This window comes from Lathamus discolor, chromosome 4 (assembly GCF_037157495.1).
Source record: "Lathamus discolor isolate bLatDis1 chromosome 4, bLatDis1.hap1, whole genome shotgun sequence".
Lineage (NCBI taxonomy): Eukaryota > Metazoa > Chordata > Aves > Psittaciformes > Psittacidae > Lathamus > Lathamus discolor.
This window is the reverse complement of record NC_088887.1, coordinates 81630924-81775102: the sequence shown is the minus strand read 5'-3', so window position 1 is coordinate 81775102 and position 144179 is coordinate 81630924.

Here is a 144179-nt window from a genome sequence, read left to right as displayed (position 1 = left end):
AAGGGAAGGAAAGGAAAGGAAAGGAAAGGAAAGGAAAGGAAAGGAAAGGAAAGGAAAGGAAAGGAAAGGAAAGGAAAGGAAAGGAAAGGAAAGGAAAGGAAAGGAAAGGAAAAAGAAAAGGAAAGAAAAAAGAAAAGAAAAGAGAAAAAGAAAACAAAGGAAAGGAAAAGAAAAAGAAAAGGAAAGAAAAAAGAAAGAAAAGAAAAGGAAAAAAAGAAAAGAAAAGAAAAGAAAAGAAAAAAGAAAAGAAAAGAAAAGAAAAGAAAAGAAAAGAAAAGAAAAGAAAAGAAAAGAAAAGAAAAGAAAAGAAAAGAAAAGAAAAGAAAAGAAAAGAAAAGAAAAGAAAAGAAAGAAAAGAAAAGGAAGAAAAGAAAAGAAAAAAAGAAAAGAAAAGAAAAGAAGAAAAGAAAAGAAAAGAAAAGAAAAGAAAAGAAAAGAAAAGAAAAGAAAAGAAAAGAAAAGAAAAGAAAAGAAAAGAAAAGAAAAGAAAAAGAAAAGGAAGAAAAGAAAAGAAAAAAGAAAAGAAAAGAAAAGAAAAGAAAAGAAAAGAAAAGAAAAGAAAAGAAAAGAAAAGAAAAGAAAAGAAAAGAAAAGAAAAGAAAAGAAAAGAAAAGAAAAGAAAAGAGAAAAGAAAAAGGAAAACAAAGAAAAAAGAGTACCAATTTAAGTGGCAGTTGAGCCAAGAGTCACTGTTCCTGCTTCTCTGTTCTTGAGTTTCTGTTAGTTTATTCCCCCTTTTACTAGGTGACAGAAGAATTGGATGGCACCTGCCTTAGGTACTTTCACTGTTGTTATCTCTGTAGGCAGAGACTCTTGTATTTACATATGCTTAAGGGCGCACCCTTCAAAGCTGTCTAATCTGCTTTTACAGAGCATGGCTGAATTTCTTCCTGAGCGTATCTGCAGAGTTTAAAATTACAGGATGGCTTTAGAATAGGTGTAACTACTTATACATTATTTTAGGCACCTCTTATCTTTTAAATGACTATTGATAAATCCCAAACTAATTAAGTGCCATGTCAGCTTTTCCTAGCTCTGCACAGGATGAGTGGAGAGGAACCAGTTATACTTTCTAGCTCTTGGCAGAGAAATACCCAGAGATTCAGTATACTGCTGCCAGGATAACTGCCCAACTATCACTTTTTGCTGAAGTCTGCTATATATCAGATAAATATTAACATTTTGCTATAAGCCAACTGGCAAAAATTTATCATGGCACTTCTTCGTGCAGCAGGTGGAGGGACAATATGCCAGGCATTGCCTTGTAGTATCTGCTTCTACTCTTTACTCCTGAAGATACAATAATTTTCTGTTTAGAAGATCAGACTCCCTGCAACACAAATCCTGCAGGAGTGGCTAGAGAACTAGTTTCCTGGTATGTGTTGTGGCTCTGAAGACCAACGAGAATCCTTGAAGAATTACTTCTTCAACCTTTCGGAGCATGTAGCTGACTTTCACATGGGGAATACTTAGAGAGAGGGAAAGTTTATAGCCATTTCTCCACTAGCTTTTACATTTGGTGGCAATCATTTAGCTTTGAGGCAACACAGTAGACAACAATGGAATATGCTAGGGCTGGGATTCAGCTGCAGGTGGTAGTCAGCTAATGATGACTAAAATGTTGGTGAATGAGATATCCAAATGCATCTACAGTTAGTGGAGGTCCAGAAAATTTATCAGTGGAGTCTCAATTTCTATACAGGTTATCAGTATATGTGTTTATTTACACTTGAACTGAATTCTTGGCAGACTTCTTTGCAGGTGTCAACTGAGGACATAAGTTGGTTGTCTAACACAGACAAAGTGATGTTTCAGATGTCATGAATATCAGAGATATCCTTGCGAGTTTAATAGATGAAAGACCTCATGCATGAGCATTTCTGAGCAGCAGCACACTTGATGTTTGACATGGAAAGTCAATGCCATGGTTAGCATTACAGACTGACATTTCTGTTGAAACAAAGGAATACAAAATTAAGTATAAAAATACAAAATTAAGTATAATCTTTTGTAGATAAATAAAATCAGTTCTGCTTTGTGGTTAAGTAATGTTGAGCTTGGTAGCTCTGCAAGAATAGCAATAGGCAAGAGCTTTGTGGTAGATGACAGTGAAGAAGAATCTTAGGTAAATGTTTTACAATAGCCAGCTAGAACCGAACTAGTGTTTGCTGGCATGACAATGGGACTTTCCAAACCTAAAGTTCAGCCAAAAGATGAAGTGAGGAAGAAGATGTGGAAGAAACAACCACCAGGGGTCCCAAAGACAAGTACCACATTATTGTGCACATGCAGGAGGAATTTTCTAGAAGAATGATGTCATGTATAAGTAGCTTTATGAGTATACATGTAGTGTAATGAATATGTATGTTTGATGACTATATAATCACGGCTTGTTTGGTGCTCAACTGAGACATGCTCGGAGGAGCTATCTCCCGCGTGTCTCCCAGCACTGCAATAAAGAATACCTGTTTATCAACTTAAACTTTGTTAGCGAGTTCTTAGAGTTTTTCTGCGAATCACTATTAATACATCTTTTCAATGTAGCAGGCTAAGGGAAAATACTGTCTGAGAAGTGGGCAGCAGAGACAGCAGAAAGGGCAAGGATGATGGCTGCAGACAGCTCTGCATTCCACAACCTGCTGCAGAACCACACCTGTGGACACTCGGTGAAGTTCCTTCAGGCAAGGGCATGTTATCATGAGACCTCCTTATTCACTACAAGTACATAATAATAATAATTAGTTATTTAATTGTAAAATCCTGGTAGCTGGAAAGGACCATTCTGTCTCTAAACAGACAAGGCGTATGTAGTATCTGCAGTACCTGTATGCCTGTACTATGTATAGTGTGTGGTTGTAGTTCTAATGATGTAAGGATATTGCAGAGTTTAGAGGTAATGACAATGTCTTTTATTAGACTAGCCACCCTGCTTAAGTAGGTAAATAACCTTTCCAAGGTTATAGAAACATAAGAATTTCCATTTATATTTTTTAGGATCATGAGAAAAACAAGGATTCAGAAATTAGCTGCTCACCTGAGGTCTTCTGTTCTAAACAATATCCAGAGCCATTCCTGTTATTTACAAGTCAACTGAAAACAATTTGGATCTCGGCCTTTTCTCCTTTTAATAAATCAGATTCAGAAGGCTGGTTGGCTGAAATCAAAGTGCTCAGTGTAATTTGTACTGCAGTACACATGGGAAGTTGTCTTTTTTTTTTTTTCTTCTGTTAGTGCTTTTACTGAATGACTGCAAGGATTGTCTCTTGTTCTTTCAAAAGCAAGTCATTCACTAGGATGCTTTACCTTTACTAAAAGACATGTTTTCAACTTTGGCATGGACACTGGCCAGAAAAGCAATTTCCTTTTTTTTTTTTTCCCTTTCAAAAAAAGAGGTTGGAAACCATCAGCCTATATCAGGAAGAAGGATTTCAGTTTTAAAGGTGAAATAACATTCGTTCCTTTTACATGATAAATGGAAGAAATAGGATACACTAATGAAAGAGAGGGGACATAGCAATTAAAAATACCAGGAGAGGGTGGTACACAAGTCTATCCTCATGTTATCTTAAAATAAATTAGCATGAGAGGTTAAAGAAGCCAGACTTCTTTTACTTCATAAATTACTCAGCTTTCAGTACATGTTTTACAAGAACACATATTACTTACCTGAACAACTGATAGTGTGGTATTTATCACATGCTGCCTCCATTTGTAAGGTCATAAATTCCCTTGCTGTGGTTGCCTGTAACTTGTTTTAGTGCTAAGTGTAGCAGTAAAATGCTGGAAGAAAATCTATAGGTTCAACTTATAATACCTGTCTCTGTATTTTATCCTATCTTGAAGGAAGTAAGAGATAAGCCTGAGGTTGCCTAAAATGAGCAGATATAGGAATAACTGCTACTTAGCGTCTTAACTGTCATTTATAGATTGATTCTTGGCATTTTAATGGATGAGGAAAGAAAGCTTTCACTTCCTACATTAAATCAAGGTGCTTCAGGTTCGTATCTCCCCTGAAACTGCTGTCCCTTGAAACTTAAACACATAAATCAATACAAATACATAATTTTAAATTATACAATGTGCATATATTAAGATAAATTGTACTTATAGTGTCTATTTTATATCCACATGTTATAAAAATTAAATTATCATACTGTTTCAGCATATGTCCTATTGAAAGCAAAATGCTGTTTTGACATTGTTTTAACTCCCAACAAGAATCAGGCTTTTAAATTTCAAGTCTTTTAGGGTGGAATATTAGCTTTGCTTTCGTATATATGAAACTGACCACAATGTCATGGTCACTGATTATTCCCTAACATATGCCCCTTCAAAACCAACATGGTACACTTCTACGTGTACTGTTGAAAGACATGCCTATGTAAGAAAATCTTTACTTTTGTGCAATCAAGATCCATCTTACCCAAATGCATAATAATGCAGGAAAAGAGTTTCTTGCCACAGCTCATAGGGCAAATAGCTGCCTTTCAGTGTTTGTTAGGCTTCTCACTGTTACCCTGAGCAGATGAGACCTCTGCATGTGACCTTCTGTGTGCCCTTTTTACATTCACTCAACAGAAGTCGAAGGGTGGGATAAATAAATTTTAAAAAGACAGCCAAAAAAAAAAAAAGAAAATCAATTTGAGATGAAACAAGTCAAATACATCCCAGTGATTAAACAACTTTCTCAGAAAGCAGTGATGGTCTAATTGTATTAAGCCATGACTACATTAAAAAATACTCTTAACTTGAAAATCCGTGGTAGAGAAATCCAGAATTGCTGTCATCTTGTTCACAAGTAGTCTAGGTGAAAAGGATGATTTTGTCATACTTCCCAGTTTTGAATGAACAGCCTGCTAATTTCACTCTTTCTGATGAGAGCAGACTAATTCATCATGCATGCACATTGTAATGCTGCTTGCTTTAGGCTAATACTTAGAATTTTTTTCCTTCTGGGACTTAATTGCTTCAGTGTTCTTGAACTGAGATGAGGACATCCAGAAAACTCATCTGAAGTATGGTTAAAGGATGAATTCCTCAGTAGATGTATATGTGACAGAACAAGTAATTTTCAGAGTTTAGCTTAAAGTGAAATACCAGGTGGCAATGGAGGATGTAGCAGTTATCATATGACTTTTTTTTTCCTGCTCCTTGATGCAGGTTCACTTCACCTCATCTGTCTCACAAGTTATTTGCATATATTTGGAAATAAGATGCCGTAACAGATCTGTTCATCTACAGGCCTCTGATATTGGTTTGCCACTGTCATATGGTGTGACTTGGTTGGAAGTTGTGGGGAGACCTGCTCCAGTCATGTGCATCAAAACTGCTGGCGTTCAATTTACTTCAAGAAGAAATTGTTTTATAAAGAAATATTATAAACCAGAGCTATTTATGTTGAATACAGCAAATTAAATATTCTGCTAAGAGATATCTAGGCAATTTTTTTTTTTTTAGGAAGTGAGAGATAATTATCTGACAGCAGAAGATTATAAAGATCATGAAATTTGGGAAAACTATTATTTGCTTTAGCTATCCAGCTTCAATTATAGTTTTGTAGTATTAATAGATTTACGGAAATGTTATATTTTCCGGCACTTGACAATGAGAAGTTTTCTTAAGAGCTACTGTTCAGACTGCTTACGAAAAGTAGGATTGATTGATTGATGGCTTGGCTTAGCGAGAGGAGGTTAGTACAAGCACTATGACCAAGGGCATGTGGGATAGGCAAATCTGGTTGGAAAAAAGGGTGGTTAGGCAATCAGGAAGTGTTCGACCAGGACTGTCAACTCCTCGCAATCTTGAACGACCCATGTCCTGATCCGCCTGCGTGCTTAGGAAAAGTATTCTTCTTCTAAAACACATGAATAGAAACTTGCTTTACCTGAAGTATCTTAAACAGCTTAATTTCCTCATGAAAAACAAACAAAAAAATTGTTTCAATTTTCACAAAAACTCAGAAAATTTTGCCTGACTTTGCGATACTGCCGCTACTAAATATCTTCAGGCTATTTAACTCCCATTAAAAAAAATCTGGCCTAGATGTTTCTTGTTTAAAATCTGTTCACTGCAAGTGTCTAAAAGGAACCATTGCCTACCTTTTGTGTCCTACAGTTCAGAAGATCATGCCAAGGTTCGGCATGATTGTATCCAGTAGAACTTAGTCTGATTTTTCTTTGTTTTCTGTTTGCTTGTTTCACAAGTTATAGAATGTGAGTTCCTACTGCTTTTTTATACTGTTTTCATTTGCAGGATAATTGTGTTGTCTTAAAAATAGTCAGGAGCATGCTGTTTACTCCAGATCTAGTGTGTACTTTACATTGTGAGGACTTCATGTTCAACACAGATGTCTGTAAAAGTTGTTCTTCTGAGGCATCATGAGATATCTGGAAACAGTCTTGCTATTGATACCTTAATAATTTTCTCAGATGCAGAATAAGACTGAATCATTATTGGAAATCAAGCTGCAGTGTTTTCCCTAATAGTTATGACATCTGTTCGAAGACTCCTGGAGCATGGTTAATAACGCTGCTGGCAGGTTTTGCTCTTTTCTGCATTTTGCAGATGTTACATCGAAAGGTGCTCAGTTTTACATCTCTCCTGAGGCTCTCACAAAAAATCTGTGGTGTTGTGTTCATGTTGTATATTATGTGCTACACGACTGAGATGAAGAAGACTTTTGCAGGTCTTTCTCAGGGCTACAACATATGTCCTTTGAGACAACAGGCATATCACTTAGAAGGGTTTCAATTCTACATATTCTCTGTTATATGGAGAAACAGAATATTCCTCTGATAGCCATGTACAGTTGCTAAACTTTATTCAAATTTAATAAAAGGATTTTGTGCATTATGACACCTACTTACCAAACAAACAAACCACAAATTCTAATCAAAATCGAGAAGTTCACATGTTAGTAGGCTGTTGCCATAATCATCCTGCTTTACTCTCATGAGTATAGAGCAGAACCAATTCTGTACCTCAGAAAGTGAAGGTAAAGCAGGAAAATTAACTTATTTCTTCAGGGTTACAAAGAGGTATGTCAAAATCACAATTCAAAAGCAGTTCTTTTGAATAAGATTAATGAAACTTTAGTCTTCTTCATAACTTACATCTTATCCATTTATGACTCAGAGACCTGAACTCAGGCATCTAGTGACATTTGAGATGAATTACTCAGGGTATCTAGGGCATGCTGACATACCCCGGAGATATGACACAGGACCTGGGGAATACCCAAGCCCTTCTGATGCAGCACCTGAAAGGCAACATGATATTCCAAGGTATCTCAAAAGATATTTTATACCTATGCTTAGGCAGCTGAATCAAGTGAATCAACTTCCTTCCTGTTCTGCGCTTTTAACAACATAGCAGATTACTCAGTTTATTTGCTGACAGAAGGCAGAGGTATATCTTGAAATAATTCCAGTGACATGAGCAATTGACAAGGTCATGGTAGTCCTGCAATTTTGAATTTATTTGGAGTTGTGAGAAGAAAAGCTAAAGACCTGTTATGAGGGCTTCAAAACCTGCATCAGTGCACATCTGCATGGGCACAGATGAGCCCTGGTCCACTGACTTTGTGTATACTGCACTTCTCCATGAAATGCATGTTTCTCTTTCTTTTCATGGTCATGCAGGGACAAGGAAAAGAAGAGTTGATGTGTACCAGTATGAGGCTAGCATTTAGCTTCCATAAACATCTCAGGCTAGCATCAGAAAATCTTGCCTTGATGTTGTGATACAGATACAGCTATAATTAGTTGATGAAATCAACTTTTACATCACCTGTTTTAATCTTTGAACTAACCCGACACAATTTACACTTACTGCATTTTCTGCAGTGTCTTCAAAACCAGAAGGCAGCACAAGGGACTTACTTTAAAGGAGAGGTAAAAGAAATAAACGGTAAAAATGTTGACAGTGGTAGAAATGTTGACAAATGTTGCCAGTAAATAGAAATTATAGCTTAGTAAGCCCCACAGTTTGACTCTCCTGTGAAGAAGGCATCTGTTTTCAGCTTAACAACATAAGGAAAAAACTTAATAACACAAGACTATCCACACTGGGTCAAACTAAGGATTCCTCCTGCTGTTAGTTGTGAGGCATGTCAGACACCTCGGCAAGAACATGGCAAGAAATCAAGTAAATGTATCCTGCAGTATATTCCCTGTCTAAAGCAATCTAGGATTTTGCAGATAGATGTTTTTTATAATATGAAACAAATACTTCAAAAGGAAAACCACACAGAAGCGGACAGTGGTGCTGTCTTTGTTTTCAACAGCTCTTGATGGGTCCCCCCAAGTTGCTTTTTGATTCATATGGCTAGAAGATCAACAAAAATACACTTTATTTGAAAACTTGCTTCCCTTTTTGTTTGTTCTGAACCTGAGCTCTGTGGTCTCTGTGTCACTGGGAAGTGCTCTTCAGGGTACTTATAGCACTATTAATGAAAGACATTTCAGGGTAATCATTAACAAATGGTTAGCCTAATCTCATTTTACATAGGGAACTAAAAAGTCTCTGTATAGAAATAGCAGTTGGTATCTACTGAGCCTGAGCTTTTACTAGGAACAGAGAGGTGAAAGGCTTTTTATTCTGTTTTCACTACCAGTCTGCTTCGCCAGACAGTCCTTCAGGATGAAGGATTTAAATGTTCAGCAAAATGATTTCCACTAATACGACAAAACTTTTCATGGTGAAAGCCCAGCTGGGGAGTTGCACCTTTTATAGGAGTCTAATACTGCGTTATTACTAGCATTCTGAAAGTAATTTGTGATGATAAGGAAAGAAATAGGGGCTATCAATCAGACTGTCAGTTCCTGTTTCAACCAGAACACATTCAAACAACATATTGTAAACCCAAATCTTTCACTGTGCCAGTTTAAGAAACCGTTTCTTGCTGATTTGCAGCTCAGGAGGAAGAGCACTTGTTAGATGCTGGTAGTGCTCCTTATTAAATTCATTGTAAATTCATAAAATAAATTACCCAACTAATTGGCTGTGTCCTCAGTTCATGTGCACCCCGACTGTATTTTTTTCCATAGATGCAAAACAGATTTACAGCTTAAAAGTAAGCGCAGCAATAAAGGAATATTACCAGTAATAGGCTTGTGTCAAGTTTTATGGCCAGCTACAATAAAAAAAGAGGTTCAGCCACTTTGAATAATGGATCTGTCAGATCCTACTCACTGTTTTGTAGATCCTGCTGGAAAACTCAAGACTTAAGTAGACAGAATGAATTTGATTCTTTCATTTTGTCCCTGCTTGTGGCAGGAGGGTTGGAACTAGATGATCTTTAAGACCCCTTCTGACTCAAACCGTTCTGTGATTTTGTGATTCAAAATAGAATACTTGTAGTATTGTTAACAGTTTCAAAAGAATAATGCTAAAAACCCCCTAATGCTGAGCTAAAACCCAGATTAAATGTTTCTCAAATTTTATTTTGCATCCTCTGAGTTAGCCTTCTCAGCTGCAACTTGGATCTTCTTGCTGTGGAATTTCAACCTATTCAGTATGAAATTGCAAGCTGTAAGCTATGTTGTCAATGTAGCTCAGCCTTTTACAATGCAGCACGTAGTGCTTTAGAGGCGTGGCTATAATAACAATATTCTTGTATTATTAAAGTATTAAAAATGGCCTTAAAACATTAAAAAAAAAAAAAAAGAATCTGGGATAAACGTTAAAGTAGCAGAGAGACAACTATGAAAAAGATGTAATTAGCATAAATGACTGTGTTGGCCTAAGCACAGCAGGGGAGAAGACCTTTATTTGCAAGATTTTTTTTAGTAAAAATATGATAGATAGATAGATAGATGGATAGATAGATAGATAGATAGATAGATAGATAGATAGATGATAGATAGATAGCTGTAACAAACAAGCAACTTTTTAAGTATGTTTTGCCAATGATGGAAATTGGACCCGAGAGTAGAAAATAAGGCAGTTGTGGTGTCTTATGAAGCATGCTCTCCTTTGTACGAATGAAGCAAGGCCAAATACCTTTAATTAGACTAACAGATCCAGCTGATACCTTGTCTCTTTCTCATAGTATATCCATTGACACAGTAAAAAATTTGCTTTTTTATCAAAATGCATTATATATTTTTTCAGTTTATTACTATTTAAGAAAAAATAAATATTTTGTTAAAACTTGTGAAGTAACATGGGGTTTTTTGTTCATTTGGTTTTTTGTTTTGTTTTAAATCATTTTATCATACCTATAAAATGCAGTGAGTGCATCCAGCCAAACAAAACTATTGCTAGGCAGTGATGGCTTGGTAGCCCTTGAGGGGTACCTGTGCTTTGGGGGACTGAATTCCTCCCAGTGTCATCCCCCGCAGCACATCAGTGCCCTGCCACAGGGAGACCCGCAGGGCAGAAGAAAGCAATGGATTTTCTGGTCCTTGTTCACAGGCCCTATAGGACCTCCAGCATTTTCCACCCTGTGAATCTTTCTAATCTCAAAGGCCAATTTAAACAGTCCTCCAGTTTTTCAGAGCTTTGCCCCAGGGAAGATGCATTTCCAAGAGGGTGATTTTGTGCCACTAGTGGGCAGACTTTCATAGGAGTGCAGTACCTGGCATTTTGCACTCCGAATAATCTGCTTTGCTACTCTAAATGCCAAATAGGTTAGGTATCTAAAAACTCAAAATCTAAACCAGGCAATGATTTCTTCAGAAAATTTGGACTGAAGCATCAAAAAAAAAAAAAAAAAAAAAAACCACAAAAACCAACCAACCAAACAAACAAAAAAAAAAAAACAAAAAAAAGGCAAAAAAAAAAAAAAAAAACAAACCCTCGCCCTTACTTTGAATTCTATGAAGAGCATCAGAAATGTATGAGATTTTTCAAAGCTCTTTGTAAGGCATGTCGGGGAAAGAAGTCTTCAGTATTTCCATCTTTAACCTTCAGTGTATCACAAGCATTTTTTACCTTGCCGTACTGAGAACCTTCTTTTCTGCTGTATTGTGTCTCAGGATTAGTCACATCACATTACGTTCCTGTTTTCTACATTTATTTAACCAATTTGGCTGGAGTATGACAGATCTTATCGTATTTGGCAGGATTTGTTTTGATGATGAATGGTTCCGCAAGTCTTTGCTTGCAAAGTATGACAGTCCACATGCATATTCTTAGCTCTCACTCCATTTATTAGTTTAGTTGTACATGTTTTTATATAATTCTGATGATTTTTTGTGTATTTTAACTGAGGTGCAGAAATCTAAAAGCATATTTTGGGGTTGTGTCTGAAAAATAATGATCTAAAACTTCATTGAATTCCAAAGAGATAGCACATACAAACCTTTAAAAAAACATTATTTTCTAAGCAAGATTTTATTTGTGAAAATTGAAAATGTGCTGTTGTAGATATAAGCTTTAAATTATGGTAATATGAAAATTTTGCAGTTGTTTTCATTTGGCCATTTTCATTATCTTCTATTAGTAATTTATGAATAGTCATGTGAAAAAATGTGAAAGAATACCTGAGAAATGCTTATCGTTTTATATGTATAACTACGCAATGTAAATATTTTATTTGAAAAAAAATATTCACAATTTGTTGATTTTATATCATCTTCTCAGGGAACAGACCCCATATTACATGCTATAAGCAGCTTAAAGGAACAAAGCAAATACTTTGTGAATGCATAATCTAAAGTATAGAAATTAATTATATATAAAACCTGATTTGTCGTATCCTTGCTCATATGCTGGTGACTGTACTGCTGTCGTTTAATAGAATTTCTTACAGATCTAAGCATTTGCCAGCATGAACCCTCAATTCCAAGCAGTCCTTGATATAGGGAAGAGTAGGTAAAAAGCACAGGGTCTTTTTATTCATTGCAAATTGAACTAGAACTGTTGCATAGACAACAAAACCCCTAAACGAACAGAAAAAAAAAATTACAAAAAAAGCCAACCACCCTCCATTTGTATAAGAAACTGAGAAGAATTTTTTTTAAATTATCAGAAATAACCCTAGCTATGATATAACTCCTATCTGAGACAAAAATTACCTTAACCATTCAGAAAAGGGAAGGAAATTTAACAAATAGCTGTTCTCAGATGCGTAAAAAAGCCAAGTGCATTCAGTAAAAATTTCTGCTCTGCTTTCGAAGTAGAATTTGTTCATATCTTGCAGTGCTAATGAAGTATATACTATTTCATCAGTAGCTGAAGCAGACATTAAACGACAAAACTAAGAGTGAAACATTTTTAATTCCAGTAGATTGTATAACTTGTAGCTAAGAGTATTAAAGGAATTGCAGATGAGGTCTTTGAGACATTCATGTTGATTTTAAGCAAGGCTTACAAAATGGTGGACTTTCCAGGATGCTGAAAAAGCTAATGTAGTTCTAATATTTTAAAAGAGAAAATTTATGACTCACATAGGAATATCTTGATGCTGATTCTGAGCAAGAGGCTCACGGGTGAAGCACATAAGAATTAAAAGATATTTGCATAATTAGTTCCAGTCAACACACTTGAGGAACATAGATCATTTTTCAATGTGCATGTAGGCCTGCTTTATCAGGCTGACTATCTTGACAGAAATTTATGTTTCTACTGTATTTGACTTTGTTTCATATGACATCTGAAAAAAAGCAGTATAGGAAAATCAGGAGAGGCAATATTAACCACACTGAAATCTGGTGAACAGATTACAAAATGTATCTGCAAATAGGAATGTAAATATTCCTAAAACAATGTCACAGAGATATGAGTTCATTATCACTTGATGCTGGCAAGTTATCATTAAGATTAAAGACAAACTCCTAAACAAAATACAGAGTCATTTTAAATAATGATGTAGATGGTAAAAAAGCTGTTAGAAAGGCAAATAACCTCAGTGACAGATTGCTAATAAAGAGCAACCTGGGATGCTTGGTAACAAAAGATCTCTTAAACAATGTAGTTTAAACTGCCTGAGAAAGCATATGCTTATGAAAGAAGAATGCATGTGTGGAAAAAGCGGTTAAAGTCACGTGGAAAATGAATTTCAGTGCAGTGTTAGCTTTTTAGTTCATAGGGATCTCAGCAGAAAATCTGTGGTACGTGTGCGCACATGCGCATATAACACAGTAGGAGCTTAAGAACATTATATTATACAAAGAAGAACAATGTAAGTTAAGTACTATTAAGAAGATATTAACAAGATTAGAGTTTTAATGTTATCTATCAGAAAAGGGAAAAATGCTCATTGCCTTGTAGAGAACCCTTTAACATCTCCCTTTGCATCCTTCTTTGTATCTGTCCATCTCAAATTGCCACATACTTGTCTTAGTGAACTTAAGGAGAGCTGGCGAGATGCCCACTGAAAGCCATTCTGTGAATACAAATGAACTCCATAACATATTAACTAAACTTGTTTTATAACAGCAGGATCCTACCTTTTTCAGCTTTGTTAAGAAAAGGAGAGAAGAAGCAAATTTAATGAATTAAACGTAACCACTCTGCTAGAAATTAAATCAAAGGATAGGCAGTGTGTTGGGAGCTTCTATGCATTGCTTCTGTGCTTAGAACACATTCCCACAAATCACCTGGGACAGCCAGGGGAATCCTCTCTGCAAGCTACCACAGACGTGAAGTGCATGTTGTATGTTTGTGTTCTGATTTGTTATGGTGCTGTGTTTGGTGTCAGCATTTGTGCCAAATGAGCTTGGTGCAAGGAGGAAAAGAAAAAACCCACCACTACCCACCCACCCAAAACCAAAAACTCCAAAAGATCTTTATTAAAGATCGTACAGTTCTGGAGGGGATGGACCCCAGGGTCCTCAGGATAAGAGCTGTCCTTTCCTTGCTGTCATATGACAGATATCAGCCGAACATCATTTCTCCATGTTCTGTTATAGCTAACAAGGCAAATGCACAGATCATTCTGCAGAACATGTTTTGGTGTTTCTTCTGTGTAGCAAAGGACTTCAGCAGAAGAAACCACTGTCTCTCTTGTACCCTTACTTCAAATAGATGTTGAAAAAAAAAAATGGAAGAAATTTGAGACAAGCTCAATTCCAAGGTTGCACAATGGACCTACAAACCTCCTTTCACAGACGTCATGCAAATATAATGTCTGTTTTCACAAAATCCAACGGTTTTCTTCTAAAAAATTCAGAAACATTTCTTACACATGCTCTGTGCCATGCAGTCTCACTGTAGCTGAGTCACACATGGAGGCAAGCATCTAATGTAACTTTTCTTTCATGCAAGCAGACTTAGCCAAACCTGTGAGGGAAGGTGATTCTTAAAAATTGCTTGGCAGGTGCGTGCTAGGATTCACAGATGAAGAGGATGGCCTTCAGCTTAGCTTGTGAAGAGGACCACTGAAAGAAACAAAAATTTATAAATTCATTCATTTCCATGTGCCAGGGTGGACAGCGAGAAGTGGGCATGTCTATAGCATCTTGGAAGTCTGGGGATGAAGCCTGGTTTTGGACTGCAGCTTCCCTATCATCTATCCTACTCACACACCAGCCTCACTTAAACTCTAGCTTGCGGAAAGTCAGCTGGCTCTCCAGTCAGTGAATTTCAGGCTTTGTGAGATGGGAGACAGAAAAGGGGGAGCAAGGTTCACCCTTGGCGTTTGCCCCAAGGAAGCAGAATGGCTGACCCAAGCCACATAGGTCTGCAAACATGACCTTGAACTTCAGTACAACTGTCAAACTGCTTCTTTTTCCTAACTAGAAATGAGTAAATATTAAATATTTCATATTTTTTCTTAACTATACCACATCCCATATTATTCTTGTCCTCTGACTGAATTGAGAAGTTGAAATTCCTCCGAAGTAGCAGCTGCTCTCTATAGCCCAGCTGGCACTCTTATTATAAGGATGTTTGGAGAAAACTGGTAGGTCTATGGGGCTGACAGCCTTGAACTGATTTGTAGTGGATTTATAAAGATGAAATCCAGTTTCTGTGCTGAGCTGAGGGGTTTTCTTAACCCATGTCTTTCTCTCTCAGGAGTAAATCCATTGCTTTGGAAAAGAGTAAGTGTAGGAAACTCCATGAAGTAAAGCAGGTGGGACTCCAGCAAACTTTATCTCATCCCTGGGATTCTCATTGGGAGAGACAACTGAAATGATAATAGGAAAGCAAAAGACACTTTTTCAAATATGTCAAGAAATGACGATTATTACACAATAGAGAAGCCTATGGGAGCCCAAGGGAAGAGCTGCATTTAGTCATGTCAACAGAAAGGCTGAATGGTCGCACAACATATATTCCAAAATTTGGCTGGCCTTTCTCTGCACCTTCAGTCTCAGACTCCCATCCAATCTCCCTCTCAATCTTCTGTTATCCAGGAGAATGTGGAAAGAAATCATTAAACTGCATAGCTGTTCCAATAGCAGCTGCTTGCAAGGCAGGCTTGGGAGTTAATGTCAATTCCTGTGCTGTGTAGGGCTGCTCAGTGCTCTCATGAGCGTCCCTGGCAGCTCCCAGCTCTGACGGCGCCAGCAGTTGTGCGCAGTCTCTGCAAAAAGTGGAAAGAAGTGAGAGTGGAAAGAAGAGGACAGCATGGCTTGTTGTATGAATTACCTGAGTGCAGAAGAGCTACTGCCCTTGATATGAGTGTGTTTCTCCCTTGTTTTCCCTTTTTTGTCTTTCTTATTTAACATTTTGCTGTTGCTTTTCTTTTTCTTATCTCTTTCCATCTCCTTTCCCCACTTTTCCACTGTGCTTGTATGTGTTCTCCTTCTCATTCTTTTCCCCTTCTCTTCTTACCTTCGATAAATCATTTAAGTTCCTCTTGCTTTTTAGAATATTTCTTCTGTTTCCATTTCCTTACCTATTTCCTTAATCTTTTTTCTTTCTGCTGTTCTACCTAAACTGCTTCTCTTCCTTCTTTCTCTGCCTGATTCTCTCTTCTCTGCTCACTTCTGCACTGCTCCCTTCCCCCTCTCTCCCAAATTCCCTTTCCATTATTTGCTATCTCTGGCTGCAGGTGCTGCAGCTGCAGGAATCTGAGACACTCCCAGGGTTGGGGGTGGGAGGGAAGCACCACATGCAAGCTCCCACCCTGCAAGTGAGGGGAGGAGGGTGCTGTGTGTGCAGGTCTTGGGACAATGGTTCCTGTCAACAGGATGTGGGAGTTTTATTTAAATGTGGGAATGTCCCATGAAAATCGGGACATCTGGCAACCTTACATTCCACGTCTGACTTCGGCTTCATCTGCTGCTGTTATGAGTGTCATAAACATGGGTAATTTCACAAGCCATTGGAGTCAGAGTACACAATAGATTGCATTGCAGATGGTATGCCTGCCCTTAAAAGGACTGGGTCTTGTAGAGTTACAGAAATTGCAGCTTGGCATATGCTGGAAAAAGAAACGCAGACTCGGGAATGCAGATTCCACCAGAGCCATCATATACAAGCAGGGAAAGTTAAAAGTATTGCAATCATGTTTTACATCCCAATGTAAAATAAGAAAGGAAAGAGATGAAACTGCAAATCAAAAGGAAAATAAAGAGCATTAGTATAGGACCTACCATCCAGTACTGGACTTCAGAGCATTTAGGTGCTGAATTAGCAATTTCGCAATATTTCTTCTAGAATCAAAGACAACTCGAGGAGACCATTCAGAGAACCTAGGCTGGTATTCTGCTACTTCCAGGACCCTCAAGGGATCTGTACCTCTCTTCTAGTCTGGGGTGGCTTTGCTTTTCCCCACCCCACTGTTCAAGTTAGTCTTCCTCTTTCTTACCATTGCAATTCCTGTAATTTTGTATAGTTTCCTGGACACTTTTCCACAAAAATAGGCAAATAGATATTTTGCTGTACATATTTCCATTTCTGGTCCTGTTCTTTGCAAGTTGTGTGGCAGTTCCCTTTGTGTGAACATGATGTGAATTGTAGCAGTGGATTGACTTACAGGTAATTGTCAGAATTTTGACTGCAGTTACTTCTTGGTTTGTAGCCACACTGCCAATCAGATAGCCAGCAGAGGGAGTGCAAGTTAGCTGTCTTGGTGCCCATGGCTGTTGGTGATCATGCAAGGAAATGGTTTGGATGTAAATAGCAGAACATGTCCATTTAAACAGGACTGATAGCATGATAGAGATGAATTGCCAGATGGATGGACTAGCTGATGAGAGGAATGTTTTCTCTAAGCATTAAGAGGATCATGTGCCCAATGTCAGATGAAAAATAAACTGGCAAAAACTGGCAAAAATTTAATTAATGTCATCTGCTTAATCCAGAAATCCTTTTTTGGTTGTTGATTTAAATCAGATTCTTTCACAGAAGTTCTTGGAAAGAAGGCTTTGTTTCTTTCAAGAATCTGTACCTCACAATCTGCTTCCTTAGTTATGGGTTAGGGGTGAGGGTGGAGAGGGGACAGAGGCTGCAAAGGAAAATTATTTTATTTGGGAACTGCATTCCTTTCCACAGTTAATCCTCCATCTTCTTTATGGGATAGAGTTAGCTGGTTCCCAGGAAGCCCTCTCCTTTTGTTTAGGCACAGGGAAGACGTGCCAAAGATAAAATGATTTAAAAAAATGTGGATATCTCATATGACTTCTAATTGTATAGATTTTGGTAAACATACACATCTTTAAATACATTCAGATAGATTTAACAGCCACAGCAACACTTCTGTGAGATGAGAGCTGGGTCCCTGTCAAATGGCTGGAGTCATGGCAAGAATGCACTACATTAGGTACTAGGTGTTAAGCTTTGTATTAGGGTTGATAATACCTGATTCTTCAGCCAGTTTACTGGACTTTACTATAACCCAGAGGTGTCCCATTTGATCAGTATATCTAACATCTCCTTCAGAAGAATGCTGTGGGTCCAGTAATGGGCATGAACACACTAGGGGACATAAAGGTTAAAATCAGGAGGAAATACAGCTCTAGTAAATCTGAAATTGTATTTGAAGGTAAAAGCGTGTCTTTTGGATACCACAGATAGGGAAAGTCAGTCACCAGGACCGTATGACGGTTAGCCAAAACCCTGGTAGCACAAGTCTATTTGAAATACTTTTGCCATGGGTCAGAGAGATGTTCATCTCTCTTTAGGAGTATGGCAATCTTCTGCAGACATAGGACCACATTTCTTATCAGATTCCTATGGAACTCACATTGACCATATGTGCAGACAAAATCTTGGTTTTATTCCGAATGAAGGAAACTGTAATAAATGCTTCATTTGGCTTACCTTGCTCTTGTTAGACTTTGATGCCTTTCTACAAAATGCCCTGAGATGAAATCTTTTTTTTTTTTTTTTTACATCATTGCTATGCAGTGTTCTTCTGTCCTGACAAATTCAGTGGTACTATAGTTTCCCTTGTTTCAATTAGATTTATGCAATGAAATAAGACAGCGAAGGAGCTAATCAAAGTGCTCGCCCACATAGAACCAGTACAAACATATAACTCATACTGAGAAATATTATTCTAAGTTAGTGCTTTTCCAGCTGTAGTATGTGGAGACCTGGCTGGTTACACTGTCCTAGCTCTTCTAGCTTTCAGCTGCTAAATTGCATTAGTGATACTTTCTTAATACTTATTTTCCACATAAGCAATTACTCTAGTGGCTGCAGGGGCTTCTGTGGGTTATGCATGGGATGGTAAATGTCTATGTGAGTCTGTGATCCTCACTATGTTCTTCCTCCTTACCCTAAAGATTTTGAAAAAGTATGTTGTATAGCACAAATAAATTATATTGTTCTTCCAATTTACCTTTCAATAATATGTTAATTTTAAAGGCAATGGCATATAGTGCTCTCTCCACCTTTCTCTGATGTCTCCATGAAAACTAAGACTTTTGTAGAAGGGAAGTATTATAAAACCAGAGACCTTCTCTTACTAATGTCATAAATACACAAGGAAACTGAGATAAGTGACAGCATTTTAGAGAATTCTAATCTGAATTTATACCCTTGAAAAATGAATCACTATTTGGAACAGAAATAGAGACCAAATGTTCACTCCCCTGTTCTAGATGTCATAAATGAATTCTGTAGCAAGGGCTCCAGCACACACTTGTGTGTACTGTAATACATATCATCTGGGTTTCATACGCTTTAAAACTGTTCTTTTCCCCAATATTTAATAAATTTAAATTTTTTATTCTGATTATGCAACACTTCCACTGAAAAAGGAAAAGAAGAAAGTAACTCTTTTTTTGCATGTGCTGTGCTATAATCAAAACCCACTGTGGACATGTGGACATGTAGACAAAATTGCTAAACACTCATTTTTGCCAATAAAGTAAACATGCTCATTAATTTTCATCCTGAATACACTAAAATTGAAACAACTTCTGAGAATGTATGATCACATATTTCAACCATATAATTTATATTTTTTCCCCAGCATATATTAGAAATATTCTATGGTGTTAGTATCATTTTGTGAATTCCTATTTCCTTGTTTAGTTGAAGCCCTTCTTAAAAAAATCAGCTGCTTGTATATGATGAGTAGGATGTAAAGATTGAAGTCGACAATCCTAAATTAACAAAGCAAGTAAAAATTTTGCATGCCTTACTGAAAGACAGTACAATTGCTATTTTCATTACCCATATTCTGTCCTTTAAAAAGTCTGAGAGTAACAGTTACTCTCTATGAATGTAAAACTAACAGTTTTATGTTGACAAGATTTATTCTTTGACAAGGAAAGGTCCATAGTTTTGGGGTTTTTATTTTTTTGAGAATTGAATTGAGTGGAGGGAAATGCCAAAGAAAGGGGAAAGAAAGATTAACATGAATATAATAGCCAGAGGATCTGTCCTGTCTTGCTGAGGCTTAAGAGCCCAAATTTTTCTTGCCAGCCCTGAAATATATTAGTCAAACTCCACTGAAACTTTTGCAAACATATTTTTCAAACTATACTGAGCAAAAGCCCCAAACCAGATCATCTTTGTTATTGCAGATACTTATTTTTTTTAATCAAATATTAAAATGAGCTCACTGAAAGAGTTGTGAACGTGATGTTATTAAGACTGCCATGAAAATTCCAGTCAAAATTTAAAAAGATTAAAAGCAAATCCCTTTCATCTGAGGTAGGCTTTTGATCTGCTGACTTCTGATGTACTGGACTGACGCTGAAAGCTTTTGTTACTTATTACTTTAAAAATACTTAGTTACCTCACTGCATGTTTAAAATTCATATTGAAGTATATAGCATAATATTAACTCTTCATGCATATACTTTTACCAAGCAGGAGAAATGTGTAAGCTTGGTTTGTTTTTTTTTTTTTAATCTATTTTTTTGAAAAACAGATTTATGATCACAGAAGCACTAGGATATTCATATTAGATGTATCAGTTGAATAATGCCTATTTCCTGTACGCAGTCTCTGCTGATACAATAATTTCCACAAGACATGTCTCTTAATTTCCGCCAGGAAGGCAACTGTAAACCAGTAGAATTATTTCTCTTGAATGAATGATATAACTAAAAGCATGTAGAATTTTAGCTTAATGCAACTGAAGAAATAGGATGCTTTTGTCTCCCTGCTTCTCTTACAGATAAGAAAATACAAATTTGGCTGTTGAGTGATGCAACAGGTGTCTAATGCAAAGTTCAACAGAGTTTTCTGTATTTTGCTTTGCTTTCAGGAATCAGTTGCAGGAGAGTGATCTAATCCATAGTCTACAGTCAGACTGCTCTTGCCTAGTACCCCTCTTACTCAGTGATTTTGTCATTGCTGTCTGTGGAGATATGCAGCTTCAGCTGAACAGGTAGATCACATCTCTGCTCCTGACTACTGCATGGTTTTGTGGGTAGGGTGCCTACAGCATCAAGTCCATGCAGGCTGAGGATAGTTTTGAATCCAGACTTTCTGCTTCCTGGGCAACTGCTTTCATCATAAAGTTGTTATAAAACCGGTAGGAACCACATCCTTTCCTGGCTGTATTTTGAAATCAGTACAATTCTTTGAGTAAGTTTTGGCTATGGACTTAGCACAGAGAGGGAACTGTCCTTTTAGTGGTAAAGACCTGCCTAGTTTGTAAATTTGAAGAATTGAGTAGGCACTCAACTGTTTGGATCAGCAAAGAATGTATCCTCTTTAGGTATGTGCAATAACAGGATACTTAGGTTTTGGGATAAGTGCTTCTTGGGCACTTGGCCAAGGATTTTTCGAGAGCACTCTGGGACTTAGATGCCTGAATCCCATTGAAGTACTGTATGGGCTACTGTGAAGGACTTGATTGTACCTTTAACCACTTCTGTTGTGGAAAACTTTATATGTTTGAAAAGACAAAGATTACATCTTTACTTCATGAGTAACTAAAAGCCTAGAAAGCTCCACAAATTTGTCAGTGGATTTTCATTGTTGTTGCAATGAAAAGCTTGAACTCAGACCAGCTGCGTACCCTCTGTGCCCCTAAGGGAAGTGAGGGACATTCAGAGAAGGCAGTTTTCAGTCACATTCATAGTGTTGTATGAGTGACATCATCACTAAAGTACATAAAATAATTGGACAGAATTGTACTAGGAACCACTCTAACATATTTAAAGTTTGATTTTTGGTTTTGATTTTTTTTTTTATGAACTGTGAAGTTCTAATTGTACTCCAGGTTTTTTCCACATTGAGCAGGTAATTCATGTGGAAAAGTGACTGATACTTCACTACAATGTAAACACAACATTGAGACTATCTGTAGTCATTATTTGCCAGGACATGTTCTCGGGCCTGATCTTCTCCAACTAAAGTGGGAGTGAGGCGGAATTTTAATACCTAAGCCCAAATTTATGAGCCTAAGGATCATTAGCTTTCCTCTTACAACTTCAGTACTGCTGATTTTAGGACTTCTTTCTGTTGAATTTTTCTTTTTGAAACATTCCAGAATCATGATTCCCTCCTCCCCCCACATCTGTATAAAATATACTGAGAGAAATCTGGAGCAGATAATAAATTCTGTGAAAGTTTGTTGGGATGGGTTTTTTTTTCTGATAAAAAACAGAAAAGTTTTTGTTTTCTGCATAGGATCTATATGGGATTTTACTATGCCTACTGTAAAACCACAGTGATTTATGAGAAGAAGCATTTTAGCTCCACAACAACAAACTAAATGTTTCCTTGTGTGGGACAGCACAACACTTTCTTAGCTGGCTGAGTTTGCGGGGCCATCTACATTTATCACTCTCATAAAGTCCCCTGAATAAGTAAAAGCTCCCCTCACCCTCTCTCGCCTGTGGCTTTTAAACAGGAAGGAAGTATCATTTTCTTCTCCCCTAGCACAAAGAGAGCTCTGAGCATCTAATTACAGTTTCTGTGAGCAAATGGAACCAGAAAAGCACTTCCCTGTAGCTAAAATGCCCAAGCAGAGCTCGCACTCTCTCAGTTTTCCCAGACTAAGGTTGAAAATCTGCGTCTAAATTATTCCATTGCTTTACAGAGGAAGTATTAATTACACGGCTGCAAATGTAGATCAGGGTGGGATGTAATTACAGGGTCGGCTTTGTGTCTGTTGTCCAACAGAATTAGTCAGGAAGTGTTTGCGATGCCAGCAGTTTCAGGTGTTGTGCACCCTATTATATTTGCCAGTTCTCACCAGGTCTTGCGGATGGATCAGGTGACTTTTTGCTGCCCGATTGTCTGGAAAATCCACAAAGCTGCTATTACTGCAGGTTCATGGCTTGTACAAGGCTGACGGTTTTAGATTTTTAGAGGAGGAAAAGAAATAAATAAAAATTCATTATGGGTTTTCAACCCCTGCCAAATTTTGCTTTCTTCCTTCAAAGACTTTTGTTTTGTTTTCAGCTTTCCTAAATTTAATTCTGTTATTTGCTGTGCAGCTTCCCTGATCCTCCGGCAACATCTTTATTCCTAGAGGGTAAAATGCCTGTGCATGCTCAGGAAAGAGTATCAGACACTCTAGCAGGGACAGAGTCCTCACTGGCTTGCCATAACTGGGGAGCATGCTGGGACATGCACTTGACTTCCAGCTTAGGTGTGGTACAGACTTCTTTTCTGGTTCTTGTGCCTTTCAGGAAAGCACCTCCATTCTAACTGTATTCTGCAGATGGTGGGAAGGAAATAAAATCTCTGTACTTTTTAATTGCTAGTACTGTCACCAGGTGCAATTTTGGCCTGAGCTGAATGAAGATGTCCTGATCATGGCTCAGGAGTTAGCATAGACAGAGGCCATTCCCTGTAGCCATTTTTCATGCAGATTCCCTGTGTGATAAGGTGAGAGATGAGCTGTATGGGTACAGGTTTTTCTCTCCCCATTGAGCTGGGTGCAAACAGATGGTCCCGGGCACAGATAACTTTTTTGCAAAGACAGGATCAATGAGTTTGAATATATAAGTTGAGCTCTGCAGAGTGGTGAACGTAAGCACAGAGAATAGTAGCAACTTTTATTTTAGTAAGCAAATGACTGTGTTTAAACATGTTTTCATCAAGTCTTTGGGATGATGGTTCATCAAAGAAATACATTTTTAAGAAGCAGTTCTGTCCTATTTGTACAATATTTGCTACTTAATAAAACCTATTTTTACTGACTGCTATGCATGAACACTATGCTCTTTTCTATAGAAGTCTGAATGGAAACAACCTTATCCACTGAAAGCAGACAGCGAAGTGAAGACAGTAAGATCTCTCCGCATGCCTTCTTTTGGATCAGACTGTATAGCTGAAGATACTGTCATTGTCCTCATTCCTGTGCTTCTGCTATTTCACTCTCTTCAATGAGCCATTTCATCTGAATGTGTAATTCCATCTGATCATGAACAGCCAAGCTGAATTTGCCTTCCTTCCTTTTGGTGAAGGGCAGGAGAGAGGGGAAATGGTAAGAAGCACCAGCATGGACTGAGACTTGCAATAAGGCCAACCAACACAGTTATAAAATGGTAGTAACCATAAAGACACTGCAGCTGTGTGCCTTTCTGGCACTATCACTAGTTCTTTTATTTAGAGGAACAAATCCTAAAGAAAAAAAAAAGTCTGGTATTGTGATTTTGTCCAGTTCTATAAGACCCTCAGGTCAAGATCAAGCCTCATAAAACATTTATTAGCTTGACTCTTAATGCAAACATAAGATCGCTGAGGAATGCTCCAGGCCCATATATTTTGTTATGGCATTTATCTTTAATAATATAAACATTCAGATTATACCGACATTGGTTTGTCGTGGCAGTTACCAAAGTTTCTGCATACAGTTTTCAGTTTGGATACTGGGCTAGCAAACATGGAAGACATATACTAAGTTTCTTTTAGTCCTTATACTTACATAAATATGAAAGGTAATTAGATGTCAAAGCAACATGTGCCTTCAAAATTCCTAAAATAGATAGGATAGCTATTACGTATGCACAGACCCCATGAATGCCAGCATTTAAGATGTATATTCGTGCATATACTGTAGCTGGTGTAGTGAAATGTGGAAAATATTTATATTAATTCTTGAAGAAATGAGTTTAATAATTCATTTTGGACTCCACCTCTCCTGAATTACAGTTGCCTCACTTGTGGAATATTTTCCATATCTTGAAAAGACCCTAATAAATTCTAATATTTTCCTAAATGTGGAAATAATTAGTAGTTTATGATGTCACAGATTTGCAAACTTTTTTCATAGTTGTGGTTGCAAGACATACATATTTCCTCTCCGTTCCCCGATGCTTAAATGTGCTTTAAATTTATTTCAGTAGTAATTAGAGCTTTTTTAAAGAGATGCAACATTTACTTCAGGTGTTCTTGTAATTAATTGAAAAACTGATATGAAAAAGGAATATATCAATGAAAGATCAGTGACTAAAGGAAGAAATACTTTGATTGTAAGGACTGTTATATTGTATTTTAAGATATTATTCTGAAGACTTTTCTAATTCATCTTGTAAGGTTCGTGTTTGATTGGAATGAGTAGTGCCAATTGCTGAACTGAATGTTATGGTTTTACAGACTTAATGAAAATATGTTTTCATTCCTAAACAGCTTTGCATATTATTGGAACTAGCGAAAAATCTAAAAATTATGAAAATGTGACATTTCTTTCTAGAGTGAGGCTTGCACCTGAATTTAAGACTGAACATTGCTGACCTTCACATCAAATTACATTTAGTAGAAAGAAGAAGTTCTGGGTGCTCTGGGCTCAAGTATGGGTAAGATCTTGACAAGCATGCCTCTCTCCTGCAATGATTCCAGCATGAGTACACGTGAGTGCAAGTGAAGACTTATTGAGAAAGCTTAGGATAGAGTGGTAGAAAGATTAAGAAAAAAAATAAATGGGTTTGCCAGAAGGCTGTATTCTGACTTGGTCTATATATATGGTGTTAACTAAAAAAAACCCAGAGAGCTCTGTGTTCATATCCAGTCAGATTTTCATCTTATTCATATCTGGAACTTACTGAAAGACAACTGCAGATGGGAGGGCTTCAGTGCACAGTGGGCCACCTTTTTAGCATGGTAAGATGTGGTTATTTAGCAAAAGAATTTGTTGAGCAATTTGCACACTCTTTTTGCACACAAATTAGTTTTCCAAATGCTTAAACATTTGTTGAAATTTAAACAGAAGTAGGCTTATGAAACAGTTTCAGGAATGTCAGCCATCATATATACAGCTGTATTTTCAGTCTTCTATATATTTATATCTTTTTTTTGATACAGTCTTCTATTCCATGGATTTGTAGATTTGCATTTTTTTTGCTTTCTCTTTCTTGCATTCAATCTTTCCCCTCCCTATTATCTCCCTATTTGTCTCTTTCTCTCTTTCCTTGTATTTCTTTCTTTCTTTCTTCTTTTATTTACTCGCTTCTTCCCCCCACCTCAAGAAGCTGAAATACCAACGTTTTAGATGGGGGCCAGCAACAGAAAGACCTAGCAGCCATTCTAAAAATGTCCACATGGCCCAATAATGGAATAACATTGCATTAAAAATTAAAATAAATAAATAAATAAATAAATAAATAGTAACATTAGGAAAATGTGAAAGGATACATGTAACATGCAGGCTACTAAACAAAGACCATCTTGTGCAGAGTGTAAGGGAAACATAATGACTACAACCTGCCCTAGGGTTTGAAAACAATTTACTGAAAAGTCTTTTAGAGTGGCCAGCTTTGGTGCCATTTCTAATTAGCCAGCAGGTAATTCAAAGTCTGTTTAAGTATGTTCGATAAATTTTCTTTGGAGTTTCTGTGCTATAAATCTGTCATGATGATTTTTTGGATCTTCAGGAATTAACAGATCCTAATCTCAGAACTAAAACTCAGTTATATTTCATGCCAACATGTTTTAAAGACTAATATATTTCCATAAGAAAACTCCTCAACTAAACTATACCTGAGAGATATGCACATAGCAACATATTTTGAGAGTGATTCACTGCTTGCAATTAGAATACTGACTTTGTGTCTTGATAGGAAAATATGAAAATTGCCAGAAAACTTTTATTTCAAATATGCTTTTCTATTTTTCACAAGGAAAATGTAAATTCTCTCGAAGTATCTAATTTTCTAACTCTCCCCCCTACACACACCCCTTAGCCTTTTAATTTATAAACTTCAGTCTGCTGCAATGGAAAATACCTACAAGATTATTTGGTCTGTTTCCATCTCAATGCAAATTTAGGAAAACATGCAACACATATATTATGCATTCCTTTCTTTGTAGATAAGATATGGGTAGATATGGGTAGAAGATCAAAACACCATGCTGCCATACTTATTACCCAGGGTACTAGGGTGGGGGGATGAGAGACCTTGGATGACATAGATGGTGCAGTGTGTGTTTGAGAGTGTCCTACAGACCAGTGAGAATGACTCTGTGGGGAGCCAGCTCAAGTCTGGCAGTGCTTTTTAGCTCAGTGCCCAAACCCAGGCAAACATGTACTGAGCTAACCTTGGAAGCAATGCATACTTGTTCTTGTACTGTTCTGCATGGAGCCAGCCTAGGACACTGCCACCATTGCATGTTTTTGCAGCAAAATAGATGTGCTGCTCATGGGAAATGGACGGTCAGTTGTACCTGGGGGTCTATTGCTGTGGAAATATTTTTGAGTACTGAATGTATGTATCATGGAGGAAGTTCAGTGTGGAAGCTGTTTGATATACAAAAACATGGAAAACTTATAAGTACTGCAGGAAGACTGAAAGTAAGCTTATGCAAAGATAAAAGGAGAAATGCCATACACCACAAGTTGGTCACAAAATCATCCTGAGAATAACTACAAGTATTATGAGATTAAGAAGAGAATAAAAAAGAACAAGTGACTGAACAGGTGGCAGTCGTTCCATTGGTACCTTCCAGTGCCATGTTGTCAGATGCATGTAAGCAGGAGCAGCTGTGCTGCAGTTATCAATGTCAGATCTGTTGCTGTGTGTCCTTAACAATTTATGTGGTGATTTTGGCCTCCCTCAAGAAAAAAAAATTTCTCTTCACATGTTTTGTCACTCTGAGTAGTAATGAAGTCTGCTTCCTTCTTTCAATTTTCCTCTCTCTCTGTAAGCTCTCCAAGGCCACAACATTGTCTCAATTACCACTCTCTCAATTTATTTTTGTCCCTAGTCTCTTCGTCACCTGTTTCAAAGGAAGAGATGGTGGATGAGTTGATGGAAGAGATGATCGTATCAGATTTCCCATCTCAAGGCTGGGAGCAGCCAACAGTGTGCCCGTAATTTTCTTGCATTGCATCCTGTTCAAGGCAAAGAAATTTCTCCAAATTAGAGACTCAGGACTTGATTCAGATGTATTCACATGCACTTTGGGTGTATGTGACTAATCCTGTGATATTCTGCCTGGTCTCCAGCTACTCTGCAGAGGGCCTGCGTCTTCCATCTTTACCATGTCTACCAACTCCATTTTAAAGTCTAGGATATGTGAAAATGAAGCAAATGGTATTAAGAACCAAAGTGTGCTGAACTGAATCATGTTCTTGGGATAACGCCTGGTGTATGATGAAGACATACATGTACCATGCTGTTTATTTTTTTTAAATTTGGCCTAATGAATAGTGTAGGGTAGAAGAAACTTACGATTAGTTCACTCATCTTGTAAAGGATAGGCTAGTGCCTGCTCCATAACCTTTTTAATAAATTTTCTGTTAAGTAAAAAAATAAGTTTTAGGATCAGACACTGGAAATCTAGGGTTCCTGACATGTTTCAGATCTCTAGGTACTACACTGCAGAACCATAGTCGTGTTTCTTCCTGTCTGATCCTTTTATGACCTCATGAATACTGCTGCCTTTTTTGCATATTGGCTGACACCAGCAAGGTGAGTAGATTGCTCCTTCTCACATCCATAGAGTCTTATGCTCTTCCCCTTTTTTTTTCTGTTGTATAAACATCTCCAGTGAGTTTTCCTGGTTTGCTCAGTCACCCGGAAAGGAGGAATCATTGGCTGACATTCTTCAACCAGAGAAAAAAATAAAAGCTGAATCAGTTTTTGAGCAAAAGGCTTCATTGCTTCAGCTTTATAATGATCATTATCTCCCTTAGTATCTTTTATCTAAAGAATGAGGCCCTACTAGTAATTTCAAGGAATCCTTTCAGATGGTTGCATTCAGGAATGAATTTGGGGCATTGTACTCTCCAGAGTACAACTTGAAACTGTGATTTGTCTAGGTTTTGGAGAGTGGATCTGATTTAGAATAACTTTCTGGGGTTTACATTCCTTATTGGCTGATTTCATACAGCTCGTTGTTTGAAACAGTTTTTCAGTTTACCTTTCCTAATGCTTGAATCTCTCAAAGTAAAATTTAATGGGCTTTAATATTATGTTTCAGTTCTGAATTCTATTCTGAAATTGTGCACCAGAATGGTAAATGCAGAGCCTAACCTGAAAAATACACTTAGAGGATATATTTGCCTATGAAGCCTTCAAAAGTATCCTTGTAATGCATCATAATCAGACTCCCAGGCACTGAAACTGAATGAAAATGGAAAAAAAAAATACTGTCAGAAAAGAAAAAAAATCTACTGGAACTTATTCATTAAGATAATTGTTTTTAAGCATTTGGGGAGGGTCGTATCTATAAGAAATTGAAAGTTAAAAATGCAATTATAGATGAACTGTCTTTGGAAGCCCATTAAAATATAATTGAAGATAGGAATATTAAACCATGCAAGTTGAAACATTTTATTGATGGTAGTGGTTCAATTAACTTTTACCACAGATTGCATTATAAGGTTGAATCCGTATCTCCTTATCACTGTTTGAATGAACATAATTGTCATTTGTCAAAGCATGGTTATAATAACATGGTAGTGAATGACATCACTTCATAGAATAGGGCCTGTTTGCAAAACTAAGTGCTCTCAGGGTAATTTTTCGATCCTGTGCAAACCTTTGATTTTGAAGAGGCATTCTAGCTCCTGTTCTTGGAAATATTTTATTTATTTTATGCTGATCAGCTACAGTAGGTTTAAATAGTTCCTGGGTCATGACCAAAATGTTAAGGAATGCTCCGATAGGTCCTTCACTGCAGATAATTAGGAGACAAACTTCATAGACACAACACAGCATGCTTTCTGTCGTGTCGTTGCTTGATGGTAAGTGAATATGGAGATGATAGCAAGGTAGTTAGGCATTCATCTAAAATGTACCAAATAACAAAACAGCAGTTTTACTCAGAATTTTTGCAAATGTTAAGAAAATATTCTGAAGGTCTTCTCCCTTTGGTTATTGTCAGCTCCATTTGGAGCCGCAAAGCCTGTCCCACTGAAAATTAAGTGGAAATCAAGTGGAAATTGGTATGTTTTCATTGTCAGGAAGGAACGTTCTTGATCATGGAGGCTGATCTCAGTAGGTACCATCCTAAACAAAAAGCTAAAATAATTTATGCTAGAAGGAACCTTTGGACATCATAAATTTCAAGGTCTAACAGCAATAAATACATTTAAAAACTGATTTTGATTACATTTAATCAAGCTCGTTCTTATAATTGCTCCAGGACAAAATTGAGCCAAAGCGTATAATGAACCTCGCTTCTGATTGAAATTCAGAGGTTCTTCTACTTTGAAATGATTAGAGATCAATTCTAATTCCAAAATAATTTTATCTATGACCATATTTACTTCTTCATTGTGCCAGAGTTCTCTTTCGTTTCTTCTCCATCTCTGTTTTACCCTTTACTTATATATAGAAAACAATCATACACCCTCTCAGTTTTTGTTTCACTAGGTTAAACAAACCTTACTCATTTTATTCTCCTTTTGCATGATAAACATTACTTTCCCTGATCATTCGTTCCTGCATGCCCACTCTTCTTTACATCTGTTCTAGTTTAAATGCCTCTTTATTGTACAGGTTTTTAGAATTGCTTTTACTGGGTTCTCTAAAAGTAGCTTGTATATCTTACTGCACAAAGTGAAAAATCAGTCATGAACTCCTAAGAATATATATATTTTTTTTGCTGTTGTTTGGGAAAGTCAACATTTTAATCTCAAATTTCCAGCCAGCTATAAACTCTTGGCCTTTCTGTATTAATTGAACAAAACTTTGTTGGACTGCCACCTCCCCCCCAAAAAAAACAACCAACCAACAAAACCAAACAACAAAAATCCCTCTACATATTTTATATTATAATTCATTGAGGACTATAAGTGTTAGTGTTGAGAGGAAAATTAAGCACTCATTTTACTTATGACATGAAAAAAATGTTTTTCTAAAAATGCTATGAAAATTAAAGTAGATGGGGGAATAAGGGTGTTATGCCTCTACTGAAGCAGTGGCAAACCTGTAAAACACAGGGAGAGAATCAACCTTAGTCATTCTTAGTTAAATTATAAACTCTCTGTGATGAAAATTACCTAATCTAGGTCTGATCATCTCTTTGTGTAATAGAGGATTTCAATGATGTTCCCTATTAGGGCCTGTCTAGAATTTAAGGACCAAGCAAGTAGATATAATTATGAAATGGATTATAATAATTAAGGGCTATGGAGTCATAGATAGGAATAAAGGTTGACCAATACACTTTTGAAAATGTTAATACTTCCCTTTTAAAATACGGGTAAAGAAGTATTAATTCTAAAGGCATTATTCATATCTTTGTCACATTATCTTATTTACATGTTGTAATGCCTCCCATGTTTAAATATTGTTGGGTTCCCTCTCATATGCTACGTTCCCATGAACAGCAGTTTATAGATCAAAGGTTCTATAATTTCAAGGTCAACACTTCTGCACATTCGCATGCTGGAGAGGTGTTGATAAATACATATGAGTGATCATATGACACTACTGTCTGTGATACTGTGTGACTGAAGTAGACGAGCCAGGATTCTTCCTTCAGTTCAGTGTTGAAGGGTAAGATAAAATGGCAGCATAAATTAATGCAATTTTACTTGGTTGTGCCCTCTTAAGCTATTTGTTAGTTTTGCTCTATGTATTTATTGGCCAGCGTGATTCTCTACCTCCCTTACTGCAAACTCTCATGTTCTCTTCTTTATGCTCCCAACCACTTTTAAAGGCCAAAACCTTACAAATCCTTCATTCATAGCACAGCAGGACTCTTGATTTATGATAGAATAAATCAATGTGCTCTCATCAGGAGGGTAGAAGCTTATGATAAAATGATTCTTCCGGCCTCAGTGATGCAGAGCCAAATACTGTATTTTTAAAATTTTAAATTGCATGTAGTACTTGTTAAAATTGACCCTCTCATTTTTCACATTACCTAACTGTTTTTTCAGTTGTCTGGTAATCATGACCCACCAAGACTATTTAATAATCCCAGCTTTATAACAATTTCTTTACCAGAATTATTGCATTCTTTAATGCTATACAATCGACTTTTTAGTAAAAAATGCATAGAAATTCAATTTCCTTACTACTGGAAAAATGAAAATGCACAGATATGAGTTGCAATAAAAGGAAAAGTTTAAACATTGCAGGTTAACGTTCAGTTAGGTTAACACAGAAAAATCAACATGTAGAAGCCAACATGAATCTTCTCCTTGCTCCAGAAAAGAGACTGAACACATTCACCCTCTGCTTCAAGCCCAGTGAAAGTCAGAGTTTGTGCTGGTGTAAAGATCAGAGGCTAGGGGAGCCATCTGAATGTGCAGTTTACTACTGAAGTTCTTAGTTTAGACTATGACAAAATATTACAGATGTCACAAAGTCTTACATTCTCAGGACACAGAGGAAGCTGTGAGCTTGTAATGCAGTGGTTTCCTGTTATTCAGGGCTGTCCATAATTGACCTCCAAGTATACTGCAATTGCTTTACTGAACTTGTGGGTGGTGAGAGTACAATACTCTAGGGGAGTTATCTAATTATTGCTGAAAATGCCACGTTTTGTAGTTGGAATTTTAAATTCTTTTCCCGTCCTGTTTGTGGGTGTGTATGTGAATGATGGAGGATGAGAAACATTATTAGATCTCTGGAACATGTGGGCTTGAACTGCTGGAGAAATTGGATTTATGTGCCTATAGCAGGCTGTGAGTGTGTGTGTACAGGAAGATATGCCAAAGAGGTCAACTGCCAGTGTTGCAGTATGTTCTCAGAAAAAAATTAAAATGTCTTGGCTCAGCATGGTGGAACTCAAACACATTGGCTTGGTGAATGTCCAGATGGAGAAAGTCTACCAGGACTGTGGAGCAGAGAACAAGCCTAGAAGCAGACAAATTCGCTTCTTTTCTACACAGTTTATTTTCTTTTTTCTTCTGGACTTTTTTTTTTTTTTTTCCCCCCTCATTAGTCACCATAAGAGCATCTTTTTACCAGTTGTTTTGACAATATCTTTTAAGCTACACTAAAGTATTTGGTGTTTATATCTCCTTGGGTCAGTCTATCTCCTTAAAACCTTTCATAAGATCTACATAAATTTAGCTGTCTGAAAATTTGATATAGAATCATAGAATGATAGAATAGTTAGGCTTGGAAAGGACCTTAAGATCATCAAGTTCCAACCCCCCTGCCATGGGCAGGAACACCTCACACTAAAGCATTTCAGCCAAGGTTCTGTCCAACCTGGCCTTGAGCACCACCAGGGATGGAGCATTCACAACTTCCTTAGGCAACCTATTCCAGTGTCTCACCACCCTTACAGTAAAGAACTTCCTCATTATATCCAATATATATATCCCTGCTTAAGTTTTAACCCGTTACCTGTTGTCCTATCACTACAGTCTCTAATGAAGAATCCTTCTCCAGCAACCCTATAGGCCCCCTTCAGATACTGGAAGGCTGCTATTAGGTCTCCACGCAGCCTTCTCTTCTCCAGGCTGAACAGCCCCAACTTTCTCAGCCTGTCTTCATACGGGAGGTGCTCCAGTCCCCTGATCATCCTCGTGGCCCTCCTCTGGACTTGTTCCAACAGTTCCATGTCCTTTTTATGTTGAGGACACCAGAACTGCACGCAACACTCTAAGTGAGGTCTCACGAGAGCAGAGTAGAGGGACAGGATCACTTCCTTCGACCTGCCGGTCATGCTCCTTTTGATGCAGCCCAGGATATAGTCGGCTTTCTGGGCTGCGAGCTCACGCTGCCTGCTCATGTTCATTTTTTTATTGACCAACACCCCCAAGTCCTTCTCTGCAGGGCCGCTCTGAATCTCTTCTTTGCCCAGTCTGTACCTGTGCCTGGGATTGCTCCAACCCAGGTGTAGGGTCTTGCACTTGTCATGGTTAAACTTCATAAGATTGGCATCAGGCCACCTCACAAGCTTGTCAAGATCCCTCTGGAAGGCAAATATCTTATTCAAATCTAAATTGTCTTTGCAGTTAATAAGGAGAGACTGGCCCTTTCAGACAGTTTTTGATCCTAACCAGTATAGGTGCCTATCTCAGGGTGGTAAGAGCCTCTCTCCTGGGAGACTCCTCTCTTGGCAGTACCTGTTCCTCAGCAGCGATTAGACCCTAGATGACTACCTTCAACCAGAAGCTAATCTCTTACGATCAAAGCTGAGGAGAGTGACACTTTCCCTACAGTCCCTTAGATGTAAACAGAGACCAGTCCTTTTGATGAAGCCCAAACATCATGGTTTGGTCTGTATCCATACTGTTGAGCATTGGAAAGCTCTTTTACAGCGCTTGGAGATTGCTATTTGGAATGATCCCAAAACCAAAGAAAAATAATAAGCTAACTAAAAGCACTGTGTCTGGTGCTCAAATTTGTTTCTTGGTTGTTTTTTTTTCAGCAACCTGGAGAGGCCCAGTCAGCAATGTGTGACTAAGCGGCACTAATATGTTAAAGAAGAGGAAGACATAGTAGGGTTCTGACAGCACTCACTTCAGCCTCTTTACATATCAGAAGCATGAGATGAAAAAAGTCTAGGTGTGAAGGAGGGAATGCAACAGGGAATGACTTATACCACTGTACCAGCCTCTTGTCTTTTGTCTTGTTGTGTGACCTGCCTTGAAGATAAAGATTAGCCATGGACTAGACTAACTAGTTAGCATTTGTTTTAAGAAAGTTATCTTCTTTGGAAAGACACCAGCTACAGCATTCATGTGTCAAGGACATAAATGATGGTTCCATCTGGAAAATCAAAGCTTTAGTCAAAGTTTTAGTTAGAGATCATAGAATGAAACGTAAGTAAATCCCAATTTTTAACCCCTTTCCCTGTAGTGCTAAGGATTGAATTTAATGATCCATATCTGAAGGACATGCTTGAGGCTGACAAGGTCAGAACTAATTTTACATGTGCTACACAGATTTGAAATGACTCTCCTGAACCATGGAATGAATGATCTATTCAACTTCCCTCAATAACAAGGTTCAATGAGTAGCAGCAGATTTTCCTGCTGTTTCAGGTATAATTACAAAATCACACAGGTGGTATTCAGTCTTTCTCTAATTTAATAAAACAAAAATTCTCCACATTGCCCCAAAGTTGAATGTTTTCTTTCTTTATAAATCTCATTGGAAATAAAACAAACCAAAACCAAAACAAAACATTTTCCAGTTTTGTGAGAAAGCATTATATTTTGTGCTGTTTTGCCCAAGGTAAAATCTTTCTGCAGGCAAAAAAATTTAATACTTTACTAAGACAAACTTATTGTGTTTGTGGTGAGCTATGAACATGCATATGAACATATAGTTTTTTTTTCAGGATTTGTGCATGTACCACTTTAAAGGGGCTCTAAATTCCTCTATTTTATTCATGAATGCGTGTTCAAAATGGTAAGAGCATCACATGCTAGTCTTTGAGGCACCAGAGCCACACCAGGGATGTGAAGATTTTTCGGAAACAAATTCCTAAACATTCCTTTTCCTTATTTCTTCTTGTAACACAGAAATTATTTTCTAAAGTTTAGCCTTTCCCAGTACGTTTGCAAATAGTATACTTGGTCACAAAACTGCACATCAACCATGCACATTTTCTGCTATCAAAATGTGGGTAAGAAGTATATATACCAAAAATTTGAGAGCTTTTATTTTATTGGACAAAAAGTTTAATTGTTCTAGGTAGATTCAGTTCTTAAGGTAAGTTTAAGAAGACTAACTTATTTTTTCTAAATCATTTGTTGTGAAATAGATAAAGATAACTTCTCATTTCAGCTGGAAATACATTGGTCTTTTTCCCTGATGTAAGAATGGTTTAGTACAGTCAGGAATTTTTCACAATTAAAGCATTTTAGAAATATATACAGTTTGATATTTATATGTTGTTCCCCTAATTCTTTTCAATTTCTTAGTGTAACTGCTGTATAAATTCTGTTTGCATAATCTGCATATAAGCACTCAGAGGTCTTTTTATGTTTGAATTTATTCTGTCCTAAGTTTTAGTTGCATTTATGCTTTATATTCAACTTTTTGAGTAGCTTTTCAGAAGTATTAAGTCACAGGTTGTCTCTGACATTTACTCTAGTCAGGTCTGCAGGACACAGTGAAGTTTCTAGGCAATTGATGATGAACTGGCATACATCTTCAGTTTTGCACAATGTCATGTGGAGACGTAAGCTCAGATTCTGAAAGGTATATATCAGTGTTAATGCAATTTTGTAGTTGAACTAATAAGCAGATCTCTCAACATCACTAATAAATGTAGGCTTAATATCCTGCTGATGCAGCTATATTGTCTTCTGGTACTCAGATGAATGGGTACTAATTTGTAGATTTTTCAAACCGCATTCTATTGGTCTTAGTCAAATTCTACTAAAATGCAATATATTATTATCTGACAAGAGAAAAAGAAAGAAAGAAAGAAAAAAAAAAGAAATACTGGAATAAAACCTGAGATCGTGTGGTTTGGTTTTTTTTTTTTTCCCAAACTGATCTGAAGAGCAAATGTAGGGAGGTGCAGCCAATAAATCTTTTTAAAACAGTTTGTAAAGCACAAATGAGGAAAAGAAGCAACCAAATTAATTTCAAGCTGATTTCTGCTGCCTCATTTATAGACATAATTAAGGAATCCTCTATAATTCAGAGCAGATTGAAGGCTGTTCAAACTTACACTGGCTGCTTAGATTTCCTCAGAGGCTATTTTGCCACTAACAACTTCCTAAGCGTGTGGTGGTCAACTCTTTGATGCTTCTAGTGACCAGGGGTGCATATAGCAACAGAGTGTGTTACTACCGATTAATAACACACTGGCGTCCTGTACCAGCTGCTAGAAAAAAAATTAATTCTATCTCAATGTAAACCAGGACAATCTGTTAAGTTCTTTATAAAGAAAGAAGAAGTTTTTGCAAAATAATAGTGCTTTTATTCAAAACACTTAAGCTGGCCTGTGAAGATCTTCCCTTTCATAAGGATCACTTAGCTGCCTATTTAAGGCAATTTTGATAAATACTGTGTTGCTGGAACAGTGCAAACAGGGTCTTAGCCTAGGGTATATAAATGTAGTAACTGCACATAACTGAAAAAGATAGCTCTTCCTTCCTCTGTGTTATGAAAAGTTGAAGGTCTGCCAAAAAGAGTTGAATTGCCAGAAATTCTGTCAATGTGAAGGCATCTTTCCGCCTGTAAATCAACTACACATTTAAATTACTTCCTTTCATAATCTATTAAAAACATTTTGGCACAGTTGTTCTCTGTGCAATGTTTATTGCATCATTTCATTTCATTTCATTTCTGGTCAGCAGTTATTAAATCTTAAATGCTATTGAAGGAGAATATGCATCTTATTCTGTGAATGACAAAAGTGAACTAAAGTAAATATAAATATGTTTTAAAGTTAAATCGAGAGGATCATCCTGGTTATTTAATTCACTTGATTTGCCAGCTGTTCAGATATAGCTGGAACAAGATGCTTTTAATGTAAAATTAACTATTTTCTTAATGAACTGTTGATAGTAAGGGTGTGCATAAATTTACTCATCTTTATTTCAAACTATATGGGCCCATTTTTCACCAGGAAATGCTGGGTTTTAGTCCAAAACCACTGAAACATCACTTCTGAATTCATAGAAGATGTTAGAAGCAATCAAAATCAGTGAGACTTCTGTTTCTAGGCTAAAGACAAGCCATATGAATAGAGTGGAAGTTATAAAATATAGTAATACTGTTAAATTCGGCATTTGGAAGGCAAAAAACTGTTTGTCAAACCCATAAAATGTTTTTGCCAAAATGTCTGTTGCACATTACATGAAGCTAATGAGCCAGCCAAAAAAACACTAAACCACTACAAGTCCAGTTTATTTTTCTGTAAAGGGCATTGTAAACGAGAAGTACCCCTTCCTCCACACCTTCACCATTGCAGACATTAAGGAAAAAATGTTATTTAGAAAAAAAATGGTTTGATATATTTTCAGTAATGTTTAAAGTATACTACGCAAAATGATTCCTGAAAAAAGGGTATTCGTAAAATGCAAGCAAATGAAGGTTGTTGTGTGGTGTCTCAGGCCTTGCACAGTTGTTGAGTCCAGCTATATTCAAACTTAAACAGATGAAGAAATTAAAAGTTGAACTTATCGTTCTGAAAATGAAGACACCAACTTACTGGGTACCACTGCAATTCAGTATTTGCCCTGTTTCAGGGAGTTATGAATGGTCACTGTGCGTGGTTCAGGAAATAAATGACACAATTGCAAAGTTATGAGAATTATGAGGTTGGAAGAGACCTCTGGAGAACATATAGTTCACTAGCCCTGCTTATAGTAGGGTCAGCTACAGCAGGTTGCTCAGTGCCGTATCCAGTTGGGTTTTAAATATCTCCAAGGATGGTGACTCCACAGCCTCGTCGGGCAACCTGTGCCAGGATTCAACCCCATCAAAGCAAAAATGTTTATGTTATTTTTACATAGAATTTCCTGTATTTCAGGTTGTGCCCACTGCCTTTTCAGCTCAATGGATATCACTGAGATGAGTGTGCATTTGTCTTTACTCATCCCTACCAGGTGTTTCTACACAATGATGAAATTTCCTCTCTGAACCTTCTCTTTTTCAGGCTGAACAGTCCCACCTCTCCCAGCCTCTTTCCTATGACAGATGCTCCAGGCCCTTCATCACCTTTGTGGTCCTTTTTTTGGACTCTCTCCAGTATGCCCATGTCTCCCATAATGAGGAACCCAGAACTGTACACAGCACTTCAGGTGTGTCCTTACCAGTGCTGAGTAGAGGGGGAGGATCACCTCCCTCAGCCTGCTGGCAATACTTCTGCTCAGGAGGCTTTTGACACCACAGACCACAGGCACCCACATCTCCAGTCCGACTCTAGGAGCTGGCACCTGGTCCACCTGCACCTGTTCCACAGTAGCTGGCAGTGAGTTCCGACAGCACAGAAAGACACATGGGATAGAGAGTGAGATGACGCTGAAATAGTTAAGAAAATATTTAATTATGAGACAGGACAGACTGCAGTGACTGGGCACAGCACTCGGTCAAAGGAGTGTACTTACCAACACATTTTACACAATTAACCCCTTTTCTGTCTGTTCCTCCCTTGTTCCTCCCTGCTCCTTCTTAAACTAAACATCCCTCTATAAACTTTATATCATACCACAAACCCCATCCTTAAATATTCTAAACCCTCACATTACTGATGTTTCCCCTTCTAACCAATCACAAAGTCCAGATGGTCGTTCTCCAAAGCTGTGCCTGCAGTGTCCTAAGGGCTCATCAGATACTATCTGAAGACTTTTGGTCTTTGCCATTGTTGCCAGATTTTTTTTTAAAATCTCTTTTACCAGACTATGTCTCTTGTTTATCATATACCCCCTTTACTTATTGCCCTGCTTGTACTGAAGAGGTCATTGGTTGAATAACCTTAATGAATCAGATGCTCTTATCTTCCAAGTCACTATAATGTTAGAAGTATGTATATCCTTCGAAAGTCCAAGTATGCCTTGCTAAGGTCTGAAGACACTGACGTGTACCAAAGGTAACACCGGTCCCATTCCCCCCTATTGCTGATGGTTATATGCTGATAAAAAGATAATAATCAAATGCCATGACTCATATCCCCTTACAGATTTGGAGTAGTTTGTAGGGAGCAAGCTACTGAGAGGAAGCTGCATCTGTTTAACTCCCCTTTGATGTCGGGCACATACTGAAGTTTTCTTTTAGCAAAGAGCAGGCGCTAAATTTGATTCATCCTAATGCATTGCTCTTGCATTCATTTCCCATAATGGTGAGTGCTAGCCCATGCTGGGTGACAAGTACCTTAAGCTTGTGTGTTATAGTTTACAGAGAAAAAAGTTTGTATTACTTTGTCACCGTGTAAACAAGATTCTTGGCTTTTAAATTTCTTGGGTTTGCATGCTGACTGCAGTATTGACCACCGAGTTCTCTGTTCCTCTTCCCCTTATTCTGTAGCTATTATTAAATCAACTGTAGTAAATGGACATAAATTCTACGACTGCTCCTGCACTGTCTCGCTAGTTCTTTTCTGTATGCCATGGTAATCAAATGCCTGGGAATTTTGCAAGCTTCATTACACTTCCTACTACAGGGCTATAGAAACATAGGAATTAGAGGAAGACAAAAACTCTTCTGAAGTGTAGTCAGACCTGTGCCTCTGCTCATCCTCACAGTTCATCTACACTGTTTCTAACTCAAGCTCCCACTTTACACTATTGCTTCCATGCTTTCTAAACCAAGCTATTTCCTTCTTTCTGAATATACAATCTTTAAATCTTGAGTTCCCATGTAAAAGAAGGGCACTATTGGAAGTGGGGATGGAAAAGGAACAGAGAGAAGAGATGCAAATTCCTCACTTCCAGATGTAGCTTAAAGTAAACGTGTGCAGGGAGAGAACACTAGCCAGCTTTCTGCAGCATAACATGTTCAGAAAGCTATGAAGCCGTCCATTTTCTCAGTCAGTATGTTCTCAACCATTAAAACATGGATATGTTTGACTTAAGAAACTTGTAGTTTTAAAGATATTTCACAGAAAAAAGTTAATTTTCAGAAGTTACAATGAACATTTATTAAGATTTCTTCAAAATCTTACTCAAAAGAAATCCCACTATATGTATAGAACATCATTACAGTAGAAAGGAGAAAACCAAACTTTTTTCCATGTGAAATTGGTGTAATATTTGGAAAATTAAATAAACCCATATTAGGGTGGGGGAAAAAAATTACTGCTGCTGAGAAGAACAGGGACAAATCATTTTGGAAAGCAGAAATTAATTTTTTCATGTTAGATGCCAATGGACTGGGATAGCCGAAGTGCTTAGGAAGACCTTGTACACAGGAAGCCAAATTCGTTATCACTCAGACTTGTACTGAATGTTTGAGCAAAACCTATGATTTTCTACAGAATGCTATGGCTTTGAAAAGTCTTCAGTTTCCTGGATGAAATATTTTATTGGGTTATTTCTATTCCAGTCTATGGAATCTGGAGGTTTTCTACCTTGCAAAGATATTCTAAACCACATTTATGACTAAGAGATTACAACATACCATCTTTTTTACAACCATTTATTTGGTTAAACACCAAATAAATAGTTAACATTAAAACAAAAAAATACAGCTCTTTCCATGTGCCACTTTATCAAAGAGCCTACAGTGTCTGTAATGCTCCATCTTAAAATCAGCTTTATATGAATTTTTCAAAGCAATGAAGCATACAGACAGAACATTGGCTCTGGCATTCAAGCTGTGCCAGTATTCCAGTGTCTCCTAGTACATACTATCTTATGGTGGGTTTTTTTTACGTAAGACCACGGCCTGATTTCCTTTCTATGTATATGGATACCAGGAGGGAGGAAAGAAATCACAATTTGCAAGACCACACAGCAGGAGACAAATATACAGTCTCCTCTACAGGGTCTCCACAACTGTGGACACACAGCAGCATAATAGGGCATGACTATGCAATCAAGGGGAAGAATGTTCCTGGTTATACAGGTACTTCCATCTGGTTGCCCTGATCAAGTCCACAGCAATGGCTTCTGCAGGTACCCCTCTGCTCAAGTCAGAGCTGAGCAGGGAAGAAACTGCTCAATAATAGTTTTAGCAGAACATGTAGAGAGAGAATAACAAACAGGCATTTTTGATATAGGGAAGACAATTCTTTTTAAGAACAATATTTTCTGTTTGAGGACAATACAGTAAAACTCCATACATGATCTTTTCTACATTTGGTTAAAGTAAATTTAAATCACTCTTAAGAGCTTGAAATCCCCAATGACAACAAACCCCACATTTTTATTTTGGTCAGTCCTGATCCACTGATGCCTAGGGACTAAGAGGATTTTAGCCAAAGAATACGTTGTAGTGCAACAAATGATGTTAATATACTTACAGTCAAACAGCAAATATACTTAAGGCTTATTATTCTTCAAATGCACAGTTTCCCTTGGCTGCAAGTTCAGTTTGTCCCTGCTGTGAGTGACTTCAAAAGCAAAAATATTGTGCCTGTGGCTAAACCTGCAACCCAAGTTGCCACTTTTGGCTCATACAGGGACATTTAGCATCCTTGGAGTCTCATTCTAAATTAACTAACATTAATAAAGGAATAAAAAGAGATTATAAAGGGAAATATTAATGACTGTTTCCTTTTGTAGCTGTGGCTAAGATTTCTCCCTGTGGTCTGATTTGACTAATGTGCTCACTGAACATGGGTCTGAGTTGTAACAATTTTACAAAGTAGTTTTCTAGTTCAACCTGCTTATTTCAGGAGTGATCAAATCCAGAGATTTGGTTTAGACCACTTGAGATAGATATACAAGTACTATAATTCTTTCCTACAAAATTGGTTTCCAGCCAGCTTCTTTGTTTGTTCTGGCCTATGGAACAGTGCCTTGTACCATATCATTGCACTGTGGGTGCCATCAGAAATTAGATGCTGAAAATTAGTAGAAGAGAAATTTTCCATACAGATGTGAGAATTCATATATGTTGTAAAGTGTGGTATGTGGAGGAATATTTGTTTATTTACTTACTTACTTACTTATATGTGAACAAATGGATCATATCAGAAACCCTACTGCAAGTATTAATTGTATGCAGGCACATAACAGAATTGAATAATGAAGAATCAATGACTAATCCAAGTTGTTTCAAAGCTTGTATGACCATTAGGAACTGCTCTTACAATTTATGGGCCCCAGATTTGTTTGTAGAAAGCACATGCTGAATCATTTTTAAACACCAAAGCTTTTGAAAAAAAATATGAAAACAAATTGTGAAAAGTCCAGGAAGTTCTTAACAATGATTGATTTGCTGAAATTCTGTTTTTCTAGATATGCCTGAATCAAATGTAAAAGGCACAGGTTACAATTTCTTTAATGATTTAACTAATGCATAGTGATGTTTTAAAACTCAATTTTTTTGAATGAAACACAAACCATCAATCTATTATAATGCTTATTAGTTTATTGAAAACCAATCTATTCTTCTGAGGCTTTTAAAATGTTTGCTCTTGAGGATATTTGATGCATTAATGATTTAAAAAAGGTGAGTCTTCTGCCCCACAAATTATCTCTAAGTGAAGGCTGAAACTCTTGGTGAATTCAGCAAGACATCAGTAATTTATGTAATGATTTAATGCACTTGCATCCTACCTTGATACAATTATGATAGAAAAAGCTTCCCTGCTGACATTAACAGATGTTACTGTAGATAGTGTTCCTGAAGGCAAACCGGAGGCAATCAGCGAGGAGTACAGTTCCATCTGCCACAGGCAAAGATTTACTTTGCCAATCAAAGTTGGAAAAAAGACATTGCTGCACACAAGTTTCATTTAAAAGCCTCCATTATTCTCAGTTTGCTGAAAATTTTCGTCATCCTGTTCATATCCCTGCCATGCCTTTAGCAAAAAAAAACCCAGTCCTTTTATATTACTTCTGTAGAACAGTGGCCCAGAAATTCAGTGATGTAGTCTCCTATATTTCTCTCTCTGTTCATATATGTATCATAATTTTCATCCTGAAGTCTCTCTAATGAGATAAATCAGGATATTTCCTGTAACCACCTTAGAAACTGCTGGTTAAGACATTTAAAATTTGAATTTATTTACACCATGCATTTTTATTTATCTCCAATGTTGCTTTCAGGAACAGAACAAACACACACTCCCTTCAACATGATCAAATAGAAAATCCCCACCAAAATAATCCATCAGTTTATTTAGCAGTAGCGGGGATGGGATGTACACAAAATTGAACACACTGGAAAATAAGAAATGAAGCTACAAGAACTCACTTGACAAGATTCTTTGACCAATGACTGGAACTAATGGGTTCCAGTGCTGGAGTTACTGAGCAAGGGTTCCTCCTATAAAGTTTCAAGGTATAGCAAAAAAGCATTGACCTTGACTTGAAAGTAATTGTAGACACTGGAGCAGAACTGTATAAGTAAACATATCTTTTACTCAGGGAACTGGAAAGACACTAGTGTGAGGTCTCAGGACTTTGCCAGTAGTTTGCAAATTAGGCCTCCAAAACTAATTTTGATTATAAAAGTGAATGTGGTACTTTCTGAAAGTGTCAAGCTGAAATTCTTGTTCTGCTATTCAGAAAGAGATTTAGAGTTGCACAAGAATGTGCTTGCTTCATCCTCATATCTAAAAGAGGTTGTCTGTTTACTGGCAAAATTAGATGTTTGGCAAAATGTTTTCTGTAAAGGTTTAAACCAAGATGCCATTTAGTCAGACAGTATGACCCAAACATGGCTTTCTTGTAGCAAGCATGATAATAAAAAAAAGGCCTGATTATTTTTTAACAAACTCATTTTCCCAGGAATGGGAAAAGTTTCTAGAGAATGAAGTCTGCATTCTTTCTTCAAATGGATACTGGACAAGGGCTGAATTTATATAAGCGGTTGACAAGGAGTAGGATTTTGTCAGCCATTGCTCTAGGGCATTCAGAAAGATTTATCAGAGGTTTGTTTCTTCTAGGGGTTGTTTGGATTTTTTTTTTTTTGTAGTGTGCTTGGGGAGTTGTGGTTTTTTTTCATTTATTTGTTTAAATTTATTTATATTATTTCTGTCAAATCAAAATTTCTTTCTGCTTATTCTTGAACACAGCTTAAAGACCTTTTCCCTCATCCTAGAGGCTGGATAGCTGCAGAAGTCAGTAGTAGCTTTTTAATGACTAGCAAGCCCAGGACAGATTGATGAAACCAAATATAAATATTGATATCTGATCTGTGGGAAGATATACAAGTCTTTAGTCAATGAAGAAAAATGTTTTAGGAAGTGATTGATCTCATCCATAAATACACAGCTATTGGCCAGATGAAGCATGCAATAAAGTATAGATTTTTCACCACTGTTTGTAAACTGAAGATAGAGTAAAGAGCTCATATATTTGTTTTTAGAGTTAAGAAATCTAAAGTAAGAGTTCCAGCCTGTATATCGCATACTTTAGTTTATAAACTTACATTACAAGTATGCTTAAATAAAATATAGAGGATAGATTATAACACACTTAAAGTACTTTGTTCTGGTATTGCTGTTTTTATATAAGCTATATTATAATTATTTAAAACATTAAAAATCAATTAACAAAGAATGAAGACATTTAAATTAACTAAGGACAGGATCCAGTTGCTAAACCTCAAATATCCACTGCCATTTAAGATATCTTGGGATAAAAATTAGCAATAAACTTTTATATTTCCTGACAACTAAATTCAGGCAAATGAATTTCACTCTGGATGCGTATGTTCAGACATGTGGATACTGCTGTATGATGGGATTCAGCTTGCAAATTGAGACATCTATATTTCATTATGCCTAAACTCTCATTATAGTTAATGGAGATCTAGACAACAGAGGACTAAATAAAATAGCTGATGGAGTCTAGACAACGGCACATCTTCATAAAATGGAAGCTTAAATTCAGTAAGCTAAATAGCTCTCTAGACTTCATCAAATTTGTTTACTAGGTCTACTGGATATGATTATCCTTACTGAGCAGTTTGACATTTCCTGTGTCATATCAGTCTGCCTCATTTGAATATCTTGGATAATGTGCATCATCTCAACTTTGATTAAACACACATATCATGATATCTGAATGAAGCTTTTAAATTTAGATTACTTAATCCGTGAGCTGAATCCCACCCTAAAGTGGTATTGATACACAAATGGTGAAAGATATTGGATTTTTTATTTCAACTAGACAAAGAAAAGAATAACCTGAAATTACTAAATCAACATGCTATGCCAAATTATATTTTTTTTATCTTGTCCATGAAAGAGTGATCCTTGAATTTAAAGATTTTACAGATTTTTTTGTTAAGAAGCTGTAGTGGAAAGTTCTTTTTCATATGCCATTAACATCTCATCCTGAGTGTATTTTGCTAATCAGTATAAATAATCTTTAAAATGTCCTTTTTATTGCATTCATTAAAAGAAGAAATCTTCCGGATTAGGTTTTTGTTGTTTTTTTTTTTTTTCTTGGTTGGTTTGTTGGGTTTTTTTCCCCTCTATTTTTTCATTTATTTCTAGTTAATATTAAAAAAATCCTAAATAAATCTAGTAATTTTTTTTTTCTCTTTAAATCCATCAAGAAAAAAAAAACCAAAACCAAACCCTAGTTACTGGTATCAGTGAAAGTTTGATTTTGTACTGAATATTAAGTGAAGGTCATAGAAGAACATTAATGACAGCAGAAAAAAAGAATAAAGATTGGCAGCTACAGTATCAGTATCTAAAATGATATGTTGAATTATAAAGGAACACATTAAGCATGTAAAATACAAATTAAGTAGAACTTGAGTTTTGCAGTGCAAACAGTACATGGCTATGCAGACAGTAACCAGTAACCTAAGTAAGTGGAAAGTAATTGAAGGTGTAGGAATAATCACTGAATTTAACTTTTTTTTTTTTTTTTTGCCATATTCTTTCCATATTCGTCCATGATTTTTTATATATATTGAAGGTATAAACCATATATTTGTTCATGTGCTTTAATGGCTACAGTAAAGCTGTAACTTCACACAAAATAAAAATAATGCCACTGCTCATATGACTTATTTTTTTGCTTAAATGTTAAGCATTTACTATTATAGATGTGCTGCATGTTTGAAAGAGGAAGATATTGTACAGAAGTAACAAAGCTGTTACATTTGAAGGAAAATGACTGTGTTTGTATATTACTCAGTCTTGGAAAATAGTCATGTCCCTTTGGGATAATGTCTATTAAAGATGGCCAAGTCTTTTATTCATGTTGTTACTTCTTTCTTTCTTTCTTTCTTTCCCTTTCTTTCTTTCTTTCTTTTTCTTTCTTTCTTTCTTTTTCTTTCTTTCTTTTCTTTCTCTTTCTTTCTTTCTTTCTTTCTTTCTTTCTTTCTTCCTTCCTTCCTTCCTTCCTTCCTTCCTTCCTTCCTTCCTTCCTTCCTTCCTTCCTTCCTTCCTTCCTTCCTTCCTTCCTTCCTTCCTTCCTTCCTTCCTTCCTTCCTTCCTTCCTTCCTTTCTTTCTTTCTTTAAATTTATTTTTGTCTTCCTCTCAAGATGCACAGAAATCGTCTTAATGACAAAAGCTAGCTCCAGAAGTGTTGGGCTCTCACGTAGTTTCCACTTTTCAATTGCTGAAGAAAAGCAACATGCTGCATAATGAAGACAATCCTTTTATTTTCTTCAGCTTGACTGCATTACCATTCATCCTGAACATCTCGATTTCAATATAAGGCATGGAAAAATTGTGCAGTACTGGCATGAGAGTCCACATTTGTAAGGAAGTAAAAGTTCAAAATGAAAATGTAGAATATGCAGCTTTATTTCAAACGGCTTTGAAAGAGCAGGGCTCCTGCACTGACTGAAAAGTAGACAGAGGTCTGTAGTAATTTAATATGTGGTTAGTTCAAAGTAGTAAAACACAATGCTTAGTGTTTGAAGAGTTACTTACAAAAGTCTTATAATACAGACAGTTATACTCTTTAAATCTTCAGGGACTTGAATCTGAAGGTTATTCATTTCTAGGTTTGTATTACTGTAATTGTGCTGCCTCCATTGAACTGGTCTTAAATGCATACTGATATAATTATTGTAGCTGTTTGGTTTATATTTTTCAGTATCTTTGTACTTCAGCTAATATTGCATCAAGCTTTTAAAGCATATAACCAAACCTCTATAATCTAAATATTCATTAAATGTATAAATATGGAAAGAATTTTCTTTACTAAGTGACATTTAATGACTAGCTTAATCACTGATGACCATTTATAAGGACTGAAGCACTACCAAAATTATTTTGTTTCTTAGCGTTTGCTACTCCACTTCCCCAATGTAATAGACTGCATCAGTTCTTCTCTAAGTCCTGCTTTTCATTCAGCTTATATTAGAAAAAATGAATAAATGATATGGGATGGGGAGGGCATAGCATGAAGAGATGTGAAACCTAAGAAGTAGAAACCTTTCCAAAAAGGGCCATAAAGTTGCTGACAAGCAGAATATGAAATGTGAACTAAAAGGGCCAACCTCCTTGGTCTCTAACGATCTGTGAGAGAAATAAACGTGCAAAAAAGTCAGGAATTATAAAGATCTTTGTTCTTGTCTGCTGTCCAAATGGACGCTCTTATTGATTCTGCTTAGATCTTTTTGTTTAATGCTCCTATTATCTCCCTTTGCAGCTGCATAAGGAAGACATAAGCTATTTCTACACTTCTAATTGTATCCACCCTAGGGAATATCCCTTGCTCCAAAGCGGAGCAGATTGCATATGCCTACTCTGTTCAAGGTTATATTTCTAAAGAGCAGATATGCCATGACCACACAATGCAGCACTTGGTGCAGCAGTCCCTTTGGTCTGCCCCAGGGCACTATAACATGATTTTTTTCAATTTTTTTTTTTTTTTTGGGTGAGGGAAGAAGTCTGAGAGTGAAACACGTGTGAGAGAGCCTTCCAGGACAGAGCAATGGGAATAAGTAAACCTGGTTTAAACTTGTTCATATTGCATTTTATATATAAACTCCTAAAGTGAGACATTAAATAGCATAAAGTTTCATTTTTCCAGTCAGACCTCTGGAATTTAATAGATATAGAAATCAATCAACTAACTGATTATTATGTATTATTTTAAGTAGCTCACACCCTCCCAGAACAGGGAGAAGGGGACTAGATGATTGCTTTATATAATTTCCATTGCTGTTTTCTTAAAAGCTTCTGACTTGCATTTGTTCCTTGTCATTAAACTGGTCTTTAGCTGCTTCTTCCATTTCTTTTAGTAGCGCATAAGAAATTTCTTCCTTTAACTCAGTGGTTTATTTTGTTGAGATAGATTTAATCTCTTCCAATTTTAGGCCACTAAAAGTTTGATGCATGTGTTTAAGCAAGTTAAACTAGGTTAACATTACAGAGAGAAGTTAATGTGTTCAAAGGGCAGATAACTTGACCTAGTTATTTACATGAAGAATTTCTACAGGTACATTATCTATAAAGGTACTTCTACAGGTACCTGTTGAAGTGATACCAGAGGAAGGCCTTGAAGATGATCAGAGGACTGGAGCAACTCTTCTATGAAGACAGGCTGAGAAAGCTGGGCCTGTTCAGCTTGCAGAAGAGAAGGCTCAGGGGAGACCATAGAACAGCCTTCCAGTGCCTAAATTTAGGGAGTGACTACAAGGGCAGGTAGTGACAGGACAAGGGAGAATGGTTTTAAGCCAAAAGAAAATAGATTTAGATTAGATATTAGAAAGAAATTCTTTACTGTGAGGGTAGTGAGACACCGGAATGGGTTGGCCAGAGAAGTTGTGGATGCCCCATGCCTGGAAGCGTTGAAAACCAGGCTGGATGGGCTTTGAGCACCTTCGTCTAGTGGAAGGTGTCCCTGCCTGTGTCAGGTGGGTTGCAAGTGCATGATCTTTAAGGTTCCTTCCAACCCGAACCATTCTGTGATTCTAAGATTCCATGATTTTTACTTAGATTGATTCTAAAAAAAAAAGTTTTTCTTGGGATTAAATATTTTAAATCCCTAAAGATGGCACTGCAATACCTGCCACTCTTTATCTATCTATCTATCTATCTATCTATCTATCTATCTATCTATCTATCTATCTATCTATCTAATCTTCTCTCTATATCTATCTTTGTATCTTAAAAATAATTTGTATATATTCTGCAGAACAGATACATGAAAAATATAATATTTCAGAAGAAAACATAAAAGCTTCTTATTGATATAAGGTTTGCATTATGTTTCTTTTTGGCTTTGCTCCTTTTGGATGTTTTCTGTGGTTACCTGGTCCTTAGAGATATTCTTTTTTCCTCTCTTATGCTTAAACTATTTTAGATAAGTTCAGATACAATCAAGTTGGTTTTCCCCATCTTAATGTTTTGGAGACAATTTAATTTTAAATTCATCACTGGGGAAACCTTTTTCTTCCTCTCAACCAAACAGATGTTTTTTATTTTTCATTTCTTATTTTTTCAGTGTTTTCACTGAAAAGGTCAAGATCGTCTTTAAAAAATTAAGTTCTGATTTGCTCCCAGCATCTTAAAAGCATACAAATTTTAAATGGAAACTCCTACAGGTTGTTTCAGTTGTTTGTTTCTCTTCTGAAGTATAATTACACATAGATGACTTTGGCCTTTGTCACTGTAATAACTACAATTCTTCAAGCCACTCATGAGATTGTCCTCTGAACTTGCATGTGAAACTTCTTGGACAGTCTTGAAAGAAAAGAGTGCATTTGGGGCTAAGTTTGAACTTCATTTTGCAATTCAGGAAAGAAAGATCAAGGTCGATTAAAAGACTTTGTCCAAATTTTACTGAAATTTTAGTTATATGAGCCAATAACAATAGTCTAACAATTTATAGCTGTGCATAGATATATATATATGCACAGTTGTCCCACTTCAGTTACAATGTAACTTGATTTACTGCTAAAGTTAAATACCTGCTGCTTATGCAAAATTGCATTATTTTTCATTTGAGATAAGTGTGCAGGAATATGCATGTGTATTGGTAGTTGCATCTCTGCAGGTATTCTCTAATTACCACAGTTCAACAGTGAATTTTAGTATCACCATCCACGTTCTCTGCCAACAAAAAAACAATAGTAGCATCAGAAAATTACTGTTAATCCATCTGATCTCTGCTGAACCATTACTATTCATCTGGTTCATCACACTGCACTTAATGAAGATGTATCTTCTCATCACACATAATCCAGTTCCAAGCATGACTAGAGTTTCATGGGAGTAATAGACTTTTCTTAGGAGCTTCAGACTTATGCTGACTGGACAACTCTAGGTCCTAAAGACTTTGCTGTGCATTCCATATCCTATCAAACCATCTCTAACTGACATAGAGTCTTCTTGCTGAGGGTTTCTGCATGAGTAGAGTTTGCTTGGTTTTTGATGGTTTCTCATAGTCTTTCTGGTCTGTGTTTTTTTTCAGTCCTTCAGGTAACATGCCATTTCATGTACTATCTCTGATTTCCACTGGTTTCCACTTTTCAGTATCTTGTGATGAATAGTTTTCAGTTTCTGAAATTCTTGAGCTCATATCTTTATACTTCAGGCACTGAAATATCTATCTTGAAAATCTGCTAAGTGTACTATTCCTCAGAATATAGGTCTGACTGGGTAAATGCATAAAAGAGCCTTGCTTCTGGATTTGTAGTTACATAAGACAGAATTTGGTGCGGGAGATTATTCACTCACTGAGCTCAGTACATTAAGCTCTTTCAATGTTGTTTCTTCCTTACTTAATGTCAATTTCCATTTTTATACTCTTATTCCCATTAGCCTTTGATTTTGCCTTCATGTACTACATCATTGTAGTTACTGAAATATGCGTCAAAGGGGTTTTTTGGTGTTATCTAAATTAACTTTAATCTTTGCCCCTATGCTTGCTGAATTGCAACACCACTTCCTCTTTCTTTGTTCTCATTTTATTTTTGTGGCTAAAAATGTTTTACTGTTTGTTTTAATTTCCTTTGCAAGTTCCAGCTCAGCTTGAGAGTTGGCAAGTCTTACTTTTCTCCTACATATTCTGACTTTCAAGACAGCCTTCTATTCAGTCATCCTGTTCTTGCTGCTCCTCATAGCCTCCCAGCTTATCATTGAAAATCATTTTCTGCACTGATGTGATCAACGCCAGAAATGGGTAAATGGATTTCTAATCCAAGCAAAATAGCATTCACCCACCTCTTAACAGCTTCAGTGAAACATCACACAGAAGAGTTTATTCACTCCTTGACTGACTACTACATGATTCTCAGTATGAGGTGATTCGTTATTTAGTTAGTTCTTGGGTCATTTCCTCTGACACATTCTTCTTTTACTTAAGGTACGCATATTGGTTTTGCATCTTTTATTTAAAGTAGTTCCAAGATTCTTGTTCAGACATGCTTTCAAACTCTACAAATCCACCCAACTTTCACTGATGCTCTTCATTATCAAGAATTTTGTTATTAAAGTAGAAATCCTTAATAACTTATTTTCCTTCCCTTCTCTTTACACCATAATTTTAACCTAGTCTCCTCATCATCACTTAATTCAGGATATTTTTTATTTTTTTCTGGTTGCACATCATTATGGGTCAATTGCTGAGGTGAGTAGCTTGAGAGAGGACGCCTTCAACACCAGAGCAGTGGGCAGACCAGCTTCCAGGAGCCTCAGCCCAGAGCGGTGAGAGCCACCGAGGGAGCCTCGAGTCCTCGACAGCACTTGCCCGGGAGCCGGCAGCTCAGTTGACGCGAGCAGGGACTCACAGGGGGGCAGAGCCAGGAGGAGCGGCACCAGCCCTGAGTGGCTAAAATCCTGCCCCGGGGAGCGCGAGCGACCAGGAGCGTGGCGAACAGAGCGGGATGAGGCAGTTTGTGCGGGATGGTGAGCACTCGCCGTATGACCGGGGCCCGGTCTGGGAGCTCTGCTCTGGCTGCCCCGGCGGTGGCCAGCGTAGGCACCCAGACAGAGCCAGAGAGGGGAGGCTGCAGTGCAGACTTCCGAGTGTAGAGGGTGCCTGCACTGGTCTTGTGAGGGAAAGGTGCACAGTAGGCAGGGCTGCACTCGGTGCTCCCTGGTGGAGGTCCTCCTGCAGCAGGTGGCTGAGCTGCGGGATGCTATTAATAGGCTGCAAGATGTGAGGGAAGCTGAGAGGAAGCCGGTCTGCTCGCTCCAGCCCCAAACTGTGCAGGGGCCTCAAGCATCCCCTCCATCTCATGAAGGAAAGAAGGAGGCCACCAGCCCGGGAAGCTGGGAATTGGTAACAAAACAAAGCAAAAACAAAAACAAAAAAACAAACAAACAACAAAACAACAAAAAAGGAGGAAGAGGACAATTAAAAGCAAGGGGCTTCCTCCTAAATCTGTTGCCCCTACCCAGAACCGCTTTGCTGTCCTGCAGGGGGCTAATGAGGAAACACTCGCACCAGAAACAGCCAGCTGATGCACAGGTAGAGATGATCTCTACTGGTGCTGCCAGGAAAAAGCAGTGGGTCGTAGTAGTAAGGGACTCTGAAAGGGACAGAAGGACTTATCTGTCAGCCTGGCCCAGTCTCGAGGGAGGTGTGTTGCCTACTAGGGGCACGGATCAGGAATGTTGCAGAGAGGCTGCCTGCTCTAGTAAGTCCCACAGACTATTACCCACTTCTAATGATCCATGTGGGTGATAGGGGTATAGATAATAGTAGCCTGGGGAGCATAAAGAAGGACTACAGAGCCCTGGGAGAGGTGGTTAGGGGCCCTGGAGCTCAGATAATCTTTTCGTCAATACTCCAGGATAAATGGGAGGGCCTTAAAAAAGCTAGGAGGATTGACCAGATTAATAAATGGTTAAAAGGGTGTCATAGTCAGGGGTTTGGGTGTCTAGAACACAAGACCCAAGTTTGTAGGCCAGGTCTACTGGGGGCTGGTGGAAGTGGTCTAAGGGGAAGAGTGGTTTTGGTAGGAGGCTTGTCAGACTTGTCAAAGATGCTTTAAACTAGATGAGTTGGGGGAGGGGGGCATCATTCCATCCCAACACACCCAGTCAGCTGCCAGCACCTATAATAAATGCTCAGAGCAATGTAGAGATACTCCAGCCACTCCAGCCAATGAGCTGGCTTCATTTGGAGCTCGTTTCAGATGCCTCTATACAAACACCCGTAGCATGGGGAACAAACAAGAGGAATTAGAGATGTGTGCACGTCTATTGGGATATGATATAATAGGCATCACAGAAACATGGCGGGATGGCTCCTATGACTGGAGTGTTGGAATGGAAGGTTACAGGCTCTTTAGAAAAGAGAGGCCCGGCAGGTGGGGAGGGGGAGTTGCCCTTTATGTTAGAGATAGGCTGGAGAGTATGGAGCTCCGTCTGGGGACAGGTGAGCAGTTTACAGAGAGTTTGTGGGTCAGGGCTAAAGGGAAAACAGCTGTGGGAGACATTACTGTGGGGATCTGTTACAGGCCGCCTGATCAAGGAGAACCTGTGGATGAAGCACTCTACAGACAGATAGGAAAAGCCTCACGCTCGCAGGCCCTTGTTCTCATGGGGGATTTCAACCACCCTGACATCTGTTGGAACGATGGCACTGCACGGCACAAGCAATCCAGGAGGTTCCTCGATTGTGTGGAAGACAACTTCCTTCTGCAAGTAATAGAGGAGCCGACAAGGAGAGGTGCCATGCTTGACCTTGTGCTCACCAACAGGGAAGGGCTCTTTGGAAATGTGATGCTCCAGGGCAGCCTTGGATGCAGCGATCACGAGATGGTCGAATTTGAGATCCTCAGGACAGTGAGAAAAGCGTGCAGCAAGCTCACTGCCCTGGACTTCAAAAGTGCAGACTTTGGCCTCTTCAGGAACCTGCTTAGTAAGGTTCCATGGGGTATAGCCCTAGAGGGCAGGGGAGCCCAAGACTCTTGGTTGATACGCAAGGGTCACCTGATACAAGCTCAGGAATGTTGCATCCCAACTAGAAGGAAGTGCAGCAGGAGGGCCAGGAGACCTCCTTGGATGGATAAGGAGCTGCTGAGGAAAAATCAAAGGAAAAAAGAGGCTTATAAAAGGTGGAAGCAAGGACAGGCAGCCTGGGAATAATACAAGGATGTTGTCTGGGAAGCTAGGGACCAGGTTAGGAAAGCTAAGGCCCAGTTATAATTAAATTTGGCTAGGCATGTTAAGGATAACAGGAAGGGATTCTACAGGTACGTAGCAAACAAAAGGAAGACTAAGGACAATGTAAGCCCCCTCTGGAATCTATTGGGAGAACTGGCTACACAGGATTTGGAGAAGGCTGAGGTTCTGAATGACTTCTTTGCCTCGGTCTTCACTGGCAAATGCTCCGACCACACCAACCAAGTCTTGGAAGGCAGACGCAGGGACTGTGAGAATGAAGACCTTGGGCCCACTGTAGGAGAGGATCTGGCTCGAGACCATCTTCAAAATCTGAACGCGCACAAGTCCGTGGGACCTGATGGAATCCATCCGTGGGTCCTGAAGGAGCTGGCGAATGAAGTTGCTAAGCCACTGGCCATCATATTTGTAAAATCGTGGCAGTCAGGTGAAGGTAAAGCAGTTGATGTCATCTACCCGGACTTGTGCAAAGCGTTCGACACTGTCCCACACAACATCCTTCTCTCTAAATTGGAGAGACATCAGTTTGATAGGTGGACCACTCGGTGGATAAAGAACTGGCTGGATGGTTGCATGCAAAGAGTTGTAGTCAATGGCTTGACGTCCAGCTGGAGACCAGTAAAAAGTGGTGTCCCTCAGGGATCGGTGTTGGGACCGGTCTTGTTCAACATCTTTGTCAGTGACACAGACAGTGGGATTGAGTGCACCCTCAGCAAGTTTGCCAATGACACCAAGCTGTGTGGTTCAGTTGATACACTGAAGTGAAGGAATGCCATCCAGAGGGACCTCGACACGCTTGTGAGGTGGGCTGATGACAATCTCATGAAGTTTAACCATGACAAGTGCAAGGTCCTACACTTGGGTGAGAGCAATCCCAGGCACAGCTACAGACTGGGCAAAGAAGAGATTCAGAGCGGCCCTGCAGAGAAGGACTTGGGTGTGCTGGTCGAGGAGAAAATGAACATGAGCTGGCAGTGTACGCTCGCAGCCCAGAAAGCCAACTATATCCTGGGCTGCATCAAAAGGAGTGTGACCAGCAGGTCGGAAGAGGTGATCCTGCCCCTCTACTCTGCTCTTGTGAGACTTCACCTGGAGTATTGTGTGCAGTTCTGGTGTCCTAAACATAAAAAGGACATGGTACTGTTGGAACAAGTCCAGAGGAGGGCCATGAGGATGATCAGGGGACTGGAGCACCTCCTTTATGAAGATAGGCTGAGGAAATTGGGGCTGTTCAGCCTGGAGAAGAGAAGGCTGCATGGAGACCTCATAGCAGCCTTCCAGTACCTGAAGGGGGCCTATAGGGATGCTGGGGAGGGACCCTTCGTCAGGGACTGTAGTGACAGGACAAGGGGTAACGGGTTAAAACTTCAACAGGGGAAGTTTAGATTGGATATAAGGAGGAAATTCTTTCCTGTTAGGGTGGTGAGGCACTGGAATGGGTTGCCCAGGGAGGTTGTGAGTGCTCCATCCCTGGCGGTGTTCAAGGCCAGGTTGGATGAAGCCTTGGGTGGGTTGGTTTAATGTGAGGTGTCCCTGCCCATGGCAGGGGGGTTGGAACGAGATGATCTTGAGGTCCTTTCCAACCCTAACTATTCTATGATTCTATGATTTTTCATGGTTCTGTTGTGTAAAAAATATTTGCATCACACCAGTTTTGTTGTAATAAGATCTTCAGTCAGTATATGAGATAGGAATAATATGGAGAACCTCCCTGAGATCCTCTTCACATATTTCTTTGCTTTGTCCCATCAGCATGATTTCATCCTCTCTACCTTTGAAAAAGCTACCTCTCAAGCCATTAAGACCAACAATACGTACACAAAATTCACTGGTCCTGCAGGTCCTACTGCCCTTCTTACGCACCCATTTCTAATTGTGAGGGGACCCTTGAATCTCTTGTTCTTCCAGTAATAGATATGTACTGGTTTCTTTGATTAGGTATAAAATATATAAACAGTTGAACTGGAATCTGGATCATATCTGATATGTGTTGTTAAACACCCACTTTCTAGCAATTTGCCTATGTAAGAATTGAAATATTTGTTTCATTTCCTTCCCACCCACCTCCAAAGTAGCATATTTTTGTTAGTTGCACACAGAAAATTAAAGATGTGTGAACTGAAAGCAAAGTTACTGAACAGGATGGCATAAAAGCAAAATAAAAAATTCATTGCAAACCCTAAACCAGCAGTATTTTCTATTCTTCACGTCTTCTGCCTTTTCCTTTCAAATTCAGAATTATCATAGAATCATAGAATTATAGAATGGTTAGGATTGGAGAGGACCTTAAGACCATCTAGTTCCAAATCTCCTGCCATGAGCAGGGACGCCTCACCCAAGGCTTTTACAGTCAAGTGGTGGTGCTGCAAAATTCTTAGTAAACTAAGAAGTTAAGCTCTGGAGCAGAACATAATCTTGCAGTAGCTTCTTAAAATCCTATTCTTATTCAGAGTGTTTATTTTGTCATAAAAAACAGTGAGAAAAAAAAAAGAGGAAATAAAAACTGAGACTCTATACCTAATTTAACAACAGTCTTCACTGAGCAGAAATGCTGTGAAGCAGACATCATTATGTGATCTATCTAATGGGTTGAAAACCCCACTGGAAGAGAGTTCATATAAAAGGTGATGAAAGAAAATGTTCAAAATGTCAGCTTTAAAGTGACCCCTCTTGTTTATGTCTTTTCAAATAATGGGATTAGAGATGTAAGTTATGATGCTGCAGATGGATAATTTTTTTCAGTGAATGAACAGTCTGCAAATTTACTTACTGAATCCTTTAGAAAATGTCAAAACATGTAACTTATATTTAAAGGGACATTATTTAAAACTTATTCTTTAATTTTTTTTATTGCTTTTCAGTTTGACAAATGACCCCTGAGATGGGTTTGTATATGCTCATTTTAAAGACAAAATTGAGTATTTTGAAGTGCTTCATATTTGCACTACTTCTCTCTGTGGAATTAAATAAGTTCAAGGTCTTGTGGACGCAGAACATGAGTACAGCATGTCCCTACTCAGCCTTGCTATAAGTAAGTAGTTAGTTGGTCATTAAGGATGAGTAGATCAAAACAGTTCAAGTGCACTATGAGCCACACTCTTAATATAGAAGCTGTGTATAGGAAACCTTACTTGCTTGATGTACTGTCAGGGCTTGGAAAGATTGCTGAGTTTTGGTCATGCTTTTTCCTACTAGCAGTATCACTGGACAACTTTGCCATGTCACATATGAACACAACAGTCTGGCCTTGTATGAGTCCTGGATTTATGCTTAAAAGGATTTTATATGTATGCTCTTACGCATCTGCATCTCTCACACATGCACATGTGAAGTCTTAAGGTGAAATTATTACTATGTTTAAACTTATGAGAAAACTACACCAATGCTAGGAATTGTTTTTTTTTTTAATGTCTCCTGTTAATGTGCATAGGATATCAACATAGAAATGAAGGAAGGAAATACACACACATATAAATAAGTATGTCTGGCCTTGTCAAAAAAAAAAAGGGAAATGGAATGATGAACTTTGGCATCAGAAAGCCTCAACTGTCTCCCTTATGGGCATACCAAAATCCATATCTCGAAATTGAAGAAATCAGAAACTATTTTGGAAATGCTTCAAAATTTAAATTGATGATATCTTCTTATCTTAGTTTTTACTTTGAATGGGCTACCTATAAGAGCAGTATGTAACATTAATAAACAAGCAAAACCAAAATAAATTTTAGTGCATTGACTGCATCCTTGCAAACAACTATGTAGTACTCCAGAATCTTTGAAATTTCCATATGTTCATAGAGCGAAAACACTTTATTAAAGCATAATTAAGCTTACGTTATTCAAATGTTAAAAAGTACTCTTCTCATGAAAACTGTTCAATGATCCTTTATGCTCATATTGCCAAGAACCACTCAAAATGGTCTTTTTACAAATAACTTACAGTTAACCACATCAGATTCAGCAGGATTAAGCTAAATCGTCTTTTGATATCTAACGTGTTATACTTCCAAAGCAATTCAATGTCAGAGACAAATAGTTAAAGTGCAGGAAATTCACATGCATCCCCAGTGGCAACAGATCTGCAGAGCAGTGAGCATGGGAAACAAAGAATTCTTATTTGTGTTTCTTCCAATTTCTTGCCATGTTTCCTCATCCCAGCCAGAATTGCATTGGTAAAGATTCCACAGTGGCTAGTGAAAGGATGAATGGAATTTAGTTCTCTTTTGTGAGCTGTGTGAGGAAAGAGAAAGGACACAGTAAAGCTTTTATTGACCCAACTCCAAATCCAGTGTGTCTAACTAGGAAATTGTTCATTCAGATGGAAGCCAAAAAAGTGTCTATGCCTCAATGTGGCTGAGACAGCAAAATCAATTCAGAAAACAACAGCTCTGTTTAGTAATGATTCAAAGGAAGAAAATGTACCTAAAGCAATAAATAATATACATAATAAGGCATTTATACTGCATAATATTTTATTAAAGTGTCAAGAAATACAAAATCCATCAACCCCTACAAATACTGGCTTTTCGTAGGCCAGAAGGCCTAAGTGATTTTTAAAATTTGAACGAAATACTCTTAAGGGACAGAAAGATTTATGCAATTTCTCACTGCTTTCCATGTAGGAATGATTTTGCCATGCTTTTCTCCTTGCTTGCATTGTAAGGAATACTTGTAAAAAATTCTTAAAATGTTAAGATCTTTCATATAATCTTTCTAATCATGCCCCTGAGATTTTTCCTGCCTACAGACTTACAGCTCAAGAGTGAAGTACGTCAGTGGTGATGATCATCTCTGTAATATGTGGCTGCATAACTGGCCTTTTAAAGTGAAGGCTGTACCTGAATATGTTTCCAGGCCAACCTTTTTTCATAAAACATCAGTATTCTCAAACATGGAGACTTAAATTCGTCCATACAGTTTTTATTTAATCAACAACTTCTACTAATGGAAATAAGCAAACTTATGTTTAGTTATATTTGTATATAAAGACGAATATGTAACATATGTTTATAAATCCTTATATTTCTCATAGGTGTTTTATGGAGACTAAAGTTTATTAATGTTTGTAAGGCTGGTCAGTTCTACACTGGTTTCTTAAGTCTTCACATGAATACAGGACACACAGTGACCTGCTTTCCTTTTAGGTTGGCTGAGTCACAAAGTGTCTATCTCTTTCTCAGAGTTAGGAAGAAAACTCAGGGTGAAGAGACACCTTTTCACCTTTTTTAAATATCTGAGTTAGGGGGTTGTGATCAAAGTACTACAGAGGTGTAAGATCTCCCATTCTTCATGATAGGTATTATCTGATTGTCAAAAACTGTAATGTAGCTGTTTTCGCATTTTTAATACTAATTTGTGTACCAGAACATAAATTTTGCATACTTTGCCTTTATTTTAAGATCTAATTGCAAAATACTTTATCAGTACTGTGTAAAACATGATACATGTGTTTAGGGAGAAAAGTGAGATAACCCTTGTCAAGAAAATAGAAATGGAATGATGAATCTCGGCATCAGAAACCCTCAGTTGTCTCCCTTACAGCAGAGTCAAAAATCTGTATGTTCTCACATACTGTCTTATCTGTGCTCCTAGGAATTTCTATATCTTCCCATGCACTTACTATGATCTGTTTGTCTGCAAATTGAGGGCCATGTGTGTAAGCTTCCTGATGGAAGACTGTGGGTAGAGAATAAATGTAGTAGACATTTGCATATTATAGAATCATAGAATGGTTAGGGTTGGAAAAGACCATCTAGTTCCAACCCTCCTGCCATGGGCACGGATGCCTTACACTAAACCATATCACCCAAGGCTCTGCGAACTTGGCCTTGAACACTGCCAGGGATGGACCATTTGCCACTTTGGGCAATTTTTTTCCGGTGCCTCATGACCCTTGCAGTAAAGAACTTCTTTATATCCAACCTGAACTTCCCCTGTTTAAGTTTAAAATATTTCCCCTTGTCCTATCGTTACAGTTCCAGATGAAGAGCCCCTCTCCTGCACCCTTGTAGGCCCCTTCAGATACTGTAAATTCTCTGTGGAAAGCCTACATAACTGAATGGAAATATCCTTTAAGAAAAGGACAGCAAACATAGCCAACTCAGCCATTCTCAGTTAGTGTTGCTTGATGGATGCTTACACAAAAAAAACTGCCCTGGAGAAGTAAATCACTGTCTTTCTTTGAAACTCACTTGGACATAGGCTTCTGAATATACTATCTTTTATATTAGTGATGTCAATAATATATCTAATTTTGTGAAATATTTATCAATCTCAGTTTGAGAAAAGCTGGACCTTGGTCATTGATTCCAGTTTTTCTGAAATTGTGCAAACTATTTCATACAAACAAATTTTGTTTGCAATGTTGTCATGTATTTTAAGGTTTGTGCATTTGTTTGGTTAGTTGGTTGGTTTTTTTAACGCTTTTATTAATTTGGTTTTCCATTCTTGCATAATTTTCAATTTGTGTTTTGATGACATTTTTATTGTAGTACTGTGCGAAGCTAAGTTTCCCCTATTTGATGCATGATAACTATTTTTCACATAAATTTCACTAAGGGTATGTATTTTGAGCATTGTAGGATTGGGAAGGACCACATGGCTCAGGGTTCCTAACTCCCTGTTATAGCATACTACAGAATTGCATGACATTTAATATAAACTGATTAAGGCTGACAACAAAACTAGTTGTTTCCCCTTTCCACATCACTGCAGTTAGGGGACTCTTCTAGAACTGTGTTGTTCTGATGGAAATCTTTTAGTTCTGAGAATTTATTTATTCCTGGCTGATTCAGACCCATTTTTTTTTTTCCTACTGCCACTGTTACCCTTTAATTTAAATAACCTTTCTCTCTTAGGTATGTTTATTCACCAGTGCATTCATACATAATAATCATATCTCTTTCCAACTTTTGTTCTGCTAGACCAAACAAGTTGTATTATTGTTATCTCTTCTTGGACAATAGGTTTCCTTATTCATGCTATCTGCCCTTCTTTGAACCTGTGCTTGTTTGAAATATCTTACTTTAAATAGGTGAATGAACTTTACACAGTGATGTCCTTCCAGGTACTTGTCAGCTATACTCTGTCTTTACAGGAAATTGTTTATTAAGACAGCCTGCAATCACTTCTACTTCTTCTGCAGCAAATGCACAGCAGTAATACACATACAAAAGCTTCAGTTACAAGCTGATCAGTGATCTCTGATTTCTGCTGAGTTTGTGTATCAGCAATTATGGTCTCAATGGATCACTCTACTCATTTTTGAAATGCATCTGTAACTGGGAGGAAGACTGTTTTAAAGAGAACAATAGCTCTATACAAGTCTTCTGAATAAGAAGAAACAACATTACCCTGTGAAACTTTGTATGTTTAGCAGGAAGCGCAGAGCAATAGTAGTGATCAAGATTCGGTAGTTTCATTGCAATAATTTCAAATGTTTCATGATCTTCATGACAGGGAGAAATCTGTCCCTCTTCTGTCTTTCCTGTGGTCATTATTATCTCTCTGTCTTAGAGAGAGCTTTTTGCTCTATGCTCCTCCAAATGTTACCTGCTGTGATCTGACACAGGTGAAAGTTAAAAGCTTCTCTGTCAGAATACATTTCTGTCAGAAAACGTGGTATATTTCACATAAAGCAGTAGAGAAGCATTTTCATATTTCAGATTATGGTTAGAGGTGTAAGACTGAACACTAGAGAATGGTGCTCACATCTCGTATCATAGCTGGTGTCACAGTGTATACCACTTCTGATTTCCCTAGGCATTCCTAAATTTACCAAACTGCATGATATTATTTTAGGCTTTACCATCTTCTACTTCTGACAAAATCTCCATTTGCTCATAGGCACATCTAGAAGCAAAACGTGGTAGACGAAATGAAACGCTGTAATGTGCGAAATAAAATTTGTTCTTTAGCTGGACATTGAGTTCCTCCCCATCTTCATAGTGTAATGGCTGATAGCTGTAGGTTAATATACAAGCTGTCATATTTATGTTTTTGTAACTATGCCACTGTGTCTCTACAGTCTGATGCCCTCCATTTCTGATTTTCCTGCTACACAACGTTTTGGCTGCCCAATGTCTGTCACATGTAAAGATGCAGGAGAGTGCTAAAGAACAGATCTCAAAGATGCAATACTGTATCCTGCACATAAAGTAGACCACTCCCTTGATTGTATGACTTATTCTATTACAAGGTACGTTTGGCTTCAGCTGCATCAGTCTGTATGTATTTTCAGATGTCCTTCCCCTTTTCCTGCCTATTCATTGCAACTGGTCATCTAATGATCTGGTTTACACTGCTATTTATCTCATCCAACATTTTTTCTCCTGAGCCATGTTACTGACTGAAGGTGTTTTGTGACTGTATGTAGCAAAGACAGACCATAAAAAAGGCCAAAATAAAATTTGATTACATGAACCTGTTCAAGCATCACTTTTTTTCCACTAATAACAATGGACTTACTTCATGTTGTGTAAACAAAGAAAACGGCTTTTCAATCTTCTTAGAACTTAATGTTTAAGACTTATTAACTGTAATTATAATGACTTATATACTTATGATACTAAATAAAGAACTAGGATTGTGAGACACTAACTTCTGTTTTTTCACCTATGTGAAATGTCATCAATTTTTTTTTTTTATAGTGCTTTTAAAAAACTTTGGTAAGGAAATAAACAAAATCTTTGTCAATTCATAGCATAATAATATGAGCTTCAGCTTTACTGAATAACTAGTTTGGAATGCCTGAATTCAGTTGAATGCTATCTTTACACAGAGTTTGGTGTAATTATTTAATTAATGGAAATGAAGTATTGCAGCACTGAAGAGTCTGAATAAGTGTTGAAGGACACTGTGGATAAGACTCATGGCTTGGCTGCAGCTCAGGGTAATTCACATATTTGAATAATGAAATGGTGAATTTTCATTGCTTGTCTCTCTCTTCCTTCTTTCAGCTTTGCATCTTGATGGAACCAAAGAAATCTGTCTTCTGCCAGACAGTAAGAACCTAGGTTGCTGGGGCAACACGTTGACTGCAAAAAAAGCTTAAAATAGAGGTGGCTTATTTCCAAGCCACCATTTTTCTGGGGTTTGGGGCTTTTTTTTTTGCGTTTTCATAGAAAAAACACACACTGGCAAGAGTGCCTTGCAGGAGGATTTATAATCAATAAACTTGTTTATAGAAAGATTATGAAAAAAAAAATACTGCTAAGCAGGTGAGAAATGCACACCAGTACTTCTCTATTTTAAAAATATGAAAATCCATAGAAGTACAAGGAAGTTTTAAAGAACCTATTTAAAAAACATCTGCTTAACTAAGAAATCGTTGCTAGGATTTACAAGGATTGTCACGAAGTTGTTCCCAAAGTTGCTTTACTGAAATGCTAACCGGGTGAAAAACATGTTCTTAATGTTAAAAGAGTTGCATAGGATTAAGCTGCACAACTCCCATTGAATCAGATGGAATCTGTGTTGTTAAATTTAAGTTCAGTCCTTTGGAAACACTCGCTGTTCATCGTCAGTACAGAAATGTTTCAAGTACAGAAGAGGAAAACCCCTAGTTTTTAGTAACAAAGATGCGACTCAGCGCAAAAAGAAAAAAGAAAAGAAAAAAAAGAAAAAAGAAAAAAAGGAAAAAGGAAAAAATAAACCCTGTAAAAGCTCAATGTGTTACTGTCTCCTTGCCTAAGAACAACAAAGTCCATTAACAGTAATGATGCTATGATAAAAGGTGCTTGCAGAAAATAAAGCCCACTGTGTTAAGGTGTTGAATAGTTTTCAGTTCTTCACACTAAAATTAATCTATAGCTCTAAGAGAGGGAGTTCTTTCTTGAATTAAATTATGACACCATGCGAGTGACTTTTCTGGGCCTGATAATTATCCAAAGACTGCATTTCAGGAAGCATGCTATCTAATTTCGGTGCCTATCTCTTGGTTCATTGTTGGAAAACAAAAGGAAATGTCAGGAGAATATGTCCACTGGGGGGCAGCTTGCTGAGTGAACTTCATTCAAGGTCCCATGCTATGTGGAAAAGGGCACTTGGTGGCTATCTTTTCGGATATGATAGAGGTGTTAGAGCACTAGCTAGAAGAAATGGAGCCTGGGCTGTACTGTGACTAAAAAGAACTAAATTCAGTGTCAAGTGAGGCAAGAATCTTCACTGCAATCACATACACACCCCCATCAACAGAGTAGCTGAGACCAACCAGAGAGGACAAAACAATGATTCCGCTACAAACTCAGCCTTCTTCCCTTTTGGATCTAAGGATCATTTTATTTATGTGGACAGAAGGCCCGACCACTGGGCACCTGCAAAAAAGAGCAACCTAGGTTAGACAGAGGTGATCATTTGTATAATGAACCAGAGTATGCTGAGATTTGATCTATTAGGTTATGTGATTCTGTTGCTCTCACACATCACAGGTTCTAGCTATGCAGCACAGAGAAACTGATGCCTTGAGAATAGACCAAGAGAATATGCCAGCTGCCCTAAAATGTCAGCATACAGGGATCCCTAACTGATGCAGCACTTGCATGAGTTTAAGACTGCAAAGGTAGATGCCAAGGAAGTGGGAACAATTGAAGATGTTAAACAAAGGAGTTTAGCTGCAGTACATGTTGGCCCATTGCCTGTGTGTTATACAGTCCCATCCTCATTGAATCATCTTATGGAAAATATCTTTCCTTATGGCAGGTCAGCAAATTTCAACAGGTAGGTACTCCATACAGATGCTAACATTTCTAATCCTAGCTCCAACTGGTAGAAGCTCATCCTTCATGTGGTCTGGGGACTAAAATATGATAGCCTGTTTCTTGAGCAGTCAGAAGCAGTGGTTTTCTTGTATTGGGCATGAAAGTACTTACTGATTCATTTCTAAAATTAATTTCTAAAATGGAGCGATTCATACAAATGCCTGCTTTGTTAGTCCTGCTGGGACTTGATTCTGAGCAGTTCAGCAGCTTGGACTGGTATAGAACTGGCAACCAGGAAAAAAGATGGAAATTCCAGTGGTCAGTGGCCTAACCAGGGATATCATGAATAACATGATAACTGAATGTTAGACTTCAAAAAATTAGAAGGGTATTTACATGTCTAAGGTCATATCCACCACAGAATGTAGCACAGTTTTGAGACCTTCAAAGTAATGTAGACTCAGGCAGTTAACAGTGCATAAATGCACTTACGGTGCTTTCAAGCCTAAATTATCTCATGCAGAGCCAGAAAAGTTGTCACTGCAGTGTGCCTTTCCCTAGTTTCCACTGTTGGCCTACGTGGAGCCAGGACTGGTATCTCTGCAACAAAACCCAAGGGGACGTAAAGAAATCTTGTGAATAATTTAGAAAGTAAGCCAGAACTCCCAGTTTGTCTGCATGCACTTTCAACACAAACTCATTTTGTCATGCTAACTGGATTAAAACGTTAAACATACTTTGCATTATGACCTTTGTATCTTTTCCATAAAACTGCCTAAGCATCTTTTTCTTAAAACTGTTTTAGGCTTAAAATGAGAACTGTTGACTAAAGTTAACTACCTTAAAGTAGTAAATGAGAGATAGTACCAGTGAATAAGAATAATTTTCAAACTTTTTTTTTTTTTGGTGCAAATTTGCTTACATCACTGTTTTTCAGGTTTTTTTTTGCGGGGGGGGTGGGGGTGGGGAATGAAAGGACAGACATAATTTTATCTAACCATGTATCTAATTAATTTGACCTCCCTAGAAACATCAGTGGGTGTTAGGTATGTAGGTAAGAGTTGCAGGACAGTGAAGAATTCCAAAGAACTGCTGTTGGAGCATAATTTGTAAGAAGGTGGCATCCTCAGTAATGCCTCAAACCCAGAATGCTGTGCAGCTTTTTATAGAGCTTTGGAAAAGAGATGAATGAAGCAATGAGAACATAAATGCTTCTCTCACTGTCAGGTCTTCTTCATCTGGAAAGAGAAAAACAGTTCTTAAACTATCCAACTGGGCTCTTAGTTGAGCTGCCATGCGATTGATGGGTGATTTAAATGTTGCTGGGCATGAAGGCCTGTGACAAAAGCGTCAATGGTCCTCAAACACCAGTGTTTTTTGAGTTAGTGCGTCACTGAACCTCTGGTCTTGTTCCGAAAATGCACCAAGCTATGGAGGAAACAGTTGGTTCATGACAACTGACTAAAATAAGAAGAGCAGCAGAATGGACTTTCAAGTGAATACTCTCTCAAAATATTATATGAGAGTGAAATCCTCTCAGGAGAGCAGCATTCAACAAAGCCTGCCGGTAGGCACTGTACTAAGTGAAACCATTGGCAGCAAAGCCAATCTTAGGCACTGCAATAAGTTAAATCATAACACTGAACATCTCAGCATCATTTATTTCTCAGCTGAAAACTACTGCTTGAACTCCTTGAGGTTCAGGAAAAAAATATTAACACTACAATCTTCTAAAGTTTAATTGCTAGATCAGAAAGGATTTCCAGCTTAGCAGGACTGGTTTTGCACATTAGCCAGACTCCAATTACATTTTGAGGAGAGATTTGGGCACTTTTATCTCTCTATGTCATGCAAAAGAAGTGCACAAGGATTTGATAGAAACTGTAGTGTAGTGTTTTTTGAAAAGAGGGTGAGAACTAGAATGAAACAAAATAGACGTGGGTAAGAACAGACATATTTATGAAGATCAGTTTGCTAAATGGGTCTAATCTGCCTGCAGTCTTGTCCATATTGCCTTTGGAAATGAAGAACCCAAGGCAGGGATGAGAGAGACGGCTGGTATTGTGGCAGTGTGAAGAGTTTGGTGTCTTCTTCCCTGGGCTGTGATATTTAACAGTGTAGACATTGTCTGCAGGGGATGGAAGCAGAGAAAGTGACTGTTTAGCCTGTGTATATCAATGCGGATAAGACTGGTACTACAATGACACTATAACATGAGTGTGAAGTATTCTCCATTACAGCATAGGCCTAGTGGTAATGTTGTGTTGATATTGGTATATTGTTTATCTGTGGTGCAGCTACTATAACAGCTGTGGGAAACACTGTTTTATCAGAGCAATATGGAAAATTCAGGCACAAACCTTATCGAATTTAGTGTGTAACCAAAAATATTATTGCTGGATTAAGTGAGAGAGTGTCAGCAATCGCAAAATTCTATGCAGTTGTTTAGTATTTTGCTTTTTGAGCTTTATAGAACTATTTCATAATCTAAGACTTGCCACAAAAAATGCTCATTTTTGTTCATGTGCTAGATAGGTTTACCTCACTTTATTTTCCTCTTAGATCCTTGAACCAGGACCCAATTTAACTGAAGTGTGGCTTTTGTAACATTTTTTCCCAAGAGATTTTTTGTTTGTTTGTTTTTGTTAATGTCTCAAGAGCTGCCTTGAATGATTTCAAGATGTTCTTCCCTTTTAAAGCCACAGAAAAAAATTGCTAGTTTAAAACATTTGGGCACACCTTATTGTTCTCTTCTTTCAGCAGACCTGAATTTGTGCTAAATAAATGAGGATGAAAGGGAAATAAAATCACATTTGTCACAGATGGATGAATATACGGGAAGTTAGATAGCTCTTTAGCTTCTTTAGCCGTTCTAAGAACTGCTTGCATTATGTACCTCAAGAATTGTTTCTATGTTGCATAGTGAGTCCTATCTTCAAGGTAAAATTCTCTTGTCAGTTGTTCTCAGCATCACAAGAGAAGTGTTGATGTACATTTTAGCTTTTCATCAATAAGAAGGTGCTTATTTGTTTCTGCCCTTTAGAACATGTTATCCCAGCGCTATCACAGCACTGGCATTGGATGTAGGTAAAGGTAGGATTTGGGAGCAATTAAAATTCCAAGTTATACTGTTACATAGTGACAGAAAGAAAACCCAGTAATATAATGTACCCACAATGTGACATTTGCAACTGAAAACCAAAAAAGCATCAAAAACTCTATTCCGCTTCTTGGCATTCTAGGGTATAGTTTTTGCAACATTATCTGTGCTGTAGTATTACTCTGGCTGTTACACTGAGGAATAGTTTCCCCTGGGCTAGGCTAGAAAATATGCATATGAAGACATGGAAACTGCTAAGATGTCATGTTGGTGAACTATGAACTAAAGAGGAAGAATCTTTTCACATAGTTTCAAAGGAAGAATGCTTGTATAAGAGAGCTGGAAGAGTTGATGAGAACACACAGACATCACAGCAGATCAGTATCAACAAAGCTCAGCATGCTCAGAGAAAAACAATGTCAAAGCTATGAAAATTTAAGATCTAGCTTGTAAATTTGATGAGAAGTATAATTTTGTCCCATTGTTCCAGACTAATGGATACCTACTGAATAATCTGAATGTATTTTTTCATGAACTTACTTGTTTAATCACACCTTTAAAACATCCTATTCGCAATCTGCAATCAGTTTGTATACATAATTATTGCTACATCTGCAGTTACTAAAACATCTCTTGTGTTCAGTACACAAAATAGGAAACAAATGCAAACGAAAAAGCTTGTATGTTTCTCTGAGAAGCAACTCAGAGAGACACTACTCTGTGCTGAAGGCAGTTTAAAAATTATATAGGTTACTTCATTTACTTATGAACTTAATTTATTGTATAAGACCCCAATGATAGAATATAACTGATAAAATGGAGATGTCTTAGCACTTCAGATACCAATTCCTTTAATTCCAATGCAGATATCTAAAATAGATCAACATAATCATCATCCGAAGGTGCTTATCTCTTCCACTGACTGTAAAATTTTGCATACAGGATGACTAGCCCTTGTGTAGGCATCTAAATTTTAATTGTCTAATGTTCAGTGAGATGAATCTAGCCCTCCTCCCCTCCTTACTTAGAAACTTCAAATGAACTTTTAAGTTTGGATACCTCGAAAGATCCATCCTAGCTTGTGTTCTCTCTTTTTTGTTATTAGTCTCATTTGGACAGGAATTCCCTTATATTTATCTCAAAGGAGAGACATAAAAAATAGGTCTAACCGATAATTAACATAAGTAAAGAGAAGACTTTAAGATTTTTATCAAAAGGAGAAGAAGTAGGAGAAGGAGAAGAAGAATTAAAAAGAGATATAGAAAAATTTGAATAATAAAAATAATTGATGAATGATTCCTCATTCTGTCATATCCTTAAATAATTCCAGTCATTGTTTATATTCCTTAATTGAACAAAGCCAAATGTACTGTATATAAAAGACAAAATATTTTCTTTAATATTTTTGTTTGCAGTTACAAACTAATCTGATTCTTTGCTACCTGGAGAAGAACGGAAACAAGGACTTGAAAACATATCCACAAACATCAGTGTGTTGCAAAACTGACATACAGTCATTCCTATTAAGGACAAAAGTTTTAATCCAATGTACAAAATGGAATTTTATATATATATATAATTACCATGAATAAAACTCTTCCTTTCCAGTGTATTGATTTACTTGTTATCAGTTTAAATTTCTGCTTTATGTTTTATTTAACAAATCAGTAAAATTAATGCATCTCACCATAAGCATAACATACACTGGAATAATTTGGTTTTTATTTTAGGGATTGGGTCTGTACTCCAAATCACTACACAATGAAGGGTTTATACATTAAAAAGGACAGTATGCAATCAAGAAGAAATTTTAATTAATCATAAATAGAACTGGTTTTGTGGAATTAATTTGACCTGACAGTTCAAGGTTTGATCAGCACATCACAGAGATTAAGAATACTTTTGATTTAACAGAGTCCCAGAGAGTCACTGCAGCCTGAAATACTTTAGGAAAGCTAGTGTGTACAGATCACACAATGTCATTGTTTCTCTTAGTGCTTCCATTCCATTAGGAACCAATGCAAGACTCTTTTTAACTTCCGAGAAACCTTCTAATATCATGCTGTCCTGGTTAACACTGAAGCAACAGAGATTACAAGACATCAAACTACAATCTTTTATCCCATGTTCTGTGTGTATAAAACAAAGAGTCAGCTTCCCTTTGAAGTACTAATTGACTGTCTGTACCAATCAGCACCTAATCCCTTTCCTGCATGCATTTAGGTCTCCACAGTAACTGAGCTGGCCTTCTCTGCGGTCTAGGCTGTGAAGTACTTACAGTAAATGTGTAGTATGCAAAGGGAGTAATTGATCTCAGTCTTAGAAAACCTGTTTCAAAGCAACTAGACTTCCTAATTCATGCTTTAGTCTAACAGGAAAAAGATGAATAAGAGTTAACAGAAATCTAGAAGAGAGTACATTAAAAATTAGCAATGAAAAAAGAGGAATGTGTTTTTTTATTTTTATTTTTTCCAACAGATTATCCAGGAACAGGGGGCACCAGAGGTTTACTGATTGTTCTGGGTTCTTACATTTCAGGTTGGAGATGTAATCACAAAGAATTTGATTGATGTTGTTAGGCACAGCTCCAATCACTACCTTGCTCATTACAAGAACTGTTAGTACAAGACCTTAAAGATGCATTTTACCCATTGCTGGGAGCACAAGTCACACACAAGTGATCTTTTAAAGCTGATAGCCTCATAAGTCTAGCGAGGCAGCTGAAGTGATTTGCACTTATTTGATTGCAATCTCTGCTTCTCCCATGAAAGAGAGATCAGGAAGGAGCCCACTTGGAATGTCAGCTTGTAATATAGTAAAGGTGAATGAAAGGGACATAGTAAAGGGGATTTGAGAGACATTCTTCAGCAAGTACTGGCTCCATCAATTAGAAGAGGAAAAAAACACCAATGATCACAGTAAATTACCAAAAATGCAGGTCTTCAGCTGCAGAGTAAAAAATGGTAATCTATATCGGAAGCACTGATAAAAAGTTTAGTCTTAATGCACATTGACTATTCAGAGAATGTTTTCTTTAAATAAGTTACTAGAAACACTTACATTTTAGGAGTGTGATAAGCTTTTTCTACACCACAAATGTTTTTTGAAAGAATGAATGTTACCTCAAAGGAAAATAATAAACTGATTAGTATTTATTCCCAGCATATAGCATTTACGCGCAACTCAGCCCTTAACACAAGATAACAACAAAATAGGCTTTATGTATATTCTTTTCTTTATATTTTGTATCCCTAAATTATTAACCTTTCAGATCCAAGGATTGAAGATAGCAAGGTTTTATACTCTTTAAGACAGGGTACAAAGTATAACCACATTTGCTTAATATATTCCATGCCTGCACTACTATTACTGGTGAACTCAGTACCTTATATACAATATTCTAAATACAGAATGGAAATCTCCGATGAATTCTTACCTTTGTTAGACTTTTGTGCCAAGTAGCTGACACCAAGTATAGTAATTATTTCTATTGACCGAAAACTTCTAGAATAACCTACAACTTTTGAGTGCCTCTGTTTTGAGGATATCTGTCTTGCTACACCATAGGGAAAAGTTTAGTTCTTAGGAAACAACATTTTTTGGAAAAATCGTTCTAGTAGTTCCTTTTCAAAAAATCTTTTCCAGCTTCTTGCTATGCAGTCACACAGTTCAGTTAAATGTTAACTGAAATCTTGAATTTGCTTCTTATTAGGCAATTATTTTTAAAGGGGCATGTTAAGGTTTCCAAGGACATTTTGTTCTTGTCTTTCTATAAGGCACACCTCTTAAAGGTAGATTAGATTTGCTGGTCTCTTGGGTGGTCACATAAAACAGGTCTCTGCATATGAATAGAATTGCCTTAAAGACAGGCTATGTAGCTATATAGTGAGGAGGTCAAGACAGAGGGGACTGTAGAAAAATAAACAAATCAAGCAAAGAAAACAAACCCACTTGTGCTACAGCTGCTTACACCTTATCAGCTTTTTTTTCCTCTGCTGCTCCCTGGGTAGCAGCTACCCAGTACTAATCCATGTGACAGTTTCTTCCCTTTTCAGGAACTGCCTGAACTGTCCCTTTAGAAAAGATGAAGCCTGAAGCTTATCCCCTGTTGTCATGCCCACCTTGCCCTGACCTTGACCCTATGCTATGGCTCTATTCACAGTTAGTTTAGGAGGAGAATTTGGAGCTAGTCCTCTTTTGGCAGAAGAGGGTCCATCTACAGAAGGAAAGCTCAGCCAGTAGCAGAGCTGCAGAAGTAGACCTGGAGAGAATCAGTGCCTTTAGCTCACTCAACTGTTACCGGTCTCCAGCCAGACATCGAACCATTGACCGCAACTCTTTGCGTGCAGCCATCCAGCCAGTTTTTTATCCACCGAGTGGTACATCCATCAAATTGATATCTCTCCAATTTAGAGACAAGGATGTTGTGTGGGACAGTGTCAAACGCTTTGCACAAGTCCGGGTAGATGACATCAACTGCTTTACCCTTGTCCATCAATTCTGTAGCCCCATCATAGAAGCCAACCAAATTGGTCAGGCAGAATTTCCCCTTAGTGAAGCCATGCTGGCTGTCACCAAGCACCTTGTTGTTTTTCATGTACCTTAGCATGCCTTCCAGGAGAATGTGCTCCAAGATTTTACCAGGCACAGAGGTGAGACTGACTGGTCTGTAATTCTCCGGGTCATACATTTTCCCCTTCTTGAAAATGGGGGTTATATTTCCCTTTTTCCTGTCGTCGGGAACTTCACCTGACTGCCAGGATTTTTCAAATACGATGGCCAGTGACTTAGCAACTTCATTCGCCAGCTCCTTCAGGACCCGCGGATGGATTTCATCAGGTCCCACGGACTTGTGCGCGTTCAGATTTTGAAGATGGTCTCGAACCAGATCCTCTCCTACAGTGGGCCCAAGGTCTTCATTCTCACAGTCCCTGCGTCTGCCTTCTAAGACGTGGGTGGTGCAGTCAGAGCCTTTGCCAGTGAAGACCGAGGCAAAGAAGTCATTCAGAACCTCAGTCTTCTCCAAATCCTGTGTAGCCAGTTCTCCTGAAAGCTTCCTCAGTGGCCCTATGTTGTCCCTAGTCTGTTTTTTGTTTGCTATGTACCTGTAGAATCCCTTCCTGTTATCCTTAACATCCCTGGCTAGGTTTAATTCTAACTGGGCCTTAGCCTTCCTAACCTGGTCCCTAGCTTCCCAGACAACATCCCTGTACACTACCCAGGCCGCCTGTCCTTGCTTCCACCTTTTATAAGCCTCTTTTTTCCTTTGAATTTTTCTTAGCAGCTCCTTGTCCATCCATGGAGGTCTCCTGGCCCTCCTGCTGCACTTCCTTCTAGTTGGGATGCAGCACTCCTGTGCTTGTATCAGGTGACCCTTGCATATCAACCAAGAGTCTTGGGCTCCCCTGCCCTCTAGGGCTATATCCCATGGAACCTTACTAAGCAGGTTCCTGAAGAGGCCAAAGTCTGCACTTTTGAAGTCCAGGGCAGTGAGCTTGCTGCACGCATTTCTCGCTGTCCTGAGGATCTCAAATTCGACCATCTCGTGATCGCTGCATCCAAGGCTGCCCTGGAGCATCACATTTCCAACAAACCCTTCCCTGTTGGTGAGCACAAGGTCAAGCATGGCACCTCTCCTTGTCGGCTCCTCTATTACTTGCAGAAGGAAGTAGTCTTCCACACAATCGAGGAACCTCCTGGATTGCTTGTGCCGTGCAGTGCCATCGTTCCAACAGATGTCAGGGTGGTTGAAATCCCCCATGAGAACAAGGGCCTGCGAGCGTGAGGCTTTTCCTATCTGTCTGTAGAGTGCTTCATCCACAGGTTCTCCTTGATCAGGCGGCCTGTAACAGATCCCCACAGTAATGTCTCCCACAGCTGTTTTCCCTTTAGCCCTGACCCACAAACTCTCTGTAAACTGCTCACCTGTCCCCAGATGGAGCTCCATACTCTCCAGCCTATCTCTAACATAAAGGGCAACTCCCCCTCCCCACCTGCCGGGCCTCTCTTTTCTAAAGAGCCTGTAACCTTCCATTCCAACACTCCAGTCATAGGAGCCATCCCGCCATGTTTCTGTGATGCCTATTATATCATATCCCAATAGACGTGCACACATCTCTAATTCCTCTTGTTTGTTCCCCATGCTACGGGTGTTTGTATAGAGGCATCTGAGACGAGCTCCAAATGAAGCCAGCTCATTGGCTGGAGTGGCTGGAGTATCTCTACATTGCTCTGAGCATTTATTATAGGTGCTGGCAGCTGACTGGGTGTGTTGGGATGGAATGATGCCCCCCTCCCGCAACACATCTAGTTTAAAGCCTCCTTGACCAGTCTGGCAAGCCTCCTACCAAAACTGTTCTTCCCCTTCTTTACCAGAGCAGCTCCACCAGCCCCCAGTAGACCTGGCCTACAAACTTGGGTCTTGTGTTCTAGACACCCAAACCCCTGACTATGACACCACCCTTTTAACCATTTATTAACCTGGCCAATCCTCCTAGCTTTTTCTTGGTCCTCCCCTGTGTCCTGGAGAATTGACGAAAAGACTATCTGAGCACCGGAGCCCCTAACCACCTCTCCCAGGGCTCTGTAGTCTTTCCTTATGGTCCCCAGTCTACTACTATCTATATCCCTAGCACCCACATGGATCACCAGGAGTCCATGGAACTTACTAGAGCAGGCAGCCTCTCTGTAACATCCCTGATCCGTGCCCCTGGTAGGCAGCACACCTCCCTCGAGACGGGGTCAGGCCGACAGACGAGTGCTTCCGTCCCTTTCATTTATTAATTGTTTCTGTGAATAGAGTTCTTTCTGTTTTCACTAGGACTAAGGTACTTGCTTAACCAAAAGTAAATAGCAAAAGTTTCTGATACAGTCACATGTAGCTCATATATTTGTAATTTGGAATTTTTCATAATAAAAAAGTAATCAACATTTCACAAAGCTATTTTAAGTTCTACTTCTTTGACTATTGTGTGATTTTTCTCCTCCACTCGTGTAGGAGTACTCTGCTGTAGCTCAAAAAAATCATTGTATCATTACTCGGTGTGCCCCAGTTTGATTCCACTAAGAAGCAAAATACCTAAACTCCTCACTCTTTGGCTTGAAAAAGTACTTATCTTCACTCCACTGCTGTTGCTGTGTCAGAGGAAGAAGACCTGTATTCATTATTTATTGTTTTCTGCATGTTACTAATCTTGGTTTGATTTAGAAAAGCTGACTTCCTGTGAATGTATTAAGAGTGGTATGAAGGGCTCACAAATAGGTGCTTTATAAAATACCATTAATAATTTACATGCTTTAAGAACACAGCATTTCCAGGAAATATGCCAAGTATTATCTATGAGTAACCTCCTGTTAAATATTTTATCAGCAAGAAATAATTTAAATCATCAAATGAATTCCAGCTTTTGGTGTCATGGTAGGTCACATTTGTGAGCTGGCATACTTCACCGCGGACTGTGTTGGTCCTCAGATAAAGAGGTAGGGTATAAGAGGGCAGTGGAGACCACTTAGCCAGAAAGACATGTATGTCTCAGGTGCTCAGAAGAGATTAGGGCATTAAATGATGGATGCTAAAGGAAGACATTACCTCTCTGATGTAAGTTTAAGAGAAAGATCAAGGAACTGGAGGAGACAGAATTGGAGCCTTAGATGGGCCCATGCAGGATGGAGAGCAAGTGTATCACAGAAAAATCTGTGGCTTGATCTTAGTCTCCTTCTCCAAATTTGTTGAGCAACAGTGAAGTGAGAGACTGCTTTTTGCATACTAGCTTCCTTCAGGGTGACGATAGTAGGAAGTGATTAAGCTGTCTGGCAAGGTAGCCTCTTCAGAAAGCAACCATGTGAAAATCATACAGTTTGAATGATCAGCCTAGGGTATTGCTATCACCCAGGGTGTGCTCTGGGTGTGTTTCTAGGCTGCTGTCAAGGAAATCAGTGCAAAGTTGTTCGGAAGTGCACTTCTTATCTAGCATGCTGTTATACTCTTATGCATCACATAAAAGATTTATATTTTTTTTAAGAGAAAGCCTTTTCTAAAGGAAACATCCATCATTACATCGTATATAGAGATCAACAGGTTTCACATTCCCTGTGGTGTTATCATGTCCTTTCATCAGCTAACTAGCTAATTTACACCACCACAGCCTTCCTGTTACAGATAGAAGGAAGGATTTGATGTAACATGAAACCCTAACTCACTCATTACCCAGCAGAGGTAATGTACTGAATTGTACTGAATGCAATGAATATAAAACCATTTTAATGGAAACCTTCCCTGCAGCTGGAGAACATCATTCTGTTTGAAGAATTTCTGGTAAACAGGCATTTTCCGAAACATAAACATTTGGTTTTTAAATGAATATTTATTCTGTTTCACTCTACATTTATTTGTAAAGAGGAAATGTCTGTATAAATAGATGATTAAGATCTAGACTGCATATTACCAAAAATGGATTGTAGCTTATTCCTGACTGCTGTAGGAAGAAAACATTCTGAACCTGGGATGGTCAAAGAAAATACAGTATTGAAAGCTGCTTTTAGTACATTTAGGGTAGAAGAGTGCACCATTGCACGTTCAGAGCTCTAAGTGCTTCGTCTGAGGTTTTATGGTGCATAGGACACATGCACAACAACAGAGCAATAGCCAGAATCATTTGTAAAGATGAAGAGCTCATGTTTGCTCATAGCTGGCCTGGGGACTAGCTTGTCAAGTAGGAGAAAGGACATAAATCTTCCTTGCATATCATTCAATGCCCTCAGTTATTGCTCTTAACTCCCCTTGAATATAAAAACAAGGCAGAGCTAATGTCCTTATTCAGCAAGGCATTTAACATCACTTTAGCCACATAAACTGTCTCATGTATGCATTTCCATTTATTTGCAGGGTCACTTGCTTTAAACATTTGATGGTAAGGTAATGCTTCAACTAGGCAAAGCCAGAGTTTTGGTTCTGTGCAGTGGAGATTGTTGCAAGCTAAGAAGAGACCTGAACTGACCACTAAACTGAAGATCTTGCTGCCATTTTCCCTGACTGGGAAAATCTGATCTGAACCTCTAAGTCCCTACTTTTTTTTTACTCAAGCAAACCTAACTATGACAAAGTAAAGCTTTATTCCTTAGACTTTATTTCAGCCAGTTTTGAAAGAGGAGTGCAGGCTTTTGTGGTCTTAAAACTTTATATATTCTATTAGACCAAAAATCTGATCTTGGAAGACCACACAGATGTCCAGACGATGTCAGTGAGTCAAAGCCAGACTCTGTATAAGTTTATTTCAGCTAAGAATGCTTACATCAGGTATGTGATGATTTTGAATAATTCTGTATACTTTTTTTGAGAATAAAATTTGCTTCTTATTTACATATAAGGTCATCACACAGTTTAAAAGGACAGGCTGTGAGAACAAATTCAGATATCCTCCTACCCCTGCCATATCCATTAACAGTACCTGGTATACAGGTAAACATGAACCAAAGCAAATTTTTCCCTCAAATTTGCACTTACATGAGAAGAAACATGTGATATCAAAATAATGAAATTGTTATTGCTTACAGAAGTGGTAGGTATCCTGCATTTGGGTTAATTTTTCATGTTGCTGTTTTGGACTTGATTCCCAGCCTGCTGATTATTTGCAATCATCTGTGTTGCAGGTCAGACCAATAGCAAGAAGGCTCTGTGTGTATGACTCCTGTCTCATTCCTCCTGAAGTTTTCATTATCTCCGTGAAAGCATTCAGGAAAGCTATGCAATACCACATGTAGAATTGTTCATAAGTTATTTTCAAATTCAAATGAAACAAACAGTTCCAATAAGATTAAAATACCTTGGAGTACAGTTTTCCAGAAAAAAAAATTGTTTTATAGAGAGATCTGTAGCCTGCTGAAGAAGTAATTCAGAACATGCTTTATTGCACTGTATTTTGCAAAATAAGCGGGATTAAGAATGGACTCAGAACAGCATTTTTGCCTTGATCCATTTTTTTGTATAATGCATATTTAACATGTTTTTCTTGAATAGCCTTTTTATGTTAATGGTTCAGAGGCTAAGTACCTATCTGGTTCCTGACATTATTTAAAGTATTCACTCCTTGCTCTGTTTCAAACTAGTAAAACTCCACACACGCACTCTGGTCTAGTAGAGAATAGTTTTAAGCTGTGTGTGTATAATCCATTTGGTGTCATTTTGGACTGAAGACCAAGAATCAGCTCTTTTTCCCTCTTTTATTTGGACGGAAAAATAAAAGTGTTAACCAGGACTCTGGAGGTCTTAAACAGACACAGCAATAGGTGGTCCGTATTCAGGCACATTACAACACAGATATGAGTTGATACAGACTGAGGAGCAGGAGATAATATTCAGACAGACATCACTATTTATAAACCAGCCATATAACACTGAAAATTTTAGTCTGCCTCAGATAAAAAAAACCCCACAAATGTGTTTTAAAGAATAAGAAGATTTATGTATTTTTAGACAGCACTGTTATTATATCTGAATTAAAAATATGGAAAAGACAGAATACAATAGTAATTTTTCCTACAGCTATGGAGAAGGTGATAACCTTAGAATTATACACAGAATAAAACTACTTCTTGTTACTGAGTCACACAGTGTAAGAGTAAAACAAGAAGGATTTGAGGAGCAAACACAAGAAAAGATCATCACTCTTGACAGAGAGAGTGAAGAATGAGTCATGGGATGTACAGAGCAGTGATCTTGTTCATGCTATAATTTAAAGGAGTCAGGGACATTGATTTTAATAGAAGTATTCCAAATGGGTATTCTGTTGCACCAAAAGTCATGTTATTGAAAAAAGGCAACTCAACATGCCTACAGTCCAATTAAATTTTTATCATTGTAATAAAAAATGCACTAAACATTCTTAATAGTACAGTTAAGTGAATATCAACACTGCAATTTGTCACTGTCAATTTGACATTATTTTTATAACTCTTCTTAATATAGACTACTTCATTCTACTGATCCCAGCTAAAATGTAAAAGTTGCACAACAGTGAATCCTCTTCAATTAACAGAAAGGGCTGCCATTTTTAAGTGATTACCTAACCTTGTTAGCCCTTTATCATACATTGTGTTTTCATAAGTACACTAAAACAGGCTAGTAAGTAGTCACTTATTTCCTCTGGGCTATATCTATCACAGCTAAAACAAACTAAACCCCATCTATAGCAGGGCAAACCTAAGCAAGTTCTGAGACCTGGGACTGTTAGATCAATACAAAACTTGTGGTCTTTTTTTAAAAAAAAAACACTGGTTTAGAGTGGGTGAAGTGTGAGTATATTTTATCGAGACAAATAAATGTTTGCTGACGTAGGGGCAGTGAGAGCTTTTCATGACAGCAGCATTTCTGAGGACAGATGTATGCTGGGTATAGAACCTGCAGAATGGCCCATGATGAATATTCTGATGAAATTATGGGCGTGAACAGCAGACATACTGGTGCTGCCTGTTGTGTATTGAAGAAGAAGGTAACAGAGAAGGTCTGTAGGAAATAGGGGTTCTTTTGTAACTGATAGAGAAAATTACATTAGGAAATAGTATCACAATTTCACTCCAAACAAAACTGGAGAAAAGAGGAAGGTTAATGAATTTTTCTGGTAAAATAAGTCCACTGTTTAATTTGTGTCTGTCTGTGGGTTTGCTCCAAGGTAGTGTTGACTACTTTGAAACCTGTGTGAAAAAAATTGAAAGGACATGCTGAAGACATAACTAGAATAGTAAAAGAAGAAAGAAGAGTAGATTAATGAATGAAAGAATGCACAAAATGTCAAGAAAAAAAAATATAGCTGCTGATTTCAAGCTAGTGTATCAAAAAGATGTCTATGAAGTACTGATTTTGCTCTTTGGCCAAACAAGATCATGGGAACTTTGTGACAAAATCTTCAACAGAGTGCAAGTGACAGAAAGTTGTTTTGGAAAAGATACTGAGTTTCGCTAAATCTGAAACAAGAATTGGATGGCTTCTACTTCTGGATTTGTTGGAAATTACACAGCTCCAAAATATGTATGTAACGTGAACCAAATGGTATTCATTTGATATTGAAGATAATGTGTTCAGCTTTAAGAATGTATATAGTCCTGCTGCCCTCATTAGGTAAACTAGTAGCAACTAGTAATTGGAACAGCTTTGAACTTTTAAGCAAAACTTTTGTCCTCAGAAAATGTTGATTTATCAGAAGCTTTCTTGTGGTAACACTTCAAGGAGATTTTCCTCTGAGGTGTGCTCAATGCTGCACAAAGACTGAATGTGGGACTGAGACAACCACTCTCATTCCAGATGCTCCCTCATCCGGTCCCTCCAACAGCTGATCTAGACTAGAGACATTAAATGAGTCTTTTTCAGGTTAAATTAACTCAGAACTAGAGCTCCAGCTACCCCTTGTTGTGTCTCCATGCTTTTCTTTGTAAAAGATATAAATTGGTTTGGAGCCTATTCCATTAAGAATTAATTCAACTTGCTTTACCTGTTCATTCTTTTTTGATTGGCATGTCATATGCACATTTGAACACCTAGTTACGTATTCCCCATCAGGTCAGTGATTTATTTTATAAGCAAGGGTAGATTTAATGCTAGCAGTCTTTTAACACTTCATCTGTCAGCTTCTTGGTACTTAATCTAGGACCATTTATCATATGGCTTCAGTTTCTAAGCAATTTTTTCAACCAGCTGAGGATAGGTCCATCAGTATCACATTATCTGAACTACTTACACCAGCCAGTACTGTATCAAAAGCCTTCTTTAACTACTGACTACATGTTGCCTTTAGCAATTTTTATTTTTACTTCTTAAAAAAAATCAAATTTGAAATTTGTCAAATGTGACTTCTTTAAAATCTATGCTACTACCTATATTTAATTATTCAAATTCCATTCTGCCTGATTCCTGTACCAGACTTGATTCTTCATCTTAATCCTTTTACTTGATCATTGAATATCAAATAAATTTCATAGAAGAATTTTAATGTTACTGTTTGTTTCGAAGTACAAGGCAAAGTACTTCAAGACTGATGCTCTGTTTTGTCAACAAGTTACTTCTTTTTACCTCTGGGAAAATGAGAGAGCTGGATTTAGCTGACTTTATTCATATTAAGTTGTACCTTTCTCATTGTGCAGTCTTACTGACTGAAACTTATTTTATAAATGATAATTTATAAAATTTCTGTTAGTGCCATTGACCAGTAATTACTTTTCATGAAATAAGACATGCCTCTGAATACAGCATTTGAGAAGCAGTGTCTTGGACTATAGGAGTTCATAGAAAATTTCACTACAGCTGGTTTGTTTCTGATAGATTTCCTACCAAACATTTTTTTCCTATTGAACACAGCACTAATTCTTCAACCTATATATACCTATATCCAACAGCAACTCCTTTAGAACAGGTAGAAATGTTTTTGGCAAAAATAATCCTTGAAGTCAAGAAGGTCTTGTGTTAAGAACAGGAGCTCTTTCTTAATGATTTTTTATGAGGTCTGTTTTCAGTCACTGCTCTGATTAGCGTTTTCTCTACTTTAATAAAATTACTACAGGTTTTCCTCCATCTCACTTTAAAAAAAGAAAAGAAGTAAAGAAAAAGTGTCAAACACAAATCATTGTACAGAAGCACGTTTAGGCCCTGCTTTTGTTTTTTCAGCAGAAACAATCTGTTTGAAATATAATAAATCATTTCCTTCACCTGCATGTCTCTGTGTGTAGCTATGTGTGCTTATTCTCTTCACACTCTTTCACTTAAAAAACAGATGTTACTTGCTCCAACAGGAAGGGAAAAGTGCTAGCGGGCTCTCTGAGACCAGCTGGGTATGTAGAGTTTATTATATTCCTGCAACATTTTATTCTCCTCAAGACTAACTTATTGCTTTCCACTTCTTCATATACAAAACTTCCTGTAACCAGGAAATATAACCCTGTCATAAAATGTCCGCTTAAAGGATGATCACCCAGCTCCAGCTCTTTTCTAGTCTATAAGTGTTTCTCTCCTAAGGTATGATCCATTTTAAAATTCGAGGTAATTCAAAAGACTGCAATGACAATTTCAGCATTTACAGGAATTAGGAGCTGTAAATGACTAGGTATTCTTCTGTAGGTAATTTGTATTCTTTTCATATTTTCAGTCTGGAAGTCTTTTTCATTGTTACCCATTCAAGATCATGCTTGAAATTACTTTGCTTGAGTGTATGTCAGCACACCACTATAAAACAACCTTCCCTCAGCTGATTTCCTCAGATGGCTGGTGACCAAGTATTAAAGCTGAACATTACTCCTGACACTCAAGGTGGTCAGCGATGAGGAGCAAGCTTGAATTTTCATACGCTGTTGCATGCAAATAGGAAAATTGGGAAAGCAGATTCATACTTTGTGAAGACTTAATAAACTGCGTTTTCAAAGGTTTCAATTTTATCTAGGTGCAAGTAGAGAGATTTTCTCAAGTGTCTGATTCAGATGCTGAAAAAAAATAATTTAAATACTTTCTCGTTTAAATATGACAATTCCACCCATTTCCTTAATTTAAATGTCTTTTTATGCTAAGCCAGTCTTCCTTTCTTCTGACAATGAAAGCTCGACAATCTTCCTGTAAGTGCCAAGTCCTGTGTTGCTTTTGCTGTGTTGCCAATAAGTAAAACAAGCCCAAAATTGCTGATGTGTCCTCCAAACCAATATTTGTACAGAATCTGGAAGTGAAACCTTAATATTCTAACCATCAGCTGTGACCTGGTCAAAGTACTGGTCATCATAAAGATAGATTGTGCTTCTAAGTATACAGGAACTTTATGAATAATAGGAGAATACAAAAATAAGACATTTAAAAAATATATGCACAGACTTCTTTTTGCAGTTTATAGTGTGTTATTAATGTAGGACATCTCAAATATTACATCTTTGAAAGAATAAAGCAACAAAAGAAAGAAAATGAAACATCTATGAGTAGAAGTTGTGTCCTCAGTACTAAACAGTGGTGAGCATTCAGCTTAAAACCAGGAATCTAAAATATTAATGATATTGCACTGCAGTTGCATCAGAAGATGAGAAAACTCTTACAGTAATTTTCATATTATTCATGTGCATAGCTTGCTTTCTGTGATTTCCCTGTAGGATAAACAGGTAGTGAAAAAAGTGGAAGGAAGCAGGCACTCAAAAGGCAGTTGAACATTAATGAAGGGATAGAATGTTAAGTTTAGATTCATACCAAAACAGATGTTTTCAGATTAAGCCTTTTGCTCTTGGGCTTTTTCTGCAATGCGAGAAATACATGACTGTATTTCTCAGTGCACACTATCTTATGTAGTTTGGCATGAGAAAATGGAAGTCCATACAATACTGTTTATTATATCTCAAAGTTAGGAGTAGGATTCAGTTTCCATTTCAGGCACATTGGCATGTCTAAATTTAGGCATACACATGTTTACATTTCAGCTAAGGATCTAATCTTACAGAGGATCTATGCTGATCTTTAGAAAACCTTATCAAGTCTTAGGTGTGTAACTTATAGACAGAAAGGTTATGGTTCATTTGCTAATCATTTCTGCCAAATGCACTTGTGCTTAAGCATTCTCCCTGGCCCTTGGCTGTCACTCCAGGAAGCGACTATTTCTCATCAGTACTGTGTCCAATCATACAGCTCCATTCCTGGAAGTGTTCAAGAACAGGTTGGATGGGGCTTTCAGAGGTCCAGTGGAAGGTGTCCCTTCCCCCAGCAGAGTGGCTGGAACTAGGTGATCTTTAGTCTATTCCAACCCAAACCATGATTCTGTGATGCCTAGCCATCTCCACTAGCACCACATACTGATGTTGGGGCAAATGAATCAAGCCGCTTAAGTGAGTTGAATCCTACCCAAAGTGTGCTGAGCAGTTTACCAGACAAAAAATGTCAGCTCTGCTTTGAGTGAGGAGGATGAAGTTGGATTAAATGACTTCCAGAGGCCATTTGTAACCTCAGTTACTCAACTGTTTTGGACTGCATAAAATCTAGTGGCCAGCAGGGATATCTATAAATCTATTTGCAGAAAGTAGAATTTTGTGTCTTACCTGCGCCTTTCTCCCATAAGTTAAAAGCATATTGTTTGATTTCTCAGTTTTCTGTCAGTTGAGGAATTTAAATCTATATATGTGACCCTTTTTTTTTTTTTTTTTTTTTCCTCATGTATCTGGGCAAAGAAAGAGAAAAGAAAAAAATAAGAAAAAATATTCATGAAACAGAGGAACAAGTTTTCGTTGAACTGGGTGAAAAAATAAAAGCTTGTTAAAATACTAGGCACTTTTCACTTTCTGTGAAACATGGCTTTGACAAATACTGAAGAAGCTGATGCAGTTAACTATGTGCAGATTGTGTTTCCAAACTTGTGATTTCTATAGAGAGTTTTTACTTGTTCAACCTGCCTGCCTTCCTGCTAGTTGGGTGCTATTGGTCTACAACTTTATTAAACACATAATAATGCAAACCCAAATACCTTTGCAAATTAGAGTCAAGTCCTGATGTGTTGAAATGAAAGAGACTTTTTTTTATTAATGCAGTTTTGTACAGTGCAAGCTTTCATGTACCATGCAGTGCATGTCTATAGACCTCCATGCAATTGCTACATGGGAGGGGTTCCCAGAATGCTGTCTATTGCTGACAGAATATGGTGGTGTTGAATGATAGAGTAATGTCTCTCTAGAGACATTCAAGGCCAGGCTGGATGTGGTTGTGAGCAACCTGATGTAGTCGAAGATGTCCTTGCTCACTGCAGGGGGATTGGACTAGATGACCTTTGAAGGTCTCTTCCAACAAACTATTCTACGATTTTTTTATAGTAGACCTGAGGAATAATGATGAGAGGGAGTAAAATATCCATAGAATCAGCTAGGTTGGAAAAGACCTCTAAGATCTTCAGGTCCAACTGCTACACCACAACTTCCAAATGCACCACTAAACCATGTTGTGAAAAAATGGCAGGTAGAAAGAAAAAGAAAAGCATTTGGAAGGTAAACTATAGTTTTCTCTAATCATTTCCAGTCAGTGTAAGAACAGATGTGAACCACATGGCTCTAAGGCCCAGGATTTTGCCAGGAAAAAGAAAAAAGAAGAAGTGAAAGAAGAATAAAAACAAAACTAATTGTAAAAAATATGAGTAAATGATTGTGACCATGTTGGAGATTGTGTTGGACTGGAGACTTGGTCTTTGATTCCTGCCAATGTCTAGGCTAGACCTAGCTAGGGAAGGCCATAGCTTGAAAAAATAACTATAGCAGCATGTTTGTATGGAACAATGAACTCTTAAAAAAAACCCAATTGAAAAGTCATCTTCTTTTGTATTCAAAATTAAAGAAATACAACTCAATTTTTTTAGTGTGTCATTTGCCCTATGAATGCTGCAAAATAATCTGGACTCTGTCCATCAGAATCTTTGATAATGAGGAGTTTCTGCAAAACAAAGAGTATATAAATTCCGCCTTTTAACATGTGAATGTCATTGTCTTAGTTGCCATTCCTTAGAGACCCCTAGGGGCTGGACTTCCAGGAACAACGTTACACAGCAAAATCATTTTTCTAGTGTAAACCTGTTGAAGCCACGTTTAACTCCAGCCTGGATGAAATGTTGGTTGACATTTTGATGCTGTTCTTGCAAATGTCATATTGCCTTCAGTAATGTCATAAAAGATCCTTTGGCAGGTAGCACCAAAGTGATGTACTAGCTAATACGTATTGTATTTAGAGGGACATCTCCAGTACAAATATGATCACAATATTTTTGTGGTGAAGCTGTGTTGCCATGTGCTTTTTTCTTCTTAATTTTTAAAAAATTACATAGAAAGTTGACTGAAAATTTAGAAAGTCTTCCTGCCTCACATGGTTACTTGTCACACTATATTTTAGATTATTTTGAATATTTCATATTTCTTATGAAAACCATATGGAACATAAACAAAACGGAATTGCGGAATGTTATATTTCCCATTCTTCTGTATTTCTGTAAAAATACAAAAACACCCCCAAAACAACCCACAAACAAAACTACATTAAGAATTGTTTAGTTAAGGATTGGTATCTCTCCTACATTAAAAATACATTTTCCATGCTTGATTCTTTGTTATCCTTCCATAGTGGTCAGCACTGCAGGAAAGACAAGTTGGTTAAGTCCATAGCCTACCTACTGGCTATTCATGCTGAGACACGCTGAATTACCTAAAATTAGCTGAGTAAAGAAGGAAACAGGAGAAAAACTTCCTTTTCTTGCACTATCTAGTTTACTATGTGAAACTGGTTACAGCTGCATGGAACTGTGCTCATGTGACTCTGTGATAGTAATGACTATAATACAGGAATTGTGAGGATTTTTAAGCATTGTTATTTAAGAGGTCATGACAGCATCAGAAAAGGAAATACAAAGAATAAAACATACGTATAATGTAAAGAAAACTGTTCTGACTCACAAAAACACAGTAAGAATGAGCTAGTTTTTATTTACATCAAGATTAAAATAGAATTCTATTGCACCTACTAGGAATATTCTCATTGCCCTAGACTCCTACTGTCTTTGGTAGACAGAGTACTGAGCTTTGAAAGCCAAATGGTAATTGGTTTGTATCATTTTAGAGTAAATTTCCTCCTATAATTTACTAAATGCCATTTGAACACTTTCAGCAGAACCCCCCTTAAAAAGAACAAAGAACTCTTTGAGTCCTCAGTGATCAAAATTTGTATGGAGTAAGCCAGAGCAGAAAGAGGCTGATGCAGATGTGCTTCCATCTCATGATGAATCATCTTTTCTAGAAATTATGTCTGAACCATGCTGTAGGTTAGGACTGACCCAACCAAAGGTGTGGTGTATGTGACTTTTTAGTTTTCATGTAATCTTCTCTTGCTTAGTTCCAGTAAGGACTTCAAATGGAAGTTTACATATGGAAGGATCTAGAATATTTAAATGTTGGACTGTTGTTTTTAAGAATTTACAGTGCTGACTTACTGACCTAAATGATCTTTAAAAAGAAGAGTAATACATATTGGAGTGGGATCTGGGATAGCCAGCCTGTGAGGGACAAGGTCTAAGCTAAATAGCAGGAAATACTAAATAAAAGTGTGGTTGAACCTGATTTTCACCTACACTCAGATGCTTATTTTCAAAATGCAGGAGCCAAGGATTCACAACCTAAGTCCTCTGCTTGTTTGTGATGTGCATGCAACAGTTAAACACAATGGTTAATTATAATTACTATAATGGGTGTTGAGAGAGGCATGTTTGGTATTAATGTAATCGGTATAGAGTTACTTTTTTTTTTTTTTTTTTCAGGGAACTAAGTCTTTTACATATTTCCACAATTAAGTTTCGAAATTCTGATACTGAGAGAAGAAATAATTGGAGAATTTATATCAACATTTTGTTCATTTCTTACTGCTTAAAACTTATTTTTTTCTGCACAATCTTTGCTTATTTGTTTAGAATCCCATCTTCTGTAGACATTTATTAGTTACTTACACTGAAAGAAAAAGGTCAGAAATTTTAGAAGTCTTCATGATAAGAAATATAAAAAGGAAAAGAAAGCAAATATCAAAAAAAGTTTATAAGCACCAAAGTCAATAGAAAATTGTTCACAGACATTTCTAAAATTTTCTATTCTCAAGCCTAACAGTGAGAATTTATTTGAAGGTTGTAATTATCAGAATCGAAGCTATGATATTAAATTGATAACTAAGATGCATTTCTGAATTTTAAAAGCTTGCTTTTATAATTTAACTCTTTTTTTCAGAGTTGTGCTAGCAATAATATCAAAGAAATACAAAGTCAGAAGAAGTACTCAAATTAGCAGCACAAAATATTTGATAGTGGTTTGGTCTAAGTACTTAAAAATCCAGTGTAAAGAATGATTATGCTTCATTTGGCATATAAAGAACTCTTTTAATTCTCATTTGGTCATTCTTAAAGTTTCTGATATCTCTCATTTAAAGGTCTGCCTGACCTGCTGATACCAAAGATCTTATAAATGTTGCTAACATTACAGTTATTTTCTAAACCAGGGATTATCCCTGAGTTTTGCCCATGTTTATCAGCACAGCTCAGTTAGCCCTGACAAACCATGCCAAGCTTTTCCATGATAAGGATCTAGCTCTCTTTAGCAGGGCTATATAATAAAACTGCCTTACAACTTTTACCCAGACTCATAAAAACTGGTAATAAAGAAAATTGCATAGAAAAATAGAAGCTTTGCTGTCCTGTGGAAATTATTATGAAGCAAAGATCACAAGACATGATTTAAAGTAACCTCTGAGCCTGTGGCCTCATATGGTTGGTTGACTCACAAGGATCAAAGGTAGGAAATAAGAAATCATTTCCATTAGAGGAGAAAACCCTACTCGCCTGTAGTGTGGGGTCAAATGAGGCCTTGATTTTTATCAAGACAGCAATGAAACAAGTGAAGTAATTGTTTTCTATGATAAAGAACATCACTGCGGAGGATGAATAGAATCTGGAATTTATTTCATTGTCCTTTGCCAACAATATATCCGTTAAGTATGGGAAGCACATTTGTATGCTGCAGAGATTAAAAACATTCTAATTAAAAGCAGCCGCCAAACAGTTGCAAATCACCTCTTTCATAACTACACTAATTTGGCTTGAAATCCTGGTGAATTATTTCTGAAATATATGTCATTAAAATAAATGTCCATTTTACTCCTCAAAGTAAAAATGTATGATGTTACTGCAAAACTGATGAGCATACTGGAACATGTGCTGCATCTCCAGATTGTAAAAGGACATTGTGTTGCCACATTGGGTTTTCATGATCACGTCAAATCTACCTGTTGTGGTACGGCTCAACTTCATCATGGTGAGTTGAATACAAAGTCTATTTTCTCTTCAAAGGATTTGATGGCTTGGGTCTATGGTTTTAAGAAGAAGGCTGTGCTGTAAAGAAACTGCAAAAGTGATAAGCTATGGGCTAAAAGGTTATCTCAGTGGCTATCCTGAACTTCGGATGAGCTCCCACAGGAACAAAGGTCTACTGTACTGATCACTACAGTCCATGAGCTGCCTTTTCTAATGTAAACATATATTCTTGAGAGTACACTACAAAATGTGACAGAAAAAAAATTTTAGTACTTTGGTAATGCAGGAAGAACAAGAACCTATATATAGTACTTTAATGACCCTGGAAAGATGAGTGACTTTCAGACCTTTCTTCAAATCAGAACAGGATAAGAAAATCAGACTTATATGAGAAAGATTATATTGAGATTTCCAAATTATTTAAGATTGGCCTAACTCAGCAGCCATGAAAGTTGATTGAATGTCTTCTTAGTTTGTAACTTCACTAGCACCTACTAGAATATCAGAGTTCAGCAATTACTTTTTTGTTTGTACATCATAATAAATTAAAAATTTAACTTTCCTTTTTGGTTAAGTTTGCAGCTTAGCAACAGAGAGACAGGTTCATATTTCTGCAGTTTTGTAGTTTTGAGCAGTTTTGAAAAAAAAAAAGCCCTAACCCCAAACCAACAGTTTTTGTATTCTTAGTATTATATATATATATAAAAATATATATTTAAAAAAATGTATAAAATTAGAAAAATACAATGATTAGCTATCTCAAGCTGTAGGCTGATTGGAACTAAACAAAGGCAATGAGACAGTATGGTCAGCTTTGCAGAGCATTTTGAGCTACACTTCCAGTAAAAAGAAGTCAAAACTAGTAATGCTCTTTCAAAAATTTAAAATCATTAAGGAAAAAAGTAGTAAAAGCTAAGAATCGTTACACCATGTCATTTCCATTCTTTGAAGCACATTTTAAAGGGAATTTGGCACTCAATGTTCATATTATTTTTATTTTTTCAATTTGTTAAATAGGTGGAGACAACAATTGCAAGTATACCTTTAAATATTTCCATCTAGTACCCTTAAAGTATACGCTATGAACTACATGAAAGTACAATCAATCATGCAAAGATTATGCATTGACTTTTGTTTCTCTTATCAAACTTTCTAACTCCTCAGTGATATAAATAATCACATCTGAAAACCTGCAAAACTCCACTTAAGAAAAAAAAAAAGGATAAGAGATTTCACTGATTTTTTTGACATGTATTTCATTAGCATAAAGAATCAAATATCCTATGAAAGGAAGAACATCTGCCACTTTTGATTTCATGCTGGACATTCAAACACTATCCTAGATACAAAAAGCTTAAAAGTCTCATGATGATTTACGCTGAACTGTGAAGTTACTGGATGCCTTCAGATTTGAACAGAAACTCTAGTGAACCAACATATGTAGGATATGAAGCAGAAAATGAGTATGAATTTGGCCTCAGCATTTTTCATGAGAACCAGAAGAGAAAAAAATATTTGTGGGTATCTTTTATTCTATATAAATTTTAAGAGATTGCATAATATGATTGAGCAGTGCATGGAGTGGGTCCTTCTTCTCTGAACTGGAACACGGAACATTTGAACTTCAGTATTTCAAGACTGAAGAAAAAAATCTCCTCCATGATCATCATGCTATACCACAATAATATGAAGTCAGAGTACAGACAGCAAAATATTTCTTGTGAGAAGATGGTCAGATTTTCTTTGTGTAACAGTTGTGATCAGATAGGAGAAATAGAGGTGGAATGTGAGAATTTGGTGAGGGAGAAAGGGAAGACAGAATTTTTCAGAGGGAAAATGAAAATTTAAATGAAATTTAACAGAGTAACTTTGTGGAGGCAGAGTTGGGCAGCACTAGATTCCCAGAATAGTTGAGGTCGAAAGGGACATTTAGAGATCATCTAATTCAACATTCTTGCCCACACAGGATCAGCTAGACCAGGTTGCCCAGTACTGCATTCAGTTAGGTGTCAAGCATATCCAAGGATGGGAACACCATGACCTCTCTGGGCAATCTTCTCTTTCAAAACTTAAACTCATCTCTGTTCTTCATATGTCCTGCAGGAGACTAGAGATTCCTGGCTAACATTAAGGCAGCTGTTCAGGAATTCTTGTCTCCAGCTGACCACCATTTTAATTGATCAATCTGGCTTTGTGTCAAAATTAACAAGCTCTCTGATATAAATGGGCATAATATGGACTGGCCTGGAGAGAGAGAGCACTAGAGGTCCAGCGTCCTAGAATGAGTATTAGTTTAGTACACTTTTTGCTCCAGGCTGTCTTCTCTTCATTAGCACTGAATTCACAGTGATTTCTGTCTCGTATCTTGAAGTATGGGTACTTACAGTCCACATACACTTCCCTAACTTTTCAGAAACCTCCTTCGATTTGGCATAGCAAGCACTGAGCTGTAGTCAATAAGTCAATAAGCCTGGATTCAAGCTGAGTTATTTCTGATCCATATTGCCTAGGGGATTTTACAGCACCTGCATTGGTGGAAATTTACATTATTCAAGTCTGTAAGTATTTCAAATAATAGAAAGCTAACTTTATGTTTATTGAGATACATTATATTTTTGAAGGCATGGCTCACACTTACTTCATAGAATCATAGAATCATCATAGAATCGTAGAATCATAGAATAGTTTGAGTGGGAAGCAACATTTAAAAACCATTTTCACCAACATCCACTCATGGACAGGGCCACCTTCCACTAGACCAGGTTGCTCAAAGCCCCATCCAACCTGATCTTGAGCACTTCTGGTGATAGAGCACCCACAACTTCTCTAGGCAACCTGTTCTAATATCTCACCATCCTCATTGCAAAATATTTCTGACTTATGTCTAATTTAAATCTACTCTTTTCCAGTTTAAAACCATTGCCCCTTTCATTGCCCCTTGTGACTACAGGTAAAGTCTTTCTCCATGTTTCTTCTAAGTCCCCTTTACGTATAAAGGGTCATCATGAGGTCACATTGAGGTCACATTAAGGTCACCATGGAGCCTTCTTCAGGCTAAACAATCCTAACTCTCTCAGCCTTTCTTCATAGCAGAAGTGTTCAGCCCTCCGATAGTCTTCATGGCCCTCCTCTGGACCCACTCTAACAGATCCACATCTTTTGGTCCCACCACAGAAACTAACATCAGCATAGGTACGGTGGCCTATACATTTCTATTTCTCTGGGGTGTAATAGCGACTGTTATTCCTTTTCTACTGCCAGCTCATGCCTGGATATCACTTCTTTCCTACCTCCTTAGCTAGTCTTCTGCTGAAAGATGTTTGTTTTTTTTTTCTATATGCTTCCTGTGACTAGTCTTTTCTACTTCCCATGCCCTGTTTGGGTGCTTCATAGTTTTTATATATTTTTAGTTGTTTTCTCTTTAAACTTGCCACTATATATCTGGCTCATTCTCCCTCACTTTTCCCCCATTCTTGATGAGGAGACCATAAAATGGGACATAGTCCAAAAAAGTGCATCTGGTATATTTTTCAATTTTGGCTCAGCCATCCAACCAGAAGTTGAAGAATGGAAGGATTGAAGCCATCTGTCACCAGCAGTGTGAGGGGATACTGCTGTTTGGTTTTTTTTTAATGGCTCCCTCCCAGTTTTGCAAACCACTGATTCTGCTATTGCATTCACTTAAGTTACTCTTGCAGCTGTGGCTGGATCTTTGGCTTCTCTTCTTTACATGATGGTAAAAGAAGTATGACAATATTAATTATGAAATCATGTTATTACAGATTTTTTTTTATATTTATAATCTTATTTCATATCTGATTACATTGAACTGTATTTACAGAATAACAGTATTTTCTTGGGTATGCCTCTGTAACATTTTATTTGATATGGTTTTCATCTTAAATTTGGACATCTATTAAAATTTAAACAACAGATCTGAATAAACTGGACATGGTACTAATTATTTAAATAGGATGATCTTTAAAATGCCTAATTACAATGTTTCTTAGTCTATGTACCAGGGACAGAAAAATTTCATCACTAAAGTTTACTTCTGTATTAACTTGCTGTGCTCATCTACTGCATATGACTTTAGCAAACAGTAAAAGTAGAATAAGTAATGTGATAGTCAGCTACTACGTTGAAGAAATAAGGATCAGCTTTTCTTTTAATTGAGCCTGTTATATATTGGAGTCAACAGAGTTCCACAGACTTACTGTTAGTCTGAACTAATATCAGCTACTGTGCTCACTGAGCATCAGCCAACACAATATTCTGCCTAACCTACAAGTGTTCCTACTGAAATTGATTGTGGTGTTTGAAAAGTGTGGGTAGGATTAACTTCAATGAGTTACCACGAGAAAAAAAGGAAGCTGTCCAGAATAAAGCACGGTTCAGTTTCTTAAATGCAAGCATATAATTTGAGACACAGCATTGATGTTATGTAGATATTCACATTTGCCCAAGAAATATAACCTATAAGAGAGAGATCTGTGTACTTCCAGAAGAGCAGGGTACCCAAGAGTCTACAATGACACTTGATGCCTATATCTGAAGTTGCCCAAATTAATTTCCTTCTTCCTATGAAAGCAATGTCATCTTCACTGAATGATTCATCCAAGACAAAGATGATTCTGTCTGCCGGCACTGAGTATGGGGAACCAGGAAGAGTACCCTGGCCAAGTTGTCCAACTCTGAGACAATTGATGTTAAGCAATATCATTCTTACTTTAATCCACTTAACATCACTTAATGGTAAAAAGCATAAGTAAATGCTGCAAAGAAAATGATACATTTTATGCTTTTTTTTTTTCACTTCAGAACGTGTTTTGAGCCAAAGTATGATTAAAATTAATAATACCCTGTAATAATGGAAGAGAGTCATCGTACGGTAATGTTAAGGCTAGAAGAGAAATAGAAATATGGTTCAGCTGAAAAAAAATTTTTTTCTTTAATGTACTGTGAAAAATCAGTGTCATGTCTCTGTCATTATTCATGTTGAAGCCGATGATGACTTTACCATCACTTTTATTGGAAAAATGATTTAATCTCTCTTTTTTTTTTTCAGAAAATATAAGAAGTTTGTCATTTGAAGCTACATAATACCTACCTAGCAAAAGCTCAGTGGAAATAGAAAACTTTATAACTTAAAGCACACACGGGTCTTGCAAATCATCTGGCAAAACACCCAAATTAAGGAAAAAAAGAAGGGGAGAGAGAGAGAAATAAAAAAAAGAAAAGAGAGAGGGGCCTGGTCTCAATCTCCAGGCCTGTCATTTATTTCTTTCACACAAAAAGTATGGGACACAGGTGGCTGCGTGTCAAAGATCATACTCTGCCTGCATGCTTCATAAGGCGTGGGACAAATATATGAAACAGGCTGGGTGAACAGAAAAATCACAAGAAGTGGGTGCAGTTTCAGTGACCTAGGTCAAAGGTTGCACTGCTTTTGGTGTTTTACAAATGTTTGACAGATTAAATGCCCACCTCCCATGGCTAGCAAATAAGCCATGCAAGTTAGAGTATTCATAAGAAATAAAACTTCATTCAATGTCCTTATTGTGAGGGATCAGGGTCAGTTAGCATGAGTAGCACATATATGCTGTCAGTACAAACATGCACTCTTGGATTAGCCTGGATTTTTAAAAACATGTATTAAATACATTTGTAATGGTAAAATAACACCCTGGTGAAGGAAAAAAAGGTTAGAAGTAGGCAGGTAGGTTATATAGATACTGTTATCAAAGAAGGTGATAATTGTATAATTTCTTATATACATGTATTTGGCTCTTTGATATTCTTCTTCAGTAAAAGTCTATTTAATACAATTTCTGTTTGCATTACAATGAAAATTGGTAACAAAATTATGGGAGGCTGAAAGTCCATGAAGTTTCAATACGTCATAGTCCACAGACCTACGGCGGTAGTTTTCAAATTAGCTCTTGTTAGGTCCACATTATATTCAGCCTTGTTCCCAGTAGTCATAATTTTGACAGCTAAGGTGAAATACTGTGATTATTTGAAAGAACATATTTTCACATAGTGGCAGCATATGAAGTTCTTGGTAGACCCATGAGAGTATTGTAAAGGCACTTGACAATCAACAGACTGTATACACAACTGTTTGTACAAGTGTTGATTCTCATGTATTTCAGTACTTTGGCAATTAATCACTCCTGAAGAGATTTTCTTATTCCTTCAAATAATGCCATAGGTGGTATTACAATGTCTCTGAGATTTTTGATTTATCTATATCAATCTTTTCTTTCTACCCTTTGCCAATTATTCGAGGTAGAAAATATCTATTTTACTTGCTGATTTTGTCCAAAGAAGTGCGTTGGTTTACATCTTCTAAAATACTTTAAATACTTCTAAAATACTTTAAAAATTATTCTGAAGCCTAAAAGTAAGCTTTCCTCTTGTTCTCTAGCCTCCAAAGTTTTGCTTAGGTAACTGCTGATGGGATGGGATCAGGACTGAACATCACTACATGCTAGTACAGGAAAAGTGTGATTTGAGGACAGATCTGATTATGGCTATGGAAGACTTCTGTTATTGGAGTTTTCAATACAATTTCCTAAGGAAACAAGGTTTATGCAGTCATACTTACCCACACTTTTATCTATTTATGTCTCATTCTTTTCTTTCCTCTTCTTCTAAAATCAAGTAAACAGTAATCTTCAAACTGAAAAACTGTAACAGGTTTCAGTCAAACTGAGTTCTCACAGACAAAGGTGTTTCTTTAAGAAATATGCAGCTAAAGTGACTAGAAAAGATATTAGAAGTGTTGATGACTGGGCTGTTGCTGACTGCAGCTAGGTTTCCCAATCACCAAACACCATAGAAGCCGCACAGAAAAGCATCTTTATGGGGAAAGTTTAAATCAAAGCTTGCAGTCAACCATGAGAAGCAAATCCATAGCAAATCAGGCTTCATGAGTTCTGGTGCTCAAAGGACTTACTGGTTTACTTAAAATGAGTGACAAGTTTTTTCTTTGCTACGCTTTGCAATAGGGGTGTTTGTATTGGGTAATGAATTTGACTGAATTAAACTGACCCCATTAAAAAGTACCTCAACCTGTTTTACATCTTTCTCTGAATGACTTATTGCATTTCTGCTGCATTTTGTTCCTCAAAAATAGGTTTCATTAGCTTCATGTTCTGACTATTGAAAATTCTAAAAACTTTCTAGGTAGAAGCTGCAACAAGGGAAGAATCTATCCTCTAGATAGGATGCATCCTTCATATGTTTTTAATAGGTTTCTCCATGACAGATAAATCCATGCTTATGCCTATGCTACATGCAGCAATGTAAATGAAGTAAGTTTAATTATAATTTGTGTGTCTGTCCTCACCATCACTCTCTCTCCCCCCTGCCCCCCCCCAATATTATTTCAAGGTGATGTCACTTTTTGCAGCTGTCATTGACAGCTTTTTCAAGAAGGATCTTCAGAAAGGACAAAGGCCTGGAAAGCAGTTAGCATCACATGCTGGTAACATTAGGGAGATGGTTACTGGGGAAAGAAGGGTAAGAATTGTTATAGTAAGAGTATTTGATTATTGCCATTAGTTTTGCTCTGTATCCTGCCTGTTGGCTGTAATACACATAAGTATTTCTTTCTACTACAGATTTTACAAAACAGAAAATACATATACAGAAGTGAGTTGGAAGCAGCTTCCTAAATGACTGTGTGTGCTTTCATATGTGTATATGTCAACTTTTTATGTGCATGAACAACATGAAGTTACAATATAATTAAGCAGATATGAAAAAACTGAAGGGTAACCAGCTTACTGAAGTCTTTCTGGGGAATACATTTTGTCTTATTTTGGAAGAAAAAAGTTTCTCCTGTTTCTTCACCTGATTTTGTGTGCACATGTGCAGAAGAGGTGACATTTCTACACCAGGCAGATGAATAACTTGCGTTACATCTGAATTAAAGTCTTTTGATAGGTTTGACAGAGTGCACAGCTGCAATGTTTTCTCTTTTTTGTCAGTTATATTTGCTGCTTTGTTTCATGGGCTGAAATGACTGACTTACTGAGACCGTGGCTTCAAGTTCAGGCGTGAAGAAAGTTAAGATTTTGCAGGTGCCTCTCCCTATTGCCACACTTTCTTCATGTTATGCATAGGCAAAATTCAGATCCCCAGAATGCAGTGGGTACACACCAGACCTGTTCCTACAACCCTTGTACTTAGCTTAGCTAAGAAGCCTCCTGCCTAAGTGAACTGAAAAGTCACCTTTACATTTGACAGGAGAATAACACCTCCTAACAAGCTGGAAATTCTGATTAATCACATCCTACATCTAGTCTGCCCAGCAGTTACGTGGTTTTAACTGCTATAAAGCCCTGTTCTTCCAAATATTCATGCTGCAGATTTGCTCAGACCATGCTACACCTACCTCTCAGCATGCTTCCTCACATCTTGCTTGTACTGAAATGAGTAAGAGAAGGTGTGATACGTATGCTGAACTCTCTCCAGTATAATGGTGGGATGCAAGGGATGCAATTACAGTGACCATTTGAACTTGGAATTTTTTGAAGTGTTCTGGTTTATGTTTTGGCCCAGCCTCTCCGTTCCTCCTTCTTTAAGGTTTACTTTCTTCAAGTAGCAGGTTTGTGGCTAGGTTTGCACGATTTCCGTTCGGCCTACTGCCGATCCTGGAGGCAGAGTGGTGGCCTGGATGGGCTATGGATCTAAGCTTATCAGATATTTTTATGCCAGCTAAAAATCTGTGGAAACTGCTCTAGCAGAGTAAATTAGACACAGTATTCCACGTAATAGAATTTTAAGATAACTTTGTGTGAAAGACTTAAAAGATATATGCTTGTTGAAGCAAAGCAAGTATCATTTACTAGATGGGTTTTTTATCTTCTCAACCAAAAGTAACTTCTAAAAGTTATGCTACAAATAAACTCCCTCCCACACTTTAATTTGAGCTCCAAAATTCCTCTCTCTAGTTGTTCACTTTTATCTCTTACTGAATTAAAAAAATACAATGAATTACAATACACCAAGTTTCAGAGCAATTTCAGTTCAGAAATAGGCCTGTAAGTGAATATGAATAACATGTTATACTGACATGCTAGGAGCTTCTTCAAGCAGCAGGAATGACCAGCGATCTGTAACAGGAGGCTGAATGTTTCATGCTAGCCTGAAGAAATCCAAAGGGACAACACTCATGCACTTTAAAGGACATTGCCTCTCCTGGATACAGAGTTACAGAAAGGAATGAAAAACAGTGGAATGGCATTTCCAAAACAGTGGAATGTGATACTTTCCAAATCTAGAACAAGTGATATATCCTAAGGTGAAATACCTGTGCGAAAAGTTATGGTACAACATGACGCTTTTCCCCTTTGAAATTATATATGTAAGAGCAAAAAGCTTTTCAAGTGTGTCCTTTTTTAAAAGAGCTTCTTAATTTTAGAAGCAGTGTATGTAGCTCAGTACATGCAAAGAAGTGTTGCCAATATAAACACATTTTTTTCTTCAATATAAAAGCCAAAAAGAAAATTATCCACATAAATCCCAAATAAATCATCAGTGTTCGCATTTACTACTGAGTTTGAGAGTCTCATTTTTCTTCTGAAATTTTTATGTGTACATATACTTGTGCACTTGAACATGTATTCATACACATAGTTATTGTGCATATCTGCAAGTAGAGATGATATATTTTTGTATTAATGCTTGAATGCTAATGAAATAAAGTTATCCCACCATGACTTGCAAATTTTGCTTTTCAGACAACTGGTGATAAGTATGAAATTTCTCTTTTTCTCTTAAACACACACGCATAATTCTCAGTTAACCCTAAACCTAATGTTAACCCTCCCCCAGTTATTTAAGTTAAATATTGTAAAAACAAAATTGCACAAAAGGCAGATCAAGGTTTTGCATTTATAACAGAGTAAGAATATATCTTATTTTTAGGAACACTAGGAATTTTGCAGCAGTTTGGTGGAAGAAAGATGGAAGAAGGAAGCAAGGAATAGCATGCAATACAGACCATATTGATTATTAGCCTAAATAGTTTAAAAATACTAGGTATTCATAAGAAAATATAGAATACTCTTAACTGTATTTGCTGGATAAGGTAAAAGGTGAGTAGGGAGAGGAACAAAGGCTTCTATTATAAAGTAGAAAAAGAATGTTTTATATTGACCAGTAATTTTAAATCTTAGCAATTGCATTCTTAAAGAATATCGAGGAAATGTATATAGTGTCCTTACTAAATCATTGTTTATAATTCTTTATATTGTAAAATAAAATGGCAAAGGCATAAACTGATTGAGGTCAGAAGAGACATCTGGAAATCATCAGGTCCAGCCTCCTGCTCAGAGCAGGACCTGCTTAGATCAGCTTGCTCTGGACCATATACAGTTGAGTTCTAAGTATCTCCAGTGATAGATATTCCACAATTTCTTTGGACAACCTGTTTGAAAATTCTCTCTGTGAATAAAAGAAATTCCTTTTACATATAATCGGAATTTATTTTATTCCATCTTCTGTCCCTTTTCTTCTGTTGCTGTGCACCTCTGAGAAGAGCCTGTCTCCATCTTCTCTCCACAGCCTTGTAAAGCAGTTGCAAAGAGCCATAACCTCTCCCTTGACCTTGGTCTTTTCCAGGCTGAACAGGCCCAGCCATCTCTGTCCTTCTATGACCTGAGCTCTGACTTGATTAACTGGGTGGACCCCTCTGCTCCAGTATGTCCATGTCTTACCAGTAGTGGGGACCCCAAAACTGAACACAGTACTGCAGATGCAGAATCATATATGCTGAATACAGTGAAGAGATCACTTCCTCCCGCATGTTGGCTGTGCTCTATTACAGCCCTGTATTAAATGTCTCCATAGCAGAGCACTCAGCTCACTATCTACTGATTGTCAACCAGAACTCTCAAGTACTTTTATTCAAAGCTGCTTTCTATCTGTACAGATGTGCAGGGTTCTGTGTTTCCCTTATTCAGGATCCTACATTTGCTTTTAAGGTTTATGAAATTCCTGTTAGCCTATTTCTGCAACCTGTTGAATAGAGTCTGAATAGAAGCCCTGCACTCCAGCGTATCAGGTGCTTACCCTGCAACTTGATATCAACTGTGAATAGTCTTTTAAAAAAACAGTGAAATTAGTTTGGTTTGGTTTAATGAAACTAACCAATCCATTATCTTTTAATGAATATACATTGTTGCTCTGTTTCAGGTATTCAGGGGCAGCAAATAGAAACTCAGCATTGCTTTTCAGTTGTGGAGGTCAGTTCGTGGAAGGAGCAATAGCATTACTGATAAAGAAATCCACGAAAAAATAGTGGCTATTAAAAAAATTAATCCAATCCCAAACTCAAGAAGCTAGAAGAGGAAGTTCTCATATGCTCTCAAGCAGCAGTATGCAGAACGTGAAAACCTGGATTCAGTTCACTCCTCTGCATGAATGATTTTGAACCTACATCTCACACTTGTAAATGCTTGCCCTTAACTTTAAACTAACATAAAAGGGCTCTCTCAATGTCTCATGTTGACACTGTTCCACTGTATATAGTCAATTAAATATTTACTGGAGAGAGGTGGCCCGTGTGTTGCCATCTCCTGGGAAAGTGTCCTAGCTAGAAGGCTGGAGAGCTATTCTTGTTCTCCATCTCAATAACATTTTGAACGTTTTATCTAAAGTGGAACAGTGTCAACAGGAAAGGTTGAAATAAGCTTCTTAAGAATACCTTGTAGGCTGTTTACATCTTCGTCCAATTCAGAATGGGGATTGAAACAGCATAAATAACCTTTCAAGTAAATTGCCTAATCATCAGGAGTATTTTCAAATGTCTCCCTCAATCTCTCTGCCTGGAGTAACTTTCTATAAATTACTTAAACACAAGTTGAGATAACATGTGATAGAATGATTCTGTTACCTGACAGCTAGGATATTTTTAAGCTGAAAGATTGCTATTCAAATATCCTGAGGCAAAGAAAGAACTGAGCTGTGGAGCAGGACATTTTATAGTACGCATTTTGTATCAATTAAGAAAAAAGTAGCGATAATAAAGTTCATTTGAAATCAATTCCTTTTTAGAAAAATATAATGTGTAAACCATGTGCTCACTGAAAAAAACAGGTTTTGTCATCTATTTACTGTCAGAACATAAACCTGTCATATAAATGTTTTTCTATAAGTGTAAGCGACTCATACCCAATTACTTCACATCATGAAGTTAGATTTACTCTGCCTCATGCAAGAAGCTAGAGCTGTATTTCTCAACCAGAAACGTTTTCAGTTTCAGTCTTAAACTGGCACCTTAGAACTTCTTCTGGGTTGATGGCCTTGCAAATTGAACGATTACAGGAGATTCTGAAAGGGAAACAACCTCCAAAACAAACTTTGTGGCTGTTGTGTACTCCATCGTTTTTGAAAAAGGCCTTGGAGTTTTCCATGGCTCTCGTGTTATTAGCAGTACCAGATTGGTGGTTTTGTCTGCAAGCCAGACTATAAATCACCATCCGTGTTAGGCATGATCCTCACTGTTAAGGCCTTGTTTTCCTTACTGAAATATCTTTTTGTGCTTATTTTCTCTTAATCCTTGGCATTCTGCTGACCATCAATCAAAAGAAAGTTGGACATTCCTCTCTGTCTTGCCTAACTGAACCACTGATTTTCTTGACCATTAACCACCCTCTGGAGTGTACATTTACTGTCAGCATCTTTAAGCCCCCGTATTCTCCTCTCCCAGCTACGCTACCTTGCTGGCACTGGGTTGCAAAGCAGTATTTCCCATAAACTGAATGAAGAGCATGTCATAGGCTGTTTGACATGGTCTGGGAGTTCACAGAAAACCACTGATGCACAACCCACTTTTATTCCGTAGGCCTGTGGGAGCCTAGAGGGATAAGAAGCCTTTCTGCTAGGCCAAACACACCACCTCACACATACAAAACAAATATTCCTGCGTTTACTGTTCAATAGGTTTCATATTCATGCAGAAAAGGATTGTAGACTGATGTTTATCTAAAGATGTGTCTTGAGAGAAGTTTTCTTGAAATGTGCAAGCAAGCTTGATTTCACCAGCTGTTCTCTTTCTTGAGAAAAATGCAGTGTTTGCTGGAGTGAGGAACAGTCTATATTCATTATTCAGGAGCCAGGAAGCTTTGACTTTTTCTTGGGCTTCTGCAAAACCCTTCAAAGGGAAGGAAAAGGAAAATGGTTCAACACAAGTTCAGTTAGATGGCTGAAAAATTCATAGTGATATTTCCCAGAAGGCTGCTTATTCAAAGACTTTCTTTTATGAAATTGATTTGTCAATAGGCTACTTTTCTTTATTGGACTGCTTAGTTTCATGGGCTGAAAGCTAATACAGTTTTTCTTCTATTGCTTTAAGAAGGAGAAAACATACCCATACTGTATCAGTCTGTAATGTTATCTTAGTCATGTTTCTTTATTACTGAAGCAATTTATTAACCTTGCCAAGTAAGAGGCTGTGAAAAGTTTCACAGATTAATTGCTCAAAGCATTCTAACTTATTTGTGGTATTTACTTGTCCACACACTATCAATATTTACACAGTAGTTCTGATAAAGATTTGAGCCTTGATACTAAATGTAGTCTGCATCTTTATATAGTTCTTTGCATGTAGATTTTATTACAGTATTGCAAACTAAGCAACTGACTTTCGTATGCGATTGATTTGGCATGATGTAGGTAACAGCAATACCCAGTCTAATACTGTAAGAGATTTGGCACTTCTCTTGCTCAGAAAGATCATATTTCTACCTATCCAATGAAGTGCAACTTAGCTAAAAATACTTAAATTATGTCAAAACAACATATGAAATTAATTAGAATTAAGAACTGCAATAATTTTTAGTCATATGCCAGCACTAGAGAGGGAAGATGGACAATGAACTGAGTGAATTACTACTGCCACTGTTGCAGCTTATATATACACCATCTGATGACCAAGAGCAGTGGTACCTTATAGAAGCTTTGTTCCACTTCAGCAATGCAAAGTAGCCATAAACCTGGCTTAACTAACCCTTAAGGCCATATTTATGACTGCTTTGCATTGGTTGAATTATAAGCAGCTGCTGTCATGTAGCAATGAGCTTGATCTGTGCCTTCTAGACCTTTGCCTCTCCCATTTGTGATTTAAGGAAATAAGGGAAGTGTGTGAGCATGGGGAATGCAGCAGGTGTTAAATACTCATTCTTGAATTAGTCCGTATACAAAAGCCCATATGTAGCCATAGTGGATTGTAATTTAGAGCTGGATTTCTGTATCTTTAGATATTCAAGAGTTGAACACTGGGCTCATCTCCTTAAGTTCTTTGTGCAGTGAATGGAGAGAAATAAGCCTTAAGTTCCTTGTGTAGTGAATGGAGAGAAATAAGCAGGGACGGTTCTTATATCTCTGAGTCTCTATTTTAGTTTGAGCTGAACTGCTCCTGCTCTAAAACTACTGTTTTTCAGGGGTATTATGATAGAAACCAGCTCTCATATCTTTTTAAAAGTTCTATTAATAACAGGGCATAAAAGACTGACCTAAATTCTCCTTATACATACAGAACTTTACCATCATTAATAAAGAAGGTTTATTTCTACAAATTATATTTTCTTGTAAATATGATTTAATAGGGAAAAGCTGACTTCTATTAAAGATCCTCTTTCTTTTTCTGAAGCTAGGAAAGACCATACTAATAAAATTTACATGAACTTCTAGGCAAACTCACTTCCATATAAACCAGGTGCATATTCTTTATTATACTATAGATTTGTTGACCTATTTGCATGTAGATAAAAGATTAAACTAGCCAAATTAGGTAGCATTTATTATTGTTTCCTTTTCCATTACATTAAATAAAGTTAGTAAATAAAACTGTACGTGCTCATTTAAAGAATCCTCTTGTGTTTTTTAGTTTTCTGTAAAAAAGATCTTCCTAAAGGGAAATAAGCAATATACACAGAGCATGTCCTTTGTTGCATGAATGCAGATGCCTTATTGGAATCAGTTCCTAATACTCTTTGTTATATAAATATATATATTTTATTCTTTTTTTTTCAAGTGGCTAGTTAAAAAACCCAAAGCAAACAAAAAATACCACAAAACAAACAAACAACAACAAAAAAATTGTCAGTCTCAGAATGAAAACTATCACTTAGTTTTAGCTCAGAGAGAGTTCTGTTAGTTTTACACTATGAAAGGTATCCACTCAGAGAACAATCTCTTGTTCCCATGCCAGAAATGGCAGATTCATTTGCAACTACACTGCTCAGTGATAGTCCCCTATAGAACAAACAGACTGTGTTAGCCTAAACTTGGGCCCACCTAGCAAGACCCAGAGACATAATAAATTTATTTGAGATTTTATTTTTTTTTTCCCAAGTGTTGGGGTTTGAGGGTTTTCTTTTTCTTTGTTTAAGCACCAGAACTAATGCAAAAGCTCATCAGAATAATGCTTTCTAATGAAGCAGAACCTGTGCTGCATGTTTTATAGAATGGTATGAGAGTACCTGGGGAATGCTGAGGTGTGAAAGACCTGCCAAGTATGATGTTGGGTGTCTGATTGAGCAGAGGTGCAAAACTCCATTACACTTCCTGGATGGAAAAAATGGAAAAAATCTTTCCCCAGAACAAGAAAAAAATCCTGTTTAATCCTGGAGAAAACTAATTGGTCTATTCGAAGAGAGAGCCCAAGAGTTAAATTGTCTGCATAATAGGGATGATTTGGGGATTAGGAGCTGAACCACAGTAAAGTGGAACGGTAAGTTATTTGCCTTCGTAGAAACAGCTGTTCCTCAGTCTCCACCCCAGGGAAGTAAATAAAGTTTCAGTCTTAAAAGTTACAGGTCAAAATGGTGCTCCCAGTAAAAAAAGGTGTTTGTTATTCCTCAGAGTTAATTTCTATGCCTATGCTACTGACATTGAAGTTTGCCTAATTGTTATTTTCACTGCATTCCTCCTTATAATTATTTATTCTCTTTTTCTACCCTGCTTGGTACCTTGAAAACATGGATTCCAGTTTGTGAAGAACTTCTTAAATGCAAATTCATACTCTAAATGGTCCCAAAATAACTTCTGAATCTGAGAAAAAAAAATACATTAGTCTATCCTTCCTGTGACACCAAAAAATGCACAGGTCTAGTAAGCTGTATAATTTTTTTTGATAAATGTGTGTATTATGTTGTTTGGTGTGAAGATTAAATGGGTACTTTTTGACACTTGCCTGTGGTGGTTCAGTCGACTTGTTTTCCCCAAAATGAATCATTTCCACAGAAGGCATATATTAGAATGCCTCCCTCTATATTCCTAGAGTTATGCAGATTGATAAGTGAGGATCCAGCCAAATAAGACTGAAATGCTGACTAAAAAGAAATAAAAATATTGCATGTAAAAGTCTGTGACATTTCAGTTAAATAAAAAATGCAGCTGAAAATTGCAAAATTTCCATGATCCAGAGTACAGTTTTCTTTGAGGGATAGTACACAAACTGACATTTATCAGCTGATCCTAGTTTGCCAGACGTCCTTACATTTGATAAATCTTTCAACCACACTAACTGCTGGGTATTTAAACATTCGACAGGACTAAAGAAAAAGTGGATCCTTGGTGTTGTAGTTACTCCACATTCACTCAGTTTATTTTTTTTCTACCAAGAATATTAAATAATTGTATAAAAAAATCAAAGTAGAATCTCAAAAAACTCTAAATTTTTGTCTAAAGTGATTATCACATTTCAAACTTTATATGTTAGAGGAAAAAGGATTGCTATTTTGTTTTCTCACCTTAATCGTTGAGGCAGAATATTCTAAGAAAGCAGCTATATAAGAAAGCTCATCAGCTAGATACCCAAACACAATACATGACTCTGTAATTCATGAAAAATCGTGTAATATGGCAGAAGATGATGCCAAGTTATGGAAACTTGAACAGACGTTGTAAGGTTATTCCACCCCCCCACAGGAAGCTGTGGAACCTTTCTAATAAATAAGCCTCTTATCTCCTGTCAACTTTGTTTCATTTCTGTTGGAATAGGTTGCAAACCAACAGCTAATAGCTGTCAGCCAACTATCATGCATACCTGTATTGACTGAACTAAGTTGCAGCTCATGAGTAAGAAGAAATATCTTTTGGAGCATCTGATGGAAGGTTGTTTAATACTCACTTTGGAGCTCCGAATGTTCAAAATAGGAAATATTTATGTGCTTTTAAAATCTCTAAAAATAATAGTGACATGAGGTAATAAAAATCCATGGAAATGAGCAATTTATGACTAATAAAAGGTGGCATTATTCTTGAAGATATGTAATCCCCCAATTATCCACAAAATGTTGGATCAGATGTTTATTATTTGAGTCCTTACCATTTGCCAGCATGTTCTTGGCAGACCTTTTAGTGGTATCAGCAGGAAAAAAGGACATGAGCTGGGAAGCATTAAAAAATAATAGTCAAAATAAAATTTTGGCATGTGATCCTCTTATGAATTTCACATTGAGCTGTTAGAATGCATTCACCAACTCCATAGCAAAGAGGCAGCAGGTTTACCAAGAAAAGGGGATTTTAATATGGTCAAATAGCTTTAAGAACTTAAGTTGAGCTTCTTTTTCTTTCAGGTTCATGTATAAGCAGCATTGAGAAAATTGCCCTTCTAAAGATCACCTACTTGACCTGCCATTCAGACAATCCTCCACCAGGAGGACTATGATGATGTTTTCAACTTCCTTATTCTAGGATGAACTTTTCATGTCTGCTAACACTGCTTTACAGCTTGATCTTTCTTCACTTGTCTGCAAGTTCATGATGAATCCAAATTTACTGTATATGGTGCATTTGACATAAATATTTGTTCTTTGTTCCACTGAAGCTGGTTTTGTCAAACTCCAGATCTGCATTTTTTTTAAGTGACCACTGGTGGGTTGTTTAGAGCTACAGGGTCTCCAGTGTCAGTCTGTACCCTGACTTTAATCTATCTGTGCCTGTATTCCTCTCCACTGCATCTTGTGTTGCCATTTCTCAAGGTGTGTGTTTTCATATCAGGCTTGTATTTCTTTATACATATTTTTGTTAGTCATAAGAAAAGTCTCTTGCGCAGAAGACCTACTGGTTACTATTAACTATATAAAGCTTTGTTTATACCATGTGAATACTAAAAACTCCAACTTAAAAGTAGCCAACTGATCATTAGAAAAATTGCAGTTACATACCAAGTGAAAACAGAGTTCCAGATAAGACAAGAAAAGTTCAGGAAAAAACAAAGCTGACAAGTTTCAGTTCTGAGGCCTTGCAAACTCAGTGTAAAGCCAATGGCCTACTATTAGAAATGGTAATACTCTTTCTCCTGGGTTACAAGACAATAGTGCACATCTGTGTTCAGGCCTCTTAAGGAAGTCGATAGCATCAGACTGTCACCTCCAGCAAGCTGTTTATTTCTTAGGTGCTGAAGCTTGCATCAATTTTATGTGGTAATTAAGTTTTTAAGCTAAGCTGAATGAATACAGGCCTTTATGCTCCCTTAGTGCCAATGTGATGACGATAGGAAATGAATAGCAGGGGATAAAAAAAGAGATGAAATCTAAAGGATTATACAAACAAATAGTAGATTCTTTTCATGACAGAGCTGAGACTTAGCTCTTTAAAAGATTGAAATCCCTTGATTTCTCAGCTACTGGCTACAGAATAATCCCCATCCTCCTGATTTGGTTTATAGAGGAGTAGGATCATAGCAAGCTGGAATGAAAATAAAACAGCAGGTCAAAACTGAAAGCATTTGCATTCAGACTCTGATATCTTTGAGACATATTGATCATTTATAAAAATGACAATAATTTCTCAGTCTCACATAAACTTGGTGAACGAATTAGGCTGCTGTTGTGACATTTATTTTACATAAGCGCAGATAAATGAAAATCTAAATATTTAGATGTTAGTAGGTAATTAAGTAAAGTCATATGTCCATACTGTGACTGAACCGGAACCATGATCCTTTGTTCAGGGCTTTTTCAGGATGGATAGGAACCATTTCTCTACCAGTATGGTATGCTGTCCAGGCAGTATGTGCAGCTGACCAGATCAGAATATGGATGAGTGGGTCCTTCCCATTTTAAATTAGTATCCCTGTTTTTGGAACACTCATCAAATCTTTGTTACTGTCTGGCTAAATTCAGTGCTGTAAAGAAGTCAAAACGAAGGCAATCAATCAATTTCAAAATAGCAAAAAGTTTCCAGCAAAAAAACTTCCAAACAGCATTCTTTTTTTAACTTCGGAATTAAAACTAATCTATTTTATGTTATTTGTTTCAAGTAAAAGGAAGTGATTATCCTACAGTATTCAGCGTTGTTGCAGCCTCACCTTGAGTACTGTGTGTAGTTATGGGCCCCACACTTTCAGAAATATGTGAAGGTCCTTGAATGTGTCCCGAGTAGTGCAACGAACCTGGTGAAAGAGCTGGGTGGAATGTCCTATGCGGAGCAGCTAAGGACATTGGGTTTGTCTAGTTCGGAAAGAAGAAGGCTGAGAGGTGACCTCATTGCTCTCTACAGCTTCCTGAGGAGGATAAGTAGAGAAGGATGTTCTGAGCTTTTCTCTCTGGAATCCAGTACTAGGACTTGTGAATAGGTTCAAAGTTGCATCAGGGGAGGCTTAAACTGGACACTGGGAATTTTTTCTTTACTGATAATGTGTTTGAACAGTGGAACAGGCTTCCCAAGCCTGTCAGTGTTTAAGAGGCATTTGGCCAATGCACATAATATGCTTTAACTTTTTTGTCATTCCTGGAGCAGTCAGGTAGTTGGACTAGATGATTGCTGTAGGTGCTTTCCACCTGAAATAGTCTATTAAATTCTAATGGTGAATTTCAGGAAAACATTAGAAGTTTGACTTTCATTTACAAAGAAGAGTTGAAAGAACAAGTGAGGAAAGAGATAAGCCCTTCAAAAAAGCAGAACCTACATTTACTATAGAAGTTCCTTGATACTGTGCAATAGGTTAACTGTCCTATCTAATAAACAGAATAATTTCTATTGTCTCTTCTATGCATGCTTTTCCTTTTATCACTACAGCTAATGAAGGATCTTGCACTGACTTCAGCCAGTGAGTTGAGGATTAGCCATCTTGCATCCAGAATTTTCAAATGCCTTTTGTTATACCAGAAATAACATTTTGAATAGTTAGGTGACAATGGTCTGGGCTATTTTATTCTTTTTTTAAATAAGCTGTATTATTTACCTTTTTTCTTTGTTACAGCTTTCTTTTGTCAATGCTGCTTCATTCTTGTCAATGCAATGCAGGTCTGAGTAAAGTAGTGTTTTCTTTTATCGGTTTCTCTGATGGTTACTACTAGTCAGGGATAATCCTATTTATTCTAATAGATGTTTTTGGCTAGAAATACATTACTCTTCCTTCCATAAATTTGATTTTGCTTTCTTCTGTCAATATCAGGTTGCTAGTTTCCGTCCATGATGGCTTTTATGCATTAGTAGCAAGATTCCATTGTTTCTAGTAGTTTGTTCTGTCATTTACATTTATGTTGTTTTTTTTTTTTTAAAGTGCTTTAGCAAGTGAACAGCAATGCAGAGGTAAAAAGAGAAGAAAAGCCAGACTGAAAAAGAATGCAAGTCATTGATGACATGTGTTTGATTATATGTAAATTACTTTTTACGTTACCCAGAAGTAGTCTGAAATTACTGTTGCGCTTATCAGTGGGAACAAAGGAAGCATGGTTATATTTCAAGCTTACTCGTAAACATCACAGGGGACAATATTGTGAAAAGCTTTCTCTTTGAATTTATAGGCAGCTAATGAAATAGGAGTCTGTTCATCCAACCTCCAAAACAAAGTAGATAATATATAATCTTAACTTTGTACTGATTTTGCGTCAGTAAGAACCTGCTATATTAGGTTCTTAAGAAATTTAAATTGCAGCTGATATAGTCATATATGTTCCTGACATAAATCCTGCTGATAATTAGGAATCAAAAAATGAACTTTAGAAAAATCCCAATAACTAAAAATTTTTAAAACCTAATTGTCTGAATGTATGCTTAATAAAACACTTTTATATTCCTCACAAATTCCGAAGATATGTGTATATATGTATATATATATATGAAAAAATATAACCACCACCAGTTTCAGAACTTTAAGTCTCTAATAGACTAATTAACAATATTAATTAACTTGCTAATTAACAAAAAGACCTAATCAACTGAGATGGAATTGGATCTTTCTGCCCATCTGAACCCTGTGATCCGAAGGGGCCCAACTCCCTATTTCCTAGTCAGACTATATTTATTTGCTCATCTTCCCTTTACATACATATGGCAGAGGAATGTGAGAAAATTAAGAATGTATGTTCTAAATTACAACATAATTTAGAACCTTCTGAGGTTATAGTTAAATTTATCTCTGGCAAAACTGAAGGTGTTTGGCTTTCTATGCAAAAGCATAAAGTGCATCCTTCAGTAGTTTTAGGAATACAGCAAGACTTATTCCACACAAAAAAATTTATTGGCTTGGCTAAATCCTCCACTAAATTAAAACGCACAGATTTTAGTAATTATGTCTTACATGACAAACAATGCTTTAAATGACAGGAAATAATGTTTTCTAAAATAGAACAAGTTTCCTGAGATCAAAACATTTGAAAATAAGTTCTAAAGGGTTCACAAAATGCTTCCAATCCTCTCATCCGTAACACAACTTGCCACACACTTAAGTGTTCCAACACTCCTACCCTTTCTTGCCAGCAGATATGAAACCTCTGTTATTTTTATCTGCCAAGTCTACATTGAACTTTCAATTTTTAACAAAATATTTACATTATTTTATGCAAATTTTAAGTTTTTAATAAGTGTGATCAGATTTAAGGAGAAAACTGACCTATGAAAGAATAAGTAATTGCCACTTAAAGGAAAGGCAGCATTGTTCTTTACATAGAAGATGCATATTAAAAACCTCCTAACAAGTAAACCTGTTGAACCTGAGAACATATTTTTGATCAGGAGTTTGTATGATTAGGTTTGGTGGGATTATATGAAGTTTTCTGAAGACGGACATATTTAGCTTCTTTGTAAAATACTAGACGTTAAATAGAAGACAAATACTTGCATTTAAAATGATGCTGTGGTTCTTCACATAATTTGGAAGAAGAATATATGGATTCATGTCCTTCTGTTACATAATAAATTGCCCCATCTGACTGTATTATATATCCTGTTATAAAACCTTTCACTGTTTCCCAAACAGTTCATGTGTCTCAGTTATCAGTGACAAAAGTCTCAAAAAGGCACTGAGCATAAAGAATGGACAGGAACTAAACACGTTCAGTGCACTATGGCACTACTTGGAATTACAATAGGCTGGCTTTCAGTTATAAAAAAAACCACATTGTGCCAGTTGTCTGAAAACTGAATAATTTGTTTTTCTGACCTTTTTAGATTTTTTTTTTCTTTTCCCTTTATGGAAAGCCAAATTTAAAAAGAAAACAATGTTTTCTAAAAAAAACCCCAAACACCCCCCCCCCCACCAAAACAAACCAAAAACAACCAACCAAAACCAAACAACCAATCCCAAACAAAACAAAAACCTCAAATCAAGAAAGCAGCTTTCTAATGAAGCAAACAAAATTAGGGATATTTCGGTTTCCTTTCATTTTAAAAATGTGACTTTGGGTATGAAAAATAATATAAACAAATTTTAATTTCTCACTGAAATAATATACTGAAAAATTGATGTTATTTTGTAGTTTGGCTGTCAAAAATCTCTTTTTCTATGTACAAACAGGAACTAGAGGTTGAAAGTTCATTAAATCCTAGTGAGAAGTTTACCACAATGAGATTGTAGTAAAAATCTTCTCAATGCCTGAAGTACAGGACTAGACACTAAACTTTTAGTATGTAGCTTAGCCAGAGCAACACAGAAAATTAGAAACCATTAAAAAAAAAATCAAAAATTAAACCCCAAAACAAAATATCCCTCTTTTTTCATCCTCCGATTTCCTTCTAATAAGATACGCAGTCCTGAAACTTTCTTCTGGGTTTCTATGGTAATAGTGCTTTGCACTTGCCTTTCTCTTCTCACACACAGATCTCGAGTGCTTTACAAAGATGAAGAAACCTGAGTAACTCCACTCTACAAGAAGTGCATTGAGGTTAATTTCAGTCTTCCTGCGGAATGAGCTGAAAATCTGTGTGTAACTGTTTCCCACTTTATTTGTGTTTTCACTCTGTTGCATGATTGTTTGTAGGAAAGATTGCCTGTTGTTCCATTCCATGTCTCCAGACCCCCTCAGAAATGGAAAGGCTATTTCTCAGTGGAGTTCTGGGGTTAACTATTTTAATACAGCAGAAATAAAATAAAATTAAAATAACCATCCACAGGAAAAAAGCATGGCATTTGGGGAAAAAAAGGTGACATTTTGCTGTAATCTTCTTCCGTCTTTGCTGACATCTTCTTCCGTTTCTTTCTTAGAGTCATCTTCAGCTTTCAAATAATTTTGTTATTCATGTTTCAAGGCGAAGTCTATACATGGACCAGAAAGGAAAATATGTATGTTTTCCATTACTGTTACGATTTGTTGACTTCTTTTTCACATTAATAATGTTGCTAGTCAGTAATAGTGTAGATGTTTTTGAAAATGTTACAGTGCATCCTGGATTATGTATATACATTATTTCACAAAGCATGCAACATTAAAATCCTCATATAACAGATTTTCAGATGACAGGATCTTTTAAAGAAAATCTCTAGTAATTTAGATTTTTACAGTGATATATCTTCAAGGTTAAGAATGACCTACCTTCTTTGCCTACAGGATTCTGAAATGAAAATCAGACTGTACTTTTAGCATCAATTGGTAACTATTGTCCTTCTTACTAAACTATCAACTCATTTTGATGTATATAATTAACTTTTAAAGATCTCATGAAGTAAAAGCCTTAACAGTTTCAGAAGGACTCTAAGTTCTAGAATTAAAAAAAAGAAAAAAGCATCAATTAATATAACCCTATATAGGAAGCTATTCCTGAATAATTTGGTTTTTTCCTTCAGCGGGATAGAAATAATTAAACTCGAATTTTTTTTTTTTTTTTCTTTTTTTCTGTAGAGAGCTTCATTATTAATCAAGTCCCACTGTCTGGAGGGACATTTTCAGAAACACAAATAGTTATTCAGTTTTGAAAAAATATTTTGATAGTCTGTTTTATGGTTGTTTTTCATTTTTTTAGACAATAAAAGTATTTTTTAAATTAGTATGTAAACTAGTATGTAAATTTCTAATTATTCCAAAGAGAAATAATGCCTGAACTGTGCTCCCCAGCTCCTTATTTATGTATCTTATGATTTTTTCTTACAGCTCAACTTGTATATGGCTCCATTGCGTAAGTATATAGTTTTCCTAAGGCAGAGGTGATTACATTGTGCACATGCTACTATTTTTGATGGTATTTGTCTCAGGAGTAAACTTTTTGGGGATAATTGGACTTCAACTGTCATCATCAAATATGCTTGAAGCATCTTTAAACACAGCATGGCATTCTTTAGTTATGGACTTGCTCTCAGACTTCAACATTGCACTGAGGTTCTGGAGGTTCTGATTCCACATCAACAACACATACCTGTCTTTCTTTGCTATGTAACCCTTCCTATGTTACTCAAATAGTAGACTGAATAGTGGCAACTCATTGCAATTGCACAGCTAGCCAACAGTGAACAATTTAATTAGAATTCCTTATATAATTCTAATAATGACAAGATAATATGGCATTAAGCACGATACAATTATATCATTTTAATGCTGAACAGTGTCTAAATGCAGTTTTTATATATATACATGCATAAATATATATGTTTAGATTTATACATATATATAAAAATATATTTTCATTCATATAGACACAAACACATACATGTATGTTTCACCCACCCACATGCACTCACATCATGCATACAGGGAATGACTAGTCTGGATGCAGACACATGCACTGTAGCTGTCTGCATGCAGCTAAATGAATCCTACCTAATATGCCTAGATGAGAATGTACCAACTTTTATAACTCTTTTTCTGTAGTGTTAAGCTCATTTACAACATTACGCATATGAACTTCGAAGCTTTGCTGTTTTAGGGCACTTTGGGTTTAAAAGGCAAGATTCTGGAGCTCCAGCATGCCATGCTTCCTCTACTACAGGACTCCATCAACTGCACAGTTTACAGCTACCTGGTAAAAGCTATGAACACTACCATGACATGGGAATCTCATAGAAAGCAGCAGGTTAAACAGTTTGCTCAAAGCAGAACAGAAATATTTAGCATGTTAAATGTCCCATGACAGATTTAATAGTCACAATGGCTGGTCCTCATTTCTGTACTTAAATCAATACTTTAAGGATTGAATTTTAGAGAAACATAACAAAAACAATAAAGATGCAAATCTCACTAAAGGATGGATTCATAACTGGTGAATATTTGTACATCATTCCATTTACCAAATCATTACTTATCCCTAATTTCAGTTTCAGTCAGGGAAGTAGTTCTTGCCTCTCCCCTTCCAGGAGCACTACTGGAATTGATTTTTATGTAAAATTAAATTCTTCAGAACCATATTTCTTCCTGCCCCAGTTCATTTAATAACAACTGAATGTAAGAACCCTTTTTGTCTGACTTTTTTGTGCTTGAAACCACCACCTTTCCTTCGTGTCCCCTTCCCTGCCAATTTGGTGGGACTCTAAAGCCAAAAGAAGATAATAATTTGCTTAGACATAACCATTACAAGCTTCAAACATAGCTTATAAATTCCATGTAATTTGAAAGCTTTACTGGGATGATATGCACCTGCAAATTGTTAGCTAACACCCACAGACAGATTTTATGGCTCATACTCTGGTCTTTAACAACTCACAATGCAGGCAGCTGGAAGAGTCTAAGAATGGTGAAGGCTTGAAATTTGTCCTAAGTGGTGTTGACATTACAGTGACTGAAAGATGCAACAGCTCCCCTTACCTTTAAAAGTTGCTTTTTTTTCCCCTCTCTTTCTCTCTCTTTTTTTTTTTTTTTTTAGGGGAAAAGTGCCTCTGATCCAATCCAACAGAAGAACAAAAACAGACAAAGTGATATCTCTGGGATTGCAAATCATAGCCAACAATACAGCTGCAACGTTATAAAACAACCCCAGAAGGACTGATGATTATCATTATCTGGCGTCTATCCAGACTTAATGGCCTCCTCCTCATCGGAAAAAAAGCTTAAATGTGTTCCACAAGTCATTCCTTTTGGCTATCTGCAGTGCATCTGTATGAATGGGAATACTGAAACTGTGGAGTTTTTCATTAGGGAACCACAGCCTTTTGCTATAATTTGAAAAAGATTGAGCTGCAGAGGAATTCTTTCTTCTTCTTCTTTTTTTTTTTTTTTTTTCCGCATCAGAAGACTGAAAAAAAAATAATAAAAAAAAATCAACAGTTGTACAGCCTGGTCCTAAGGTGTGTAATACAACATAAGATCTGAGTGCTTTCATATGATGGAATTCTATTATTGTACTCACTTAGAGGTATGGATTCTGTGAATTCTTTAATGCTGTATCTAGAATATAGTAAATAAACCCTTACATACATGGTAGAGGTTCTGGTTTGTATTAAGCTGTGTAAAACCAGTAGCTGCAAAACTGCCACAGTTTTTTATTTTCATATCTGTTAAACATACATTTTAAGTTAATTTGAACATAGTAATTCCATATGTAAAATATTTGCAAATAACAAACATCATAGAACCTTGCAGAACTTAATAGAATCAAAATAACTTGTTTTTAAAAAAGTGAACTAGAAATATCTTATTTTTTCCTCAGAAGTTTAGAACTTCAAAGAGAGCTTTTCATAAAACTTTTCAACTGACATCTAGAATTTGAAAAGGAAATATATCACTTTTCTTTCATGTCATAGCTTTAAAGATGATACAAAATCTTGCACTTCTTTGTAGCAAATATATTTTTCTATTCAAGAAGTAATTTTTTTCTGAAAAGATGATTCAGAAAAAAACCATATGGAGCAGACTACCACTTGAAAATTCTAGAACAGAACAGAACCATGTGAAACAGAGCAGAGAAAGAAGCAGGGGACGAGATGGAGCAGATGACAGCTCATTTTTGCTGAATAAAAGTTTCAATATTTCGGCATTTTAAAGTACATTCTGTGGTGAGGGTCTAAGTGTGTCACATACATTGAAAACTTTGGCCTCCCCGACGAATTGCATTCACACCACTGAGAACCTGCTGTGCCACTAGTATTTCCAGACAAGTAGAAAACCTTCTATTCTGTCTTGTCTTCTTTTTTTTGTTTGTTTTGTTTTGTTGTGTTGTGTTTTTTGGGTTTGTTTGTTTTGTTTTGTTTGTTTTTAGCAACTGTGGAATTGGCAGTAGCCAGGGGTTTGTTTTAGTTCCGATTTGCTTTAAATGCTCTTTCATTTTGCTATGTGGCACAGCATAGTTTTGTAGCTTAAGCATACTTGTCAAATCCTTTTATTTGTACAAGTTGTCCGTGTCCCCCCCCCCCATATGTAACTAACCAACACTGAGCAAATACTTCCAACTGTCTTCATACCAGGCCAGAGGTCATCCCAATCGGAAAACAGGGGCTTCAGATGGTATTTCCTTTACGTCAGCTAATTACAACCATATGTATTCTGTGACAGAAAGAGAGGCATATAAGTATCAGACCCATTAGCCAGGTTAATTGCTCCTTCCACAGCTGATACTCTCTGTGTAGCTTTTGTCCTGCAGTCTAATATAGTCTGTGCTGCCTGGTTTTAATTATTTTGTTGTTGCTTCTGCCCCATTATTTTTTTATTGCCAGCAGTGATTTGTAAGGCATGATATTGGGATTCAGCTATTTAGGTCCAATAGCTAGGACAGTTTTGTCTCTACTGAATCTTGCCAGACAATTCTTGGCTTTTTCCTGCTGTTGCCTTTGTTCAGGTGGAAGATCTGGAGCATAGACAGCAGAGAATCCAGAATCCAGGAAAGACACATCATGTATGCTTTCAATTGCGGTGATGAGGAAGCATTTCTCAATTCATCACCAGGATTCCCTTTAGACCACTAGATGAAAGAAATCTAGTCATTCAGATGATCAGTTTGGTGTAAGTTTGGTGTCAAGGAAATCTGGTATTTAAGGAAACAAAAATTATGTTTGTGAAAACCACACTGAGCTTCAGCTTCAGAGTCTTCTAGATTTGCCCATTCTGCTCTTGTCTGAAGACACAGGCTCTGGAAAGGTAAGGCATCCCCATTTTCCAAACCATAGAACCCAGGCAGGACCTACAGGATCAGGGCAAACAAGATTTGCTCTACAGTGATAGCTTCATGCACACGCTGTAATACCAACATTCTTAACATTGCCTTTTGCCACCTGTACTCAGCATGTTGTCACACAGTAATTAACTTAGAAAACTAACACAAGCCAAACAAAAGCCCCTAGAATAAATGGGTTGCCATAAGAAAACAATTAAAAAGTCACCTGTTGTGAAAAAGCATATTTAATCTAACATGGGTAAAGAGACCACCCAAGAGTAGCCAAAAGTTGTGTTTTTCTTCTGCCCTCCTTCCCTCAGGCCTGTTATTTGCAATACAGGTGCATTTATATGAATGACTAATTGTGAAGGACTGGGATGATGATTTCATTTCAACAACTTTGACTGTCTGGATATTAAGTAAGATGATAAAGAGTGATTAGTTAACAAGCATATTTCTTAACAAACCAAAGAGGAAAATCAGATAGCAATATATTTACCTTTGTGGTTTAAAATATTTCCTTATTTTTAAACTAACCCATAGCTAAGACCATATGGATTGTGATTTCTCAAGCCTATGTGCACAAAATTATCTTTACCCAGGTCGGTAATCCCAACACAATCTTGTGAGAGAGACTTCAAGATCAAACCCCTGGAAATTCAAGCTGATTGCAAAAATTATTATCTGCACTCAATTTTATGTTTAGGATAAAACTTTAGTCAAGGTTACAAACACTTCAGCAGTAATATTTGAGCCCATTTGGAAGCTAAAATGGTTATAGTAATACCACATGAAATTAATTCTGTTGAAGCTTAAATCTGAAATAGATAAAGACCTATTATACATTAGAAGTTTCTACACTTCGCATGCTTTCACACATGTATTGCCTTCCACATGGAAACATCAATTGCTCCAGTGATCCAGTGTATAATTTCTGAATATAAAGAGTTACCAAATTTAATTTTTTACCCAGAATGTTTATTGACAGATCACCACAAAGGCTATCCTGTTGCCATTAAATGCTAGGGAATCATCTGTTTTAGACTGGGATGGGTGTTTATAGTGAATATGTCATAGAACTAACTTACTAACTTTCAGATGCCTAAATTAGAGCTAAACTAAACTTAACTCTGTGATTTTAATGTTTTTCAATATGCCTATCATACACCCTGGAGAAACAAGAGCTTCCTGAATTTTCATGTGCTGTGGCATATGCCTGAAATTATAGGAAAAGGTCTGCTGTCCTGTGCCAGTGCAATGTGGAGGACAAATCTGTTTTCTTCATATGCAGCTGGGACAAGAGCCTTCAATACTATCGTAGGTGTCTGAGGCCTATATGAGACACAAGGAACCTGAGATGAAGGACTGGAAAGGTAAATGGTGGAAAGGTTGCATTTGTTTTTTTAAAAAAGTGGGACCCTAGGAATAAAACTGCACGATCATAAGTAATAAACTGAAATGAAATTAAATGAAGACTTGAAGGGTGGCTGCACCTCTTCAAGCATATTGGTCTAAGAACCAGTGAGGCCAGGACAAACTGGGTGAAGGAGAGGGAAAGGTGGTTTGGGTGAGGCATCTGGCTTCAGAAGCACACAGGAAAATAATGGGAACTTGGTGAACAGTTTGCACATTGAGGATGGGTATAGTTGTCATGAAACATAAAGGAGGCTGGCTGCCACTGGGAAGTAGTGGTGAACAGAGACCATTTTAAGGGCTGAGTTGATTTCAATGAGGCAGTGCAGAAGGAAGAACATGGTAGAGACCATTCAACTTTTGTAAAAGGCTGGAGGTGACCTTCAGTAACCCATTGAATACAGTATTTTCTCAGTATCTGGTAGGCCAAGATTGAAATCCTTTCATATGTAGAAACTTCAACCTTATTCCAAGCCACACTCAAAGAAGATGGCTGAACCGCAAGCAGCTCCTGGTTTTAAGAAAAAATTCCATTCCAGATTCCAGCTACCTCAGAGAAGTATTCACTGAAAATATTTGCTTATCCTAGAAAACATGTATTTTTAAGTGGTATTATAAAGTGGGTGTAAAAAGTAAAGGTGAATGAAATATAAGCTTTCAGGCACAGAGAAACTAAGCATTTTGCTGTAGGTTGCAAGGCAAATAAATCTCTGTCAGAACCAGTACATTGTCCACAGACATTTCTTCTGATCACTGGATTTCCCATAATTGTTTAAAAAAAAAAAAAAAAGAGCAATTACTATGTATATAGATAAGTGAAAAACATATTTTCTTCTTAGTTAAAAGCACTTCATATAGGTGAGCAGTTTAAAAAGCATGTGACAAGAACTCTCTGCTAAAGAATTTAAATATTTGTATTTGTTTGTTATCTATTTAAAAAGAGACTCCTTAGAGATTCTTTAGCCACCTTACTTTTGAGAAACAAATTTCTGCATACTCATCTCACTCAGAGGCTGCAATTTTCAATGGTCTTTAAGTCTGAGAATGCGATTTGGCTAAAGTTTTACCATAGACTCAGGTGTTGGCAAGATTGCTGTCATTTTCTGTAAATGATGACACAGGCGGCAAAATGCTCCTTTGTGTCAGCTGAAGATTCAGCATAGGATGTTTTGATGACTATTCTTCACATAAAAGTCTTTCCTGTTGCTTAGTGGTTTCAATTTTCTGGATATGTTCTGTTTGAATTGAAGTGGGCTGAGAGGCTTTTCTTGCTGCTGGCAAGGTTCACTATCATTCACGGATAAAGATGAGCCAAACCCAGAGTGTCATATCCAAATCTTTCCAATATCAGGGAGAAATGATCAGATGTGAATGCTCTGTTCTAAACCCACTGCTGTGGCTTTGATCCCAGGTCAAATCCAAAATTAGAAGGGGCCTCTTTTATAGCTCCAATTTGAACACAGCCAAGTTCTGTATTCATCAGATTGTGCTCCATGAAGGAAGAAATTGTATGTAAGTTTGCCACTGTTCTGTATGAAGACAGGCCTGAAACCTGGACTTAATTTTGCCTTAAAGCCAAACTCTAAACCATACCCCAAATTAATACAGGTTTGAGTCTGACTTCCTTATTCTACCTTAATCCTGGCTCATAAAAGCGTGTTTCTGAATAATAATTTATTTTTGGTTTTGTAATGCATTAGATTATATCTAATTTCAACTACTTGTAAAAGCCCCCTATACATTGGAATGCTGCATGTGATGCATCTCTTATCTGCAAGGTACCCAGTCTGAACTGTGACTGAATGAGTGAAGACAAAAAAAACCCCAACAAACAATAAACAAATAACCTCCCCCCAGAAAAAGTAACGCAGAGTAAACATTGAAGTTTTGCCCTGCTTTGTTCAGGGAGCTCCAGAAATCAGAAGCAAATAAGGGAGAGGCAGTAGCAACGGCCACCAGCAAACAGTAGATGCAATGTAGAAGAGCAGGAGAAAACCGTTCAGAAGAGAAAAGACTACTCCTCTCAGTAGAAGTTTGTGCAAACATGAAAGCAACCAGCAAACTCTTCCAGCAAAGTAAAAGTTCAATCTAAAAGCAGTGAACAACTAAAGAGAAGGTTGAGAAAAATCCTACCTTGGTCAGAAATGACCGGTAATGTTTACTGTAACTCTTCTGAAATTTTGGAAGGGGGAATGTCTTTCAATTGTACTGATGTACCGAACTGATAAACATACTAGTGTTATTCTCCACTACAGATACTTTCCATAACCCAGAAGGAACTGTGCTAGTCAGTTGGGGTTTTTTTAGCTCATGGTGGTAGAATAAAAAGGATAATGACAATGCAACCGAATGAGAAGCAGTTATTCAATGATATCCCACTCTCTGAAGGAAAGTGAATCACCTAAAGACAGAAATTTTTTTAAAAAGTCGTATATGGATAACTTACATGAAAGCACTGTGAAAGAAGAATTTAGTGCAGCTGGTGGAAACTGCGGATGGCTACAGAAAAGTCAGAATGCATGTTTCCTCTTTTTTCTTTTTTAACTAAATCTAATTAGCTCACAGATTAAAGGAATATTATTAACAATACTTGCACTACAACTAGAGAAAGCTAAATACGCACGAAATGGTTTTGAAACTGTTATTTTGCAAAAAATATATTACCGTCTATCAAAACCCCCTCTTCCTTTTCTTAGGCCCAATTCCAAATCAAATGATCACCTTTTTCCCTCACATCTATTGTGTTTTTATAAAAACAAATAAGAAAAAAAATAAAGCTTGGGGCTTCATGAAGTTCTGCTGTTTCCGCAATTAATGTGCATGTTTGATGAAATATCAGGATGGTAGAAGGTTATGTAGCATTCTCTCATGAACATTTATTTATCATTCTACAGGCTGCAGTTTCAATTTTCACCATATCCCCACCCTCCAAACAAAGCCCCACAAGAACCAAAAATGGTGTTATAGTCAAGCTTTCTCTGAAAAAAAGTACTTTGAAAGGTGTTAAAATAGCTGATGGTTGCTTTTGTTTGCAAAATTGTTACTAGGTGAGGTTTGGTTTTGTTTTTTTTTTTTTGGAGGGTAGTGTATTTCGTTATTACAATTATCAGGCCTACTCTTTTACTCTGTTTGAAATTCAGATAAAATTGCTTTCTCTATGACGTTTCACCACAGCACTTCTCACTCACTCTATGTCTCCTTTTGAATTTGGCTTCAAGGTTTGATAACATTTATTTTGATTCCTTGATGCCCTCTACTACTCAAGTTGTCTCTGAGTATCTAGGTCATGTGTGCAACTCCTTAGTATGCTTGCAATACAGATCAAACTCTTACCATTCATCTAAGCACTGTTTTTATCTTACCCACCATCTTTTTCATACTTGGCTAAGACTCTCTCTCTTGTGGCTGAGCCACACTGGCGTACCTACACTTCTAGTAAATAAGAAAGAGAACAGTTTAGGTTCTGGATCCTGCTATTTGTTTGGTAGCTTGTATTCTGGTACTGTTTGGGAACTCTCCAGCAACTTCAGAGGGGATTAATCCTAAAGCAATGAGGCAGTCCTTAGCAGCCCAGCAACATACGTTGGCCTAGTGTGTCCCTCCTTGATCAAGGACGGGCAACAAGAGCTGCTACTGCAGGCTAATACAAGACTGCTCAGCCTGCTCCACACACATACTGATTAAGACTAAGTTTATATGTACCTCAAGACCATTCTCTCCTACTATACACATAGTTTTTTCTCCTGCATGCCTTCTTTTTATCATCAGGGAAGTAATTAGAGCTATAATACATAGAAAATGAGTGAGAGAGGATTACAAAGGGTTCTTTCTCCCTGCTGTTTTCCTTTACTCTTTTCATCTATTTCATCTAATTCCTGTTGTCCTCCAGGCATCTCTGAATTGTTTAGAGGTGTAATTAATGATGAAAATCCTTCTAGTTGTTACATGCATGTGGTCATGCATACACACTTCAATGCTCTTCAAAGGAAGAACTCTAATACAAATATGTATATACACACAAAAAGAAATTTGACCAGGTTTTCTACTGTCTGGTAACAACATAACATTTTTTAGCCCTTTTAATATTTAGCAGCAATTCAATGCATGTAACAGAACCCATCATACAACAACCCTAAGAACATGACACAAAATAGCTGGATAAAGTGGCAATCAGAAGAGGAAATGAGTTTTTTCCAAGCAGGAGAAATGTTACAACCCAGTGTAGCTCAAGGGCAGATTGCTCACCCACATTGCTTCCTTGAGGACTGTTTTGAGTTTTGGTTTCCTAAAAGGGGGTTTCCATATGGAAATTCAGTGAAGAGCAAAGCAAAACTAGCCAAGAAGTTTATAAAATGACATGGCTTGAATGAATAAATAGATATACTATTTTAAATGGAGGTCAGATATGAGAAAACTTGTGTTTCTCAGATTAAAATGATAAATTGAGTGTAGTGTATTCTACATGTATGTTTAGAAATAGGACTGGATCAAAATTATCTGCTAAGCCCAAGCATATTCATAGAAGAAATAATTATTCTGCTAGAAGATTGGTACTCCTTGTGTGTGTATACAAATTATTAGAATGACAGATTCTCAGTTGACATTATTTTGACCATTTTTCATGTGTTGACTTAATATGCACAATAAAATTCTGTGGGATTCTGGAAATAGGAGAAGATGTTACCTTCCTAGATAACCTGATACAAAATTTACTTCTTATCCACTTGTCCATTAAAATGAGACACATGGACCAGTTGACACCGGTTGATGATTGTTTAGCTGCAGGGAACCCCAATTTCCTCGGATGCGTCCACTGCAAGAAATGTCTCAAGTTATTTTTCAAGCTGTAGTATCAACAATCTGATGGCTTGGTGGGGAACTTTGGAATGGCAGGGACAGGCCTTAGAGGTCTCCCTGGCTTTAGGAACCTTGTGACCCACTGCATGGGGCAATCACTGCCGTCTTTTGACCTAAAGACCCTGACATCTGTAGGCTTGGTAGCCTGTCACAGTAGGTTTATGGGGCAGATTTATGTTTAAATAGTGTGCTTGTGAGTACTTTAAATTTCCACTTCTATAACTGGCAGGATTCCTTTCTCATATTTGGTAAAATCAAAACAACAAAAAGTTCAAAGCAATTGACACCAACTGACCAAATCTCTTTACTGAGTGCTGCCTAGTAAATATTCTGAATGTAATATCTGAATATGTAGGGAATTAACAAAAATTCAGCATTAACATCTGCAAAATTCTGAAAAATACAAGTACCAGATGCCAGCTTTTTGCATTTGACGTGCTAATTATTTTGGAGCACACTGTATGCAAAGAAGTATACATTTCTTGTTCCTCCAAGGAGGCAATAACCAAAACTAATGACACCATTCTGATCCTCAGATAGGTATATATAGAAAGATTTTTTTTTTTTCCAGGATTTAGGTGTTAACTTCATGTTTATGTGTCCTTGTATTTCAGTACACACAATGAAAATTCTTACAGAGTCTAGCTTTTGCTGCTCATAGTGCTGAGGCCTATGATTTTAGCAAATATATGATTGACTCCTTAGCTAATGCACTGGGAATTAATTCACTTAAAATGCCAGATGTACTTCATGATACTTAGCGTAGTGAAATTATATATATAGAATGCGAAAGAAAAATAGTCCCCCAGAAGTGTACATTTTAAACTAAATCAAGCCATCAACTACTTCCAGCCTTCTAATAGTCTCCAGGGAAATTTCCATAATGTGGTCCTTATTGCTTAATCATTTATTGTTGTTAAAACATTTATACCTTTGTTATGGTTATGTATATGATTAACTCGTAAAGGTTTCAAACATACAGTGCTGGATCAGTGACTGGTACAAATTACTGTTTTCCTTGATGTAAAGGAATTATTCTGGACAGGATAACCTAGAGAAGTACTGAAGACAGCTGGTTATATCTCTTTCTTAAAGTCAAAGTGACAGTACCTTGAGAAGGAGATGGAACATTCCTCTTGTCTTTCCTTGAATTTGCACCAGCAGGACATAACAGCTGCTGAATCCAGAGGGAAAAACACACAGTAGGAAAAGTTGCTCAGAAGAGGAGTATTGGCTAGGATGAATATGAAGGAGATCAGTTGATATTATTCTGTAAAGATGTGGAATTTGGACTTTAAAAAGTAGGAGAAAAGCTGTCTTTAGTGGAGCAGTTAAAGAAGATAAGGACTAGTTTTATTTTCAGCTTCTGATGTATGAAACCGTTCGTACCCTAATAATACCTAGTACTAATGATACCTACCTCTACTGAAGTCAGTCAAGTTTGTAGTTCCGTTTCATTTCTCTGGCTTGTGTTTGGGGTTTGGTTGTTTTTCTTTTTTAGAATTCCTATTGCATTTTGGTACTGGCCCATATGTTAAGAAGTGTAATATGGAAAAATAATCTTTAAAAATAATACTGTTTATTACTGAAAGCTTCTGTAAAATATGGGAAGGGGACAAGACACACACTTCTGTTACTTAATGAATGGGACTAGAACTGATTAGCTGTGCAATGAAAAACCTATGGTAGGATTACTTAAAGTTTTCCTTTATCTCACAGAAGTGAATGTTGGAAGTAGATAACTGTTTATCCCTGTTAGTTCTGTAAAATTCAGAGTGGTGTCTTCTGAAGTTCTGAATGGCTGAGAAAGGACATCTGTGAAGCCTTAGGTGGTCATCAGTATAAACTCTTCCTTTTGTACTTTATCTTTCTAACATCTGTCTGGCCAAAATGGCAGTTATAACTCTTTATATAACCATTTATTATTCTTGGTCACTGTTGTTTGGCCAAGACTTATCAGTTACATTTAAGATTTATATAGTGTCACTGCTGGCAGCACCTAAACTGAGTAAAAGGCAGAAAATCTTCATGCAGCTTTGAACATTTCTTTTAATTATTTTTTTTTTTCTGGTAATGAATGAAGTTCAGTTTTGAATATGCACAAGTGTCCACAAACCTTGCTGAATAACATTATTTCAAAAGAATTTTTTCTGGTTCAAAATTACAGCAGATTTCCATTTAGATTCAAGGATGTTTGCGCAGTGTTATATTCTACCCTGGAACTGAAGTTTCAAGAATTTTAATTTCTGCACTATTTTCACTTCTGTTTTAGAAATCACACACAAACTAATTCAGAAGGTCTTTCTTTCCTTTTGTTCCACTCTAAAGTAAAAATTCTGAATGTACCAACAGTGCGAACAGTGTGGAATATAAGTTCCAGCTATGGAATATCCTGTAGGAATAAAATCTACAAAATTGTCTATGGCAGCTGAGAAAGAAGGGGCTACCCACACTCTTACCTCTTCCGTTACACTGACCTTAGCTTTAAGCTAGAAATATGCAGAATAAAATTGGCTGCTTCCATGATTAAAATGATGTAAAGATGAGTTTAAGAACATCACTTGGATCTGTTTAACAAAAATAAGCTGCTGAATGGATTTTACCAATTTCTGAATCTATTATCTGGCAGGAAAAAAAAAAAAAAGTCAAGCTAGTGGTTAAACTGCAATTTGCTCCTTGACAAATGTAATTAGGTAAATACGAAGAGAATATTAAGTGCTTTTAAAAGTCTTGCATTAACCGTTTGTGGTTATGACCAGTCAGATTGGCCAGCAGTGTTAAGGTGAACACTGCACCTTCTTAGTATCAGGTCCTCTATCTCCACACAACAGGGCTGAGTCTGAGCTTGTGACTGCAGAATTATTTCATAATGGATAGCGATTATGATACAACTGAAAAGAGTATTAAAGACAAGTCTTCGTGAAGGTTTGTTAACTTTCAAATAATTGCTGTCTTGCAGCCAGTTGTTACTTGCTAAGCGACCACATGTATCACAAACTGTTTTTGTTTTAATAAAAATAAAACCATGTATCTCATCAAGTCCTGGAAAGACAACAGAACCTTGAGCATTCAGTATCTCTAATACTAAGCTTTTCAATTTATCTTCCTTCTCCTATGTGGAAGTCTTAGCAAAAGATGGTGTCACTGGCATGAAACAAAATAGAGTTCAACATGCAATTTTTTTTAAGAAAGGTTTTATAGATGACGATGAATCACCTTTTATGCTTTGCTGGTTTTATAAGGACTTATTATGATTTACCAGTTCCTGAGGTTTTAAAGTTTCAGCTACTCTAGTTGGTCAAAACTCTATGAATCATTTCTTTGATTAATTCCAGCCTTCCAATACCTTTTGTTCTCATTTTTCTTTCTGCCAGTGTAATTATTAGTTACATTATAGATGAGTATGATTAGTTATATCAACATATTTCAGGTTGTAATGAGGAAATTATATAGGGGTATAATAAAGATAATGTGACCAACTATATTTGTGAGCATGCCTCTTGATTTATGGTGTTTCTAAAACTGCAGTGATAACATTCTTGGAAGTAAACATAGTGAGATTTTGTTATGCTCAATGTCATTCTGAAGACATATTCCAGTTGGCCAGAGCCTGTGGCTGCAGCTGTCTCTACTTCATTACACCACTTCTAGCACCTGCAGCTTTAGGAAATAGCTAAGATTTTCAGCTGACATCTTCTAGATATTTATTTATGCTGCAACTTAAAATGATTTAATCTGTATTCTAGAGGGGTGTGTTCTTTTGTTAAGGGCAGCAACTGAAGAAAATGTGCTTTAGTAATGAAACCCATCATTTGTATCACCCTACACAGGAGAAAAATTGAGGTTAAACTAATGTTAATCTAACAAGCAGACAAAGATGCTGAATTTCTGATATTTAGACCAACATTCCAGTTTATTTTTCTGTTTTCATTTTGGGGGATTTTTTTAGGAGTCTCCAATTTGTGAGCTGTTGCATATTACACTGTTGCTTGTATTTAAAAACAAGACAATAAATTACAGATATTGGCACTGTCATACTTTAATTAAAGGCCTACTTTCCTTTGTCATTCGAATTCTTCTTTAAAGAAAGATTTTTTTCTGACCTTTCATAAATATACCATTATGAAAGATTTCTTACTATTTATATAAGTATATTCTCAACTTGAAGAACATGAATAGTCCCACTGCTACTTGTATGATGCTCTGTAAAGGGTATTTTGGGGGGGATATGCCTAGAGATGTTAGAGTGCTCTACTGTCTGTAGATACAATGAAATGAGATTCAACAGAGAATTAAGCTCTAGTTTATTAAATATTTCGTAAAGATTGTAGTAAGTTTAGCAAGCATTCTAATTCAGTTTAGTTTACACTTTAACGCAGTATGTGGCCTTAAAAAAAAAATTAACAAAATTGCTCTACTCTAGATTACTACAGTACATGGGTGAACTGATTTCCCTCTATGAATTTCTCTTCTAACACCTGGTTACAGGTGTTTCATATGAACTCTAATATTACCTGGGAAAGTATTACAAAGTTATTCTAATGAAAAAGAGGATGTAACCTCTGGCTTAATATTTAATATTAGAAGAGATATTTTTGCTATCTTTTCTTCAGCTATGGAGTGTTTATGTCCATTTTTGTCCAGTTTTGGACAAGTTTAATTATCTTTTCTTATATTCAAAAAATTTCTCCACCAATCTTCATTTGCTGGATTTTATGTAAAAAACCAATAAGTATCATTAATGTGCCAGACTCTTAGGAGAGGGTGTAAGTAAAAGCTTAGGGAGATATAAAAAAAAACCCCACCCAAAACAAACAAACAAAAAACCCCAAGCAAAATGTACAAGACATGACAACCCTTAATCCTTTATAAAACATATTCATTTAAAATAGCATGTGATGCCTTTCATTGTTAAGATAAATCTACTGAACCGCTTACGTATAGTGATATTTGCAAACATTAAATGTCAAGCTATCTTTCCATTTAAATAGGAATGTTTAAAATTCTGAATTGACAATTAATTTCAATTACTTAAGGAAAAAAAACCAAAACCCATGGCCACTTCAACCCTTTTTGGTGTTAGTCCTTTTTGAAACACAAGGTTGTACTAGATGACCTTCAGGGATCATTTCCAACCAACGTTTCTAAGATTCCTCAAGAATAATGTCTTTATATGTAGCTGTATGAAATATCAAAACATAAGAGAATTCCAGGTTAAAACTGAAGACAAATATAATAATGGTGTAGAAATGCTTCTTCAAAGGCTTACTGTCTACCGCAGATTTCCCACATATACTAACAGAGTTTAATTACCAGGTTTATAGATGTTCTCAAAAGAAAGTTATTCCTGGAAATAATAATATATTATGGTGTCTTTGTGATATTATAGATTTTCTGTGTACTTAGGATGAAAAGTAGCTGCAGCATCTGAGACACTGCCTTGCAAAAGCTGCAGGTAATCTACTGTTTTATAAACAATTATAAGTGATCAGAATTATTACTGTGCAGTAGGGTTTTTTTGGGTATGTTTCCTGGAAGGCATGCAGGTGTGTGATACTGGTCTCTGCTACAGGAACTGAGCTGTATGAAAATGAAAGTATTATATAGCATTCAGTCAGAACACATGTGGAGTGTTAATTACTAGATTGTGTGTGTCTCAGCAGAATGAAAGTCAGAAGCAATTCTTCTAAAAGCACATATATAAGGAAGAAGGAGATGCATGCATTTTTTATATTATTTGTTGTTGAAGTTAAAAATGAAGGAATGTTTTTACCAAGCACAGTTATAAGAAGAAATATAGTATGAAGATCTCTATTACAGTATGTGATGTGAATTCTGAAAATAATACAGCAATTGGTGTAGCAATTTAGAAGCTTAAAGGATTATTTTCCTTTAACCCAAAATAGACTATAGATTTTAGTAAGTGGTAGGCTGAATATTTACTGCAGGAACATGGAGAACCCTTTGAATTTTCAAATACTCATAAAAGTTTAAATTTGAAAGGACAGGTCAGATATGTAAGGTCAGGTTTAATAAAATATTTTAAGATTAATCTTTTATTAGACTCAAAATATCTCAAGTAGCAGTTTTACTTGAGGATGACAAAGTAGGTCATAAAATCATAGAATCATAGAATCCCAGCATAAAATGGTTTGTGATGGAAAGGACTTTAAACCTCACCTAGTTCCAGCCCCCTGCATGGTCAGGGACACCTCACATTAGACCAGGTTGCTCAAAGCCACTTACAACCTGCCCTCAAACACTTCCAGGAATGGGACAGCCACATCTTCTTTGGGCAACCTGTTCCAGTGTCTCACCATCCTCACAGTAAAGAATTTCTTCCTAATATCTAAAGTAAATCTGCCCTCTTTAGATTTAAAACTATTCCACTTTGTCCTATCATTACAATCCCTGATAAAGAGTCCCTCCCCATTTTTCCTGTAGACCCCTTTAATACTGAAAGGCTGCTATAAGGGATCCCTGGAGCTTTTTCTTCTTCAGGCTAAACAACCCTAGCTCTCTCAACCTGTCCTCACAGGGGAAATGCTCCAGCCCCCATATCATCTTCACGACCCTCCTCTGGACCTGCTTGAGCAGGTCCGCATCTTTCTTATGCTGGGGGGGTGGGCGGAGCTGAGCGCAGTACTCCTGGTGGGGTCTCATGAGAGTGGCATAGAGGAGAATCCCCTCCCTCAACATGCTGACCACAAGTGTAGATCTTTTAGGCTAAACTGTTCTTTAACATAACTTTTGCTGCATAAAATACCTTGCCTGAAATGGTTTTAAAATTATGCTGTGTTACAGAGAGTGCATCTGTGAGAAATACTGGGAAATTTATTTGGCTTGACAAAGTTACTCCATTTGTGTACAGGGCCTCCAATACAGCTAGAATCAACGTCTTGACTACAGGAAGATAAATTCCCAGAGAAACACTGGAGTTGCTGTGTTATGCTATGAAGTGCCATGCTGCCTTCTTGCATCACTAACCTGGGTCCTGGTGCACCCTATGAATGCACAAACACATTGAGGGAAATATATCTAATACAGTGCATATTTTAGGTGTCATAACCTCTTTAGCCTCTAAGTTCAGTAAATCAATCTATTGCATATTGTTTAAAGGAGACCAGATACTGCTCCTTTGTGCTGTTGATGGAGGTATGTAAACTGGATTCCCAGCAGTTAAGTCTATAAATTGAGAGGCCTGAATCTATCCTGAAGTTGTTTTAGTTTTTTTCATAAAACACATTAGGGTTTATTTTAATTGTCAAAAAAGCCCTTGAGAGACTTTTTAGGGAGAAAACAATGCTTGAGAGTGTGTGATGGGTGAAATTGTGTGTGTGAAGAAACTTGTCTCTAATCATCACTAAGAGAGACAGAGGAATCAACAGGTGAGGGCTTGCTATGACAATTTCAGAGAGCTTCAGATGGTATACTAGCAGCCTATTCAGAGGAGGAATTAGAAAACCAGATCGCCTTCCCAAATTGAGGAACTCCTCTCAACATGCTGAAGAGATTGACGGAGCTACCACACCCCTGAGTGTCTTGTTGATTTTGCCCAGAGCTGTAGAAGATCTTGCTGTTTCTCATTGGTAATTGTATCCTGAGTTCCAAATTTTTTTGAAAGATTCTAATAATATTCAGATTCTTTCATATATATATTCCAATACCTACAATAATGGAATATTAAATAACTTGTCCCCATGTACTACTCCTTTGTGAACCAATTAGAAGACTGTTTACATGTGAGATTATAAAAGTATGAATAAATATCGTATTAGAGCAATATCCTGTTTATATATATTTTTACATTATATATGTACATAATAGGACATGTATAGAGATAAGGTGATGTATTGGGATATCAATACAGTATGTAAACTTTTATAAAATTATCAATATTTTGGTAAATGGGAGATTACAAATGTTATAAATATTTGCCATTTTCAAGAATTATTTGTTATTCAGATTTTATTAAAATCCTTTGCTGATATTATACATGTGATTAATCATGAGAATAGCCTTACTGATTGCAGTGAAATGGCTCAATCAGAATAATTTATCACACCCATAAGCATTCACAGTATTGAGAACTAATGTTAAGATTTTTCAATCGTGTATAGCTAGATAATGGGCTTTTCAGATATCCTTTGGCACAAAGCCACCAGATATTCAGACTGAAACTAAACACTGTATAGTTCTGAAAATCAGTAGAAGTACATATTTCCATATAGAAGTATGCCCTAAAATTTGATCCTTAAATTAGATTAAGAAAGCTTTTAAGAACAACGACAGATAGCCCTATTTTTTGTCTGTGTTCCAGGAACCAAAGTTTTACTACTCTTCGGGTAATAAAGAGCCTTAGGAAAGGGAAAATCCTTTGTAATACATCTCCAGTTGGCCTACACAGAGAAAAGTAACACTTCTTGGTGACAGTCCTTGGTATAATAAACTATTTGACAATAAACCCTGAATGTTGCCTTTATTAAACACCAGGACTTGAGCACTAGAGAAGCCTATATGACAATCTGGGTATAGATCCTGGACCTCTTACTTGTTTCAAGTCATCTTCAAAGACACACTGATTGCCACCATCTGTTAAGAAGTAGCTCTGACAGAGTTATTCAAAATGGCTAACTTTAGATGTTTGTTTTCTATTTGGTCAGTTAAAAGAATTACAAACCTCAGAACCTAATTAGGTTCCTGATTAAAAACCTTAGTTTATATGGTTTAAGTTGTAGCAGAAGTCTTTCCTTCTCCAGCCACTATAACAAGAGTGTTACAAAATCAATACACTGCTTGGAAGTAATCTTTTTCAGTATGTTTTCTCATTTCCTTTATAGTGTTAGGGAGTGGATATCTCTTTACCCGAGTTTGATTAACAAAACTAGAATCTGTAGAGATTCCCTCAAAGACAATACTTTAAAAACTTGAAAGAGATTGATGATGTAATACAGATCATGCATACAGTCTTCAAATAGTTTTTTGTTCTTTTTCTAAGCCACAGTGTAATGAGAAAAAAACCCGCAAACATTTTAGCCAGCTTACTTTGAAACTAGTTTTATAATAGGTGCTTTTAAGTGCTTTTTGTAAGATTTTAACAGTAATAAAAAGGAAGAGAAACATCAAGTGATCACTGCAGATTATGACTACTTTTTGAAATGTGTAAATGCTTTATTAAACGCTTGGAATTTTAACTGCACAGAGGTTAGAGAATAACAGGAAGTACAGACATGTCGCTGAAAGGGATCTATGCGTTATAACAGATCACAAGCTGAAAAGGACCAACAAAATAAATTTACTGCAGAGATAATAAACATGCAAGGCAAACATCGTAATGAAACACATAAACATTGTCTGCATTGTTTAGGTGACATATGAAGCAGTTAAATTCTGTTTGGCTTTGATTAGGCCTCAGATGCAATATTATGACCAGTTTTGGGCTTCATTCTCCAAGCAGGATGCAAACCAATTGGATTGGGTCCAAAAGAAAATAACAAGAATGGTTACAGGTCTAGAAAACATAACCTCTGAAGAAAAATTGAAGGAATAAGGCTTGTTTAGTCTAGAGCTGAGGAGACTGAAGGGACCTATGACAGCAGGCTACAGAGAGGTAAAAATAGGAGATGGGAATAAACAGTTTTCCATGCCCAGCATGAATAACAGCAATGTAAAACAGAATTAGGTGAAGCTAAGGCTGAACATCCATAAAAATTTGCTAGAAACAAAGCTAGTTGAATGGTCTAATAGACTGTGAAAGGACAGTCTTAAGCAATGCCCCTTTTATGTGGAAGTAAATAGAAAAACCTCTTTGTGGAATGACATAGGTATATCTCTGACTCAGGAAATGGATCGTGTAACTCCTTGTGGTCCTTTCCAACTCAATAATTTATGATTTTATGATTAATTATTTTTCAGTCTTTTTATTAGATATGATGTGGGACATATTATAAACAATATATGTTGGATTATGTGATAAAAGCTCATCTGCACACTGAGAAAACAGCACAGAGAAACAATGGCAGATGGGGAACACTGGGCCAATCCCAGGATCCAGCCGCCAATATAAGGTCCATCTCCACAAACCGAAAGGAGCATAAAGTCACAAAGTCACATGAAAACCCAAATTAAAGACTGAAAGGAAGTGACACACTATCTGAGTACCTTCCAGAGCTGTCCCAGGAAAGCCTCAGCCCCAGTGTCCTGGTGTGAAACCCCTTAAAATGAGTTAATCATGGAGCACCTTTTGGACTGAGGGGGTTGCTGCCTGGGGAAGAGCATTTGTCATTACACAGGACTTTTTATGTGATTGTTTAGAGAATGAACCAATGGTGAACAAATGGATGGTGATGTGGGGGGAACAAGTGTGTGAAAATCAAAGAGCAAGGAGCAAAAAGGGACAAATCTTGTGTAAAGGGTTGCTGGTAGTTATACTTTCTGGTCGTTCGCTGTGACTGATCAGTGCAGTCTATCCTATTATAAAATCCCTTTCTAGCTCTTTTCCTGGGTGACAGCTCTGTACTGATTGGTTCTGTGCACATGTGTGTATGGGGGTTTGAGTGCAGCAGCTGGAGTCAGACCAAGGGTTGGAGGGTCCATGTGCATGGGAACAGGGAATGGAATGTCTGGATTTAGTGAACCAAATGCCATCAAGTGAGGTGAGACCATGGGGTACAGAGGCCTCTGTCTGTCTGCTGCCAGCAAGTAGAGTAAGTCTGGGTGTCTGAGTGCATGATCACTAGTAAAGATCAAGCTGGCCTAGCCAACAAGTAGGTTAAATGGCCTAGGAGCGTCTCATAGGTCAAGAACACAGGAAGAGATGGCTGTTGGTGAGCATGGGAGTCCCAGTCATGTCTGCATGTGTGTCTGTGTTCATGTGAATACATGACAGGCTGTACCAGCAGCTGGTGTGAGACTGTGGACGCAGGGGTTTATATATCTAACTACCAGCAAATGGGGAGACTGGGGTCCAGAGGCAGCCCCCTGGGCAGAGTGAACGATCACAGCTGCAGCAGGGTTCCACTTTGCATATATGTATTTATAAATATATACATATATTCTCACTAGTGAATCTTCATTTTGGTCAGATAAGGGAGCAGGATAAGGCTGTTGGTGCTCTCCGTGTTCATGTGAGTGTGTGATCTGTGTGCCGGTTGTGCGCTTATGTATACACATGTATACATGTGGTGTGTAGGTCTGTTTTGTGCGCATACGCCTACAAGGAATGCATTGCCAGCCTTGCTATGGGTTGGAGGCGGGGACATGAAGATGCAGGTTTCTTGCCTTCATCAGGCCACTGCATCTGACCCCAGATGCCAACAATCTTCAATTCACAGAGCAAAAACTGTGCTCCTATTACTTGGCTATGTGTGTGTTCTTGTTTACTATGTTGATTAAAAGCAAATAGATCTTTATTGTATTAAGGTTTCTAAATGCATGAGTACACTCCAGTTCTTCTTTCCTGCCTGGCTACATCTAGCACATTTGTTTTTCACACATTCCTTTTTCTAACTTCTTGACAACAGTGACCCTCCACAGAGCTCCACATTTAGCTGTTCCACAGTCCGAATTTTATAGATGCCTGGGGACTGTCAGGTGAAAAGCAGCCAGGCAGAAAACAGATACATTTTTTTCACAGGTATTCTAAAAAGTTATGCCAGTAAGGAAGTAATTAGTAACCTTTCAGATAAATTTGTAAACCTGTCCTAGTTTCCTCATAGCTCTGGACCACTTTTGATTTACTGTCCTTGAGAATATTCAAGATTATTCCAAGGTGAAAATTTCAGAATCACGGGTCAACCTTTTAATTTTACCGGTCTGTCTATCAAAGCATGCCGATCATTTCCTCAGAAGTCAGTTTATATAGTTCTTTTGTAAATATTTCTTCTATTATTTTATTATTATTATTATTTTATTTAAGATTTTTTGATACCCTGAATTAAAGGTTTTTGAAGAAAAAAACATGCAACCTGCTACTTTTTATAGGTTTTAGTTAGGTCACTGCTGCAAAATGCTTCCATTTCAATAAATTGTCATTAACGTGATTAATTTTTGTACATAGTCTGATGGGGAAATTATGCGTTTTTGTACTAAAGCATAACAGATATACCAAATCACACTAGACCCTTTTAGTTTTAATACTAATCAATAGGATTTAACGTAGATTTAATACATGACTGCCCTGGCATACTTACCCATACTGCAGCAATTTTTGTCTCATGGATACCCAATGCTAACAGTTGTGTCTTTGTATTTAAATACACCATATCAGATTGTAATCTTCTGAATAAGCTGAGCCATTTTAAATCTAAGTGAATCACTACCATCTACCATGTCTTAGGCCACAGTAGTTCCTCTACCTCACTATGAACTGTGTCAAAAAATCCTCTTTGTTTTGAAAGTTATCTTCCAGTTTCATTTGATGTCCTTTATTGTTTGTACAGAGGTGACAGTGAAATAGCCATTTCCTATTCACCTTCTCTATGACAGTTGTGACTATATAGGACTTTACCTTACCCCTCCTCAGTCACCTCTCACCTGGGCTGAAGTGTCTTAGTCATATTTTCTTCATATGAAAGAGATTCATTTTGACAGATTGTTCTTACATTTGCTGTACACTTCCTTATTCTATGTTTTGTGAGATGAAGTAAATGGACCAGCATGAGCGCAAGATGTGTGCATACCATGGATTTACATACAGTGGATTCCACCTATGCAGGAACAGTGCATAATATAAGTGCACCATATAGCTTTGCTACTTAATTTCATAATTTTAATGAGACCATTTAAATAATACTAATCTTAATTTATCACATCTGCATACTTTGAAACATAGAAACAGTACTGATGTTTTTTTCTTGATTGAATGACACCTGGTAGGTAGTAATTCGATTTTTTTTCACTGGAATGGATCTTCGTGGTGGTCTACATTTTCAAAGTATTTCATGATGGTCAAAACCAAAACTGTCTCAGTAGAAAGACCTGACAGTTGGAGACTCTCTTCTCACTCCCTTTGCCCTTAAGGGTTTACTTATATTTTCCTCTTATAAACAGTTTTCTGAAGGTTGAATTCTCTGAAATGGAAGGAAAGACTAACTTTACATCAGCCATACTTTTCCTGTGCTTTGAAGATATAAAGTGATGCATATGTGTGTATTCTTATTTATAGCTTATCTTGGTTGTTTGCTTCAAATCCCCTCTGCCCCTTCCGTCACAGTTGCTTCACTTCAACCTCACTTTAGCTGCCACCCATACACCCCTTCCTCTTATCTTACCCCTCTTCCACTGCTTCCACCACCCACTTTGTTGTTCTTCTCATCTACCAACAACATCACCAGTCAACAAAGAAAAGGCAAAGAAAAAAGAAAGGAATTAATATGACAGTTGCAAAACATTAATGAACTTTCTGTCTTTCATGTTATTTCTCTTGCCTCTTAACATTTTCTTTTTTGTTTTATGTATTTATAAACTGTTTGTATAAAGACTATATTCTTTGCTGGCAAGGTTGATGCCATAGTTCTTCTTTGGAGTGAGTTGCCTTTCTGTAACATGCTGTGGCAGTATTGATGTTTTGACTGACATAAAAAATAAAGTTGTAGTCTAATTGACTAAAGATCTTGCTTTGAGTAACAGAAAAATAGCTATTAAATGATCCTTGAACTCACTCTATAGCTATGGTTTGTTCTTTACTTTTCCTTACTGGAGTTAACTGTCTGCTTCAGCAGGCTTTCTAGCAGGCTTGGCAAGACCTTAATACAGACATAGTTACGTGCTGAGCTTAAATGAAGGGCTATTTCATTACATTTCCTGCATTCAGCTCACACTTCATAAGCATTCATTACTATGACATTCAAGGTGTCACGTTGATATTATCCTAGTTTGCTGAAGATGTTGCTGACATTCTCATAGAGTCTATAGAAAGGTAAAATCTCTGCAAATGGAAATGCAGATTCTTGTTTCCATGCTCACTCTAAGTCACCAAGTGTAACCCAAAGTGTCAATATTAAGGTCTGGAGTAGTCTGTGTATCTGCCATGTCGGGGATGAGAAAAACTGAAATTACTCCAGGAAGCTTTCAGGGATATGGAATTGGTAAATGACTTAGAAATTAATTGCTGTTTTACTGTGAAGAATGGTGGTATTTATTGTTTTATTACTGGCATATTTGCCTCTGAAGCTTATTTTCTGTAGAGATGGTTTAGCCTGTTGTGGGCTTACCAGGAGGAGGTGGAAGATGGAAAAGGCTAGATGTCCTGCAGACTGCCTCGCAGATCAGGACTTGCTTATTCAGCAGGAGATTTTTTCCCTGTAATGTAGTTGTCTGCAGTCCCCACAGAAACATGTTCATTCTTTCTGACCTTTAGAAATGATTGATAGAATCATAGAACCAACTAGGTTAGTAAAGACCTTTAAAATCATGAAGTCCAATCATTACCCCAGGACTGCCAAGACCACCGCTAAACCATGTGACTGAGGGCCTCATCTACATGGTTTTTGTACACTTCCAGGGACAGTGATTCCACCACTTCTCTGGAAAGCCTGACCACCCTTTTGGTAAAAATGTTTTTCCAAATATCCAATCTAAACCTCCTCTGGTTCAGCTTGAGGCTGATACTTGTGGTATCACTTGTTACCTGGGAGAAGAAACCAGACACGTACTCACTCTGTCACCTCCTTGCAGAAAGCAATAAGGTCCCTCTGAGCCTTCTCCAGACTAAAAGCCCCAGTTTCCTCAGCCAGTCCTCATGAGACTTATTCTCCAGACCCTTCACCAGCCTCATTGCCTTTTTCCGGACCTGCTTCAGCACTTCAATTACTCTCTTGTAGTGAGGAGCCCAGAACTGAACACAGGATTCGAGATGTGTCCTCATGAGTGTCAAGTACAGGGGGATGACCATTACCCTGGCCCTGCTGGCCACACTGTTTCTGATACAAGCCAGGATGCTGCTGGCCTTCTTGGCTGCCTGAGCACAAGCTGCCTCATGTTCAGCCAGCCATCAATCAGCACCCCCAGATCCTTTTCTGCCAGAGCAGTTTTCCAGCCACTCTTCCCCAAGCCTGTAGCATTGCACTGGGTTGTTGTGACCCAACTGCTAGACCCAGCACATAACCTTGCTGAGCCTCATACAATAGTTCCAGCCTGTCCAGATCCCTCTGTAAAATCTGTAGAGCCTTCCTACCTTAAAGCCGATCAACATTCCCTCCCAACGTGATGTTTTCTCCAAACTTACTGAGGGTGCATTCTATCCCTTCATTCTGATCATTGATAAAGGTATTAAGCAGAACTGACTCCAGTACTGAGCCCTGGGGAGCCACTTGTGTCTGGCTGCTAACTGGAATTAACACTATTTACAACCCTTTGGGCTCTGCCATCCATCCAGTTTTTCATCCAGTGAAAAGTAAACCTGTCCAAGCCATGAGCAGACAGTTTCTCCAGGAGAATACTGCAGGACACAGTGTCAAATGTTTTTCTAAAGTCTAGGTGGACAGCATTCACAGCTTTCCACTCATCCACTAAGGAAGTCACTTTGTCATGGAGGTACATCAGTTTTGCCAAGCAGGACCTGCTTTTCAAAAACTTGTGCTGACTGGGCCTAATCCCCTGGTTATCCTGTATGTGCCACTTGATGGCACTCAAGATGATCTGCTCCATAACCTTCACTGACATATAGTTCTCTGGAGTCTCCCTCCCAGCCCTTCCTGTAGATGGACAGCATATTTGCTAAACTTCAGTCAACTGGAACCTCCCTGGTTAGCCAGGACTGATGATAAATGGTTGAAAGTGGCTTGGTGAACACTTCTTCTAGCTCCCTCAGTACTTGGGTTGATCCCATTTAGCCCCATAGAGGTGTGTGTGCTTAAGTGGTATAGCAGGTAGCTGTTTCCCCTTGCATGGTGAGGGTTTCTTTCTGCTCCCCACCCCTGTCTCATATATATGTAATTCTGCCAAACATCTTTACATCTTTTTTCACAAGTGAGTTTGAAGATTACTTTCTAAAAAAGGACAGTCACATTTCCTCTTCCCTGGACTAGCATGTCTATGAATGTCTCAGTAAATTTTTACAGATATAAGGGATGCAGCTCTTAAGGAAACAACTTTTTTTTTTTTTTTTCCTTTTCCAAACAGACAAACATATGCCATACACATAATAACTCAATATATACTATTTGATAAAACAGTAAATTTTAAATGACTGTGTCATAGTTATCCAATTAATTCTAAACAACTATTTTTGATCACTATATCATTTTTTCCCCCTCTTTAACTACCTATACATAAATGGATTCCCATGGGTACACTCATAGCATCATTTGAGTATTTTTCATACAAAAAAAAAAAAGTTTATTTTTAGTGTTTGTTTTCCATTACTTACTTGATTCATAAAAATTAATTTTAATGTTATGCTGATTTTAAGTGGTATCAGTAGCTCAGAGTTTCTTAACTCTTCGGCCTCTGTCGTTGAAGTGGTTAATCAGAACACATCCTAAATATGTATGAAAATCACTTTTTAATCCTGAGAAATTATTCAGAATATGTCCAGCAAGTATACATCAGCTTCCAAGACCCTTTTGTTTATTGGGCTGCCTGTTTCTCTGCAGCAGGTTATTAAGTATTTGCTGTCAAAGAACAAGAGTAGTTGTTACGTCCGTGAGGCAGCTCAAGTTTTGAAAGCGAGGCATATTCTTCTTTAAAATCTCAGCACTGTCACCATCACTCACCCAGGATGTACCGCAGATGTGAAAAAGCAAAATCCTGGAGCTTTTCAAAATCAGTGGATTTACTGTCATATTGTGTGTGTAGTCAGGATTGAACAAAACATGTTCTGGCTCTTTTAAGGAGGGGCTGCAGGATTAAGAGATGAGCTGAAATCTCATTCCTTACATGTTTGCCTGCTTTCAAACCATCATGAAGACAAAGTCAAATGAAAAAACACTTGTATCTTACTCACTTCCTAAAAGGTTTAGAGAAACTTTTAAATAAAAAAGGATTTACTTGATTAGAGCTGGCAAAGTCAGAACCCAGCTATTACCGGGTGCTGAACAGATGCCCAGAAAAAGAGGAACTCTTTCCCTCTCCACATTGGTGTAATTTATTAGTTTACTGACAGATTGCTCAAGACTGAGATGGTTACTTACCGCAGCTATGATTTGGATTGATTTTAGCAATACATGGCTTGTACAATTAAGGCCATTGTGTGGCTTCAAGTCATAGCCTGTTTGTTTACATAAGAATAAGTACTGTATATATTCCATTCAGTAAACTTATTTGTGAATGTCTCGGTGGTTTAGCCTTGTAATCCCGAAGGAGAAATAAGGATGTAACAATTGTCTCTACCCCTAGATCACATTAGACAGTAGACCACATCACATAAATACCACAAATCTCAATTGAATCTCATTTTTACTTATGTTTTGGTTGCAGATTTTTTTTAAATCTTTCAAGTAGCTCTTAAACTAAATGAGTGCATGTATAATAGGACTTATAAATTGTAGTGTTCTGTACATGAATGTGCTGTTCCTTGTGTGAAACATTTTTTTTTCTCTGTTTGGTCTGCTTTAATTAGCCGTAGTATAATGGTGAAATGAGGAAAAAGGAAAAGAATATGTTAAGAAAGAGAAGAAAAATAATAATTAAAAAAAAAAAAAGGAAAGGAAAAGAAAAGAAAGGAGAAAGTAAATAGCTGAATTCAAGAAAACAGGTCTAGGGCAATGAATGTAAATATCAGTATTAATGTGAGATTGAAATCTATTCTGCTATAAAGTTGTAAGTCCTATTTCCATTACTTTTCGTAAAATTTACTTCCAAAATTAAATTGTATTCATGTTTCTCATTGTTTTGAATTTATTAATTAAAAAATATCATATTTTCTGCAATTATACTTCAAGTTTTATTGTTGTTTCATTAAAGGATATTTGAAGACACATTATAATATTAGGATCTAAGTACTGTGCAGAGTATAAATACAAACCAAGAAGCAGCTGAGGAAATACATGAGAACTGCTCATAGCTCTTGTCCACATATTAAACAGTGGCTTCAGAAAGTCAGAGTTTTAATAATATTAATGTATTTTGTAGACATCACGGCTGAAAACAGGTTTAAGTGCATGAAGAGACTCAAGGAGCTGTTTTTAAAGATACTAAGGACAGGATCTGCAGCCTATAAAGGGCAACTTCAAAGCAGGAAGTTCCTGCTTCAATAAAGATAGAATAAATGGATGATGATGTAATTGGTAATAAAAGGAGCTCGTTTCCTAGCAGTCACTGAAGGTCTCTGGGATGCTTAAATGATCTTGGGCACCAAGTATTTTGAAATACATACTGTAGTTTTGCTCTATATATCACCACAAGTCCATTGGGAATTGCAAAAAGAATGGGCAACTTTTCGAACCTCTTAGGTTACAGAGCACATTCATTGCAATTCTGCAGTTTCTGGGAAAGACCTTTAAGAAGCACTGCAAAACACATATACCCTTGATTGAGAAAGAGAGAGGAAAAAGGAAGAGAGAAGATACAAGCACTCAAAACTTTCTTCAGAAGAGGAAGCTTGGATCATGAGTGATGAAGGTGCCAAGTGTTTCCTATTGGTTCCTTATAGAGACAAACAAGAGGGGTAGAAGTTTAACTAAAGTGCTCTTGGGAGGTCTTGAGTTGTGCCCATTCTTCACAAGCTTCATTTATTGACATTAGTGTTTATCTAAATAGGACTTCTTTCTTCCACTGAGTATGAAGTTCAGGAGAAATTGTAATGAATTTATTAATGCCAGGCTGTTACACTGCTTCTATTGCAATATCACTCTTTCCCATGTATCCAAAATGTTCTGATTACCTCCAAGAACTTTCAGGTGATGTCTAAACAGAGCCAACTGCCAAATTTAAAAAGGTTACACATGAGTAAGTTATTTCAAAGCTAGTGGAAGGTAATCAAATGATTACATTTTGTCTGTGTTTCTTTTCATTATCTTTTCTAATATTTTCTAATTTTTTCTGTATAAGGATATGTATCATGTCAAGTGCAAGAGGTAGAAAAAGACTGAGAAATAGCAGGAGAGATGAAAACAGAAAAACTAGACAAGCTGTGAAAGACAGACAAAAAGGAAGAGGATTAAATAGGCACCAATTGAGGGATCAGGGCCAAACCCCACACCTTACAGTTATGTATCTAAACCTAGTTCTGAACTCTCTCCTTGATTTTTTTGAATACGTTAAGTTCTGAGAAAATCAGTGTTGGCTCACAGGTTTCTGAATTAAAACAACAAGCAACATGTTGTCAGGATTTGGTAATCATTAGAGGATTTCCTACTCAGGTGGGAGAAGCAATAGAAAGAACTTTCTTGTGTATCATTGTTCCTGGTTAGAAGCTTTCATAGTTTAGTAGCATAAGTGTAATTTTGGGGAGGAGAGGAGAAAAAGAAAATAAAGATCTCAGAACCTTCATGACAGTCTGAGTAGCAGAGTATGGTGGAAAAAAGACATGCAGACAGCTAAGATAACCATACTAAGATTAGGCATCCCCAGAAGGAGTTTTTCACCCTGATGTGGAAAGGAAATGGGTAAAGGATTACTAGGATTAGTATTTAGTGGTGACTGAGGTGGCTTTAGTATCTCAGGTTCAAGCAGATTTTGAAAACAGACTCTTAATAATCTCCTAAAAGAATCTGTGTTCAAAATGTAACTTTAAGACTATTTTTTTTTATGCTTGGATTTTATATTATTAAAATATTAATGATTGGAAAATTGGTAAGGGATTTCTGTAACAACTCATTTCGTAGTTCAACATTTTCAGTGATTTTAAGGAATTGGTACATATGTTTTTAAAAATGTGCTCTGAAACTAATTCCTAAAATGACTCACCCTCTCCAATCCATCTGCAAAAAACATCTTTAGCAAGCAGACTAGTTACAAATATTTGTGATTTTCCCAGCCTTTCTCATTCTGTAAAAATTCTTCGTAGGCACATAGCTATACCAGCACTCTAGCAGTTCTTTCTGCTGATGTTTCATATTGTTCATTTAGAATAAGCATGCTTTTATAATGTAAATATCCTCCAACTGTTTGTAGAGCCTCGAACTGGCACCGGGATGACATTCTAATTTCAAATGAAAGTTATTTAATATTTCTTTTTTTGATCTCTTTTCCCCCTTCCTTTCTCTCTCCCTGTCCCTCTCTCCACCCCTACTCCTTTATTTCTTTATTAATTTTGGCTAAGTGTTTAAGTAAGTGGCAGAAATTTACTAAACATCACATGATCTATTGCAAACAATATTCAGAGGACTTCTGAAGTATTTACACACTGTCTTTTAGATACTCTTTAATGCTTTGAAAAAGTGTACTCATTTGGTTGGATACTAAAGAACATTCACCAAGATCAAATGGCATCTTATTTCACATAAATTGTTTATGGAGCTCTAATGCTGGTAATGAAGAAATTCTGGAAAAGATTATTTTCTGTGTGGCTTTTTTTCAGCAGTTACTGTATATAGACCTATCTGCAGCATGCACATTGCTTCCCCACACCTTAGGTAAATATTTATATTCCACTGTAGTACATACTTGGCATTGTTCATGCTAACCTTTACTTTTTTCTTGTAAAATGTCAGTGCAACATATCTCAACAGTAGCTTATACAATCTTGTAAATGCTTTGAATTGAGAATGTTAATTTATTCTTTTTCTGTTATCTTAGGGAAATATCTTCAGAACTTTTACTTTGCTTCTCCATTTGTTTGCCTCAGTGGCTTAGGTATAGAAGGAAGACCAAGCTGTCTTTGCTTTCTTGCTTTTGCTTGTTGAAATTTTAAG